The sequence below is a fragment of the Culicoides brevitarsis genome, chromosome 1 (assembly GCF_036172545.1).
Source record: "Culicoides brevitarsis isolate CSIRO-B50_1 chromosome 1, AGI_CSIRO_Cbre_v1, whole genome shotgun sequence".
NCBI classification, from domain to species: domain Eukaryota; kingdom Metazoa; phylum Arthropoda; class Insecta; order Diptera; family Ceratopogonidae; genus Culicoides; species Culicoides brevitarsis.
This window is the reverse complement of record NC_087085.1, coordinates 43,364,332-43,508,510: the sequence shown is the minus strand read 5'-3', so window position 1 is coordinate 43,508,510 and position 144,179 is coordinate 43,364,332. Positions and strand designations below refer to the sequence as shown.

Below are 144,179 nucleotides of genomic sequence, written 5' to 3'. Positions count from 1 at the left end.
TAGCAAAAAATGGCTTTGACACAGTTTTTTGATTTAGTTTTTGTCTTGATTTAGTTTTCAAAACCAAAACTATGTCAAAGAAAAAGTTTTTTTCAGTTTCAATTTTTTGGCAGTTTTGAGTTATAAAATGATTAAAATGATAAATTAGAGCCCTCTGACAAATTTTTATCCATTTGGAGCAAGATTTGTCAAAAATTGCTTTGACACAGTTTTTGATTTAGTTTTGCTCTTGATTTAGTTTTTAAAACAAAACTATGTCAAAGAAAAAATTTTTTTTCAGTTTCAATTTTTTGGCAGTTTTGAGTTATAAAATGATTAAAAATGATAAATTAGAGCCCTCTGACAAATTTTTATCCATTTGGAGCAAGATTTGACAAAAAATGCTTTGACACAGTTTTTGACACAGTTTTGCTCTTGATTTGGTTTTCAAAACAAAACTGTGTCAAAGAAATTTTTTTTTTTCAGTTTCAATTTTTTGGCAGTTTTGAGTTACAAAATGATTAAAAATGATAAATTAGAGCCCTCTGACAAATTTTTATCCATTTGGAGCAAGATTTGACAAAAATTGCTTTGACACAGTTTTTGACACAGTTTTTTTGCTCTTGATTTAGTTTTTAAAACAAAACTATGTCAAAGAAAAATTTTTTTTCAGTTTCAATTTTTTGGCAGTTTTGAGTTATAAAATGATTAAAAATGATAAATTAGAGCCCTCTGACAAATTTTTATCCATTTGGAGCAAGATTTGACAAAAAATGCTTTGACACAGTTTTTGACACAGTTTTGCTCTTGATTTAGTTTTTAAAACAAAACTATGTCAAAGAAAAATTTTTTTTTCAGTTTCAATTTTTTGGCAGTTTTGAGTTATAAAATGATTAAAAATGATAAATTAGAGCCCTCTGACAAATTTTTATCCATTTGGAGCAAGATTTGACAAAATTGCTTTGACACAGTTTTTTTGCTCTTGATTTAGTTTTTAAAACAAAACTGTGTCAAAGAAAAAATTTTTTTTCAGTTTCAATTTTTTGGCAGTTTTGAGTTATAAAATGATTAAAAATGATAAATTAGAGCCCTCTGACAAATTTTTATCCATTTGGAGCAAGATTTGACAAAAAGCTTTGACACAGTTTTTGACACAGTTTTTTTGCTCTTGATTTAGTTTTTAAAACAAAACTATGTCAAAGAAAAATTTTTTTTTCAGTTTCAATTTTTTGGCAGTTTTGAGTTATAAAATGATTAAAAATGATAAATTAGAGCCCTCTGACAAATTTTTATCCATTTGGAGCAAGATTTGACAAAAATTGCTTTGACACAGTTTTTGATTTAGTTTTGCTCTTGATTTAGTTTTCAAAACAAAACTATGTCAAAGAAAAAATTTTTTTTCAGTTTCTATTTTTTGCCAATAATTTCTTAATAAAATGCACTCAAGTCAATTAATTTTTTCACACTGTACCTTCAATATCTCGTTTTTATATCTCACTACATTCTATATTGGATTGGTATGTATATGTGCATTATTATTAGGAGCTTGTTTGTTAATCTACTGCCGTATCTTTTTTTATGATAGATGTGCGAGAAGATGATTCAACCAAAAAATAAACGCATGAGTTGTAACGAATCGCACAAAAAAAATAAAACGAGACTAAACTTTGTTATTAATGTAGTGCGAGTTTTTTTTTCTCGTTGCTCAATTATTCAAATATCAACTTTAATGTAGGTAGAAGCGAAAATCGTAATTATCCAAATAATTCTCTCTCGAAAATTTAATAACTTTATATTCATTTTGCATTTTGTGAGTTTTTTTTTTTGGCATCATGCATGTTTGCTCGAAATTGCCAACCACGTTCTATTAATGATGATGTAAATTTATTCCGATAATAATATGATACAGACTCGCGCAAAAGTTCTATCATTAATTTAAAACTAAAATGATATTAAATATTTTAGTGGCGAGCAAAATTCGCGTAAAATTATCTATTAAAAGTTATGTTTTATGAGGACACGTGCATCAATTAACGATGATATTCATTCGAAAAACGTGCAAAATATTTTTTGAGGGCATTGCAGTTACTGAAAATGTTTCAAAATTTATTTTTTTTAATTTTTTAAAAATTTATTTAATTTTTTTAAAATTAATTTATTAAAATTTAATTTTAAAAGAAATAAATTAATAAAACAATAATTAATTAAATTATTTAATTTAAATTTTTAAAAAAATATTAATTTATTTTTTTTTATTTCAAAAAATACCGAAAACAGCCTAAAAGAAATTACTCAAAATGGAAACGCCTGATATTTAATTCATTTTTGATCACCTCATTTGATTCAATCAAACATTAAATTAGTTTTTCGACATACATGGAACATGTTTTGTTGATAAACAGACAAAAACAAACATATTGGTTTATCATACGTGACTAAAATAATTGTTTTTTTCCTCTCTCATTCACTTCGGCACTTATCAAAATTCTCATGAAAGAAACAAAACTCATGAATAGTAACTTATTTTCCGTTATTTCCTTTATTATTGGCAGTCAAACGTGATGTGACTCCTCAAAAAAAAAAATTCAACTTTTCACATCTGACCACATCATAAAACATTTTTAATTCGTATATTTTTTTTGGCAATAATAACAACAACAACAAGACGCTTGTTTAGATAGTTTATGCCACAAAAATGGTTTCTGACCTTTTATATCCCTTAAATTAAGTTTCAAAGCCGCAAATACTTTTCCTCTTGAATTCTTATGTGAAAGATGAAAAGGTAAATGTTTATAATACGCAATTTGACCGAAACATTATAAGATTTACGGTCAATGGCGAAAACATGAGGGCCGGGTTTTTTATTTTTCCCGATTATTTATAATCACGTTGATCAAAATAAAATATTGCTGTGGTTTGGTTACGGGTTATCATTATGTTTAAAAGAACAAGGAAAAATATAAATCTGTTTTTTTGTGGTTTGTTTAAAAGCGGCTTATTGATGTTAAGATGCTTTTAAAATGTTTGTTTTGAACTTTTCTGTTCGTTTTAATATTAAAATATTAAAAAAAAAATTTTTTTTTTCGTTTTGTACTTAAATAATACTTTTAGTAATTTTTTTGAATCAATATTTAGATATTAAAATTATTAAATTAATTAATTTAAAAAATAATTAAAAATTTTAATAAATTAAAAAAAAATAAATTTAATAAATTAATAAAAAAATATTAATAAAATAATTTAATTAATAATAATTTAATTTAATATAATTAATTATATTTTTTAAGTATTTTTATTTTATTTTTTTATTTTTTTAACCTTTAATATTTTTTAATAAAAAAAAATTCTAAAAATTTTATTTTAGCTCAAAATGCAAAATTTTTTTTTTTTTGTTAAATTAAAATATTTTTTTTTTCTATAGAATTTAACATTTTTTATAAATTTATTTTATTTTACGAAAATAAATTTATTTTTTTTAAATAAAAACAAAACATGGAGGCAAAAATATTAGGTTTTATGCTCTTAACATTTTAAGCTAATGGATGTTAACAAAAACAAAAAAATTCTGATAAGTCTGAAATTCAAACTTTTATCCCAAATAGAGTTTTTACGCGATCCTTCTCTCATCACGGATTTCGTGCACTTTTGTGTAAATCATTCAATCTCACACATATTTACGTCTAATCTATATTTACTACACAATAAATTGATGAAAATCTCTTAGTATCATAATTGGTCACGTAATCGATTTCAGGATTAGGTACAAATTAGTTTTTTTTTCAACTCAACTCTCCTCTCATTCCCTCTCGGAGCTCCATATAGCAAAACATCCATCATCGTAACTTCATGATTATGCATTAATGTGAGCACCTGCGTTCCATGAGACAGCGCGAGAGAAAAAAATTAGCTCTAAATAAGAATATTAATAATGAAATAATAATAATCGTCAAGTTGGAAAAAATGGGCCTGTTAAGTGCTAAAAGTTGTGTCGTCTACTTGCCAGTTTGTGGTTGATATATGGCGATTTTTCTTGAGACGCGTCGTTGTCTCTCGAAGTTCTTTATTTTTAGTATTATTATCATTATTCAACAATAAAGTACAACAACACATACTGTGTGGCTCATTACACGTTTTTTCTGTATTTTATTATATTGCGCGGGTCTTTTTTCTTATTTTCCTTCTACAGAGGTGTTGTAAGAAGGAGGAGTTATGAATAAGAAAAGTTTTTTTTCTTGTATGAATATTAGGGGCTTTCGTTATTTTTTAACTAAAAATTAAAAATAAAAATAAAATTAAAATTAAAATTAAAATTAAAATTAAAATTAAAATTAAAATTAAAATTAAAATTAAAATTAAAATTAAAATTAAAATTAAAATTAAAATTAAAATTAAAATTAAAATTAAAATTAAAATTAAAATTAAAATTAAAATTAAAATTAAAATTAAAATTAAAATTAAAATTAAAATTAAAATTAAAATTAAAATTAAAATTAAAATTAAAATTAAAATTAAAATTAAAATTAAAATTAAAATTAAAATTAAAATTAAAATTAAAATTAAAATTAAAATTAAAATTAAAATTAAAATTAAAATTAAAATTAAAATTAAAATTAAAATTAAAATTAAAATTAAAATTAAAATTAAAATTAAAATTAAAATTAAAATTAAAATTAAAATTAAAATTAAAATTAAAAATTAAAATTAAAATTAAAATTAAAATTAAAATTAAAATTAAAATTAAAATTAAAATTAAAATTAAAATTAAAATTAAAATTAAAATTAAAATTAAAATTAAAATTATTAAAATTATTAAAATTATTAAAATTATTAAAATTATTAAAATTATTAAAATTATTAAAATTATTAAAATTATTAAAATTATTAAAATTATTAAAATTATTAAAATTATTAAAATTATTAAAATTATTAAAATTATTAAAATTATTAAAATTATTAAAATTATTAAAATTATTAAAATTATTAAAATTATTAAAATTATTAAAATTATTAAAATTATTAAAATTATTAAAATTATTAAAATTATTAAAATTATTAAAATTATTAAAATTATTAAAATTATTAAAATTATTAAAATTATTAAAATTATTAAAATTATTAAAATTATTAAAATTATTAAAATTATTAAAATTATTAAAATTATTAAAATTATTAAAATTATTAAAATTATTAAAATTATTAAAATTATTAAAATTATTAAAATTATTAAAATTATTAAAATTATTAAAATTATTAAAATTATTAAAATTATTAAAATTATTAAAATTATTAAAATTATTAAAATTATTAAAATTATTAAAATTATTAAAATTATTAAAATTATTAAAATTATTAAAATTATTAAAATTATTAAAATTATTAAAATTATTAAAATTATTAAAATTATTAAAATTATTAAAATTATTAAAATTAAAATTTAAAATGAAAAATTGTTCATCCCTAACAACACATTTCGAAGAGAGTAAAAACAACAAGAAGAACAGAAATAAATGAACATTAACTCAAGTTTAACGACAAAAGTTTTACCCTAAAAAATATTATTAGAGCGAAACTGACTTTGTTCGGCATGCATGTGTAACTCTCACAAATTAAAAGAAGTTACATCGAGACCTACTTCTCAAGGTAGCTGCTGCAATTTTAAACTAAAATTTATCGAGCTTCCTTGAGAAAAGTTCTCCTCGCATGTAAAAGTACTTCATTCAATATTTATGTTAAACAATGGCACGACATTTTTCCACTTAAAAAAAAAGCAAAAGACAATTAATGTAATTAGTGCCAGAAAGCTGAACAAAAGACACATACGCCTCCTTCTTGAACGGAGTTTGGGGATACTCGCTCGGGAGTGAAGAAGTACAAAATTTGTTAATCTTCTTATTATTATAATGTTCTTTTGTGCACAAACACAATCTCTCTAATAAATATTTTATGTAAAGGTACACGTGTTGTAAACATGAGGAAGGACCCAAAGGAATTTAAGGTGCAATGCAATGAGATGTAAGTAAGCACCTTGTTCGAGACAACAAAAAAGGGAACAATACCTGCAAAAGCAATGTTCTTGTTTGTCTTAATAATCCAATTATTTTTCGGCACAAAGTTGCGCTTCTTGCCTTGTAGGCGCCATGCCGCGTACTTTGGGAAGTTATAATGGAATGGGTCGTTAAATTTCTTGCTGCTAATTTTTCATCATATTCCCACACATAGAACGGAATGTGAGAAATTTATGTTTTGCGCCATTTTAAAATTTTAAGTAATTTTAATCCAAATAAATATTTACGACAAACTTTCAACAGGGAAGTAAAAAAAAACTTTTCATAAAATTCATAAAAAAAAATTACAGCTGTCAAATTTTTTACTTAAATATTAATTTTTGAGCGATTTTATAATATTTTTTTTTTTTTTTATTAAAACTTAAATGATTTTTTTATTATAAATAATTAAAAAATTTTAAATATAAATTTAAAAAAATAATTTTTAAAATAAATTAATAAAAAAAAAATAATATTAAAAATTTTGATTTTTTTTTATGAAATAATATTAATTAATTATTAAAATCTAATTAGGTAACTGATAATAATTTTAATTTTATTTCTTTATTAATTAATTTTTTTAAATTATTTTTTAAATTTATGTTTAAAAATTATTCAAAAAGAATTTCAAAAAAATATAAATATTTTTTTTTAAATTCTAAATTAATTTTAAATTAAATTTTTTTTAATTATTATTTTTTTTTTTTGAAATTTATTTTAATTTAAAAAGCTTTTTCAAATATATTTTTTTTTTTATTTTTAAATTAAAAAAAAATTATAAAATTTATAAAAATTGCAAAAAATTTAAGATTTGACGTTATTTCATTTTTATAGTAAAAAAAATAATTTAACTTTAATTAAATTATAATTAATAAACAAATAATATTTTATTAAAAAAAATAATTCAAATTTTAACTGAACATTTATTTTAAGAAATTAAAAATCTTAAAATTAATTAACTAAAAATTTATTTTTCAAAAAAAAAAAATTAATTATTAAATATTTTAGAAAAAAATAAAGCTTTTTTTTAATACTTGGTTTGAATTAATTGAAATAATCAAATTAATTTTTTTTCGCAAATTTTTTTTTATTGTGAAATTTAAATTTTTCACATTGTCTCTTTAGCATAAAGCATAAAACAACGTTTGTGGGTGCTCGAGCAGCATCATTAAGGAAAAACAAATATAAATTGTCCAACCAACAACTATATTTTCTTATTTACAATATTTTCATGCTCCGATATTATTATTATTATTGTTATGAACATCTCTTGGGCACAATTTTCACATATTATTCCTCGTCCTTCCTTACACTCGCCTGCTATTCCAATTATTTTGCATATTAATGCAAAAATATATGTTTTTCTCAAAAAAGTTTTCTTTCCATATATTGCAAGCCGGGTGTTCGGTGTGCGACAGAGATTGGATACAATCACACAAAATAGTAATATAATAATAAAATGGCAAACAACACACATTAAACTTTTAGCATTTGGCAGGAGTCTGGCGCAAAGCTCTCTCTGGCAATGCATTCTCGCAATAAAATAAAAATAAAAAAAAAACGAACGGGGCGAGAGAATGGTAACTTTAAAATTGCATTTGAAAAGATTAAAATCTGCAAACAATATGCAGTTAAAAGTCAAAAACATCTGCTTATATTTTTAAATGAGCATAATAATTTAAATAAATTGCAGGTGCTTGCCTGGGGCGCTAAATGTAAGCGAGATATGAAAATTTTATGTGTATGTTAACTCTTTTTTTTTCGTTCTGTGAGTATTTCGAATTGCATGATGATGACAATAACACAGCGTCGAAGAATTTAAATGAAAACGTTGCCATGGAAAAGCAATCAAAGTCGTGACAAATGACAAAAAGGAAAATGACATCATTAAGAGAATGGAGGAAAAAAATGCAATAAGCTTAATTGTGTAATGAATAAAAATTAAAAAAAAAGAAATGATGTTCTTTGATGTGACATTTATGAGAAAATTGTCGGTTTGAGATGCATCAAAAATTGTAAAAAAAATATTTTATTTTTTTTTTTCATTTTTTAAAATATTTTAAATTTTTTAAAAATAATTTTAATTCAAAATTAAATAGCTAAAAATATTTTTTTATTTTTTTTTTCATTTTGTAAAATATTTAAAATTCTTTTTAAATTAATTTTAATTTATAATGTAATTTAATTTAATTTTTTTTTATTCAATTATTTTTAAATATTTTTTTTTATTTTTTTGAAACAATTAAAATATTTTATTTTTTTTATTTGTAAAATATTTATTTAATTAAATTAAATTAAGTTAATTGAACAAAAAATAATTAATTAATATTTTTCATCGATTAAAACAATTTAAAAAAAAAATTTAAAAATAAAATATTTTTTTTTACAATTTTTGGTCAATTAAAATATTTTATTTTTTTATTTGTATTTTTTTTTAAATTAAAGAAAAATATTTAATTTAATTTAATTTCATTTAATTTTTTTTTGTTGATTTAAAAATATTTTAAAAGCTAAAAAATGTTTTTTTTTATTTTGTAAAATATTTTAAATTAATTTAATTTAATTTATTTTTTTCTTTCAATTATTTTTAAATATTTTTTTAACAATTAAAATATTTTATTTTATATTATTTAAGTTTATTTTTTTTCTTTAAATTAATTTTTTAAATTTTAAATTAATTTTAATTTATTATTTAATTTAATTAAATTATTTTTTTTTAAATTATTTTTAATTTTTTTTTTATTAAAAAAGTATATTTTATTCAAAAAAAGTATTAAATTTGAATAAAACCCATTAACGGACAGTTATTCAATTCCATTTCTTTTTACACAATTTTTAAAATGCATGAAATCTTTTTTAAAAAATTTCCGTGAATGGTAAAACTTTGTCATCATCTTTTCCATCGTTTTCATGGCAATTTATCCCAAAGAAACATCTCCGAACATAAATCATAATTTATTTGACAAATTTTATAAGTGATTTATCAATTACTTAGCTCTTTTCTCTCGATTCGCTTCTTTAGCTCGTTTTGCTATAAACGCATAGATTTCTACTTGGAAGTTGTATAAAAGCGAAAATTCAATTCAAAATCCATTATCTCTCGCACATTTTCCGAAAGTAATTAGATTTTTTTTTTGTATTTTTCATATGCATAAAACTCTTCTAAGCAAGATTTTCGAGAACTTCACATGGATTTGATTTATGTTTCCATGCCTCTTTCAGTCTCTCTTTCGCATTCATTGTCAGAAATGTGCTCCAAATACTCACAAATATAATTAATATTATTATTATTGTTGTTTGTCGTCTCAAAGGGTGTGTGCGACAAATGAAAAGTAAACCATAAATTTAAAGAAGAAAACAATTGAAATTGAACAATTGTCGTTGTGCTGTGCGGAAAATGCGGAATATTTGAACAATAAGTCGGTCGGAAATGTACCTATTCCGATTCAATACGTTCCCGTTTGTTGCTGATAATAATTGTTATTGGAGCAATTGAAGATTCCCCCAACGGTATTTATTTTGCACAAATGCGTTAGACGTAATTGTTTTAGATGGAATTCCGAATGAAATGCACATTTTCCCTGGAATTTTAGCTCACATCTTTCTTCTCTTTCACTCTTTTGGATGAATGCATGATTTATTACGGGGAACTTTTAGTTTGGGCGAACGAGTCAGTCATAAAGTCCACAAAACAAATATTTTACTTTGAAACAGGTGTAAATGTTTTAAATTAATGTTTGTGCATTTTTTGTGCAAAATAAAAAAAAATAGGAATTTTTTTTCATGAAAATGTAAAATTATAAATGTTATCAAACACGATAAATTATAAAAGGCACAAATTTGTAGGTTTTTTCTTTTAGTTAAATATGAATTATTTGTATTGATTTTCCATTAACAAAATTTTGTTGCAAGGCATAGAAGAGCATTCATGTGATTTATTCGACAGTCAATGCAGAGTATTTATTTATAGTAGATGAAAAACTTTATCAGTTATGAAATATGTTTCCTGGTTGCTTTGCTGCAGTTTGTTATTGTTGCTATTTTAGAGAAGGCTAAAGAGGAAATAGTTCAAGGAATTTGCTCCTCATTGATTTAATACAATTTGAGTTCAAATATTTTTGAATTTTAGTTCTATGAAAATTAACCATTTGAATATATTTCGAATTTCACATCCAAGATATCAAGAGTCTTCAGCATTTCTCCCAAATTTGCTTAAATGTCTTCCAAAAGTATGTTTCTATATGCTTTATTACACATTACTTACATCTTCTTTTCATAAACCTCCATTATCATCTTGAACCATCATTAATATTGTAAAAATTTGTATCAAGGTCATTTGAAGGACATTTAATGTTTTTCTTTGTAGAAAATCTACTTTTTTTGTAAAATTCGAAAAAAATTTAAGGTTAAGAAAAATAAATATTTTTGCTTCAAAATTTAATATTGTGAAGGTCATTTGAAGGACAAAAAGAAAATCTACTTTTTTTTAAATTTTTGGTTAAGTTGAATTTCAATCAATTCTAAATATTCTTGCTTCAAAATCATTAATATTGTAAAAATTTGTATCAAGGTCATTTGAAGGACATTCAATGTTTTTCTTTGTAGAAAGTTATTTTTTTTTCAAAATTCGTTAAGATTTTGAGGTTATGTTGATTTTAATCCTTTTTAAAAATTTCTGCTTCAAAATAACTGTAACTGATTCATGTCTTGTTAAAATCTCCTAAAGCCACAAATCCATGAAATGTTTACTGAAAAGTTCAAAATACGTTTTTCATACACTTACCATTTGAGTTCATCCAAAAGTAGGTCTTCAAAATCCAAAAATGTTGCAATGTATATTCGTTTGAATTGTCTTTTCGAATCCCATTTGACATACACTTGAGCATTTCTCCGTAACTTTCAAACATTTATTTACAATCTTGATTGAGATTTGCATTCACAATAGGTACAAATTCGCATTTGTACAACGACAACAGGTCCAAATAAACGCTAAAGACACACAAAGAGAAAGCAGCAAGCAACCCAAATTTGCATGAATAATGCAATAAACAATTTTACAGGAGACACCCGTTTATGGATGTGTTAATTTTGTTAGATGATTTATTATTGGATTAGAGTTGATTGCTTTTGCATTTAATTGCCGACAATTGTATATTTTGTCATCCTGGACTATCTAAATTGAGTTCCTTTGTGAAAAACTTAGAAAAAAAGTAATAATTAGTTGTAATTAAGAATTCATTAATGTCAAAGCAGAATTCAACAGAAACATTGTAATTAAGTTTGCTACACGAAAAAAAAGTAATAATTAAAATTTTTTCTTTCCATTTCAGAACTTCAGCGACATTTGTAGGAGACAAGTCGTTAACCTCTGTGGATTACGCAATTATCGAAAAACGCAAGAAAAAAAGTGACTGAGAAAATTCGCAATAAATTACTCTCATTTGCATCTGGATCACCTGTAACTGTCAAACTTTTTTAACGCGCGCCGATTAGATACGAATAAATCTTTTTCTCGTGCCAAATTACAAAAAGGAAAAAAAAATGTTTGTACAATTGCGAAAAACTTACTCCTTCTTCATTACGTCAACTGGCAGCAACTTTTCAAGGTAAAATCCTCATAAATTACTTATAAGCACTCCACGTTATGTAACTTGCCTGGTTTGGTTTGGAGTTGAGTGCAGAATGAAGTAAAAATAGGTACGTGAACTTTTCAGCTAAAGTTTAATTAAACTTAAAACAACTAATTTAAATAAATTATTCACAACTCGAATGCATGCAAGGCGTTCTTTTCGTGTGAATGTGTTTGCAATGCGAGACAAGGCAAGGCAAACAGGCATTAGAAGCACATTGTTGCAGTTATGGTGCGTCTCGAAAAAAAATATAAAATTACCTTAATGAATTTTTCAAACCAAACGAATCTTTTTAATTTGTCTGCAGCAGTATAATAATAGCGGAGAACAACATTTTCACAATTATACGTTTTTCCTTGAACTTTTGTTGGGCTTTGGATGGAGAATAAAAATTTAGTAAAAATATCCTGAAAATGGTAAGTACTTTAAATTTTGCTTGGTTTGGATTAACTGAAAAATTTTTCGAATCATTTTAAAAATCTGAAAAGAAAAAAATAATTTTATTTACAAAAATCAAATTTTTACATTTAAAGGATTAAACATGTTACAAAGAGGTAAATAACTAAAAATGTAATTAAAATTGAGGCGATTTGCATTTCCCTCAAATAATCAGTAGAAAACTCACAAAAGCAAATATTCATCTATGCGATGAGTACACACATTATTATTTTATTTAAACAAGCAATTTGAGCATTTATTAAATTACTCTCGTCTATCATCATATAAATAAATTCCACATTCTTGCATTGTTGTACGATGATGTTATTAATAATATGCCAGAAATACTTATCTCCTGCTGTAGTCATTAAATAAATTTTCTATTTATCTGCATATTTTAGTTTATAATAACAACGCATCGACATACCTACATACGGAAAATGCCAAACATATAAAATGAGTCGAAGCATTTATAACTAGATTAAATAATAATATTATTTAATTTATTTATATATATTGAGTATAAAGCGGAGATCTGTCTGACGAGCAAATTTTAATATAGTTGGGAGACAAGTTTATGGAGACTCTGTGGTCTACAGAGAAGTGAGAGTGTCAAACTAGAAACACGTGGTTAGCTTATGCTTTGTGTGGGTAGTAACTCACAAAACCGCAGAATTATTATATTGTGTGTGTGTTTTAATATCCTGAAATTATTTATATAATCGCCTTTCAAGTGTAGATGGTATTAAAATAAAATAGGGTAAGTTTTCAATTATCAAAAAAAGTTTTTTTTAGAAGAAACGTGCTTTGAGTCATGATAAAACATTTGTCCTGAAAAGGTAAGTCTTATTTTTTTTCATTTTACTTCAAATAAATTTAAGTTAAATTTCTTTTAGGAACAGCTGATACTAAAACAGAAGTCATATTTACAAATAAAGATAAAGACATTATTAGAAGCTGTAACGAGCTATAACATGAAATGTAAAAGTCAATGGCAGAACATTTCGATAGAACCATATTTGATATCAGAAATACTCACTGTGAAGTAGAAACTATGTGCCTTCCTTATCTTCGAAGATATGAATCTGAATCTGAATCTGAGACTTGAAGTTAAACTATCAAAACTATGAAGACTTTTTGGCAGAAAAGAGTTGATATTATGTATAAAGGTTTAAAGACAAGTACCTACAAGAGAAAGACTTTGCCATGTGATAAAAGTAAAATAGACTTATGAAGAGAAAATTTGATTACATTACATATAGGAAAATATTCACAAAGTACACAATTAAGATGTTGTCTATCGAATCTAAAGATCAAAATAGAAACTTTTAATTATTTTGAAATAAAGTTATTTATAACTTTGAATTTTAATATCAAAATAGTACAAGCTATTAATTTACATTAAATTAAATAATTAATTCATTTATATTAATTAATCAAATTTAATAATTTAAATCTCAAGCGAAAATTTTTAATTTTCTTTAAAATCTCGAAGAAAATACAAAACGCGAAAAAAATTAATATAACATGAGTTATAGAAAAAAATACGGAACATATTAAAGAAATTTTTCTAACTTTTTTTTTGAAATTGAAAACTCACCCTACGCATCAAAAAGTGTACAGCAAACATTGATACACAAAAACACCATAAATCTGTGGACAGACAAAGCTCAATTATTTTATGATAGGAGACTTTTTGTTTGTAAACCATATCATATTGTATCTATCCTTGCCTCTATTCTCTCTCCCTTTTCTCTCTAATGCTAACTTCCTATTATGTACAAATAACTTTACCACGTCCATGCAGATCGAAATAACCGACAGAAGTATCATCTTTGGTTAGTTTTGTTTAGAACGTGCTTCGTACCTTCATGCACGTTTGTAGGTTTTAAATTAAATAAATATACTTAGGGCTTTGTTTGTATTTTGAGCATATGATTGGAATTTAAATTGAATTGGGTTCATATCAAAAGTGTCATTGAAACTACTGCATGATTAATGAACGAGTCAGATGCGTTCTGTTTGCATACGTTGTTAATAGAAATTAAACAGGAGATGATTGATCAGCTCAGAGCAACTTTTTTTTTTAAAACAAATTTAATTTTCCTGAAAAAGTTTATTTTTTTTGTATTTTACAGAAAAAAGTAATTTAATGCAAATATTTAAATGGAAAATTTACTCAAATGATAAAGTTTTTTCGAGAGCAAATGCAACCACTAAATACAATTTCAACTTTAATACTCTTTGTTTACTACTTTATTTTATTTTTAAAAGTACATAAACGCACTTTTCACTTTGCTTGTGTGTGTTTTTGTAGCCAAGTAGTTTTATAACACTTTTGGAAGGTAAACTCGCAACTCGCCTCGTCATAACACGAAAAATGTATGATATTTAATTGTAAACACAGAAAATTCAAAAACAACAACAAAAAAAAAGTCAAATGAAAAAGTTGTTCATTGGCCTGTTATTTCGTGCAGAAAATGCAAAAAACGTAAATATGGAAGAGGAATACAATTTACATGTTAAATATATTTATTTACACAAACATTTTACTTTTTTTTTGTATGTTTTGCCCTCAGACTGTGTTTGTGAGCGAGATATTATATGACTACTTATTCTTTACATTTGCATTGAAAATGTTTGTTTGTCGCTTTATTAACAAGCAGCAAGTGTGGTAAAAGTTCTTTTTTGTGAGTCACTTGAACTATAACTCAATTACTTTTTTTTATTTAATTTATTTTTTAAAGTAGGTTATTTAAACAGATTTAAGTTTTTTAAAAAAAGATATTAAATTATTTTTTTAAAAAATTATTTTTTTAAATTTTAAAAAAAAAATTTAAGATTTTATTAATTTTTTATTTATATAATTTTAAATTAATTTTTGTAATAATTTAAAATTAATTTCAATAAAGAACTTATTTATTTAATTAAAATTAAAAAAAATATATTCAATAATTAATGAATAAAAAAAAAAAAAATAAAATAAAAAAAAAAAAAAAATAATTTATTAATAAAAATTGGCAATATTAAAAAAATATTTATTCGACATAACCCACGCCTACAAATTTTAAAATTTAAAAAAAAAATGATTTAAAAAAATTATTTATTTAATTAAAAAAATTTAATTGAAAAATATATTCAATAATTAAAAAAAAATAAATTAAAATAAAAAAAAAAATTTTAAATATTAAAAAAAATATTTTTTTTTTGGAATTAATTTTATATAAAATTAAAAAATTAAATAAAAAAATTAAAATTCTTAAAAAAATTTAAAAAAAAAATTTTTTTAATTGATTTAAAAAATAAAATAAATATTTTTTTTTATTTCTTTTCATAACCTAAAAATACGAACTGATGACAAAATGTGTGCACAATTATCGCACACTTCATTGAACAATCGAGCCTGTATCAATGTGCGAAATATGTCACCTTTTTGGTCAGTTCAGCCATTCGCATATTATTTTTTTTTCATTCAATGAATGAACATTAGATCTGCTCAATATTTTCCTCTCTGTATGTCATAAACCACAAACATTTTTTTCTTTCATAATAAATTTCCTGTGTGAAAAGTGTGTCATCTGTCACAATTTATATTAAAAAAATTGCTTTGCTCGTAAAGGAGATTTGCATCGAAAAAAAAACAAGCACATCAAACATTTTGTTGACACGAGAGAAAAATCAATTCAGCTTTTTTAATAGAATTACTTATGCTAAATTTATTTCTTTCATCATGATGATGCCATCATCGTCTTTTCTCCTCTTTCTCTCGCTTTTTTCTAAGTATTCGAAGGTAAACAGCTCTCATCACCCTTGAATTTTAAAAAACTTTTTTCTTTCGTCGTCGTTCAAAAAAAGGATTATTACCATCATATTAGGTTACTATGTGATTTTTTACCTATATGACGACGAAATTTGTCAAAAGGAATTTTTTTTTTGCCTTGACATATTTTTAAAAAACCTCAATTTTTTAATTAATTTTAAAATTTGATATTTTCGCGTCATGAAATTGACCTCTGCTGACGTTGATGTTGACGGACATAAATCTCCCTCGGTTTTCCGGAAAAAATATCAATTTTCACATTACCATATTTAAATTGATAGATCCCATTTTTTTCTCATCACGACTCGTTCGGGATTAAAAAAAAATAATAAAATAAAATTCGAAGAAGATGGAAAAAAATCAGTTTTAATAGAAAATCAATGGAATGTAAAAAGGCGCATAAAGTACACGTTCAAGTATTTTTTTTCCTCGCATTTTTCCATCGATTGTTACTTTTTTTCGAAGCGTTTAATCATGGTAGATACGTTGAAATTTTTTTTTATTTGTTGAGGTGTGATTTTTCCTCTCCTCCATTTCTCGATGATTTTTTATTTCGAGGTGCGTCATTTCAATATTTTTTTTTTATGATTCCCTAAATTGAATTTTTTTCCTCGAAAGGTGCTTCCGTGTCAATTTTCCCGGAATTCGATGACAAGTTACGATGGAGACGTCTGGTTCGTGACAAAAAGTGAAAGTTTGGAGAAAAGTTGTTCAAAAAAGTAATAATAATGCTGAAACGTAACACAAACAATAACTAATTAATATTAAAAGGGAATGATTGTTGATTACTATGTGTGGATGTGAAGGAAGCGAGGAGTGAACAAAGAAAGGCAATTTTCCGTTGTTATTTATTTGTTTAGAAGTTATGTGTGTACTTTGAGAACACTTGTAAGTAGATCGAACTAATGACGTTGTACAATCTGGAAAGTGATGGCAAAAGTTTGGTTCGAGTGGTTTCGAAAGTTTTGTTTGAGAGAAGTTGATGGAAATTTGGGCCTTTTTTTGAAGAAAGTTTTTTTTTTTTTGAGAAATTTCTTAATTTTTTTTTGAACATTTTTTTAATTAATTAAATTAAATTTATTAAATTTTATTAAATTATTTAATTAAATATTTTTTTTTTATTTTTTAAATAATTTTAAAAAATTATTATTTTTTATTTAATTTAAAAATAAAAAAAATAGATTTAAAAAATAAAAATTAAATTTCACTATTTTTTTCATATTTTAATTTTATTTACAATTTTAAAAAATTATTATTTTTTTTTAAATAATTTTTAAAAAATAATAAATTTAAAAAATAATAATTATTAAAATAAATTAAATACATAATTAAAAAAAAATTAAAAAAATGAAACGAAAAAATTTAAATAATTAAGGCTAAATAATTAAGAGAAAAAAATTAATTTTAAATAATAATATTTTTTATTTTAATTTATTATTTAAAAAAATTTTACAAAAATTATAATTTTAAATTAAAATTTAAAAAAATTTAAAAATTATTTTTTAAATATTTAAAATAAAATAAAAATTAAATTTAAAAAAAAATGTTTAAAAAATTAATTTTTAAAAATAAATCTTTTTTATTTTTAAAATTTTTATTTTTTATTTTAAAATTATTTTAAAAAAAATAATAATATTTTAAAAATTAAATTAATGATTTAAAAAATTTATTAAAAAAATATTTTGCTTTGTTAAAATATATTTTTCTTATTGAATTCCACGAAAAATTTCTTAACTATATTTATTCAATTTCCATAAAAACGCCTTCAGATTCTTTCAAATAACAACAAACAATCTTGAGAGCTTTCAAAAAAATCTCCTTCGCTACAAAAATTTATGGCTTACTATCAAGAAAAAGTGAAAAACTTCATTACTTCGTTTTACAACCAAACGCCTACTTTCTCGCCAACACCTTTTCTCATCTCTTCTCATGTCCTCCATTTAAGGAAAATTTCATTTTATTTTTTTTATCATCGCACTTCACTTTAATGTCAAATCAAGAACCAAAGTACAATGTTATCATTTTTATTATTGGATCAGAAAATATTTCCGATATTCTCATTTTTGCGTCGCTCGCTCATTTAACGTTTGCTGGTCGGAAATATTTTTCCTCGTATGTTGGGATTTGTAAGGCAACAGGCAAAAATGAGAAGAAAAAAAATCAAAAGATTGAATATTCCGTGCGTCTCATGAAGAAATATGTGTTGGTAGGATGAAAACGGCGGAAAAAAGGATCGATGCTAATACATAAAGATTTATTTGTTTGCTCTTCCCACAAACATTCACACACATTCACAGACAAAAACTCATAAAATGGATAAAAACAATGCTTCTTCTTTGTGTTTTCTTTGCCCTGATGTTTGAAAAGATTTATTTTTTTTTTAAAAAAAAAAAAAAAAAAATAAAATTTAAAAATGTTAAAAAAATTTAAAATTTGTAAAAAAATTTGATTTTTAATAATTTAAACTTAATCTTTTTTTTGAAAATTTATATATTTAATTTTATTAAATTAAAAAAATAAAATAAAAAAAAAAAAAAAAAAAAAAAAAATTAAAAATTTTAAATTTTTTTTTAATTTTTTAAAAAAATCTTTAAAAATTTTTTTTTTAATTTTAAAAATTTTTAGAAAAATTTTATTTTTAAATTTAAAAAAAAAAAAATTTTTTTTAATTTAAAAAATTATTAAAAAAAAATTTTTTTTAAAATTAATTTAAAAAAATAACATGAAAATTTAAAAAAAAAAAAATTATTTTTTTTAATTTTAAAAATTATTTTTCTTTAAATTTTTTAAATTATTTTTAATTTAAAATATTTTTAATTATTTTTTTTTAAATTTAATTAAACTAAAATTTAAAGAAAAATTATTTTAAACTAAAAAAATATTTTTTAATTTTTTAGAAATCCTATAAGTTGAAAATATCTCAAAAAGTAAATTAAATTCATTTTCTTACCACAGCATCCTTCCTTCCTTCTACATATTCGACGAGAAACCATTTCTCCGGTACCTTTATTGCCTCTTACATTACCTTCTAAGTAGATATCTGCCTAATGTACACACAGACACGAAAAGTAGTTACAATGTTACTATTATTGTGTTGTTCTTTTGATTTAGCAGCTCGTATGACTTTCTCCTGATAACGGTTCAAATACCTGCGCGGTCCTGCTTTATCTTCCAATAAAGGCTTATAAGTGCGAGAAATTTACGAGACACGTGAATGAATAAATGTCGTTCGGAACTTTTTGTTTCTTTTGGCAAAAACGGAAACGGAGGGATGGATGCTATCTCATTACGTTTCATGCCATTCATTATTATTATTGAGGAAATGTTCGTAACTCGCGTCGAATGAATGGCAAGGCAACATAAAAAATAATTGGACACACACTTGTGACACTAACAAACTTTTTGCCGTGTATTGCGTGAAGTTGTGCGGTAACTATTAGGAAATATTTACAAAAGAAATGACGCCACGTAGTAATAATCACTCGGCAACATCATCATCATTAAAATAGTGTGATAAACATGTTTTATGTTTATTATAATTTGGTTCTTTTCTTCCCTTTCTTCTGCTTTTGGTTTTCTTCGTTTGTTTAGATTGATGGAAGGTTTTGTTTTTGGTTATCGAATTGAAGAATTATTTTTAAAATTTTAATGAAATTTTCTTTGAGGATTTATTTGAGAAAAAATTTATTGAGGAAAAAATTATTTTTTTTTTAAATTAAATTAAAATAAAAATAAAATAAATTAATTAAAATTAAAAATTATTTACTTTTTTTAATTTAAAAAAGTAAATAATTCATGGAATAATTTTAATTTTTTAGTATTATTTAATTAAATTTAAATAAATTATTTTTACAATTTTTTATACTCATAAATATTTTTATTAAATAATTATTTATTTATCATTAATTTGTAGTTAATATATTTAAATAATTATTTAATATTTATCGCTAAATATTTCAAAAAAAAAAAAAAAATATTAAAAATTATACAAAAAAAATTAAAATTTAATTTAATTATTTAAATTTAAATAAATATTAATCAAAAATTTATCGTAAACAAATTTTTTAAAAATATATATGAGTATAAAAAATTTTAAAATAATTTTAATTAAATATATTTTAATTAAAATAAAATCTATAAATTATCAAAATTTATTTTATTTTAAAAAAATTCTATAAATTATTTAATTTTTTTAAATTAAAAAAAAATTAATTTTTTAATTAAAATTTTTTATTTTTTTTTTTTTGAATAAAATTTATTTATATATTTTAAAATAATTTTTTCTCAATAAATTTTTTCTTTGAAATTAAAAAAATCCATGACTAAATTTCCAAAATGGCTATCCGCTAATTCGAAAGAAAATACCTTTTATCATTCATTCAAATGACATCAACATACAAAGAACGATAATGATTATTACTACCACACAACAACTAACTACTTCAAAAAATGTTACCAAAAGTGATACTTAGCAAGGGTTTAATTACAGATTTTCTGCTTTTTTACCGCAAAATTCTTTTGCGGGACCTTTTTTGCTCGAGTCAATTAATCCAATAATGCGTCATTTACTTTTCTTTCGGTTTCGATCGTCATTTTTTCTATGATGGTAAAGGCAAAAATTTCCCAAAAAAGAACAGAAAAAATCCGCAACAATCATTTATTTTCTCCTTCTAGCTAGGCGATGATTTGTTTGATTACCCTTTCAAAATAAATTTGCAATAAAATGGAATAAAGAAAGTTATTTGTCAATGCCTTGCCTGCTTTCCTCCAAAGTCTTTACACATGACGTTACAAAAGGGAAAAATAAGTTGTTGTGAAAAAAATTATTAGATCGCATTTTGACCCAATGCACAATATGAAATGTCTGCCCAATGCAAATATGGATTTTTTTACTCAATTCATATTTTTAATTGCATTTTATTGTTTATTTTTTTATTAAATAATTAATAAATTTTTTAACTAATAATTTTTATTAAGAATTTTCATCCCAATGCACATTTTTCAATTTTTTAAAATTTAGCCCAGTTCAAATTTTGAGTTTTTTCATAAAAATTTGATAAAATGTGTTCGTTTTCGTTTTTTTAGCAAAAATTTTAAATTATTGACTTAATCTAAATTTTTAGTTTTGATCCCAATGTAAATTTGAGAAATATATGCCCAATGCAAATTTTCAATATTTTCTTTGTAATAAATTTTAATATTTTTGCCCAATGAACTTCTTATTTTTTTTCTTAAATTTTTTAAAAAATAATGTCCCAATACACATTTTAAAAATTTTCATCCCAACGCATATTTGAGGTTTATTTTTTGCCCTAATGCACATTTTTTAAATTTTTAATATTTAACCCAGTTCAAATTTTGATTTTTTCCATAAGGAAATAAATTTTATTTGTCTAAATTTTTAACCCAAGCTTAATTTTTAATATAAACCCCAATGCAAAATTCAAAATATTTGCCCAATGTACATTTAAAATTTTATCTATGAGATAAATTTAATTTTTTGCTCAATGCATATTTTATTTTTCTTTTTGTAAATTTTAAAAAATTTTGTCCCAATGCACATTTAAAAAATTTTGAACCCAATGCACATTTCAAAATTTTTCATCCCAATGCACATTTTGTCAAATTTTATAATAAATTTTTATTTTTTCTTCGAAATGCGTTACAAAAAAAAACTTTTCTCAACGTGTCTCCTCTATACACGAAAATTGGTTGTCTTACATACGAAAATGGCAAATATGTATAACGATATAAATCAAAGTCAAGTATGGTTTTTATGTTCTTTACGAGTGTGTGTGTGTGTTTTTTTTCTTTTCGGGTGTCATATCCTTTTTATGAGTTTTCTTTATTTTTGTGAAAATTGTTTATGCTCGAGACTATACGACGCGTAATAAAATGGAATGGGTGTCGAAATAAAAGTAAAGTAAGGCGAGGTGACAACCTCCATCATCATTTTATCTAAAAGTTGTTCGTTTGACGCGAACGGAGCGATAACGGAGAAATAAATTGGCACAATTGATAAAAATCAAATAATATTATTTCCAATTAGGATGTGAAGGGCGATAAGATTCCCATATATTCGAAATGTGTGGAAATGTCACTTTTATTGTTTTGAAACAAGCGTTTTTCCGTTTATTTGTTTCTTTTGCGTCTTTTAAAAAAAAGGGAAAATATTTAATCTTGCCATTATTTTTGTCTTGTTTCAATTGCAGTCTGTAGAAATTTTAGTTACATTTTTCGTAAAACGGTAAATGCATTTCAATTGTTTTACGTCGTCTTTTGTCTCGTCCCCATTCCCTGCTACTTTTGCTTTAATCCTCATTGAGAGACTTACTTCAATGGAAAAATATCAGAAGAATGCCGACAATGTTATAGAATCTTTGCAATTTTTCATTTTCTGTAGTGTTTTTCTTTTCTTTCAGCTTTTTTTTGCTCCTTTTTTGTTCGAAAATGAGACATGCTTTCAATTTGAAAATGCTCGGGAACGACATGAAAAATGTTTTATTTGAAATCCATGTTTGTTGTCTTTGTCGCTGCTGCTGCTTTTTTCGCTTGTTTGCCTTTATTTAAAAGGAATTTAGAAGAAAAGACTCGCAAATGATGTGACTCTGCAATGCACTTTAATTTATAATAATAATAATGAGGAATTGTCTGTAGTTGAAATAAAATGTGATGCTTTTCGTTGAAATTTTTATCGAAAAAAAAATTTATAAATTTTTAAAAATTAAAAAAAAAAATTTTTAAAGATTTTTAATTTTTTTTTTAAATAATTTAATTAATAGTAAATTAAAAAAAAATATCCGTTAAATAAAAAAAATATATACGAGATTAAAAGCTTTTATTATTTCGACTATTAATTTTTAATTAAATATTTTTTATTTATATTTAAAATTTTCAATTTTTTCTCAAAATCGCAAATATTTTTTTTTTATTTTGATTCACAATTTTTATTTATAATTTTTTTAAAATTTATTTTTAATTAAATTTTAAATTATTTTTTAAATTAAATTTTTTTAAATTAATTCATTTTTAAGTTATTTTTTAATTATTTTTTAAATAATTTTTTAATAATTTAATTTATTAATAATTTAATTTAAAAAATTATTAATAAAATAAAAAAATATTTTAAAACGCATTTTACAAAAATATAATATGTTTTTTTTAATATTTTTTTTTTTCAAATTTACAATTTTTAATTTTTTTTTATTTTTTTTATTTAAAAAAAAATTATAATTTTTTTAATTTTAAAAATTTTTTTTTTTAAATTTTTATTTTTTTTTTTAAATTTTTATTTTTTTATTTTAAAAAAATAATTTTTATAAAATTAATTTTTTTTAATTTTAATTTTATAATTTAAATTTTTAATAAAAATTTTTTTTTAAATTTTTAAAAAATAATTTTTTAAAATTTTTTATTTATTTTTTAAAATAAATTTAAGTTTTTAAAATATTTTTTTTTAATATTTTTTAAATTTTTATTTAAATATTTTTTTTAAGAAAATTCAGCTTCAAAAAAATTTTATAAATAAAAAAATTAAAAATCATAAAAATTTTCCAACATTAAACATAAAATTCTTTAAAATAGTTTATTTTCAACGAAAAATTTAAATATAATTTATTTTTTCATAGAATAAATCTATTTTCCTGAAAATTAATAAACTTCCTTTGAATTCAACAAAATAGAAAATCCTTCGTCATTTCAAAGCCCATCTTCGAAGAAAAACAAAATGCTCTGAAACAAATTCAACAAAGAGACGAAAACTTATCACTATTTTATATGTTTCTTGTGCATCGCAAGACAAAACAAACAATTTGTCAAGCACGTCGACAAGACGAGACAAGGAGAAGAAGATAAGGTTAGTTATTCAGAAATTACACGACAATCGTCTTTAACAAGGGTTGCAATAGCAAAGTGTCCATCAAAAAACTTGTCGTCTTGTCTATCTTCAGCTTGCGAACCAAAACGAGACAAAACCAATGAAAACTGGTACAATAATAATTCCATTATCGAGTTACTTTTAATCCTATTTGTGTTCGTCTCCCATAGTTCGTCTTTATCAATTTCTTAAAGCGACTCCCCATTGTAGTAAAACCGCATTTTTATCGAGTTACATAACTCAATTGTTGTCATCATTATTAAAACTTTCACTTGCACTCGAACTTCGGCACGACACAAATGGAATGAATAATGTCGGCGTCTTACCACATTTTTCTTTTTTTTTTTGCTTGAAACCCTTGCAAGGGACTGAATACCATTATAGTAACAAATGAAACAAAATTAAGCAAATATGCGGGCGAAGCAAAAAAAAAATCCGACCTCGGCAATGAGAGATTTAGTTGCCTTTCACTGTCATTCAAAAAAGCGGAGTGACTGATTATTCCCAAAGTGATATCGAGAGTAATTTTTGTTACGAAAAATAAAATGCGACACTTTTCAATATGGAATAAATAAAAAACGTGAAATTCATTTTGAGTGAGACTTGGATGTCAGCTGGATAAATAATGTTGATAAATTATGTTTTTCAGGAGAGGTTGGGAGAGACGTCGATGCGATGGGTGTCATTCAGTGAACATAAAATGGGAAGAATTTGACATATTGAAGAATTAATTTAAAGCTCAAGAAAAAAGTTTAGAACCTTTAGCGGAAAAAAATAGTTTTTAAGGGAAATTTTTAAGACCTCAAAAAAATTTGAGACCTCAAAAGAAATTTTTGAGACCTTAAGGAGAAATACTTGAGACCCTAAAAAGGAAATTTTAATCTTCAAGAGGAAATTTTTAAAACCTTAACAGAAAATTTAAGACCTCAAGAAAAATTTTGAGACCCTGAAGAGGAAATTTTAATCTTCAAGAGGAAATTTTTGAAACCTTAACAGAAAGTTTAAGACCTCAAGAGAAATTTTTTAAGGTTTCCTTTTGAAGTTTAAAATTTTTTCTTTGGGGTCTCAAAAAAAAATTTTTTTAAGTCCTTAATTTAATCTTAAGGTTCAAGAATTTCCTCTTGAAGTTTAAATTTTTTTCTTTAGGGTCTAAAAATTCAATTTGAGGTCAATTTTTTTTGAGATCTTAATTTTCCCTTTAATGCTAAGTTTAAGACCTCAAGAAAAAATTTGAGACCTCAAGTAAGAAACCTCAAGTAAAAATTTTGAAGCCTCAAGAAAGAAATTTTAATTTTCAAGAGGAGTTTGAGACCTCAAGAGAAATTTTTGAGACCCTAAAGAGGAAATTTTATTCTTCAAGAGGACATTTTTGAAACTTTAACAAACAATTTAAGACCTCAGAAATTATTAAGACCCCAAAAAAAATATATATGCTTAAAAAATAAATTTTAAAACCCTCAGAGATAATTTTAGACCTCAAAGTACAAATTTTAAGTCTTTTTAATCCACAGAGACGTTAAATAAAAATTTTATAATGACAAGTTTTTCGCCATAAATAAGTTTTTAAAACGAAACAATGTCAACGTCGACGCTTCCTTAATTGATGTTAATGTTCTGTACAAATAAATCCTTTTTTGTTCCCTTATTTGTGACGACGATTGTCATTCTCGAGAATCCATACATTTCCTCGTAATCCTCTTTATTTAAAATAATTTCCCTTTTTTTCTCATGCAGTCCTGTCCTGATTTCCTTAATTGGGTCGAATTGTTTGTTTGTACAACCATTCATTAGTTCCGTAATTGGATTAATGATGGACTCAAAGATTACGCATCGCAGTCATAAAAAAATATTTTTGATCCTATTGAAGATTTTTTCTTCTTTTAAACTCTAAAATATTAAAAAATATTTTTTATTTATTTATTTTCAGTCAAGATTTCTAAAACTAAAGAAGCAATTTTTCTTTCTCCTTCTCTTCAATCCATGCAACGTACGAAACTTAGTTATGCTAATCTTCGGTCTAAACTATACTACGGGGAAACATGAGCCAGCCAGAAAAAAGGACACAAAAAAAGGATTTTCAGATGATGATGAACATTTTTTTTTTTGTTATTTAGACATTTTTGTGTTAAACCTCTGTTCTTCATAGGTAAAGATATAAGAAAGGAGGCCCAAGACAAAACACATTTTTTCTTCCTTTTTTTTAATACATTCATTTTCTTGTTTGATTGCCTGTATTATAATAAACTTAGACAAGAAATTCTTTCGAAAGAATTCTGCCATAAGAGAAGTAGGCACAACGAAGAGTGACTTAAGAGGCATTTTATTTAGGTAATATCATTATAATTTTCTACTGATTTGTATAAAAAAAAGGGGAAAAAGGGATAAATTTCGGAAGATCGATTCGATTTGTAGCTGCAAGAAAATGAAGATAAATCTACGGGTATTAAGGAATCACTTGACATTGGTTTTGGGAGACGAGAATTGCTTGCGGTTGAGGAATAAATTGACGTCTCATCAAGTGTTTTTGCATCAAGGCGACATCAAGGTAAAGTTGAGGTTTGACATCCATACGAGTTTTGTAACGCTTTGAATCAAGTTTAGATTTCGCGAATAACTGTGAAATTGATTTTAAAGTAATCTTTAGAGCTTCGAGAAGGTTTTTGTGAAAAAATAATTGGAAAATATATGAGAAAATTAGTAAAAAATTGAAAAATTGAAGTGTGAAGTTCATTGCATACCCTAAATATAATATAATAAAATAAAATAAAATAAAATAAAATAAAATAAAATAAAATAAAATAAAAAAAATTAAATTTATTAAATAAAATAAAAATAAAATAAAATAAATTCAAATAAATAAAATAAACAAATTAAAAAAAATAAAAAAAAATTAAATTAAAATAAATTAAATTAAATTAAAAAACAATAAATTAAATTAAATAAAATAAAAAAATAAAATTAAATAAATTAAAATAAAAAAATAAATAAAATTAAATAAAATTAAATAAAAAAGAAAAAAAATTAAAATAAAAATAAAATAAAATTAAAATAAAATAAAATTAAAATAAAATAAAATTAAAATAAAATAAAATTAAAATAAAATTAAAAAAAATAAAAAAAAAAAATAAAATAATAATAAAAAAAATCTAAAATAATAGAAAACAAAATTTCGTTAAGAAGCTGAAAACAATTAACTCAAAATTCATAGTAAACAAAAATCTCATGACTTTTCTCTTCAAAAGGATGTTACATCAAAGGATTTACATCTAATTACGAAACGGGAGTAATTTTTAATTAAACTACAATTCTCGAATTTCGCGTGCACCGAAATTAGTTTCGCAACGCAAAATTGGCGGCATAAATAATTCGAATATTGTTTGTTCCGCATCCAAACAACAAACGCAACAGCAACAACTGTAATTACAAAATGTATTACAAACAATCGTTAGAAAATGATTAAGTGCCCCAATGTACGCACAGACAAACGGAAAATTGCAACTTAAACACTCTAATCACTGAAATGATAAATGTATGCTAATTTTACAAATATATATTTCGAGTGTGTGCGAGAGTTAGTAGATAAATATTTAATCAATTGATGTCTGTCTCTATCTATTTGCAATTTGATATGCAATTCAGTCGAGTGAAATAAATTAATTGGAAAGCAATTTTGTGGCATTCTCGCACAGGAAAGCCCAAAAAACCCATAAATATATCAACAGCAAAAAGTACACGGCGAAAGATTAGCGAAAACGAGTCTCACAACTCACTCGGAAGTGTCAACAATATATTCCGTTCGAGAAACTTATTTATCGTCGTTCTGCTGTTTTGACTTGCCATTCGCGCCAAACGACATGGAATTTAAATTAATTCCAAAAAAACAGAGGAAAATACAGAAGCGAGAGATAGAGGTGCACACACACATATTTATTTATTTTACAGCTGAAGGTTGAAAAGACGTAAAAAAAGTTCCTTCGCACAAATGTTAATGTTGTGTGAGCGTGAAGCATTAAATTACAACAAAAGCAAGGAAAAAACCTCTCGTTTATTTATTCATTTTTGTTTGGAAAGTGCTGCTTTGGTATTTGCATTAAATGGGGTTGGTTTGGGGAGTGAACGAGTAATTTTATGACTTCGTTCAAAGTTTTTAATTACTCAAAAATAAATAAATAAAAGTTTTTTTTCTTCTTGATTTTTAGTTGCTTTAAATTTTCTGAAATATCTAAATAAATTTTTAACATTTATTTTCTTAAAATAATTTTTTAAAAATTTTAATTTAATTCAATAAATTTTAAAAAAATTTTTTAATTATTTATTTTAGAAAATTATTAAAAAAAATCTTCAAATATTTTTATAAATTAAATATTTATTCAGTAAATTAAATATTTTTAATATTTATTTTTAATTTTTTTTTTTGATTTTCTTCAAAATTTGCAAAAAAAATTCTTGTATATTTCTTTTTTTGTATTTTAAATAATATTTATAAAATTTTATTTTTCAAAAACTTTTTGTTTAAAAAAAAATATTAAATTCGTAATTAATAATAAATAAAATAAAATTTTAAAAATTAAAATAAAATAAATTATAATTAAAAAATAAATATAATTAATTAAAATTAAATTAAATTAAAAAATTAGATATAAAAGATTTAAATTAAAAAAAATAAATCTTAGTAAAAAAATAATTTTAATTATTGTGAATTTAAATTACAAAAAAAAATATTTTTTTAATAATAAATCGAAAAAATAATTAAAATTAAATTATTAATTATTTTATTTTTTATTAAATAATTTATTAAAAATGTTTTAAAATTTAATGATTTTTTAATTTGGTTTCTCAAAAAAATTGAAATTTTTGTTCAAAAAAAAAAAAAATAAATATTGAATTCAATAATTAATTAATTAATTTGAAATAAATTATTTTATTAAATATTAATTTATTAATTTTATTTAATTCTTTTGAAAAAAAAATTATTTAATTAAAATTACAAAGGAAATATTTTTTTTAAATAATAAATCGAAAAATTCTTAAAATCAAATTATTAATTATTTTTTTAAATTTTTATTTATTTTTTTTTTTAATCAATTAATTTTTTAAAACACTTTCAAAATTAATTTTTTTTTTAATTAAAAAAAAAAAAAATAAAAAACCTAACAAAAAATAAATTATTTTACTTGTTAATTCAATAAAAAATTTCAAAGAAAAACTCAAAAAATTCCCATTTTTAATTCATTACAAATTAATGTCTTATTCAGTAACAAAAAGCGGATGCAAATGAAGACACAGTACCTGGCAAAGTTTTCTTGCTCTTCCCACGAAACTACATATTTAACAATAATATTATTATTATGCACCTGAATGGAAATGTAACTGGAGAGAAAATTCATTTCGTGATGATTTCTCTTCTCCTTCTTCGTCTTCTTGTTCTGTTGATGATGCGAAAAGTGCAGTTCTCTTGCAAAATCCTCTTCCATGGAAGTTCGCGTGCATTCAAGTATCCTCTTATTTCGAATTTAATTAAAAATACATAGTAAAGCACACAACAGGAAGGCAAGAGGCATTATTATCAGCAATAAAGTTGCACAGGAAAAAAAAACTACGAAGAGCAAAAAAAAAGAGAGCGATGGAACAACACTAATTTAAATGAAAAACTAATTCAACTTTTTTAAATACTTTTATCTGCGTTTCTCGTTGCTCCGTGCGCTGCCTGTCCATTGCCGTAACATTTTAATATAATTTTACTTGAGAGTGGCATTAAACTGATACGCTTCATATAATGCAACGCTAAAGAGAATCCATTTAAAGACGGGGGGCATTGTCGATGGAAGGAAGCCGTAAGGAAGCGAAAGAAAGGGTGTGTATTCCGAATATCATTTGATAATATGCAAATTGTGATTAACATTTTTTTTTGTTTTCTTTACTTTTTATCGAGCTTTCTGCACTTTTTTGTTTTATTTCTTGTTAGTTTACAGTTTTTTTTCGTTACGTAAATTTGGTGCATTGTGAGGAATTTTTGTTTCGAAATTCTTATTTTCAATCAATTCTTACGGAATTTATTTTGAAAAAAATTAAATATTTTTTTTTTTAATTTTTAACAAAAAAAAAAAGAATTTTTAGAATTATTTTTTTTACAAAAAAGTTAGAGAAAATTTTTAATTTAATTTTGATTTTTTTTATTAATAATAGCAAAATTTATATAAAAATATATTTTTTTATTAATTTTTAAAATAATTTTAAAAACTCTTTTAAATTTTAATTCAAAAACTTAATTTGTTTTTTGAATTACTAATTTTATGAATGAAAAATTATCAAAAAAATTTAAAAAAAAATTCTAATAATTTTTAAATTTAAAATTTTAAAAAATTATTTCTATATAAATAAAAAAATTATTTTAAAAAATAAAAAACAATATTCAAACTTTTGATACAAAATTTTATTTTCAACCATTTTAATTACAAAAAAAAAAATATTTAAAAATTAAATTTTTTTATTTTTTACTTAAAATTAAGTCAAATCATTTTTAAATATTTTTAAAAAATTGAAAAAAATTATTAAATTAATAAATTAAAATATTTTATTAAAAAATTTTATCAAATAATGAAAAGTAATTATATTTTAATTTATTTTTTTTTTTAATAAAATTTCTTATATTGAATTAAAAATAAATAAAAAATGATAAAAAGATTTTTTTTAAAAATTATAATAAAAATAAAATTTAAAAAATAAAAAAATTAACATATTTTACAATTTTTTTTTTGTTTAGAATTTTATTTCAAAATTAAATTTTTTTTTTCAAAATTCAAATTTATTTTTTCAAAAAAAATAATCATATGAATTAATTTATAAAAATTAAATTAAATAAAAAATTAAATTAATAAAAAATAAAAATTAATTTGAATGAATTCAGTTTAATTTTAATTAAACAATAAAATTTTTTTTTTCAATTTAAGATTCTACAAAAAAATTTTTTTTATTTAAATTTAATTAAAAATCCTAAAAATTAAATTAATAATTTTTTTTTCTTTCACAGCGAAACACAAATTTTTCACAATAACTGCAATCGTAAAACTGATTTTGTCAGGTAAGCACTTTCGGTCATCGACATCGTCATGAGCACGTAAATCGTTAGTCACTTCTGTTCGGACACCATTCGACATCTGCTTAATTCGTGCCATTATTCAAAATTTCGTGCGACAACCTCCGAGTTCATTAGATTTTTTTTTATGTCAGCTATAAAAAAAAAGCTGCGAGTTAGCAACATAACCAAATGCAGGAACGAAGAGCACAAAAAAACTGATTTTGCATTCAATTTGTTGTTTTTGTGTGTGTTTCATCATACACATGAACGATTTATTCGATTACTTGTACGTGCTTTTGCAATCAAAATCTATATTAGTTGTGCCAACAAAATATTTCCAGCTTCTTTTCGTTTTTTTTTTCATTTCAATTTTCTGCCATGAGAAACAGAGAGAGATTGGAATAATTGTTCAAATGTGTCATGAATTCTTAATGTCGATGTTAATGTCATTTCAATTAACTTTAACACGTCAATTGAGCACGATTATTTATTCAGGAGACGACGTTTTCGGCAGATTTCGGTCCTTGCCACTGTCACAGGCTTGATCGAGAGGTGTTTGTAACGCACACGTGTCGCACTGCAATAAAGCACGGCGCCAGATGTGATTTTGTCAAGACCAAGCCAAAATCGCATTCGGGCCTCGTAAAAATATAAAAGTACAATAAAAAATTCATTTACCTAATGACCGAATTTTGTTTGTCGCTCCAACGAGAGAAAAACTACGAAAAACAGCAAGAAAGGTGATATCAATGATGCAAAAGTATATCAATTTGTCCCTTTTTAAATATTTATAAATTTCTGTCGAAAAAAAAGGAAAGGACAATTTTATCATCGTCGCATCAAGTCTCCTCGTAGTTTGGCGAAAATGATCACAAAAACTGTGGAGTAGCTTAGCAAATTGTTGGGAATGTGTATTAAAAAAGTTTTGTTGGTTGTGTTTTTTGTTTTTTAGAATTTATTTTTATATATATTTTATTTGCTTGCGAAAGAGAGGAAAAAACTAACAAACAAACAGGGAGAAAATTGCAGGTTAACCGACAACTCACATACAAAAAGCGAACGACGATGTTTACCTGTATATTTCACTTTAGTTTTCCAATCTTTTTAAAAGCTTAGCGACAATCAATATGGGAGGCAGAGAAGGGAACAACACATGAAGTGCAATCATTGCAATAAAAGTTTTTTTTTACTTTTTTTTCAGAATTTCTTGATTGCTATTTGCGTAAATGGACAGTCAAAATGCTTTAAAAAAATTTGATTTTGAAATTTTATTCAATAGATGGCGCTGAAGATTTTTTTTTGAAATTTTTTATTAATTTTTTTTTATTAATAATTTTATTATTTTATTTTATTATTATTTTTTTTTATTAAAAACCTATACCTGAAAGTATGCAATTGATATTATTCCAAATAAAATTCATTTTTGGGATATTAAGTTATGCAATGAACATTACATCACACTTTCTTGATTTTTCACGAATTTTTACATACAAAGTCAAAATTTTTTCTTTACAGAAACATTTTTTGAGTGAATAGAAATCTATTACAAAAAACCGAAAAGAAATTCGTTGAGCAAATCTTGAGTTATAGCGTTACAAAATTTGAATGGATTTGTAAAGGTTGAATTTTTAAAGTTTCATACAAATTTTGTAACGAAATAACTCAAAGTTTGGCTTCAAGAATTTTCTTTTGATTTTTTGTAATTTTTTCATATAAACGAAGGTTTCTGTGCTAAAAAAAATTAAATTAATTTATTTATTTAAAATAAATAAATAAAAAATTAAAATTTTTTATTTTTTTTTTGTAAAATAATTTTTAAATTAAATTAAAATAAATTAAAATTTTTTAATTAAAAATTTAATACAAAATCTTTTATGTTTTTTGTATATTTTTTCATATCAGCTACTTTTTTTGTGAGGAAAAAAATTTAAAAAAATTAAATCTGTTAAAATTTAGAATACAATAAGTCTGAATTTGGGTAAAATTTTCAATTTTCAATAAAAAAAAATTGGTATTTTTCAAGTCCATTCAAGAAAGTCTCTTATAAAGCTTTATGGTTGTTGGCGATTTTCATTGCGCATAGAGACGACAATAAACTTTTTAGATTTATTTGTTTGTTAAATCTTGTTTTAATTTTTTTTTATTCGTCGTACCTACCAAAAATTAGAGAAAAAAGTAGAAAAAAACTGACAAAGGAGAAAATTTTCTTTTACTTTCAAACCAAATGTTATATTTTTTATTTTTAAAATAAATTTCATAAAATATATTTATTTTAATTTTACAATAAAAAAATGCTAAGTAAATAAAATTATTTTTTTTTATTTAGCATTAATTTTAAAAAAATCTTCAAATTTATTTATTTTTAAAATTAATTTAAATAAAATTTATTTTTTTTTTTTATTTAAAATTAATTTTAATTTTTTTTTTATTTTTTTAATTAAATTTAATGAAATTGAGAAGTATATTTGCCCATGAAGATTTTTCCCCATTTTTTGTTTTTTTTTTCTTTTATTTCAAGATTCAGAAAAAGAAAACAAAAAAAAACTTTTTTTGAGACGAACCGATAAGAGAAAAGATAAATGACCTTCAAATTTTGTTAAGCAAATGCAATAAAAAATTTAAAAAGATTTTTTGAAGAATATTAAATGAATGCACTTACCTTGATTTTTTCAATGCGTTTCTCAATTATATGACAAAAAATTAAAAAGGAAGCACTTTCTTTGCAATTTCACACGGAAATAGACAAAAAAAAGTTTTTAACGATTTCCCATATAAATGTATAAAACACTTAAGCTTCGAAGAGAAAACCGAAACTCGGATAATCGAACATGGAACAATTATAACTTGCTTTTGTTCTGTGTGTCGGTCGTTCTTCATGCACTACCAAGTTTTGCCTCCGCACCGAGAATACATCGATCAAGTGCACTTCAATTTAATTTTTGCCAGATCTGATACATGTTCTGCCTGCCCCATTCACAACAGGGAACACATAATGAAGTGAAGTGTTGAAACTTTTCAAACCACTTCATTTTCTTTCACTTTGTTTGGCATGAAAAACTTTTTTGAAAGAACGCTTGTGTGAGTGTTCAATCCACTTATTAAATGGAAAAGTTTAAATTGTGTCCGGTCAAAAAAGTTATGAGATGACGAAGGATGTTGCTCGTTATGAAGACGTCTCTCTCTCGATGAAAAATTTTCATTCCGGTAAACGCCAATGAAGTTGTCAGAGTCAATAATCGCACACACTCGCACACGAAATTCAATTAATTTTTTTTTTTTTGTTACTGTGAACGAATACTTGAAAGGGTTCTCTGAATCTGCATATAAATGGGAAAAACAATCCAACTACCTTTTTTTTCAATCGCGAGTTGATGGAGCTGCAGCAGTCGTCCATTTCGAAATTTGAATTAATTTTAAGTATCATCGCTATCGGTTTCTCTCATTGTTACTCTCTGTGGGTAGAAAATTGAAAAAATTAACATTTTTTAAAATTAAATTTAAAATAAATAAATTTTATTTGAATTAATTTGAATTTAATTTAAATAAATAATTTAATTTTCATTTTTTTTTAATTTAATTTAATTTTAAATAAATTCCATTTAATAATTTTTTTTTTGAAATCATATAAAAATTAATTCTAATGTAATTTAATTTTTTTTAAATTTTAATATTTTATTTTAATTAAAAATTCTTTAAATTTAAAAAATTCTTTTATTTTATAAAAAAAAAAACATTTAAATAAATTTAAAAAAAAATAATATAAAATAATTAAATTTAAAAATTTAAATAATTTTTTTCAAATTTAATTAAAAATTCAGCTTTATGTTAAAAATTTTCTTTTTATGAATTTTTCTTTTAAGGATTTTTTTTTTTAATTTTCAAGTTTCTGTTTTATTCCAAAATTTAATCAAAAAATGCAATTAAATTATTTTTAAATTTTATTTTATGTTATTTAAAAAAAATTAAATTTTATTTTTAATATAAAATAATTAAATTTAATTAATTAATTATTTATTTAATTAATTTAATTATTTTTTTTTTTTTTTTGTAATTCATAAATATTAATTTTAATTAGATAAAAAATATTGAAAAATTCTAAAAAAAATTAAATTTAAAATATTTTTTTTTTTTTAAATTATTAAATTATGAATTAATTTTATAAATTACTTTATTTAAGTTCTAATATTTTTTTTTAATTTTTACAGCTCAAAAATGACTAAAATTCCTTCATTTCAAAGCCAAAAAGTTCATGAGCGCGCAAGTAATAATAAAATCAATCACCCGTCATTTCATTTCCGACGCGAATCGATATAAATAATACGTTCGAGGAAAAAAATCGGCAGCGATGCGAACCACGATGGAGAAAAACTAATTTTCCATTTAATTTTTTTTAACTCATCAAACACATTTTTGCTTAACGGCATCACCTGACGAACGAACGAAGAACGGTAAAACAGTTACCGCATAATAATTTACATGTAAATTATATTTTCAACAGTTGTTGTTGTTGTTGCTGTACTTTCGGACGGTATCATCAATGATATCACTCCGAACGAATGAAGGGAAAGCAATCAACGGAGACGACGTTGCCAAAGGTAGAAAAGAGCATATTTAAATTCTTAATTGAATTTAACCATTGGGGTATTTGCATTTTTTTTTGCGGACAACGATGATGGTGAAAAAAAAAATAAAGGAGTAAACGTAAATATTTTTCTTGTCATTACAACCAGAATTTTTAATGGATCTAACACTCGCGAAAAAAAAACACGCGTCAGGTATGTCAAAATTGACACAGCGTGCGTCGAGGAAAAAAAAAGATAAAAAAAAAGTAAAATAAAAATTGACTAACCCCTTTTTGCGTTGTTGTTGTTGTTTGTTATCAGAAAAACTTTTCACGCTTTTGCGTAATTTAGTTAGACATCAGTTAAAAATAAAAATGAAAAAAAAAAATGTACACCAAAAGGGTCACTTGATATGTTTTGACGTTTAACACAGCAGCTTGCCTGCTTTCGGTTGATTAATTAATTTGTTCCTTTTTTTTGCCGCGTTTTACGAAAATTTGTGGTTATTCGACGGTAGAGAGTCTTTATTCAAATGAGAAGTATGAAAAAGATAAATTTGTGAAAGATCTCAGATTTGGCGGGAAATTTTTGAAATTTGAAATTTTATCTGTCAAAGTGAATTTTATGAATGAAAGAAAAAAAAACTTAAATAAGTTAAAAATTTATTTTTTTAAGATAAATAAAATATCAAATTTTATAATTTTTTCCATTTCCCGTCAAATTTAAAAAACATCTGAAAGATTATATCACAGATCTTAGATTTGGCGGGAAATTTATTATTTTGAATTTTCAACTGTCAAAATGAGTTTTTTTTAATATTGTAACATCAATAATAAAAATATGTAAAAAATTTCATTTTGAAAGATAAAATGTCAAAACTTATGAAATTTTTGAATTTCCCGCCAAATTTAAGATCGTTTACAAATTATCAATATTTATTGTTTTAATACTTCTCATTCTTCAATTTTAACAAATTAAATAAAAAATATTAAAATTAAGATCTAAAAGCGCTTTAACTCTTCATTTTACGAAACTTTTCTAAACAAAGCTTTATTTTTATAAAACCAATTTTTCATTACCAGTCGCCTCCATATGTGTGATACTTCATGAGAGAGAGATCAATCACTCGGCTCGCGATGCAAGCTAATCAACGAGAAACAAAAAAAAGTTTGTTCCATTTATCAATCAGTCACACTACTCTTCATCCATTCTCTCTCTCTATCATATTTGCTTTGTCGAACGGCATGTTGCCCAATTATTTATTCACGAGTCGCGCTGTCTATTTGACTGTTGATTGAAAAATATGAGCAGCACGCATTTAATTCCGAACAAATAATCGCATTTTAATCTTTAATATTTACACTTTTCTAAAAATTCGAATTTACTGGCAAATCGTTCGAGGCGTAAATTTCACATGATAACAATGCAATGAATAAAATCGAAAATCCAAATCGATGTCTGATATTCCGAACCAAAAATAATAATTTACATCAATTAGGTTGTGTTTCGACACACACAGAACCCGAATAAGGCACACAAATTAAATGGATTATGTACAACGGGGTTTTGGGGAGGAAGAGAACAAAGTGACGGAGAGACACCATTTATTTCGGACACTGCAAATTTCGGGGGAAACCGACATAAATTTATGTATAGACAAGAATAATAACAGCAAATTTGCAACAAACAAATACCACAATGGGATTTACATTAATTTTAAAACAATGCCAGCCAACTAGAAGAGGGATAAACTCGAGTATGTGTGCAGTTTAGGACAGTGTTTAGTTTTTACTCGTGCCACAATTCTGCTAATTATTATCATAATAATAAATACAAAGCCAATCAAAAATTTTCAACCAGTAAAATGAGGTTAAAAATTACCCGGCGCGAATTGAATATTTTATGAATATAATCAGGCTTATTATTAAAAATTCCTAAATTAAATAAATTCAAGTTAAAAAACAAATAGGATTAACACTGAATAAAAAAGGCTTAAAAACAAAAAAAACTCATTAATGTTTGAAACGTTAAATGTAACGAAAGTTGGACAGTAAATTAAATGAAATTTCAATTTTTGGTGAAATATTTATTTTTTTATTTATTTAATTTTATGAAAAATATATTTTTTTTCTCACGTAAAATAAAGTAAAAAGAGAAAAATGCATTATAAAATTTTGAGTGAAAAGTTTTGTGAACAGGTGCGATGAACATACTTCTTGTCATATAAACCATACATAAATAATGTATAAAATAGAATAAAAAAAGTTTTTTTATGTTGTTTTTATCGTGAAAAACATTTTTTTATAAAAATTTTGTGTTTGATATTGGCGGAAAATTTAGTTGACAAGCGCTTAAAGTTATATAGAAGCAGTAAAGTGAAGAAAAATCAACGTGAAATATTTTATGGAAAATGGTAAGTGTTTGATTTTATTTGTTTTTAATAAAAATTTATTTTAAAAAAATAAAAAATTAAATTAAAATAAAAATTGATTCAAAATTTATTTTTTTATTAATAAAATATTATTTGTGAATTCAATAAATTTAAATAATGAATTTAAATAAAATAATTAAATTGAAATAAAGTTGAAAATTGAATTTATTATTATTATTAAGTATTAATATGTGATAAACTTTAAAAAAACATCTTCATTTTTTCAAATTTTTTTTTATAAATGTTTTTAATATAAAAAGAAATACAAAAAATAATTGAAAAACTTTAAAAATTAAAAGAAAATTCATAAAAATTGCAAAATACAATAAATAATTTAAAAATAAATTTAATTTTTTTTTATATAAAATATTTTTATTTTTTTTTTTCAAATAAAATATAAGACAATTTTGAAAGTTTTAATTAATTAATTTAAGTTTAATTTAAAAATAATTCATTTTATTAAAGTTTGATTTTTTTAATTATAATTAAAATTTTTTTATTAAAATAAATAATTTTTAAATTTAATTAAAATTAATATTTTTAACTTCAAAATATTTCTTAAATTTTACAAAAAAAAATTTTTTTAATATTTCATAAAAAAAAAATGTAAAATAATTTTAATTAAATCAGTTCCAAATTTGCTTTAAAAAATAATAAAAAGGTAAATTTTTATTAAAACCAATTCATTTCATTAAAATAAAATTTAAAAAACATAAAAAAAAAGTTTTATTAATTTAATTAATATATATTTTGATGGCCTTTTATTTAGGTAAAGCTAAATAAATTAAATTAAATTAAAAAAGGAATTTTTTTGAGATTTTTAATACTTTTTCAATCGAAAACGATAAAAACAACAAAAAAGGTAATATTAACTTTCAAAATAAAATTAGAAATTAGAAAAAAAATTAAATAATTTTTATATTTTTAAATAAATTAATTAAAATTTATTTTGGGATATTGAAATATGAATTTATTTATTTTTTTTCTAATTAAAAATAACAAAAATTTAAATTTAAAGTTCCAAATTCATATATTTTTTAAATAAAATATGTATAAAAAAATTTGAAGAATTTTAATTATTTTTTACATTATAATTAATTTTTTTAATTAAAATTTAAAATTTTAACTTTTATGAAAAAAAATATATTAATATTTTATTGTAAATTAATGTTAATTGAATCAGTTCCAAAATTCTTTATTTTTAAATAAAAAGGTAAATTTTCATTGAAACCAATTTATTTCGGTGTTCCTAAAATTCTTCAACAATAATTCCCAATTCATTTCTCTGCATGCCATCAAAAAATCACGAAAAAAATATTTTCATAAAATTTCATACAAAAAAAAAAGATTTTTGTATGAATTATAACTTTGTTTGTTTTTATCCTATTTTGCAGCACGCAATCAACATGTGTGTGTGTGTTGTATTTGTACAAATTTTTGTCATATTTTGAAACATACGAGTCAATATTAAATTTATTTTTGTATAAAATTGTTTATATTGTTTCGTTCTGTTATCAGAGAGAGAGAAAATTTATTTTATTTTAAAGTTTCTCACAATAAAAATAAAATCAGGAGAATGGAGTGATAAAAGATGGATATTTATTTACATATTAGAATTAAGTATGAAAATTTATTTGAATGAATAAAACATTTCTCGGTCGGTGTAAATCTCGCACGGAATTTGATGACAATTGAGACAAGATGAACCTTTTTCTTCTTCGTTTTCTCTTGAGTGAGGCGGAGGGAAGTTAATCTTGCATACGAGAGAGAGATATAATCCAACAAATTATCTGTCATTATTTTTAGATGAATTTCTACCTTTTTTGCCTTTTACGAGTTGAAACGTGCTCATTTTGTGACTTGTTTAAATTTTTCACATGTGCGATCGTCTCAAGTGACTCCATGAGCACAAATGAAGATTAATAACGGTGTTCGTGAATTTCTTATTCGGGAAACCTTTCAAGGTCTTAATCCCTTTTTTGTGCATATTTTCGTCTTTTGTTGCGAGAAAATCATCGTCTTTTTGCAGCTGCATCCATGGAACGAGAACAACTGAAATAAAAATAAGTTTCAATTTATTAAATCCTGTTAAATCTTCTTACATTTTCGAGAGATTATTGCTACTTTCAGTGTGCTATTTGAATTTACTTAATGCATATTTTGACTGCTCTCGTGCTCTTTTCTTCAGGCTGAAAACGAAAAAAGGAAAGAAAAGACGAAAAAAAAAACTACTTTTTCTTGTAAGCTACCGATAATGTAAGCATGAGCAGACATAACAATAATAATAAAAGGAAATAAACTCGCAATACACAGAGAGAGACTTCCTTTTCATTCATTGCTGCTGCTTGCTGTCGCATTAGGAGAAGGAAATAAAATAAAATTCTATTGTCGTGAGTTGTTCCTTCCTCCATTGCAATTCATGCATTTTTGAGTACGAAACTCAACTTTTCAATTCTACCGAAAAATAAAACTTTTTTTTTTTTATTATTTTTATTAAATTATCATCGACCGCAATTTTTGTTTCCATCTCTCACGCGGCAAAATTAATTTGCACCACATGAAAAATATAAATAAATTTTAACATGACACAAAATATAAATAAAATATTTAGTTGAAAATTCACCATTTTACATATCATTAAAAAAATTAAATGGTTGGAAGTTGCGGGTGATAAAAATAATAAATTTTAAAAGTTAACTGCGATAAAAAAAAAAGAACTAAAGTGCATTAAAAATTTTTTAACGAATTTTTTATTTTAATTAAATTCAAAGTTTAGTTGTAAAGATTTTAAAAGAAATTCAGTAAAGTTCAGAAAACTGATAAATTTAATTTTTAAATTTTTTGAACATTGAATAATGATTGAAGTATTTTATTTTTTTTTTAAATTAATTTCGATTAATTCATATTTTTTTATCTTAAAATAAAATTAAAAATAAATAAAACTTAAAAAAAAATTAATTTACAAAATTTAATTCAAGAAATATTTTTTTTTAATTTCAAAATTTCAACTTTAATTAATTTTAAATAATTTACTTGAATTTTTTTTCATCAGAATTTCAATAAAAATATTTTTATAAAAGCAAATTAAGTTGATTTCTAATTTTGTTTTAAAAATAATTTTTAAAACTGATTTAATTAATTTATTATCAATAAATAATAAAAAACAATTAATTCCATTGAAAAACAGAAAATGCCAAAAAAAAAAATTTACTAAATATATAATTGTTTTTCTGCTTGATTTTTTTTTTTCGATAAAATTAAAGCAATTAAAATTTCCTTTTTTAATTTAATTTAATTTATTTAAAATTTTAAATAAATATTTTTTTATTTATTATTCAATTAAATTTTTAAAAAATTAATCAATTTAAATATTATTAAATAATAAATTTATTTCTGATGAAAAAAATTTAAGTAAATGATTTAAAATTAATTTAAGTCAAAATTTTAAATGTAAAAAAAATGTAAATTAATTTTTTATTTTAAGTAAAATAATACAGATTAATTAATATTAATTTTGGAAAATAAAACTGTTTTTTAAATTTAATGAAAAAATAAAATTAAAATTATTATTAATAAAATTAAATAAAATTATTTGATCATCTTTTAATCAAATACGTTCAAAAATTATTTTAATTAATTGAATATTTAATTCTTAAAAAATAAATAAAAAAAAATAAAATTTAAAAAAAAATATAATTAAATATTTTATTTAAAAAATTAATTAATTTTAAATTAACTAATAAAAAATTAAAATTAAAAAAAAAATAATAAAAAAATTAATTATTTAGCATTTGAATTGAATTATTGATACCTATTTAATTAAATTTTTTCATTTTTTTATTTTTCATGATTTTTAATTTTTTTTTCTACATTAGTTCAATATTTGCAATGAATTATCAAAAATTTTACTAAAAATATTTATAAATGTCGATTTTTTTAATAATCTTATTTGAAATGCATTTCACGTGAAAAAAATATTAAATGATTTTTCTTGATAAACACAATTACGCGATCATTTATTATTTGCATTTAAAATAAAATTAAAACACCTCGCGGCACTAATAATATTTATTTGTTACAGTTCACATATCATTGACCGCGAGAGCAAAGTTTTTAATCGCAGATTAAATTGATTGAGTTTTATCATTCAACAACATCGCAATATATAACAACAACATATTTATTTAATAACAAAAGCCGTGCGTCGTGCTTCCGGACGACAACATCCACTTTGGCGTAACAATAACAACAACAACGACATTCAATCCCTGGGATAACAGTTATAGCCTAATTATCTGATGAATTTTAAATCGACGAAGGAACGATGGCGGCGGCGGCGTGTGCATTAACATATTACGTTCGGTACATTTGATTAAGTGAACGCAATTAACGTGAATGTTTTTTATTCTGCTTTATTATTATTATTATTGTTTGTTGTTATTTTTATTTTGAGGGCGGCGCGCACGGATATAAAATGGAAATTAAATTAAAAATTTTTGTCGTTTAATGTAATTTTGTGGTAGCTACTGATATTTTTCCGTACAGGGGTGTGTTTGGGTTTTGGTAATGATATTAATAAACAAAAGAGGAAATTGAACGAAATTAAGTTGAACAGTTCATGATTCAGATTGGGGCGAAAAATATGTCGAAATAATTTTACATGTAAATTATTTTTTATTTAATGAGTTTAACATTTTTCAAAAAAATTTTTAAAAGACTTAATTTTGAATATTTTATTTATTTCTTGGTTCCATTTATTTTTTTATTTATTTTTAAATTGAATTAATTAAAAAAAATTTAATAAAAATTTTAAATATTTTTTTTAATAATTTTAAAACCCAGATACAAAATATATTTTATTTTTTTTTTATTTATTTATTTTAATTTTTTATTTAGTCTTAACAAAAAAATAAATAAACAAATAGAACGAAATGAAATTTATTTCAATAAAAATAATGAAATTTCGTTAAAATGTACTAATTTTTTTAAAATATTTTTTTTTTTAATTTTCTTTTATAGGAAATTGATCGATTTTTATCATTATTTATTATTGAAAATAATTAAAATTAAATTTTAATAAAATTATCAAAAAAAAAAACTTACTTATTTAAAATTTTCAAAATTTACTTTTTAATGAAATCAATTAAAATTTTTAAAATTAATTATTTTTTATTAATTAAATTATTCTAATTAAATTTTTTTATTTAAAAGTCAAAAATTTTAAATTTTTATTTATTAAAAATTAATTTTATTTTTTTTTTTAATTTTTTTTATTAAATTCCTTGAAATAATTTTTTTGTATTTATTAATTTTTTTTTTAAATTTTTAATCAAAATGAAATTATTAAAAATTAATTAAATAAATTTTGTAAGAAATTAAAAAAATAATAAAATTAATTTTTAAGAAAAAAAAAATTTAAAATTTTTGACTTAAAAAAAAAAACTATCTCAAAAAAAATATATTAAATACTTTCACAAATCACGTTCATTTATTAAAAATTTTCGTGCCAACATAAAACGAGCAATTTAAAATCTGGACCTTTTATAAATCTTTTTTTTTCTTCTTTCCTCATCTTCTCAATTTATATTTTTTTCACTATCGAGAGAAAAAAGTCCATCGAGCAGTAAATATTTACATGAAATTGTTTTGATTTTGTTTGTGTATCGCTTTTAGGTCCTTTCTTGTTGTTGTTTTTTTTCCTCTTAACCACATGGATGTCACATAAAAATTTTGATTCAAACCCTTTTCTTTTTCTCTCCTCGTGTGCTTCTGTTTGGCATTTTTTTGTTCATTCAAGAAAAAGACAAAAATTTAATAATAAAAAATCCGTTTATTATAATATTTTGTGTGTCTCTGTGTGTGTGAATTTGTGTGGGTTGCATACATAATTGGGTCAGTCTTCGTCTTAAGTCTCCTTTGTTGTTGAAGAAAAATATTTACTCAGATATTTTTTCTTTATTTTTTTTAAGGGGACAGTTTCTCAAGAATGGGAAATGATAAAAAAAGCAAAAAAAAAAAATAACAATGGTTTTTATGTAAATTAAGGTTAATGTTACAAACACGGGATTTTTCATTATTTTTTGTGTCTTTTTTTGGGGAACTTCTCACTTCACTTCACGTTTCTCTCATTCCACGCGGATGATTGGAAAATTCATCTAAAATAATTTCAATTTATTTTCAATTTTCTGAAAATTTGAATAAAAAGCGAAAAATGTTTCGCACGAGAGGAAATTAAACAATTTTTGGAGTCAATTGTCATTCAATTACACAATTCATTTTTGTTTTAATTCATGAAAATTTTCGCAACGGTGCAGCGGCATGACTTCCGTCGCGAAAAAGCGGATATTAAATGCTTTACATTTTTGTTGAATATTTTTTTTCATTATCGATGAAATTTAAGTTTTTTTTTAAATTTCCACGCGAAAAATAATAAAAATGTCTGTCGCGACGAAAAAAAGAAAGAAATTGCCGCTAATGCGATTTCCTTCCGTGTGGGTTGCCTTTTAAGTTAATGTCGAGAGAAAAAAGTCTTGGAGTGGCAATTATGCAAAGTAAGTAGGCGTAAGTGTAACTATTTGCACCGTTAAAGAAAAAGAGGTAAAAAAAAAAATATTAATCATGATGAAGAATAATTTTGTTCCTGCATTTTATGAACTTGGATTGTGACGGGCACGCACGAATGCATTTTAAAGTAATTTTTTTCCTGTACAAGGAAAAATGTGATAATTTGTGAGGAAAGTTAAGAATTTAAGATGGTTTTAAAGAGAAAAATTAAGAAAAATTTAATTGAAGAAATTTAAAATTATAAAAGGAAATTTTTTTAACCTCAAGAGGAAATTTTTAAAAATTTTTGAGAAAGAATTTTTTTTAGGAAATTTTTTAAAAACTTCAAGAGGAAATTTTTCAAAATTTGAAAGGAAATTTTTTGAATCTCAAGAGGAAATTTTTGAACCTTAAGAGGAAATTTTTAAACTTCAAGAGGAAATTTTTTAAAAGCCTCAAGAGGAAATTTTTAAAAATTTGAAAGGAAATTTCTTAAGGCCTCATGAGGAAATTTTTAAAAGTGCGAGAGGAAATTTTTTGACCCTCAAGAGGAAATTTTTTAATGCCTCATGAGGAAATTTTTAAGACCTCAAGTAGAAACTATTTTAACCTCAAGAGGAAATTTTTTGAACCTCAAGAAGAAATTTTAAAACGTGAAAAATAAATTTGAAGTTTTTTTCTACAAAATCCTAACAAAACGTAAATCTATCGCTGCATCGTTAATTTTATGATCTCACATCCCATGAGGTTTGTAACATGATGCGACATTTCCATTGCTCAAGGCATCAACATATTCCACGCGTTTCTCTTTGTCTCTAAACTCGTCAACAAAAATGATGTAAAGTTACGCTCGAAGCAAAAAAGGGACAGCAAAGGTCATTTTTGCATATATTTAGAAGAAAAACGAGAGATAAACAAACAATTTAATTCAATAAATCAAATCTCTTAATTGCCACGCTGCGTTCAATTTCGCACAAAATGTGCCGCTCTGACACACAAAAAACTATAAATACTCATATTTCCTACTTTTCATACTTTAAAAATTTTTGCCTCTCGTCGATAAAAGGCGCAAAAGCATTTCTACAACAAACCGCAAAATGACCAATTGACCATCAATGGACTGGAACCGAATAATAAATGTAGCGATAAATGTACTAAATGCAGACACATTTGAATTTTCCCCCGTTCTGTGTCGATGGCGAAAAAAGCAGAAAACGACAACTAACCTAACAGCAAAACACACAACAACAACAACAACAAAGCTCCGAGTATGATAGAGAGACGGCAAACAGAGCAAAAAACTGTTCGAGAAAATCGGCCTAACAACACATTTGCATCATAAAAATGGTCTGGTCAGTGATTCGTGTGTGAATTTTTTAGATTTTTTTCTGTTTGTCGTTTCCTCGTTTTTCCTGTGTTTATTCTAACACCATTCGTCGTTTGTCCAGCAATCGCCGAGGGAAGTAAAATGAAGGAAAAAAAACTTTTTTTTTTAAATGAATGCACAGACACTCACACACCTGACAACATTGCGAGTGCATGACAAACAGAAAAATTCCGAGTCGATGAACGAGGACGACGCCGACAACGAAATCAGAGAAGGAAAAAAATTTGCATGCGATCCGATTAATTAAAATTTATGCGACTATAAATTTTTGAATTATTATTATGTGAATTCCAAATATTTATCTTAATATGCAATGCAAAGCGGGGTAATTTTTATGAAAAATTTCACTTAATTCGTGTTGAAAAATAGTTTGAAATGCATTTTGTTAATTAACGGAAGAAATTTTTGAGGTAAAAGTTGATTTTTTTTACTTTTGAAATTAATTATGCTTGAAATTTTAACATATTCAAATAATTTTAAAAAATTAAGGCAACGCCTTTTTTTATTAAAAAATTTAATTCAGAAGAAATTTGTGAAATTCCAAAAGAATTTTTTTATTATTTAAATTAATTACATTTTTCTCAAATTGTTTAGTAAAATAAGTTTTCTTTTTATTACAAATTTTAAAAAATTTAAAAAAAGTAAAGCATAAAATATTTTTTTTAAATTTCTTTAAAATTATTTAAAAATTTTCTATTTTTTATATTCGAAATTAACTTAACTTACAATTAACTTACAAACTTTAAAAAAGAATTTCACACAAATTTTTGAAAAAAAAACGTTATTTTAAAATAAAAAATTTTTATTCAAATAAGTTTTAAAATAATAAATTAGAGCCCTCTGACAAATTTTTATCCATTTGGAGCAAAATTTGACAAAAAATGCTTTGACACAGTTTTTTTGCTCTTGATTTAGTTTTTAAAACAAAACTATGTCAAAGAAAAAAATGTTTTTTTCAGTTTCAATTTTTTGGCAGTTTTGAGTTAAAAAATGATTAAAAATGATAAATTAGAGCTCTCTGACAAATTTTCATCCATTTGGAGCAAAATTTGACAAAAAATGCTTTGACACAGTTTGTGACACAGTTTTTGACACAGTTTTTGAAACAAGTTTTTTTGCTCTTGATTTATCCATTTGGAGCAAAATTTTTAAAACAAAACTATGTCAAAGGAAAAATTTTTTTTCAGTTTCAATTTTTTGGCAGTTTTGAGTTAAAAAATGATTAAAAATGATAAATTAGAGCTCTCTGACAAATTTTTATCCATTTGGAGCAAGATTTGACAAAAATTGCTTTGACACAGTTTTTTTTTTTGCTCTTGATTTAGTTTTTAAAACAAAACTATGTCAAAGGAATTTTTTTATAGTTTTAAATAAAAAATTATTTTAAAAAGTTTAAAATCTATTTTTATCACGTTCTGTATAAATATCGAAATAAATAACTCTTGTAAAATAATTTTTTACAAAAAAAAATACTAATCGAGTCGATTTTTTACCGTCATCCATTTTTCAACTTCACCTGCGAAAAATCGCACAAAAAAACCTTATAAATATCTCAAAACACGAAAAATTTATCTCTCTCTCAATATTTTTTGCCATATAATAAAAAGGACTATCATTATAAAAATACATATAATAATAATGTAATATCCGATTTTTGTCTCAGGTGCACACGGAAACACTCTGCCGACAAACGGCAGCAACACCGCGCGCAGTAAAATTACATTATTATTACCGTCATAAATATCGAAATTGAATATTTTATCACAGTTGCATCATCGTCGACTCGAACGTGTACAAATTGTTCGCTCCCTTTACACTTTCGTCTCGCTATTCGCCCGAGAATTGTCTCGATTGCTTTTTATTCAGGGGAAAAATATTCCGAAAAAAATTATTATTTGTATTAAAAATGTATCACAAATCTGGGCTTTTATTAGAATATTATTCGGATATGGCTTTATTGCATGTGTGTCTTTGCATAAAACGTTTGATGAGTCCCATGAGAGGAGCGAAAAAATGGGAAAAAAGCTTTATTTCAATTAAATTTCGTTATTTACTTTCATAAATTCCGAAATATTCAGATCAACCGAAAGAAATTGTAAGTCGTGTGTAAATTAAATCAAATACGTGAAGGAGCGGAAAAAAGTGTTCGAGACTGTTTTATTTCACACCTCATTAGGAAATTGCTAATTTTTCCACAGAAAAGTTTTTTCCCTTCGAACGAAACAATTTGTACGTGATTGCATCGCAAAAGTCGATGACGACGGGTTGTGATGTGATTGCTTGCGGTTCAATGAATCCATCAGACGTCCGTAACTCAATTAATGGAATCGATGTTTGGCATCATCATCGACTTTTTTTTTGTAGTAAAAAAGGGGAAGGAACTCTTTGAAACGAAAATGTGGATTTTTAGTCTAAAAGGAATTTGTATTTCAACTTTTTAAGATGTTTTTATTAATAAGAATTTTCAACTTCACAGGTCTTAATTTTTAATTCCAAATAGATTCTTTAGCTTCAAAAAATTTTTTTTAAAATTTCATAGGATTATTGTTTTTTTTTAAATAAAAAAAGTAAAGCGTTGCCTTAATATTTATTTTTTCAAATTAATCCTTCAAAACTAATTAAACTTATATTATTTTTTTTCTTTTTTAATTTTTTTTTGAAGTCACAGATTTGTGAAAAAAACCAAGTTTTAACCAAATAATTCAACTTTAAAAATTAAGGCGTTGCTTTAAAATTAAAATTTTTATTTAAAAAAATCTAAATATTTTTGAAAAAAAATTGAATATTAATTTTATTTCATCTCTTGATAAGATTTGTGAAATTCAAGACTTCAAAATTATATTTTGAGAACATTTTTGAGATTTAAAATTTTATCCTTTGGGAAGAGTTCTAAACTTCGGGAGCCAAAATTTTATTTCAAATAAGCTTCTGAATTTAAAAAAGCATTTTTTTTTACTTTTGAGACAATTTTTGAGTTAAGACTTCATTTTATTTTTTGAGAAGAGTCAAAAATTTCATCTCAAATAAAATTTTCCAAATTTTTAATTTAATTATTTCCTTAACAAAGTATTTAAAAAAGTAAAGCGTTGCCTTAATATATATTTTTTAAAATGAACTAATTAAGATTTAATAACAATTTTCATCAGAAGGACATTTTTAAGTCACAGATTTGTAAAAAAAATTATCAAATTTCGAACAAATTATTTGACTTTTTAAAATAAATTTTAAGGCGTTGCTTTAAATTGAAATATTTGTTTTAAAAAAAGAAAAAATATTTTGAATTAAGACCTTCGAAATTTTATACTTCGAAAATAATTTTTTAACTCAAAAAATCTTTGAAGCTTATTTTGAAATTTCAAAAGACATCGTTTCAGCTCATAAAAGTCGTAAAATTCATCTACCATCAAACCATACGAAAAAAAAACTGGAAAAGGAAAACTTTCTGCCTTATCAGATTGATGATTTTGATTAAAACACTTGTGAGTAAGGTTTACTTGTTGTACATTCCTCTTTTCTTTCTAATTATTAGTTAATCCCTAATCCATCAAAAAATAAAAAAAAAAGTTTTTTTTCTTCGTTCATTTTACTCTTCAAGAACAAGACGAAGAAGATGTAGAAGCGACAGATGAAGCCAGACATTTCTGACATGCTTGCCTATAAAATTATTATTGTTATTAGTTAAATTTTGTGTCATGTAAGATCTCATGAGCAGATACAAAACACTACTTTTTGGCATTAATGTAAAAACATTTGTACCAAAACAGACGTCTGTCGTTCCCTTTTTCGCTCGAGAAACAAGAAAGACGCAAGAAACAGATACTGTAATGATATCAAAATAACTATTTGTTTGTTTTTCCTGTACGAGTACGTGAAATGTGGCAAAGTAGCAAACACATTGCATTACACTTAATCATAATTATGAGATTGCTTAAATTACAGCAATATAGTACTTGTAGAGGAGGCGTTATGGTTGTCGGAGTGTCATATGTGCCAAAGTGTCTTGTGAGAGATACATATTTCTCGTTTTTGCCGGAGCGACAAACAAACACACAGAAACATGCCAGACTGTAAGTAGCGGTGGCTTATAAAGAAATATGATATTTTCTTCGTCGTTTCTCTTCTGGGAAAATGATTTTCTTCTTAATTTTTTTTTTGCTTTTTTTCTCTTTCTCTCGTGATTGTGTGCTCCAAAGTCACCACATGTAAATATCAAAGTTAAAGTCATGTAAAGCAAATGTCTTATCATCAAGCTAATTTATAAGTCATAAAACATGTCATTGTCGCACAACGACGACGACGGTTTTTCAAGAGGCATGGCAACGACACGACAGCAAAAGCTTAATATTTGTAAAAACAGGGGATTAAATTGCATTAACAGACTTTTGTTGGAGGGCGGCGGTGTTGATGATGAGAAAAGGAGCGTTATTAAAGAGGCTTATAACGACCTTGGAGTGATTTTTTTTCCTATTTTATGAAAATTTTTAATTTTTGCTTGGTTTGGATTAATAAGTAATTTTTGATAAAAATAATTGTTAGAGATATCAAAACTTACCTGGATCCGAAAGCTTTTTAAGATGTTTAGAGCTGAAGTCCTTGAAATGACCTTCAAATGATAAATTAAAGATTTTTAGTTTTAAATAATTATTTTTTTTAAGTTTTTTGTTTTCAATTGCAATCTTTAATCGATTTTGTCCTTGAAATAACCTTGAAATATTGAATTCAAGATTTTTAACTTCCATTATTATAACTTTTTTTTAAGTTTTATACTTTCAATTTAAATATTTTTTAAATAAAGTCCTTCGAATGACCTTGAAATGCTGAATTAAAGATTTTTTTTAAATTATTTTTTTAAATAAAAAGTCCTTGAAATGACCTTGAAATTATAAATTAAAGATTTTTAGCTTTTAATAATTACTTTTCTGAGTTTAATATTTTTATTTCAATATTTATTAAATTTAGTCCTTGAAATGACCTTGAACTGTTTAATTTAAGATTTTTATTTTCAACAAATTAATTTTTTGAGTTTTATAATTTTAATTTAAATATTTTATAAATAAAGTCCTTCAAATGACCTTGAAATGTTGAATTTAAGAATTTTTACTTAAATTTATTTAATTATTTTTTGAAATTTATTTGAAAATTTTAATTTTAATAAAAGAAAAAAGTTGTTAATAAAAAAATTGAATTTTTTTTAAACCTTATTTCTAAAAATTTTTGTTAAATTTTTAACTTACCTTAAAATATGAACATCCTTCTCGTGAAATCCATCAAAATCTCCCGCATATGACATTAATTCGATTTAAAATTTTCCGTGCAAAGTAACTTTTCCGCATGGTCGATTATTACAATTTTCGCCCATATCCAACCAACGAGCAATTTTACAGATTTCACATATTTACTCGGCAAAAATCCTCCTGTTAATAACTGCGCTTGCACTGCATGCATTAAACTCTATTAAATAAAATTGACAATCATCAGTAAAATAAAACGCGCGGCGCCGTATGTGCATGAAAAACTTTTCTCGCATGTCTTCATTACGAAAATTTCTGTTCCTGCTTGCACTCTGCGCTCTCTCTCTCTCACTGCTGATTGTGATAAATTCACTTATATTTTGTCAATATGTTCATGTTGACACTTTACATTTACACAAACAACGCACACACAGAGACATAATGACTGCTGGCACTGCACAGTTGTTATTGATTGTCGTGTCAACACAAATTAATTGCTCACTATGAGGAAATTTTGCAAAAAGGAAAATTTTTGCATTTTTGGACTTTTGACGTGAAATGATGAAAAGGAGGATTTCTTTTTAATTATTTTATGGAATAAAACGGTTGGAAAGCTCTTCATTTTCATTTCATTTGTTATTTCATCCAATTAGCAAATTCTTTAAAAATAATAATGTTTTGTAATGAGCGTAAGTTTTTCCATTTATTTGCATTTATTCGCGAACAGAAAACTATTAGATGCAGAAAGAGGATGAAAATTATTCATTAAAATATACATTTTTAAGTCCTCTTGTAAGTCTCAACAACTAAGTTGCATAAGAGTCGCGCAACATCGTCATGAATTTAACATTCAAAACTTTCAGCGTTTTATCTTTCATGTGAAAGCATTTTTTCTGTGAATAAAAAAACGTGATAAAAAAAAATGTTTTGTTGTGTAAGAGAATTAGGGCGAAAGGAGAGTTGGAAAATGGGTTGAAAATTATTAAAAAGTAAAATAATGGACTTATGTAAGAATTTTTATAACGAGAAAGGAAAAAAAATAAATTTTGGTAAAAATTTTTAACTAAAAAAAAACAAAAAATTAAAAAATTATTTTAAACTTAATAAAAAATAATTTTTTCAGACGAATTTTAATAAAAAATAATAATTAATATAACGTTAAATTTAATTTTAATATAAAAATAAAAATTATTTAAATTAATTTTATTTATTTAATTTTAATTTATTTATTAAATATTTATTTAAATTAATTTTATTTTTTATTTTATTTATTTGAAATTAATTTAATAAAATTTAATTTATTTTAATATCAAAAAATATTTATATTTTAAAATTAAATATAAAATTAATTTTTTTTTTTTGATTTGACGAATATTTAGAAATCTCTTAAGTTTATTTTTTTTAAATTTAAATTAATTAAATATTTATTTATTAATTTATTTTTTTTTTAATAACTTTTAATTTAATTTATTTATTAACTTTTTTCAATTTATTTATTTATTATTTTTTTTATTATTTAATTTTTAAAAATAATTTAATTTAATTTTTTTTTAAATTTTAATAAATTTCTTATTTTTTAATTAATAAAATATTTTTTTTATTTAAAATTTAATTTATTTAAAAAAATTTAATTTAAAATTTTTTTAATAAATTTTTGAAATAAAAATAATTTATTTAATTTAATAAAGAAATTTTTTAGGTTGATTTTTTTTAAATACTTGAAAGCAATTTTTTTATTTAATAAAATTTTTCAATCAAATCCATGAAAAATTGTCACACAAAAAAAACGAATAATATTTCAAAATTTTCTCTATGCACGAGCAAAACGAGTCTCTCAAGGGAAATGTAAATATTTATAACGAAATTTAACAAACAACAAAGTAAAGTAAAAAGTAATGCCAACAAAAAAAAAAACGAGAAAAAAGCAAAATATTTACCTTACTAGCTATATTATAATAATAATCATGATGATGAGATGTTGGAAACAAAAAACAAAAACATTTTTCGTGTGTGTGTGTGTATTTGCCTATCTCTCCAAGGATGAGCAACAAAAAAAAAGGCAAACATGAATCAAAATACAATTCAATTTTTTATTGTTGCTGTCGGCATAAATAAAAGCAGCAAAAGAGTAAATCATTTTTTGGATTCGAGCGAAAAACCTCAAGGGTTTCGTAAGTAAGTTGTAAGTCGTTGGAAGAAGTCAAGCGTTTACCTGTGATTTTTTTTTATTACTATTTGCTGTTCTGTAAAATATTACAATTGCCATAAATTTTACATTTTGATTTGTGTTCCGAATTGAATTGAACAAGTTCGAAAATGTCACATTGTAAAATGTTAACCTGGATTTCCATAAATCGACATGGAACGAGATGGCATGTAACATGGCAGAGACTTCTAATTTCCGAAGTGAATTTATATTCAAAAAAAAAAAAAAGTTTGAGGAAATTTTTTTTCGGACGAAAAGTAAATTAAGAACCACAAAAAATGTGTTTAAACTTTTACTTTTTCGTCTTTTTGGTCCTTCTAGTTTGTTCGTTGTGAGGAATTCAAGTTTCGCATTTTTTTATTTTTTTTCAGAATTTCTCAAAGTTGTCAAATTATTGAATAAAAACTAATTTTGGTAAGTTAAATTTTTTATAAAAATAAGTAGAAAAAATAAAATAAATTAAAAAAATTTAATTAAATTAAATTAATTTAAAATTCAAATAATTTTTTTAAATTAAATTTTTATTCTCAAAGTCATTGAGTATGAGGTAAAAATTTTATTTTTAATATTTAAAAAAATTAATTTAAAAAATCTCAAAGAAATTCTTATTTATAAATTTATTTTTTTTTTCTTTCAGGATTTTTATTAAAAATAACCTTCATTTGACCTTGATGATTTTGAGCTTGGTTATTTATCAATATTGCAATTTTTTTGTTCAGGTAAGTTTTAATATCTTAATTTAAAAAGTTTTTCAATTAATCCAAACCAAGCTAAAAAATCGAATAGCACAATAAAAATTATTTATACGGAAAAATAAAATACAATATTTTAGTAAAAATATGTTTAAAAATCATTCTATTATCATTTTTACAAAAATATATTTTTTTTAACGAATTTCAAATTTTTTCAAAAAAAAGAATTATTTTAATAATTTTGATAAAAAAATGAAATTAATAATAGATTTAAAAAATAAATAAATTAAATAAAAAAAATAAATAATTTTATTTTTTTAATTACAAATTAAAAAATTTCAAAATAATTTCTCAATTTTTCTATAAAAAAAATTAATTAAAAATTTTTTAAATTTTTTGGATTTTTTACCATATAAATTGTTGACATCAAAGTATTAAACTAACTTTGAAAAGATTTATAAACTAAAATTACCTGACTTAAGATTTGACGTTGAATTTTATCGCTTGATAACTTTTCAAAAGCTTCGAGACTCGAATTCATCACAACTATTGTATTCTGATAATCTAACAAGTAAAGAAAAGAAAAGACAAAAGTTTGTATGACAAAAAAAAGTATACAAGAGAAAATAATAATCGTATTCCAATACATACCTTATGTTACCGTCGCACACAGTTTATCTCATTACCATAACTTTAACAACAACAGCAACAACGACGCCATCCATCGACTTGAATGACGATGACGATACTCGCACAATCACATTTTGTGGTATCAACTTAATCTAAATCCACTTGAAAATCATTGTGTGTGATAATTAAATTTTAAGGAAATAAACTTTTTCTTTCGTTGTTGCTGCTGATCCCCCTCCGCGATATAATAAAGCATTAACACTCTGTGAGCATCGTGCCGAATAGATTTTATTGTTTTTAAACTCGCAATAAATAAAATAGCGAAGCGACAAAGCAAAGAACAAAAAGAAGGAAAAAAGTTTTCAGATCATGTTCATATACCCTTAAAAGATGTTAGTAAAAGATTATTCTCCTTTATTATTATTATTAGTATACTTTTTTGTGTGAATGTGTCTGTATTTCCATTTCTTTTCTTCTCACATTGTTGCCGGGGATTGGATTCGGCGGGATAAGAAGAGAGAATGAGGAAGTTGTAAAACAATAATTTCACAAATATTATGTGGAAATTACATTTGTTTTAGACTCTTTTTAACTGACTCGGTATGTGCTCGTCGTAATCCAATAATAATAATCATAATTTAATTTTGAAATTTATCGCAGTGATGATGTTTCAATCTGTTGTTCTTTTGTTAATCTTTGGCATATTAAACTCACGAGCGAACGATAAGGGTTGCGGTTAAGTGAGGTAAAATATGTGTGAGAACAATTAAATGAATATCATTATAATAATAATGAATGTTTCGGTTTTTCTGAAAAGTTTGAGGATGTTTTTTCTGGTTTCGGATTTTCTTTCGAGCAACACTTGTGTATGCATAAAAAATATTAAATTAAAAAGTTTAAACACTTTTGAATAAAATTATTATTATAATTTTATGATAAAGTATGTAAATAAGAAGTTTATTTTAGTTTGGCGAGGACGATAATAATAATTTTATGATTTTTTTTAGAGGAAGGAAAAATTGTTAAGAAGGAGAAAATTTGTCGTTGAAGCAAATTTAGTTTTATTTTTTGGAAGAAATGCTTTTCAAAAGTAATTTAATGCTTAGTTTGATCAATTTTATTATTTAAAACTTAATTTTAAAGCTTGATGAAATATTTTAAAGCATCGCCTTATATTTATTTAAAGGCAAAACCTAAATTTTTTAAAATTAATTTTAAAAAAATTAATAAAATTTTTAAAGCCTCTTTAACTTTATTTAAATTTAACGCTTAGTTTAATCAATTTTATTGTTTAAAACTAAATTTAAAAATTTAATTAAATTTTTTAAGGCAACGCCTTACTTTTTTCTTATTATATAGTTTTAAAAAAAATTGATTAATTTTTTAAAGCTAATTGAACGTTTCTGAAATTTAACACTTAGTTTGATAAATTTTAATGTTTAAAACCCAATTTTTAATTTAATAAAATATTTTAAGGCAACGCTTTATTTTTTTTTATATCATATTAATAATATTTTTAAAGTTGATTGAAGAATTAAATTTTTATTAAAATTAAAATGAAATTTAAAACAAAAAAAAACATTTTAAAACAGAATTATTTTTTTACGAAAAAAAAATTAAAAAAAGTCGTCGCCTTATTTTTTTAAAACAATAGTCCATTATTAAATAACATGTGTTATTGTTCAAATTCCAAGTAAATTAAAATCACAAGCTGTAACGAAGCAATTATTCAAGATAGTCAGACAATCCATCTTTCCACAGCAATTCCGTTCCTTTTGTTTTCCAATTTGTGAACATTTAACTAACAATAGTCAATCAATAAAGTGTAATTGATTCGTGTTTCCGACTCATCGTACAAAAATACATAAAACTATAAAAAAAAAACCTTTCAGGAAAATTCTTAAATGCACTTTAACCACAAAGCAATCGAGTTTTGCTGCTCCAGACAAAACATGAAGCCATAAAAAAAATAAAATAATTTCTTTATTTCATTTAATTTTACATTTACACTTTTTATCCATCTTTCTTCCTTTTTGTGCACAGAACTTAAACCCATTACGAGACGAGTCTTTTGTACAATAAACCTTTTAATTTTAAAACAAGAATTTCTCTCCATTTTATTGTATTTAATTTTCTTTCTACGAAAAATTTTCTGTAATCCGTAAAACAACAAACTAAGGCATTCTTGTGTTTACCTTATCAAATATCAATTACAGACAATGTATTATATTGCCACTAATAAAATTGTTCTATAATTACGTTGAGGTTTTTATTACAATAAAAATACAACAACAACAACAAAAGTACTTGCAATTACAGAATTTATGGGGCTCGACTATGTTCGATTCAACTGTAAATTTTAATTTCAAGCGCCTCGTTTTTACACATTTGCACCCGACTGATCACATAAATTTCGAAATGTACTCGAACTCGATTTTTAACTCAAACGTATGTGAGTCAATATTTCGAAAGGTTATGCAGGATCCAATAAAATTTACTTTAATTACATGTCAGATGAGTAAAAGTAACATTTCAAAAAGGATTTAATTTTTTTTATTGAATTACTGTAGCGTATTTCAATTTTTTGATATTTTCGATTAAAAAAAAATTATAAAATTATTTTGGAATCTCAGATTTTCAATTTTTTGTTTTTTTATATTGAAATAATTTTTGAAAAAATTATTTTTTAAAAATTTTTTATAAATAAAAAAATAATTTAAAATAATTTTTTTTTAAATAATTTTTAGAAATTAAAAATATTAATATTAATATATTTTTTTAATAATTTATAAATTATTTTTTTTATAATTTTAAATAATTTAAATTTTTTTTTTAATAATTTTTAAATATTTTTTTTAATAATCTTGAAATAATTATTTAATAATTTTGAATTTTTTTTTTAAAATAATTTTTTTGATAAAATTAATTTTTTTTATATTTTTATATGTTTTTTTATATTATTATATTTTAAAATTTTTTGATGATTTAAAAATTTTTTTAAAATAATTTTTTAAAGTTTAAAAAAATTTTTATTGATATTTATTTTAATAATTTTATTTTATTTTATTTTATTTTGATAATTAAAAAAAAAAAATTAAATAATTTTTTGAAAATTTTAAAATTTTTTTTAGTAATTAAATTTTTTTTTTTAGATATAAAATATTTTCAATGTTTTAAAAGATTTTAATTAACTTTTCGATTTTAACTAATTTTTTTTAAACAGAATTATTTTTTTTTCTAATTTTTTAGCATCTTTGAGTATTCTGATCTAAAAAAATAACTTTTCTTCAAAAATGCAGTTAAAAACCTTTAAAATCAATATTTTTAAGTCATCCTCACATCATCGTTGCATTTTCCCTTTACATTGCAACGTTGTCTCAAACTGCACTCCGTTTTATGAATGATCTCGCTACTTTCCATACCCAAACACGAAGACGACGACACAAGCGGAAGATACGCACACCGTAAACAATGCGAACGCAAAGGTGAAACACTTCCATTTTCACACACACACGACACAAAAACTGTGTCGAACACGAATTGTACGAAATGTATCAAAAATTTGTAGTACTTTTTTTTCTTGTCATTGGTTATCGACTGGAAAGCTCCGTTTGCGCATGCCCGACAGGAAAATGCACCGTTATTTCAGGTGTCGAAGGAAATTTTAACGGATCCATTCCTGGAAGCGTCACATAACATTGAAACTGTTACGGTATCTTGTTGACGATGCGACGAGACACGGAAGGTTTAGTTCGAATCGAGTATTTTTAACGAACGGAAGCATATCATTTAGCGAGCGGCGGTATTTTGCCAAATATTGTGAAAAGGAAGAAATTTTTTGATTTAAAATTTTTCGAAAAAAAATAAAAAAATTAAAAATAATTAATTAAAAAATTAAAAAAAAATTAATTAAATAAAAAATTAAAAAAAAGTGAAATAATTAAAAAAAAAATAATAAATAATTAAAAAAAATAATAAACAAAAAAAAATTAAAAAAAAATTTAATGCAGAAATGTGATCCAGCATCAAAAAAATAAATAAAAAAAATGTAGGCACTTTTCCAAATATTTATATAAATTTTTTAACGACTACTTCATAAAATTTTTTCACTATTTTTTTTTTTAACAAAAATTCAGCTTGACAATTCGCGTGACATATATACAATTTTTTAATTCACGGACATTTTACCATCATTTTACACTTTCGCAACCACGACGACAAATGCAAAAAAAAAATTCTCAGCATGATTTCGTGTTTTTTACGAGTGCTTTGATTATTAACAAATATAGTGATTTTATGCCGCTATCTACGCGACTTGTCGCTTTATGCAATCGTGTGTGCGTTCCTTTCCATTGTTGTTCATCTATTTTATATCTGTCGCTGGCACATATTTGCTCAAATAGACAAATATTCGCTCGTTTGCTTGTTTTCAAAATGAATAATAGACGAGAAAAGGCAGGCAATGCAAAAAAAAAAAATTCTGTGTCGGTCTCTAATATCATGGCTGGCTCGTCTCAGCTAAGTGCTGTTGATGTTATTGCGAAAAAAAAGTGATGTGTAAAAAACGGGCGTTTTGTGAAACAGAATGACCGAGCTTGAGTGTAAAATGAAAGAATAAAAGAGGTTTCGATGAACACAGAAAAAAATTGTGACACAGAAATTTATTTGATTCTTCTCTGTTCGAGACAGAATGCAATGAAAAATCAAGGAAATGATGAATTTTTCAAGAGTAGCTCTCGGAAAGTAGAAAATGAAAAATTTTTTTTAATGAGAAATCCGAGCTTAATTGACGTCGAGGAAGATTTTTGACCCGACGAAGTGAATAATTAACTTGGATTTATTGATTTTATTCGTATTATCTACTTCGTTAAAATAAACGCCTCTTCGACTAAAAATTGAAAAGAAATTAATGGAAAAGTTCATTAATAAATCATGAGAATTTTAATGAAAATCATCACTTATTGGAAAACTTTTAGAAGTTCATTTAGTGCTGCATGGATGATTTTTTTCTCTTTTTGTGCCAACTTTCTAAAAACTTTTAAAAAGCTTTGTAAAAAAAATCAAGTCACTAAATCACTTTATTATTATTAAAATTATCAATATTGAAGGAAGAAACTTTTCTACTTTAATGTTCTTTTAATGAAACGTTAGCGACTTGATGATTTGTCACTGCCTACTCCTTTTATTTATTTTTATTAGCGTCGACGTAAAAGTAGCAGGCAGAGTGACCTCTTATCCGTGAACTGTGTTAATAACTATTATTTAAATAAATTAAGCCAACAATGTCGTCGTTCGTTCGTTGCTGCTCGGTTGTATTAACATCAAGTCATCCATATATAAACAGGATGTTATACAACAAAGTCAACGTTCTGTTCTTCCTTTCGTTCGTTGCTTATGGAAAATGCTAATGCAATGAATCATTTTTTGTTGGGGGTTTTAAATTGCTTTAATGCGTTTGAAATATTTACTTGAATTTTTGCTTGGTTTGGATTAATTAAATTTTTAAAAAATAATAAAAACTTACTAAATGTGAAAAATTTAAATTTATTTAAAACTGATTTTTAACAACCTGAAAAAGTTAAAAAAAAATATAATTCAAAAAAAAAAAAATAAATTCTAAAATCAATCTAAAAAAAAAATTTAAAATTTTAATTAAGAGTAATTTAAAAAAAAAATTATAATGATCATAATAATTAGTAATAAAAGAATTAAAAAAAAAACTTAAAAATTAAAAAAAATAATTCAGGAAATAAAATTCCAAAATTATTTAAAAAGTAATTAAAAAATTAAATTCAAAATAATTTAAAAAAATATTTTTTTGTAATAATCAAGAAAGTTAACCCTCAAGGAATTATATATATTTTTTTTTTAATAAAAATCAAATTAAAAATAGTAATAAAAAAAGTAACAAGAAATTTAAAAAAATCAGGAAATATTGAATTATTCGACTAAATCGATTATTATTTAATATTTTTTTTAAATTAATTTTTCTTGTAAAAATTTAAAAAACCAATATTTTTTAATTATTGAAAAAATTTACTATTAAATATTTATTTCTTTTAATTAAAATGCTTTCACAAATTCCTAAAAAAATTAAAATTATTTTAAATTAAAAAAAAACAAATAATTCAGGAAATCTAAAACTAATTCTTTTATAGAAAAAAATTCTTGAAAATGTTTTATAACATTTGTTTTTTATAAGAATCGAAATACCTTAATTAAAATTTTAATATTTTTAAAAAAAATTTCTTGATAATATACTTTTATTCATCTGAAAAAAAAATATAAAAAAAATTAAAATTAAAAAATAATTCAGAAAATAAAAATATTCAGAAAATATAAAATCAATTCTTTAAATTTTGAAGATGAACTGAAATTTTAAAATATTAAAAAAAATTTAAAAATATATTTTTTAAAAATTTAAAAAATAATTGAAAAAAAAATTTTAATTGAAAACTTAACATATGTTGAATAATTTAAATAAATTTTAAATTAATTTTTATTAACCTGAAAAATGTTTCAATAAAAAAAATAAAAAAATTTAAATTAGAAAAAAAAAATAAAAAAGATAAAAATTTTATGAAATAATAAAAAAAAATACCTTGCACGTATTAATAAAAATTCAAAATCAAAACTTACCAAAAATTCAACATAAATCTTCCTATAAATTAAAAACGAAATATTTCAAGCAATTTTCCTATATCCCTTAAAACTGATATTCCTCCACAATTTAAATTTAATTTTTTTTTCTTGTTCGAACAATTTGCATTCTTTCGCTGTTGTTTGCACATCGTGACCTAAATTCCTGAAAAAATACTTAAAAAATAAATCTGAACTTATAAAACAACAGATAAATAAAATGCCAAACCACAGAAAAAAAACTGTTTGTTTGTTCAAAGCAGCAGCAACGAAAAATATAGGTCAAGAATTCGTTGTTTTTTTCGTGTGATTCAGCTCCCGAAAAACAAATCAAAAATCAATTAAATTTTTTTTTTTCAAACTGAAACCCTTAAAAAATGTTTCAAAAAAAAGCGTTATCAAAAATTTATCAAACCATGCGATTTCAACCACGATGACGACGCCAGAATCTCGCATGAAAATGAATGTTTTTGTAGGTAGCACATATTTAAACGGCGGCGATGGTTAGCTCGCTCAAAAACTCATTCATTCATGTTACCAACAGATACACACAGTCATTACCACATAACACACAGAGATTTGAACAGAACACAGAAAAAAAAGTTTAATATAGGCAGCGTTTTTTTCGTGCTTGGAAAGTGCTCGCAGGATGTTTATAAATTCGCGTATCATATACCAGATAAATTTCTGACCAAATATGCTCTATATTCAGGAATGTTACTTATTTTTATCATGTATTTTTTTTTGTGCAAAAAACTTCAATAACTTTGAATATTCGTTCATGTATGAAAAAATTCTTGAATGCAAATTAATGTTTTTTACTTGTTTTATTTTTAAAAAATTGATTCACTAAATGATAAATTTTTGGATATCGATAAAAAATATTTAAATTTTTATAAATAACTCACAAAAAAATGCCGCTTTTATTTATCAAAATTAAACAATGTTAGCAAATGTTTAAAATTTTATACATTGTAAGCGTATTTTCAAATAAAAATAGATAATCAAAATTTTAAAAAATTTAAATATTAATGCATTATTAAAAATTTTTCAAAAATTCAAATAAATTTATTTAAAAATTTTATTTCAATGCAATTTTCCTATATTTAACTGATATTTCCACAATTTAAATTTTTTTTTTTTCTTGTTCGAACAATTTGCATTCTTTCGTTGTTGTTTGCACATCGTGACCTAAATTCCTGAAAAAATACTTAAAAAATAAATCTGAACTTAAAAAACAACAGATAAATAAAATGCCAAACCACAGAAAAAAAACTGTTTGTTTGTTCAAAGCAGCAGCAACGAAAAATATAGGTCAAGAATTCGTTGTTTTTTTCGTGATTCAGCTCCTGAAAAACAAATCAAAAATCAATTAATTTTTTTTTTTCAAACTGAAACCCGAAAAAATGTTTCAAAAAAAACGTTATCAAAAATTTATCAAACCATGCGATTCCAACCACGATGACGACGCCAGAATCTCGCATGAAAATGAATGTTTTTTTAGCACATATTTAAACGGCGGCGATGGTTAGCTCGCTCAAAAACTCATTCATTCATGTTACCAACAGATACACACAGTCATTACCACATAACACACAGAGATTTGAACAGAACACAAAAAAAAAGTTTAATATAGGCAGCATTTTTTTCGTGCCTGGAAAGTGCTCGCAGGATGTTTATAAATTCGCGTATCATATACCAGATAAATTTCTGACCAAATATGCTCTATATTCAGGAATGTTACTTATTTTTATCATGTATTTTTTTTTTTGTGAAAAAACTTCAATAACTTTGAATATTCGTTCATGTATGAAAAAATTCTTGAATGCAAATTAATGTTTTTTACTTGTTTTATTTTTAAAAAATTGATTCACTAAATGATAAATTTTTGGATATCGATAAAAAATATTTAAATTTTTATAAATAACTCACAATAAAAAATGCCGGAAATTAAACAATGTGCGTAAAATTTTATACAGCAAATAATGTGGCTAATAGTAATAATGCCGCGTGCCGCTTTTATTTATCAATATTCATAAGTATTCGCATATTACCTATATTATATTAGCAAATGTTTAATTTTATAACACCGCAAATTGTTAAACATGCACGTATGGCACTCGCGTATTTTCAAATTAAAATAGATATTTTGTGCATTTTATTATATATTTATTATATTAAACATTATTTATTATTTTTCAATAATATTATGCGAATGAATATGGCTAATAATTAAAGGTTTCAGATGAATTTTTAATTTTTATTATATTTTTATTTAATAAATATTTTTTTTTATTTTTTAACTAATTATTTTTTTTAATAAAGAATTTTAAAATATCATTAAAAAAATAAAAAAAAATATTTTAATTTTTTCAATTCTAACAATTTATAAAAAAATAACAATTTATCAAAAATTTTCGATTTTTATAAAAAATTGAAAAAAAACTTTTTTTTAAACTAAAAAAAATAAATAAAATTTTAATATTTTCCTAATTCTAATTTTTTTCTTAAAATTTTTAATTATTTATTAATTTAAAAAAATTTAATTTTTTATAATATTCTAAAATGTTTGATAAATGTTTACTTTTCTTTATTAAATTGAAATTAATAGGAAAAATATTTTTCTTTTAAAATAAAAAAAAAATAATTTAATTGATGAATAATATTTTTTAACATAAATAAATGAAATATCCTGCAAATATAAACATTTTCGATTAAAAAATTAAAAAATACCTAAAAATCTTTTTAAAAAATTAATATTAAAAAGTATTTCTGATATTCGATTCAATTCAATTCTATGAAAATATTTTTCTTTTTTAAAAAAAAATCTTAAACAAGATATTTACAACAATTAAAACCCCGCTAAAAACCCGCCAATCTTTAAATAAAAATATGATTCATTTTAATTAAAAGAAACTTTTGATGAATTTTCCCTTGAAATTTGAACAAATACACAAATGAATGGTTTCGTTCGTTCTTTCGCTCCTGTTTTCTCCGCCAGACGAGCATTTAATTTACATAAATAAACAAATGATGCTGCTGCGCTCTGTTTCCTCGTTCCCCCATGCACTTTTCGTTCCATCTATAAATGCAATACTTTTTTTTGTTGTTGTTGTTCTCGTTTGCCGCTCTTGCTACTGCGAGAGTTGAGAAAAAGTTGTGTGTTTTCGTGCCAAATGAATTTGTCTGTCGCTTTGCATTTCGCATCACGAGAACAAACAAACAAAAATAAAAAATTCTACAGAAATGAGTAAACCACACCATGATTACCACACGTTCGTTTCGAGTTGAGTTTCTTCTCTTCGCCATATTGCAATATTTTTTATTTTCGAAAAAAAAATGAAAAAAAAAGTTCCAACAGGAAAAAAATGGAAACTAAAACGATTATCTCCACACGATTTATATAAATAAAAGCGTTTTTCCTGTCACTTTACTCCTCGACTCACGATCCAACTATGGCTCTATATCACTCTTCTGTTGCTCTATAACATAATATAATAATATTATTGTTATCGTATTTTTTTCCTCGATTTCTATTTTCGACTCGTACGTTTACTTCGGTATTTGTTTGTTTTATTTTGCATACAATTTGCATCGGATTTGCAGCAGTGACAAGTCCCTTGTGAGGACACCGCGCGAACGAGGACAAGGATTGACTGATTATAAAATCAATAATAATCATAATAAATCACCTGGCGTCGCATCACGAAGCAAAAAAAAAAGGTGTCGAATGATAAATCTTTTTATCTCCATTTTTATCATTATTAATATTTATACAACAAATGTTTAAAGAAAAAAAAATAATGATAATAAATTTGTATATTTTTTATTTTATTATTTTTTTTTCTCTTTTTTTTAGACAACCAGCTGTTTCCTTCAATAGGGGTCGTCTGAAATGAAAGTTTTTTAGCCTGTCTTCCTTTTTATTTTGCGAAACACAACACGAAAGCAAAATAAATAATAATGTTTTATGAAGATATTCTTTTTTTTTGTCGTTGCTCTATGCAGGAAGGCTCAATTTTTAATTTAAATGTTTTTAATATTTTTAAACAGACACAGACTGAGACTGACATTATTATAGTGTACAAAATTAATTTTTTTCTTCTTTGACTGAGAGTTTTATTAATTAAAATATTTTTTTTATTTAATTTTAGGCAATTAATTTAATTTTTTCATATTTCATTCTTTTTAATTAATTTTTTTATATCTTGAATTAATTTATTTAAACCATGAATTAAAAATTTCATGAATTTTCATAATTTATTTGGAAATTAAATAATTTTTTGTACAATTTAAAAAAAAAAATTAACTTTGTTACAAGAAAAATTTTCAAGATTATGTATAATAAATTTTATAATTTTAATTTTTTATTTATTTATTTAAAATATTATTAAACACTTAAATATTTTTGTAAGAAAAATATTTTTCCTATTCATTTAAATTTTTGCAATTCTCAAATCTTTAAAAAAAATAAAATTTTATCAAAAACTTTCGATTTTAATGATATTTGAGAAAAATAATAAAATTAAAAAAAAAAATGTTTTAGAATCGAATATTAAAATTTTATTTTTTTAAATTTATTTTCTTTAAATTATTTTTTAAAAAATTGAATATCGAAACTTACAAAAAATCTGAATGGAAATTGATAAGAAAAAATATATAAAAATATTTAAAAAAATATTATAAAAACCAATATCTAAAATTGTTCAAAAATTAAGTAAAATTTAATAAATTAAACATTTTTTTATATTAAATAATCAGAAATAAATTTTTAGATAAATTTTGATAAATTTTTAAAAAATATATTTTTGAGAAAATGTACATTAGAAAAATAATTAATATAAATTTCTTAACAAAATTTTCTTCCAATAATTTATTTTAATTAAATTTGACCTAAATTAATTTTTTTAAACAAATCGAAATAAAAAAGACCAACTTTAATTTTTTTAAATTTATAATCAGTTTGAAATATTTTGAAAAATTCATATCATATTTTTTTTTTTCAATTTTCAAAAATTTTTATTCGCTTGTAAAATAATAAGGTTTATCCTTAAAAAAAAATAAATAAAAATATAATAAATAAAAATAATTCTTATATTAACTTTCAAAGCTTGAAATCAAAAAAATTTTTTTTTTATAAAAACTTAAAAATTTAGTCAACCAAAAAATCAACTTTTTCAAGAAAACTTTCGAGTCACGAACAAATAAAAACCAATCCGCCAAGAATTTCAATAACTTCTCCCAAAATGAATACAATTTACATTTTTGTTTCCATTTCCTCGCTTTTCAAAAACATGCACATTTCTGCAATTTTTCCACATTTTTTTTGCAACTTTTTTAAAAAAATAATAATAATATTGCAAATCCAAATTCAAAGCTCCGACGAAAGAAAACAAGAGAAAGAGACACGTATCTGTAACAAATAAAACTTTTTTTTTTAGTTTTTCTGGAAATAACATTTTTCGATATCTTAGAAGTTGCACTTGCACACATTTGATTATCGACGAATATTATTTCGAGAAACGGATATCAGGAAAGGAAGATATCGAGGATGTGTTATATGTCTGTTTTATTGTTAGTCTCGTTTCGTTTTTCTCCTTTTTTTCTTTTTTTCTTTATTGAAAAGTAAATAAAATGCAAAAGAAAAAAAATTCTTATAAAAAAAAGTGAGATATTTATAGAGAAAAGGTGTTTTTTATATAGATTTCGCTCCGTTTCGACTAAGTTTCTTTTTTCGCCAGATATTGTATAATATTAAATAAATTGAATGCAAAAAGAAACACGGAGATGAAGAGAAAACGTAAACGTGAAAATATTATTATCATCACATTTTGTGTGTGTGTCTCACTCCCCGAGCGTAAATAAAGAGCAGGAAAAAATAGAAAACACGCCAAAGTTAAACTTGAGACGCATGAAGAAGCGAAAAATTGTGTTCCATAAAAAAATTGTTATGATAATTGGACATGTAATGCTTTGAACGTGTTTTCTTTTGTTACTCCGAGTTGTTTGTTGGTTTTGCCGCAACGAAAAAAAAAATTATAATAAATACGAAAAAAAGAACAATTATTGAAGTACGAGAAAAAAATGAGAGATTTTTTGTACAAAAATTCTGCTGATGCAAAAAAAAAATGTGAAAGAAGGAAAAATTGGAATAAAGTAAGAGGAAAAACGAAGATCAAAGAAAAAAATAAATAATACTTTATGCTGCTGGGCTTTTTTCTGCATTGTTTTATTTTATTATTAATTCACGTTGAACGACAAAACACAACAAAAAGCGTAAACAAAAGTAAATTTTGTTCATTTACTTTCGTTTCCATTCAATTTCTGTGTGTCGTCAAAGGAAAATCTACTAAGGCGAAAATATTTAAGAAATTTTACTTTTTATTATTTTTTCAAGTTGGTTTCCAATGAAAAACTATTTTTTATGAGTTCATAAGAAAATGTTGTAGAGAAAACTAAAAAGGTTTATAAAATTTATTTAAAAAAAAATATTGATATTTAAAAAAAAATTTTTTTTGAACTAAAATATTTGAAAATAATGCAAAATTAAATTTAAAATAAATTGACAAGGTTTTAGAAAAATTTATTTTAAAATTATTTTTAATTTAATTTTTATTTATTAATTATTTTTTTAATTTTTTTTTTTTTATTAAAATTTATTAATTTAAATTATTATTTTAAAATTATTTTTTAATTATTTAAATTAATTTTTTTATTTTTAAAAATTAAATTTTGTATATTAAAATGTTAATTTATTTGACATAAAATTTAAAAATAATTTTTTTTTAATAATTTTTCAATTAGACTTTTCTTAAAATTATTAATTTAAAACTAAAAATTAGTTCAATTTGGTTCAATTATCAAAATAATTTGTTAAATTTTAATTATTATTTTTTTTTTAAATTATTTAATATTTAAATTAATTAATTAAATAAAATTAATTAAAATTTAATTTAATTATTTAAAATTATTTAAAATAAAAAATAATCATTTAAATTCAAACAAAGAACCTCTCAAAAAATAAAATAAAAATCAATTCCTGATGATTTTTCATTTTATTTATTTTTTTTTATATTTCCCTTTTCCACAATCACACTCACAAAGTTGTTCTACTTCACTTCACTCTTGTTACGAGCTCTCAAATAATTACTTTTATTTCCCTCTTCATGTCACCATAAACTTTTTTACATCAATCAATGCGTTTTCAAGTGTTTATTTATTTATTATTTGTGTTGGTGTTGTTATATTGCTGCTTTGCTGCGCGACAAAGGCACAGCATAAAAATAATAAAAAAAGGTGTGAAAAGCACAAGAAATTAACAACATTGGGAACAATAAAAACACACACATTAAAGGTGAAAAAATATTCAATTTGTCGCGCGAACGTTTAATAGGATTTATTTTTATGTCTCGCAGCCATTAAAATGCCAAAAAGAGCTTTTTTATTGCCATTTACAAGGTTCGAAATTAAAAGAATTTCAGATTTGTTAAAGTTCAACAAAAAAATTCTTTTAGGGCATGAGAGATTTAATAAAGAACGAAATTTTTATTAAATCACTTTATTTATCCGAGAGTTGCATTCAATTCATAAGCTATAATGAATATGTTTGATATTTCTGTGCAGTAGGCTGAATGTGTTGAAAATGAGTTCAAAAAAGTTTTCCCTTTTATAGTCCCGAACGAAGGGGGTTCGCTACGAGAGCAAGAGAGAAAAATGTTCGACAGATAAAGTTTTTGATAACATATTTTCTGCAAGCTAAACTACTTTTGCTGCTGCATGTCGACACAATAATCGTCATCATGGTTTTTTGTGAGGAATTTAAGGTTTGAAATTTCAAAAATATTAACCAAAAAATTTATTTGAAGGAAAAAATTCTATCAAGAAATTATAATTTTTTAATAAAATTATATCAAAAAATATTAAAAAAATTTTAAAAAATTAAAAAAATAAAAAAATTAAAAATTAATTAATTAATTATTAATAAATTAAATTTTTGAATTTATTTAAATTAAATTAATTTAATGAAAAAATTTTTTATTTCAAATTTTCAGAGACAAAAATTTTTTTTATTAAATTATTGAAGTTTGGTTTTTTAAAAAAATAAATTTAATTTTAAATTTAATTCTTAAAAAAAAATTTGAATTTTGCATTTAAAAATTTTTAATGGATTTAATAAATTTAAAAAATTTGAAAAAAATTAAGAATTAAAAAAAAAAATAAAACTTAAAAAATTTTTTATTTTTTTTTAAATAAAATTTTAATTTTTTATTAAAAATTTAATTTTGGGTTTCAATTTTTTAAAAGAAAAATTTTTAAAAAAACGAAAAAAATTGTTTCTTAAATAAAATTTTTCAAATAAATTTTTTATTAAAAATAAAATTTAAAAAAAAAAAATTAAATAAATAATTTTATTAACAAAAATAGAAAATATTTAAAAAAAAAAAATAAAAATAATTTTCAAAAAATGAAATTTAACAATTTAAAAAATAAAATCAAAAATTAATAAATTAAAATTAAAAATAAATTAATTAATTAATTAAATCAATTTTAAAATTAAAAAAAAATTGAAAATTCAGTTCCTTCGCTAAAATCTTTCAAATTGCAAAACACAAAAATTTCACATTCCATACTTGTTTTCATTTTTGTCGTATTTAAAGCTGATAATGATGATGATGTTCCTGCTGCGATAAAAAAAATGACGAAATTGAAGCTTGGCGATACGAATCTCTTTCAAGAACGACAAAAATGTTTAAATGCACGTCCTTGTGCAATAAAAATCTTTCTCTTTATCCCAAAAAATATTCAAGGCATTCAAACGACACTTTTCATTGCACAAAAGAGAAACGGAGAAAGATAAGAAGAAGAAGAAACTTCTCTCAAAAAGGAAATGAATTAACTATGTTTCCTTTTATTCCGAATGCCTGAATGTAGCTTTTAAATTGTATCTCGAGAAATCCCCAAGTTAGTTTATTTAGTTCGTTTGTGTGCGCCAAAAAGTAGTTTTGTGTGTTTTTTAATTCAATGTCTCTCCTCTTTTGCGACAGAAACCACGATCCATGAGAACTTTTGCTGAACAACATGCCACAACTAACTTTATCTGGTTGGCTGAATATTTGCCGAGTTGCTTTTGCCAATGATGCCATGCGGTTACGATTAATACAACGAAACCGCACTTTCGACCCATCTTTGCTCAAAATTACGAGAAAATGTTGTTGGCCAAGATGATGCCTGCTTGTCATCCTGCCTTGCTTAATAAACTCTTGAAGGAAAAAAAAATCGATGAACAACCGGAGACGGAGTAAAAACATAACAAGTCAATTATGTATTCGTCTAAAAATTAAGGCAAAGTATGGGAGGTACGGGAAAAATGTTGGAAACATTAAACGCAGATAAAGTAAGAGTTTAATTTGAAACAATGAGCAACCAGTGAGTTACTCTATGGGCGAAAAAAGGGGTAAAATTAACCTCTTAAAAAGTAAATTTATCTTCTAAGGGGGTAATTTGACCTTCATTTGACCTTAAGAGGTTATTTTTCTAAAACGGGCAAAATTGACCTCTTAAGGGGTCAGAATAACTTCTTAAAAAGGTCAATTTAACCCCTTAAGAGATCAATTTTTCTCATAAGGGGTTAAATTGATCTCTTTAAGAGGTTATTCTGACCCCTTGAGAGGTCAATTTGGCCCGTTTTGGAAAAATAACCTCTCAAGGTCAAATTGAGGTCAAATTAACGAAATTAATTTGACCACTCAAGGGGTTAATTTCACCCTTTTTTCGCCCATAGGGTAGTGAGGAACGTGTTGTTGTGCGAAAAATCTCCTACAAAGTCACGAAACAAGCTTAATTTGATGGAAAACTCGTTCTTTCTCCGTAAATGCCTCGACACAAGATATATTGCCGTAAATGTTTACACAAAAATAATAATAACGCTAAAATACGGAAAATTTCCCCGTTTTAAAAGTGTGTCAGAAAATTTACTTTATACAAAAAGGTAATCAGAAGAAAAAAAATCGCACACTAACAAGTTGTTTGTCGACAATTCCTTCGCGTACGAGCAAAATTTACTTGTTTAACTTTTTGACATGAATCAAACAAGTGCATGTCCTGGATAATAATTCATAATTTATACTTTGTTTGGCAAGTGCGCGATATTTCTTTGTTTGCAAAATAAAGAAGAAACTTTTTTAAACTGCGAATGAATTGGAGAAAATTATAACGTCAAGATTAACGAGGTCGATTACAGGTGAAAATTTAAACGTTTAAATCTTGGCGAGTAAATTATTTTGTGAATTTTAGATTTTTCTTTAACATTTTTTGACAGATGTCAGTTTGAAGAAAAAGAAAAAAGATTTTTTTAAAAAAACTTGACTTTTTGATTAATTAATTTTTTGATAAGAAAAATGAAAGGGAATCTTTGTAAAGTTTTTTCAATTAAAACTTTTTATTTTGCTTAGGATTGAATATTTGATAAGTTTAAATGAAAAATTTATTTAGACAGTTAATATTAAATTATTTAATTTAGTTGAATTTTCGATTTATTTTTATTTATTTTAAATGTAAAATAAATTTTATTTAAAAAACAATTGAAAAATTATTTTAATTATTAAATAAATTAAAATAAATGATATTTTTAAAAATAATTTTATTTAAAATTTTTAATAAAAAAATTAATTTTTTAATTAATTTTATTTATTTTTAAATTCAAATATAATTAAATAAAATTAAATTTAAATCTAAATTATTGGAAAAAAAAACATTTTACTTTAATTTTTTATTATTTTTGTAAATCAAAATATTTTTGACAATGATTTAAATTAAAATACATTTTTTTTAAAATAATTTTATTTAAACTTAATTTAAATTAAAAATTAAATTAATTAAATTAAAAAATTCAATTAAATTGAATTAACTTTAAATGTAAGCTAATTGAAAAAATGTTTTAATTTAGTTTAATTTTTTTTTTAATTAATTTTTTTTTATTTTTTTAATTAAAAATGTTTGGTTTTTTCCAAAAATATTTTAATTTATTTAAAAAAAAAATAAAAAAAAATATTTAAAAAAATTTAAAAAAAAATCTTCTTGAATAATTAATAAAAAAATTAAAACTCTTACCTAAAATTCAAATTCAAAAAAATCTTGAAATCTCTTGACTCTTTCGAACAACTTCCAATTTGACACGAAACGCGCCTCAGCAACGAAAATATGTAAACTACTATTACCACACGATTTTAAATAAATCCTTTAAAGTGCTCTCACCATAATCTGACATCGTTTATGCAAGTAGAGCGAGTGAGTGTGTTTTCAATAATTTAAACGAATTTCTGCCTGATTGTGTGTTAAATCTGTTCCATTCCCATCTTACCCCGGCCCGACATCGAACGAACGCAAACAAAGTATAAGAGCGAAAAATTTACATTGTTGCATTTTATTGTGTCGTGCTTCGTGCGCTTCTCAAGTCTTGCTCGGGAACGACTTGAAAGGTAGATAAAAGCATGAAAACGCACTTAACCACAAACTGCATCCACTTACGGCATGCCTTGTCTATTGCCACAAATAAAAGCGAGAGAAAAGCGAAAAATATTAGAGAAAGTTAAGTATTTATGTTCTTTGAAGAAAAAAAATTTCTCTCATTTTTTTTTTCAAGTGTTTCTGTCACCTAAAGTAGAATAATTTAAATTTTCACTTGAGAAGTCTTCGTTAATCTACTTTTTTTTTTGAAATAAAAAAAACTTCCGGATAACGAAGAAAAGAGGAAAAAAGGATGTTTGACCTACATTGAGAGCCCCTATAAAAAGCACGTGATGCCATTCACACATCACAAAACTTGATAAATGAAAAATAAATGAATTTTAAAGGAAAAAATGCCTCATTTTTCACACATGTGTGGCATCGACCTCCTTTTACTGCATTTATTCTAATAATAATCACACATGTGCCCGTCTTTTGTTCTTCGGCAGTCCCCTTCTCGCTCCCCTTTCCAGTCTCATGAGTTTTTAATGTGTGCAAGCTGCAAATTTTTATTATTATGGAGAAATTTGCTCTCTTGCCTTGCATCAGCAGAAAAAAGTGTGTTCTTACAAGAAAAGTGCGCATTTTTTTCTTTTTTTCTCGTTGAGAGAAAAAAAATCGAGAAAATAGTTCACTAAAAGCACTATAGAAGCAGGAGTAATAAAAGTAATAAATTTCACATCATAAATTTTAAACTTGAACTCAATACAACGACGGTTTTCTAACATATTTACTAAGTCACGAGGGAGGAATGTCTCCAATATGTTTTGGATCGAGTGACAAAGAACTTTTTTTAAAAAAAAAAAAAAAAAAAAAAAAAAAAAAAACATGGATTGAAAAAAAAATAAAAAAATCGAAATTAAGAATTATTAAAGTTTAAAATAATTTTTGAACAAAAAAGTAAAAAAAAATATTTAAAAAAAAATTTAAATAAATAAATTTTAATAAATTTTAAATGAAATTAAATTAAAATATTAAATTTTATTAAATTTAAGGCAAAAGATTTTAAAAAAAATTAAAAAAATTAAATTTTATTTTTATTGGAAATTAATTTAAAAAAATCCAAAAAAATAAAAAAAAAATTTTTTTTAATTAAATTTTTAAAAAAACAAAAAAAATTTTAAAATTTCTATAAAAAATTAAAATTATCCAAAAAATATTAAATTTTGAATTAATTTAAGATAAAAAATTCAAACTAACAAAATAAAAAAAAATCAAAATTTCTTCTTCAAAAAAAAAAAAAAAAATAATAATTATTTAAATAAAAAAAAATAATAATAATTAATTTATTAATAAATTTTTATTAAAATTAATAAAAATTATTTTTAAAATTAATTTAAAATTTTTATTTTATTAATTTTAATTTTTAATTTTTATTTTAAAAATTGTTCCAACATTAAAATAAAATTATTTTTAAAATTCAACAACTAAAATAATTAAAAAATAAATTTTTAAATTTAAAATTTAATCAAATTTAAATAATTAATATTAAATTAATTTTAAAATTAAAAAATAAAAATATTGATAAAAAATAAAAAAATTATATAAAAAGCGACTAAGTCCCATAACAAAAATTTCTTGTTGCTCGTTCCTTCTAAAATTTAAACGGTGTCGATATTGATGTCGCATGCACAATAGAACAACAATTGTCTCTGTCTCTTCATATTTCTCGAGTTGTCGTTGCACACATAAAAAAATGTTCTTGATTTTTTCTCCTTTTTTTCAATAAAGTGTCGTCTTATTTTTCATTTTTTTCCATTTTCTTCGTGGAAATAAATTTATCGAGAACAAGAGGAAACGTTTTTCGTCATTAAATAAAGGAGCACAAGAACGACATGGTGTCAGGAAAATAAGATGAATGATAAAGATATCGGAAAGTATATTAAAAAAGATTTAAAGACCTCCGTAGTCATCCAAAAAATATTTCTTTTGTTGCCCGAGCGTAAATTATGTCGTCTCGAAAATTGTTTGTGCGGCATTCGATCGGATATCGGATTTATTGGCAAAAGATGCATTTTCAGGGTAAATTAAACGGAAAATTTAATTTAATCGATTATTTATGGAGCGGAGTGTTGTGTCATCGTTTATTGTTATAAACTCTGCTTTGCTTGCCTGCCGTCTTTTTTTCAAATTTAAATCATTTTCTTCCTGTGCAAGAGAGCTATTCTTTCGCCATTTATCACTTTTTACCTCCTTTTGTTCGTCTTTGCAAGCACGACAAAAAATAAATAAGACTCGCACACGGAACAATTTACTTGGATGACAACAACATCGAATGCAGCTCTCTCGTATATCTTCCGCAAAATTCTATAAAATTGTGTACAAAATGAGTTAAACAAACATATTCTTCTTTATTTTATGGCGCGCGCTGTGTGAGCTGTTGAGGATACAAATACGGCGGAATGTTCAAATAAATGGGAGAGACAGGGATGTGACTTGATTTCAAAAGAATTTTTAATAAAATTTAAAAATTTCGAAAAAAAACTTTTTATATTATTTTTTTTTAATTAATGAGATTTATAAAAAATATTTTTATTTATTTTTTTTAAATTTATATGAATTATTTTTTTAATGATTAAAATTAAATTAAATTAAAATTTCTAAATTAGAAAAAAAAATAAAAAAAATTATTTATATTTATATTTATAAAAATAAATAATTTTTCTTTTAATAATTAATTTTATTTATTTTAATTTTGATTTAATTTATTTTATTTATTTAATTTATTTAATTTATTTTAATTTTTTCAAAAATAAATAATAATAATTATTTTTTAAAAATAAAATTACAAATAATTTTTAATTTTTTTTAAATCTCATTAATTTAAAAAAAAAGTAAGAAAAAATTTTTTTTTTCATATTTTTTTAATTTTTATTAAAAAAAATTTAATAATTAAAATTAAATTAAATTTAAAAAAAAATTAAATTAAAATAAATTTAAAAATTCAAAATGTGAGTTCTCTAAATTAAAAAAATAATGAAATAAAAAATTATTTATTTTTTTAAAAATTTTATAAATAATTGAATTAAATAAAATTTGAAAAAAATAATTTTTCTTTAAATATTATAATTTTAATGAATTAAAAAATAATTCAATATTTTATAAACTTAAAAAAATTAAAATAATATAAAACTGACGATTATTTCGATAAAAAGATTTTTTTATAATTTTAAATTTTTATTTTAATTTTAATTAATTAAATTTTATTTTAATTTAACAAAAATTTTACTTCATGCCTTGAAATCCTTTAATAGTTTCTACTGACATGATCATAACTGCCTGCACTGAATTCCAATAGAAAAAAAGTTGTAAATAATAAAAAATATCAGGAAAAACATAAACTTCCGTGTGTGTGTGACTGACTCAGCAATGAATGACTGGGTTTTGAAAAATTGTTTGTTTGCCAAACGTTGTTCGAAAAAAAAATAATAATTTTTCAGTGAGTTGTTCAACGTCGTGTTCGTGCCTCGTATATCTCCTGTACGCGAGCAAAATAACATCATCCAACGAACAACGAAAAAAATATAAAAAATGACATTGCCAGCTTGGTAACAATAATAATAACATTATAAGCCAATAAAAGGAGACCGTCGACCAATCAACCGGGGGAAATTGAGTTAAGTTCATAACAACAACTGATACACTTTCGTAATTTTTTATTTATTTTTATTTTTTTATCGGCGACGCGATGGCTATTTATGGAGAAAAATTTGTCATTTTTTTTTTTTTGGAGGAAATTGAAAATAATTATGACATGAGAAGGCAAAGACAAAGTTTTGGAGAAAAAATTTTTAACACAAAATACTTTTCCAGGACAACAGCTTTCAGAAAAATTCCAAGTATGTCAGTTGAAGAGACTGAGATGGAGAGAAAGGAAACAATTTGAACATTAAAAACTACTAAAACTCACTCCAACCTGTCTCTGTGGAAAGTTCGAAGCACACATATTGAAACAACTCCGAAACTATTATAACAAAAGGTTCATCATAATAATAGCAAAAATATACTCTTATGATGCCTAAAACTTTCAAAAACATTCAAACTTTTTTTCCTTTCTTTTCTTCTCTCGTCTTGAAGGAGAAGTGCTCGAAAGAAGATATTTTAAAGTGCATTTAAGTTGGAATGTGCTCCATGGATTGAAAGAGAAATGAGTTTAAGACCCTTAGATATTAATTTGGGAATTAAATTTTGCTTAAAGAAGGGAGAAATTTTGAATTTTAAACTTTAAACATATTTATTTATCGGATTTTTTGATTTTAAGACCTTTTTAAAACCAAGAGATTTTTTTGAACTTTTTTTTTTATTTTGGGACCCCAAAAAAATATCTTCAAATTTTTATTTGAACTCTTAGGACATCAAAAAAATATATTCAAGATACATACTTTTAAAATTATTTTACTTCAATAGATTTATTTTACGGGTCTTTAGAGTTTTCAGACCTTATGAAGTACATTCAACATGCTTTTTTTTTTACTTATTTAAGACCCCAAGATTTAAAGTTTTTTTGAACCTTAAGATTTTTTTTTGATATTTTAAACTTCAAAATATTTTTTTAACGTCTTTTAAAAATTTAAGACCCTAAAAAATTCTTTCAAATTCATTATTTAACATTTTGGGACCTCAAAAATTTTATTCAAAATCTTCTTTTGAAATTTGAGACCCCAAGATGTAAAGTTCTCTTTTTATCTTAAGACCTTTTTGTAATCTTTGAACCTTCAAAATAGTTATTTTTACGTCTTTAAAAAATTAAAGACCCCAAATAACTCTTTCAATGTCATTGTTTAAATGTTTAAGACCCCTAAAATTTTTTCAAGGTCATTTTTGAAATTTTTAAGACTCCAAGAAATTCATTAAAGATCTGCTTTTGTAATTTGAGACCCCAAAACTTATCTCAGGGTCATTCTTCAAAAATTTAAGACCTCAAGAAATTCATTTGAGACCTCAAAAAAATTATTTAATGCTCTTTTGAAATTTTTGAGACCTCATTCAGTTGAAATAATTCTCTTTCACTCCGCCATGCATCTCAGCATAAGAAGTGCAACGACGATATGACAAAAGAAAACATACATTTCTGCTCATGAAATGATTTTCCTCCAAGTGCAAAATAATATTTAAACACAGAAAATTTTCTTATTTTCCTTTTTTTTTCTCGGAGTGAATGAACGTATATGGAAAATATGTGAAAAACTTTTTAAACTCACTTCGCACTTCTCCGTCTTCTTCGGATATTTTTTTGATCCGTTTTACCAGATCTTTGCAAAAATGGCAAAAGAATGAGGCAAAAATATGATACAACTTGCAAAACGAAACTAAAGAAAGAAATGTTACTTAAACTTTTATATTCTATTATTTCTTGATACAAGAAAAAAAAGTCGAGAAGAAAAAATTCACATCTGGCTTATATTCATAACCTAGATTTATTTCTTACATGTTTATGAGTGAAGTGCTGAACTTTGTCCATATAAAAATTGAAACTATCTCTCTACTTAAATTAAGAGACTTACAACGACGTTTCGAGAGTAAAGTACCTTGCTGAGCTTCAAGAAGAAAATGAGTAATATTATGCTTTTGATAAGTAAAAGAGCGAAAACTTTTGTCAAGTAGATTTCTTTTTTTTTTTCAATGTAAGTTTTTCTTTAACGGCAAAGCAAAGCAGGAAAAAAGTAAAGTTTATTAATCCTTTTAACTTTTGACGAACTTAATATTCAGTCGGTCTCTTTTTGAAGAAAAAAAAAGAGTGAAGAATGTGTGAAAAAATGTACGGAAATGAAGTCAAAGAAGGTAATTTAGAGGTACTTGAAATGAATGTTTGAAGGTTTTTGATGTAAGCAAATTGAAAAAGTAAAACGTTAAGGACCATTAAATTTTTTTTTTACCGAAAATAAATTAAAATTAAAAAAAACTCAAAAAGTATTTTTTTTTCACATTTTTGTACTCCTCACGTCTTTAAAATTAATTTAAAATTGAAAAATGTTTACCAATTAGAAAGTTTTAATTATTTTTCAACATTTTCTTAATTTTTGTAAATATTTCCTTTGATTTAAAATAAATTTTTTTCATTTTATTTCAAAAAAAATATTTTAATATTCTTACAATACATTTTTGTACTCCTCATATGCAAAAAAAAATGTTTTTGGCAAAAAATTTTTGTTCTAATTTTTTTTTATTTAATTTTAAATTATATTAAATTTTTTTTAAAATGAAATTTCATATTTTTAATGTTTAAATTTTAATATTTTATCAAAAATTCTATTAAAATAATTTTTATGATATTTTTTTTTCATTTTTCAAATTTATCAATTTACTTTTAAAAAATTACATTTTTATACTCCTCAATTTATAAAATTAAAATTGAACAATTTTTTTAAAATAGTAATTTAATTTTTAAATAAATAATTTTAAACAAATTAATAATTAAATAATACAATAAATAAATAATTTAATTTTTGACCACAAAATATAATAAGTTAAATTAAAATTTTTAAAAAAAAAATAAAAATAAATTTTGGTTTAAAAGCGTCAATTTCAGTTCACATCATCAAATAATCTTTTAATTTGCAAAATTTTCGTTAGTTTAACTTTTCGCAAAATTTTGCGTAAAATTAACTCATTTTTGACCAATTTAACCTCTTTTAAAGCGCGAAAGCTCATTTAAACTTTTAAACACTTTTTAATTAGTTACTATTTCCATCTCTTGATACAAATTAAATAATTTACTTTTTCCCTTTAGTCCTCTTCTTCAGTCTTTCGGAGCGACGACGTTCGTCATCATCATAATAATCGTTCTCGTTAATACTTCTTCTTCTTCTTCTCCGTCTTTATGTAAATAAATTTCCCTTTTGTAAAGTGCCAATAATAACATTTCAGCTCTTTTCACACAGAGAAAAAATATTTTTATTATTATTACGAACACAAAACCTTCTCAATTGTCTCCTTTTGTGAATGACTCAGTTCTTATTCAAATTCCGACACACGATCTTTATCAGCAGACAACACACACGAGAACATAAGAAATGTCATCAGTTCCGACAAAAAGCAGATAATCGTTTTATTACCGAGACATTTCTTCCGTATTTGGTCGATTTGCCGAAATTTCCTTCGACGACATTCTATCATATAGCCAATTATTACCTTCGCTCGAGCGATATTGTGATAACATTATTTGTTGATTTTAGTGCCTGCCTTTCGAAAGCGACCCAGACAAATATTATTATTGTTATCGCACAAACAGACGACGACACACCGAGGGAAATAATATTTGCAGCATTATTTAATAATATTTGTCATTTTTTTTTCGTTTTTTTCTGTAAGAAGAGCAAGTTTGTGACAACAGAACCGATACCGAGCAACAAATTACCCGCAAGTCCCGTAAGAAGGAGAAAATTCTGTCACACGTTCCTTTTTTCTCGTTTACCATCATCAATAATAAATGATATTAGTCGTGTCTCGTGTGTGTGTGAGCGAAGGGAGCCTTGCGAAAAAAAAGAAGAAAATTGGGGACGGATATTATCTTTCGTCTTGTGAACATGCCAGCGCCGACGAACGACGACACAAATGTCTTTAAGTATGTGTTGTGTAATAATAAATAAATAAGAAAAAAATTGCAATAACAGGAAAGCCGAAAGACGTGTGTGTGTGAGAGAGATGATATTTGCAACAAAATTTGTTCACAATTTAGACGATATGGAAACGGAGATGAGTTCAGAGTGTTCAAGTTGAATGACATTTTGATCTAAAGTCGATTTATTTGAAAATTTTTCTTTTAAAGCGATTTTCTTTTAAGTTTATTTTTATCTTAAAAGTCAAAAAATAAGTTTTCTGTTCATTAATTTAAAACTTGTGAGAATTTTTTTTTTAATAAATTTATTTATTCATGAAATTTTTTGTTAAAAAAAAATATTAAAATTAAGTTTAAAAATATTTTAATATTTTTTAAATTTTAATGAGATGAGGAGTATGAAAATGAGTAAAATATTATAAAAATTAAATATTAACTAAAAAAATATTTTAAATAATACCAAAGACTTTAAAAAATATTTAAATTCGATTTAAATTAAATTTTAAAACAAAAGTAATTTTTATTTAAAAAAATAATTAATTTTTTAATATGAGGAGTAACAAAATGTAATATCTTATCATAATTTAATTATGAAAATTTAGATTTGATGAAATGAAATAGAAAATGTTTCAAAAAATTTTTTTTTAAAAAAAAAATTGCATGAGGAAAAATTAAAATGTGAAAAATTTTCCTTTTTCTATTTTATTTAGTAATAAGAAATAATTTGAATTAAAAAAAATATTTAGAATTTAAAAAAAATTGCAAAATAATCTTTTAATTGATATATGACTTCATAACACCCCGGTACACTGAAAATTCAAACCAGCGGGACATTGCTGAAGTTAAATTTTTCTAATAGAATGAGAAAACCTGCTTAAAATGGTTTTTAGATGGCTAAAGTCTGGCGCGTGGTTCCTGAGATATTGAGGTTTGAAGTTTCTATGGATTTGTATGAATTTCAGTGCTCGTCAGCTTCGAGCTACGGAAAACACACGACGGAAAACTTAGAATAAAAAGGTTGTCAATTAAGCTACACTGACAAACGATACCTTTTTGGAAAGGTAAGAGAATTAGCAATCTGATAAAAATATTTTTAGGCTCAATTTTTAGCATCTTTTTAGGCTCTTGGAGGCTTTTCCATAAAATTTCGGAAAATTCTTTCGATTTTTTTAATTTTTTTTAATATTTTGGTCTAATTTTTATTTTATTAACAGTTTTAAAAACGTTTCCTGATATGAATGCTAATTTTTAAGCATCATCTTTTAAATTTAATAATTTTTTGAAAAAAATGTTGCATACTTAGAGCCTGAGTGACCTATGAATGACTCATGTACCTTATTTGATGATTTAATTTACATGTTTTTGGACAATTTGTAACATTAATCATCATGGACAAGTTATATTAACAAAATTTTAATAGTTTTAAATTAAAAACAAACATATTTTTTACATAAATTTAAAAAAACAACAAAAAATCGAAAGAATTTTAAAAAATGTATACTAAAAGCCTCCAAAAGCCTAATTAGAGCCTAAAAATTAAGCCTAATAATATTTTTATCAGATTGCTATTTCTCTTACCTTTCCAAAAAGGTATCGTTTGTCAGTGTAGCTTACTCGAAAACCTTTTTATTCTAAGTTTTCCGTCGCGTGTTTTTCGTAGCTCGAAGCTGACGAGCACTGAAATTCATACAAATCCATAGAAACTTCAAACCTCAATATCTCAGGAACCACGCGCCAGACTTTAGCCATCTAAAAACCATTTTAAGCAGGTTTTCTCATTCTATTAGAAAAATTTAACTTCAGCAATGTCCCGCTGGTTTGAATTTTCGCTGTACCGGGGTGTAATATGAGGAGTACAAAAACGTAAAAATCTTATGTAAAAATTTTGTATACTAAATTATAAAAATAAATCAAAAAGGAAAATTTTTTGGATTCTAAAGTAAATATTTATAAAAACCATAAATTTTTGAAAAATTTAATAATCAAAAAACTTTAAATTAATATTTTTAATTGAAAAATTAATTTAAAGACATGAGGAGTACAAAAAATGTACAAAAATGAGCAATAATCTAATTTATTCTATTTTATTAAAAATAAAAAAATAAATTTATGAAAAATTTTTAAAAAATAAAATTTTAAATCCAAAACTTGATTTAACTTTAATAAAAGCTATCATTTAAAATATAAATAAAAAGCAATAATCCGTTAAACCACAAAATATCTCTTGACAAAAAAAAATGCAAAAAAAATCCAATAAAACTTTGTAATATTTTATCACAACTTGGTCATCATTGGTCAGCATTCCTCCCATGTACTCCTCATATCACACACAAAATATTCCATCATTAAAATCTCATTTAATAGATTTATTGACTCTCATCTACTCGTTTTTTTTTTGCTTTATGGCTCATGGGCAACGATGATCTCCCGATCATATAATTTAATAAAATATTTTAAATTTTTTTCCCACATTTTTTTCGTTACAGAAATAAATGCTGAAGGACATTCAAGGCTCGGAGAATGTGGAAATAATTACGTCATTTTTTGTCTTGTATCACGCAGCAGCAACAACATATCATCAAATGTGGTAGAAAACCAAACATATCCTCGTGTCGTATGAAAAATTACTCCGCCGCAATTTCATCATCATATGAAAAAAAAAATATTTTTTTTTATTTGATTGAGAGTGAGATTTATCCAGAGTGACGTCCCTTCATCCGTTTATCATCAATGGAAGCGAAAAAGGAGAGGAAAAATGAAAAATATGTTTAATTAAATATGGGACGACTTCATGATGTTCGTGGTTTAATAATAAAAAATGACATTTTTCCCTCGATTTCTGTAAAAAGAGTAAAAAATTAAAAAAAAAAACTTCCAACCTTGAGGTTCATTAAACCCAAGTCGTCGTCGTCGTAATCAAACAAGAAGAAAAGAAAAAAATACTGCAAGACAGCGAATTGAATTGTCGATATTGATTTTGCTCAATTGTAACTTTTTTGCGTCATCGCCAGATTTTTCTTGAAAAAAAAAATTTAATCAAATTTAAAGCTTCTGAAGGAAAAATAAAAAGAAGTGAACAAAGAATTTCGCCTGATTTAACACTCTCTCGGTTGCTTTCTGCACCGAAAATAACACACGAAGCGAAAAAAAACAAGAAAAAATTCTTCGTGTGAACAAAAGACTCACAGACAACAGTCTCCTGCAAAAAAAAAGAGAAAAAGTATCAAAAAAGTGGAACACCTTTCCTTGATTTTGTTTACTTTCGTTCAGCATTCAAGCTCGACGACAGCAAAAAAAAAACAAAAGAAAAATACTTGAAAGGTTTGTAAATCACAATTTCATGAAAGGAAATGCTCATATCATTTTTCCTCATGTACGGGAGTGAATAAAAAGATTTTTTTTTGAATTCAGTGAAATTTGTTTACTAAACAATAAGCAAAAAAAAAAAATTCTGTAAATATTTGCCAAAAATAAAAAAAAATAGAAAAAAAAGTTCTCTAATGCTTCAAGCTGCAGAATTATGGCAACTACTCTGATAAACATGGATATACCGACATTTACGTTGCTCATGATTTTCGCATATATGTTTACGTTGAACAATTTAAATGGAATTACATCAGCATCACAGACGATTCAAGGTGAGTTTGCACAAAATTTTTTTTTTTATTTTTTGGTTTTATCTCTTTTGGACTATTTTCATGTGGATTTTGTTCAATTAAAAAAAAATTGACGAGTGAATGGATGCAATGTAAATAGAGATGAACCGCAATTTTATCGACATTGTTCCGAAATATGAGAACAATTACGATAATTAAAAAGAGAAAAGATAAAAAGCAAGCAAAGTTTTTTTTTGTGGATATTAGTTTGAAAAATAATTATTTTATCAATTTTCGGAAGAAATTAAAAAAAAAAAAATTAAAAAAAAACAATTAATTTTTATCATTAAAACAATTCTTACAAATTTTATCCAGTTTATGATTCTTAACTTTTAAAAAATTTTCTAAAAATTATTTGATAGTAATTGAAGTAATTTTTTGATATTTTTCATTTAATTTTCGATTCTAAAATAAAAAAAAATATAAAAAATTTTTAAGGTAAAATCTTTTACATTTTTCATTCTTTATTCGAGCCTTAATTTAAAAAAAATCTAAAATTTCTTAAAAATTATTTTTTTGACATTTACAATCCAATTTTTGACTCTATAATTTAAAAAAAAATTAAAATTAAATAAATAAATTTATTAATTTTTTAAAATATTTTTTTTTTTAATTTTTCATCCAATTCTTGATTTGAAATTTTCAAAAAATTGAAAAAAAAATTTTTTTACAGTTTTTATCCAATTTAGAATTCTAAAATTTTGAAATTTTTTCAAAAAATTTTTAAACTTGATTTTTTTTTAATATTTTTCATCAAATTTTTTAAAATTTAAAATAAAAAAAAATTTAAGAAATTTTTAAAATTCTTAATTTTTTTTACATTTTTTGTCAAATTTTCTATTCTAAAATTTCAAAAAAATTTTAAATTAAATTTTTTGACATTTTTCATCCAATTTTTAATTCTGAACAAAACGAAAAAAATAAAAGTCTAAATAAAAAAATATATATTTTTTTTGTTTATGAAGAATATTTTAAAATCTACAAAGCTAAAAAAAATCTTTTAAAATGAAAAACGAAGTAAATATTTCTAAAAATACTTTTCCATCCGATTAAAGACAAGAGAATTTCCTCGAACAAAAATTCTTGAATCTTCCTTTGTTTACATTTCATTTTCATAACAACAATGAAGGATTTTGTAACCGAGCCATCAATATTCAAGAATTGTCCGGAAACCATCATGATTGAAGTGTGTGTTTGTGTGGAAAAGTAATCCTTACTTACCATACCCATACAGAAGAGCCTTCGTACGAAGGAAAATATTATGTAAAAACACTCACTTACTCGTCTCGCATGATTTGAGTTACAATGTGTGTTTTTGTGTGAAAAAAAGTGTTTGCTTGTAAATATTTTGAAATAACAATTCCTTCAACTTGGCTGGAGAAAAGAAAAGAAATCCGAAAATAGATCATCTTCTTATGCTTCTCGTTCGACGTCAATCTACGGAGCCCGAATGACTGAAGGGTGTAACATTTTTTTAAAAGATTTATTACATTCTCCCTTCATTTGGCGCACGAGGAACGAACAAGGCACACATTTCCTACATGATTAATGAAAAATGGGTTAAAATCAAATCATGATACGTAATAATAATAATAATAATAAGGCTCTGCGTGTGTGTGTGAAGAGGGTTTTTTGTTTCATTAGCAACGTTGGGGAATCGCCTCTCATACCCCCTTTGAGTTCGGTATGTTAACTAGTCGTGTTCAACAAGCAAACGGTAAAAAGGTGAGAATTGAACAACGAGCGAACCCTTGTCAAAGGAGTAAATCATTGACGCTTCCTGCATATTTTATTCATGTAGTTTTGTCAAAGCAACAGAAGAATCAACTTTTTGTTACGGGGAATTGGAAAGCATGTCAAAAAATACAAATTTACTAAATGGGTTTCTGAACGTTTTTTTAAACGACATTTTTTAAAGAAAATTTGAATTTTTGGCGCCAAAATTGCATTTTTACTCAACGCATATTTTTTTTTTAAATTTTTAATGCCCAGTTTGCATTTCAAGAGTATTACTAAAAATTTCAAAAAAATAAATTTTACTTTAAAAATTTTTTAACAAATTATTTTAAATTTTACTTTAAAAATTTTTTAACAAATTATTTTAAATTTAAAAGTATCTCAAAATGAAGCCCAAGAAATTTTCAGAAATTTTTTTTTGAACCCAGTTTGCATTTTAAGAGTTTCATCAAAAATTTAAAAAAATTAAGTTTAACTCGAACACTTTTGTAGCAATTTTTTTTAATTAAAAAGTTTCTATAAGTAGCCCAAGGCAAATTTAAAATTTAATTTTTGGCGCCAAAATTGATTTTTTCCCAATGCATATATTTAAGAAATTTTTTATACCCAGATTGTATTTCAAGAATTTATTTATAATTTTTTTAAAAATTAAAACTAAGTTTATGAATATTTTGGCAAATTTATTTTAATTCAAAGTTTTCTTTAAAAAGCCCAATGCGTAATTCAAAATTTTAAACAAGTTTTCATCCAAGTTTGCATTTCAAGAGTTTTATTAAAAGTGTCAAAAAATTTATTTTACTTTAAAAAATTTTTATAAAATTATTTTAAATTAAAAAGTATCTTAAAAAAGAGCCCAAAGACAAATTTTAAAATTTTTAGCAAATTTTCAGAATTTTTTTTGAACCCAGTTTACATTTTTAAAATTTTTAACTTTGAAGATATTCATAAGAACTTTTTTGACTTCTTAAGAAGATTTTATTTAAAAAAAATACAAAACCTCAAAATATAAATTTTTGCCCAATGCACAATTCATAAAATTTTTTAAAATATTTCAAAATGTGCATTGGGACTAACAAAAAATGCGCTCAAATAATTTACATCAACAATTAATCAAATCTCTTAGTTGATTATTAATTCATTTCACTCTGAGCCAAAATGAAAAACAAAAAAAAAAGAGACAAAAAGGGGAAACAACAGAGGACAGACAAGCCCATCAACAACATGTCCCACTGAATATTTAATGTTATTGTTACAACAATTCACGCCTTAATTGATCGAAAAAAAAAATTTTTTTTTTGACAATTTATGAATTACAAGGCGTCTCCCCTCCCGTTGCGTATCTCGTCATTGGAACGCTCTACAAAAACATGAAACGGATGCATGGCTCGTTAAATATTATTATTGTTTGCTTATTCGATAATCCTTTTTTTTCTCTGAAACTGAAAAGCGTTTCGAACACAAAAAAAACTTTTCCATTAAAACTAATTAGATTTTACAAATTAAAATGGACTGATAAAACAATGAATGAATGTCGTTCGTACGCAGCAAAAAAAAATGAGAATTTATAAAAAAATAAAGCACTTGAGACAAGAAAAAAAAGAAATAAAAAGAAGAGTCGGAGGATCATGAAACGTTTTGCTAACTGCGAGAAGGATAAAATAATTATTTAATTTTTTACGCTTTCGGTCTCGCATTTCTTTTATCGTCACGATAATGATAAAAAAACTTGTTGTTGGTTTATGGATTTGCAAAAAAATAAATTCCAAGACCGTTGGAGCATGATATTTCTATGAAGAGTGGATAATAGAGTAGAAAAGCGGAAATTTTTTATACAATTCAATTTAAAATTGTTTAAATTGTCTTTTGTGTTTCGGAATTGCATGACTGCAATAATGATGATATTTGACGTTTTATCTCGATTTTTTTCTTTACCTCGAATTATTTAGGTTAAGAGTTGAAAATTAACAAAAAAGAAATAAAAAGTGAATAATTAAGCTTTAAAAATTATTTTTAATTTGAAATTTTAATTAAAATAAGTTTTTAAATAATTTAATTAAAAATTATTTATTTTTTTTTAAATCATAATAAAAATAATTTTAATTTTTTTTTTAATTTTTTTTTTCAAAATGATTTTTAATTTAATTTTTTCATTTTTTTAATTAAAAATATTTTTAATTGAATAAAAATAATTAATTTTTTAGACAATGAATTTTATTAAAATATTTGTTATTGTTCAAAAATTTAATTATTTTTATTCAATTAAAAATATTTTTAATTTAAAAAAATTAAATTAAATTAAAAATTATTTTGAAAAATAAAAAATTTTTAATTACCTTTTTTATTATTTTGACTTTAAAAAAAATAATTAATTTTTAATTAGTTATTTATTAAAAATTATCATATTTTTTTTTATTTTATTAATTTATTTTAATAAAAATTTCAAAATTAAATTTATTTTTGGAATTTTTAAATTAAATAATTGAATTTAAAAATTGAAATAATTTTAAAGTTTTTATTTTTTCAAAATAATTTTTAATTTAATTAAATTATTTTTTAATATTAAAAATATTTTGAATTCAATAAAAATAATTAAATTTTTAGACAATAAAAAATATTTTTAAGTTTTAAAAAATTATTTTTGTAAATTAAACAATTGAACTAAAAAAAAAAATTTTAAAGTGAATTTTTTTTTTTGAAAATATTAAAATATTATAAAAAAATTTAAATTATATATTTTAATTAAATATTTATTTATTTTTTAATTAAATAATTTTTAAATATATTTTAATATTAAAAAAAATCATAAAATTATTGTGTGAAATAAAAAAAAAACAAAAATTATTTATTATGAAAAAAAATCACAATTTAAAAAAAAATCAACAAAAAAATATTTTTCGCATCAAAATAGGATGAAATTCAAGCAAAGTTTAACCTTCGCTTTCATAAATTAATTAACACTTCATTTCTCGCATTACACTCTCGTTCGAAACAAACTTTAAAACTCATCATAAAACAATGATGATGATGCACCCATTCTCTCTCACTCCCATGTGGCTGCTCAATGTGTTTAACAACAATAAATAATAATCCAAGCTCGTGTTGCTCAACGAGTAAGTACAATTATTATTACCGCGAATGATTTTTTCATCGTTGTTTACGGAGGTTTTGCGTTGCGCAATTTTCGATACAAATTAATTATGGATGAAAAATAATTGTATTTTCGGGTAAAATTGTTCCGCGCACAAAAACGACGATGGAACATGTAAATTAACGGAAAATATCTCTATTTCATCGATTTTTCTGAAAGGCTTAAATTTCTGAGAAAATATTATTTAATTTACTCGAATTCGCCATTATTGCGGCGAAATCAATTAGTGAGCAAGCAAGCCGTCATTCCGGGAATTTTTCTGTTTTGTATTTAATTACAAAATAAAGCGAACGCTCCATTTGAAAAAGGAGACAGGTGTTCGGTACTTCATCTTATAATAAACGCAAATGAGAGGGGGATCAAGTTGAAATGTAAAACACAGCGATGCGGTGATGTCGCGGCTTATAAGTAGTTGAAACAAAAGATACGAAAATGAGACAAGTGTTCGCGAGACAAGAGGTGAAAGAGCCAAAATTATTTGCCGAGAAACAACAAATATTTCATAAGCTTACCACTCTTTAGTTTTCTCTTAATTATGCTGGAAATGTAAATTTTAGGAGAAGAATTTTGTGTTTAGGCGGAAGTTGTAAAGCCCGAAAATTGTTTTTAATGAAACTTAATTGAGTGGTTTTTCTATGAAAATTAATTTAAATTTTTATGTAAATATTTTCATTAAAAATTTTTAATTTAAAAATATTTTGCTGATTATTAAAAATATTTTATTAAATTTAATTAAATATTAAAAAAAAATAAATTAAATTGTAAAAAAAATAATAAAAAAAAATTTTTTTAAATCTTTAATTATAAATTAATTTGAATATTATTTAATTAAATTAAAAAAAAATAATTAAATATTTGAGAAAAATAAAAAATATATTTGAAGTTTTATTTTTATTTTTTTTTTAAATTTAATAAATTTATTAAATAAATAAAAATATTATTAAAAAAAAATAATTTTAATAAAATTTAATTGTTTAAAAAAATAATTAATTTTTTAAAATCTTTAAAATACTATTCTAAATTTTATTTAATTAAATAAAAAAAAAACTATTTAGTTAATTTGAGTAAAAAATTAAAAAAAATATTTGTTTAAAAAAATAATTAAGTTAAATAATTTTATTTTATTTTTAATAAATAATTTTATTTAATAAAAAATATAATTTTTTTAAATAAAATATTTGAGCAAATATTTAAAAAAAAAATATTTATCATTATTTTTTATTTTTCAAAAGTTTAAATTTATTTAAAATTAATTTTAAAAATTAAAAAAAAATATGTAAAAATAAAATAAAATAAAATTAATAAAAAATTTATTATTTTTATAAAATTATTTAAAAATATTTTTTTTTTTTGAAAAAAGAATTTTTTCATAAAATTTTTCCAAGCATATAAACCAATAAAACTTGGATTTACTCAACTAAAAAACAACAAATCTTGTTTTCCCCGAAAATCCTCATTCAATAAACTCAGAAATAAACAAAAATATTTATTTTCTCCATAAAATCCGAGAGAAAACAATTTTCATTCATAAAATGGTCAGTCAATTGTGCCGCTTGGCAATAACTCCCGATCATTATCTCAACTTAACAACACTTGACAAATTATTTTATTCCTTATCGGAGTCGTGCAAATTTCTCCGCCTCTCACCTCTTGCCTTGCCTTATCGTCGAAAGCCACATCTGGATAATGTGTACGTTCAGAGGCATTAAATTTGAAATATGTTTCTTTAACAATATAAATTTTACAACAAGACAACATTCGAGAGAACGAGAGAGAGCTCTTTGCCACATGGATTTACAACTCATTCATATCTTATTCTTTGTGTGTCTTTTCCCTTTTATTTCCTTGCTATGTTAGCTAAGCCCTTGTACTCGACGTACATTGTCATCGTTTGTAGGTGAAAATGATATTCGTAAAAAGTTGAAACAAGGACAGGAAAATTTACTGCATTGAATGGCAGTTACTGCGAATAACGACAGATGGATGTTAGGAAAAAAAAGTATGTCACGTGTATGTTATAGACACGTATATAGAGAATCATAAATGATGAAGGTAAACGTAAAGATAATAATAATCATCATAACGAGAAATATTTATTTATTTAAAACTTTTTTTTTAAATTGTCTTAAGCGCTTTTTATATAGGAAAAAAATTATAAAAAAATTTCTTAAATTTTTTGACAGGTAAAAAAATTTTAAAAGTCAAAAAAATTTCTTAACAAATTTTTTTTTAATATAAAATAATTTTTTAAGATTAATTTTAATCATTTTAAAAATATTTAATTAAAAATAAATCAAAAATAACCAATTTAGTAAAAATTTTGACATCTGTCATTTTTAGAGCTGTCAATTTTTTTGTAATTCTTAAATAACACATAATGAGAATTTAACATAAGATAAGTTACGTACAAAAATTAAATTTTTATTTTTTTTATTCTAAATTTTAGTGCTATTATTTAAAATTTTGACAGTTCAATAAATGACAGCTGTCAAAATTTTTACAAAAATGTCAATATTTAAGTAATTCTATGAGTTTTTATAATTTTTTTTTAGTAATATTTAGATAAATTTTTAGTTAAATCTGAAAAATATTAAATTAGAATGAAATTATAAAAAAAATAATTTTGTCAGTTCAAAAATTGACAGCTGTCAAAATTTTCAGTACGAAATCAATTTTTGACTAATTTTATGAATCTTTTGATTAAAATTTAACCAAAATTTTTCATTTAATCTTAAAGAAATTAAATTAAAATAAAATAAAAATTAAATATTTTTGACAGAAAATGACAGCTGTCAAAATTTTCACTAAAATATCAATTTTTAAGTGATTTTATGATTTTTTTTAAACTTTCAAGTTTACATAAGCTTTAATTTTTCAATAAATTTTTTAAAAAATAATTTTAAATTAAATTATAATAAAAAGTTAATTTTTGACAGCTGTCAAAAAATTTATAAATAAATTGAAAAATTTCGCAAAAATGTATAATTTGAACCGAAAAATTTCCTTAAATTGTAATGATATCAAAAATTGAACCTTTAACAAAAAAAATCATCATCAAAAAAAAAAGCCCGCCATAAAATTTCTCAGAAAACAAATCAACAAAAGAGCTTCCCACTCGAAACAAAAATTCATCACAAAACGCCTTTTAGGTAAAAAGTATCAAGGTAATACGAAACAGATAAAAAAGTATAACATGTTGCATTGTTATCCTTTTTTTATTATTCGTATTTTATGCCGATTCCTACATATTTCCATATTTCTATATCGATTTTGTCATAAAAATTTTATTTTTATCTATGAATTTTTTTTCGTTACTCGAACAATCTTCAGAAAAAAAAAATCAGACAGCAAAAAATCGATTTATTCATCAAAATTTAAAAAGAGAGAAAAAATTGAACCGCCTTAATTTTCTTTCATTCCGTCTTTTATCCTTTCTGTTACTACTTGCCATGATCATCCTTGACGAAATTAATGATAATATGATAGTTGCGTGTCTAACAGCAACGCGAGTCTAAACAATTTACTCGAATATGGCACGTCGTGGATATAAATAAATAATAAATACGAGAGAGAGCGAGGAAAAAAACTAACAATTGTTGCTTCTTGTAAAAGTTTTTGATTACTTTTTTTATTTTATTATTATTATTACTATTTAAATTAGAGAGTTTCTCTTTTTTTATTTTATTTTATTATTATTTCGCAGAAAGTTCAGTCTATTCAAGTTTTTCATATGAACTTCTGGCATGACGATTTTCTCTCTTTAAAAGGAAAGAAAAGCAAAATTGTGTGAAATTTGTTCGGCGTTTTTGTTCTTCGAACGACTACAGAAGTCTAAAACACAATGGGAATAATAATAATAGTAGAGGAAAAAAAGTGCAAAACTACTGAAATAAACTTTTATTTAAAACAAAATTTATTTATTTTTCCGCCTTCTTGTGTATTTCTCATTTACTGCAGCGCGCGCCGCACCGAGAGACTCGACTCTCGCGTAGTTTTTAGTTAAATTTTAATAATAATTCATTTTTGTACTTTTATTATGATAATTTTCATTTCCTTCGCCTGCTTTGGCAGAGTGCAGTACAACTGTTCTTCTGTTGTTCATTGTTTGTCGACATGACGTGTTCCTTCGCAATGCAAAAAGGAAAACTTTTCACCTTTTCACAACTCCTCGACATTTATTCATTTTATTTCAAATTAACTTTTTTTTGTGTGTATTGTGAGAAATGTCAATAATATGAGTTCTTATGGAAAAGGAAATAAATTGAATTTTTAATTTTTTCTTTTTTTTCTTTGATCAGAAATATGAAAATTTTCATGAAATAATTTTGTTAATTTTTTTCAAGATTTTTTCTTGATATTAATATTTAATTTAATCAAATTTTAAAATATTTATAAAAAAATTATTAAAATTCTGAATTTTGGCAACCTTGTAATTTTTTTAATTTTCAAATTCTTGTAGCTTTTTAATTTATTATTTTTTATTTGATATTTTTTATTAATTTAAAAACAAAAATAATTTATAAAATTTCAATTATTTCAAAATTTGAAATAAAAAAATTGGCAACCCTGTAAATAAAATTTTCTAATTTAAAGCTTCATTATTGGGTTGCCAACAATAAAAGAAATTAAATTAATTAATTTTTTAAGAATTTTTATAAAGTTAGTTAAAAAATTACTTTATACCTAAATATTAAATTTTTGAATTTTTATAATATTTTTTGCCAAAATAAAAGTTCTTATTCAAATTTGGCAACACTGCATGTCAAATTCTTATGAAAAATTGAATAGATTAATTTTTTTTAAATAAAATTTCAAATTGTTCTTTTCAATTTAATTTTTTTTTTTTGATTAAAATGTTAAAAATTTTATAATTTGAAAATTTTGTAAATTTGAAGAAATTTTTGGCAAGATTTATAAAATTTTAAATTTTATTTTAATTAAAAAAATTTTTGAACTCAAATAATTTTAAAAATTGAAGAGAAATTTGGCAACCCTGTATATCAAAATTTTAAATTTGAAGATATTTTTGGATTTCAGGGTTGCCAAAAATCTCATTTTTTCCTAAATTAATTAATTTTTTAAATTTTTTTTATTAAGTTTATTTAAAGCAGCCTTACGAATTTTTAATTTTTAAAAAAATTGGCAACCCTGAATGTCAAATTCTTATGAAAAATAAAAAAAAAATTAATTATTTAAATTTTAAATAAAATTTTAAATTTTTCTTGAATAAAGAATTTTTAGTAAAATTTCAACTCATAAAGCTTCATTAAATCAAAAACTTTTTTCTGTAACAAAAATAGAAACTAATCAAGAAATGCGAACGCCAGGTATTTTATTCTCGAACTTTCGGTAATAAAAGAAAAACCTACAACAACCATTAACGTGTTAACCTCCTTATTTTTATTAAGTCTAAGACAAGTTATCCAGAAACCAAACAATGAACGAACAACGAAACAAAAAAAAAACTGTAATTTATATCTACTTTTTTATTATTATTCCAACTCGTCGTAAAAATGTTAACTTACATTTTTCGGTATCATTATTACACAATATTATTTTTCCTCCTTTTGCTCTACTCGTCGTACTCGTTATATTACTTTTTATTTTTACTCCCCAACTTTTATTATTATCATTATTACGACTATCATTATTATCATCATCATCATCGTGGGCTTTATACTTGGCTCCGTTCGGTGTGCGTTGTAATAGCGAAACGACCACAATATGATTCTCTCGTGATTAATAATTGTTTCGCACGTATGTGAGTCGGCTGTATGACGAGAGGTGTTTAAGTTTTATGGGCTTGTGCATTGCACCACAAAAGAATCGCTTTTTTTTGGCGAACAATTTTTCATGGAGATGGAAGCGCCATGGAGAAGAAGAAAAAGTGTGTAATTAAAAGTAATGTTAAAAATTATGAGCTGATATGAGGTTGAGCCACACACAGAGCAAAAATGAATAAATCCCCAGTTTAGTTCATTTTTAATGATTATTTTTTTTTACTGTGCAGCGATGTTTATATGGCTTCGTCATGCGGTCAATTACAAATTATGGTTTCCAATTGTTTGAAATTTAAAATGCTCGAGTTATGGTTTGATTAGTTTTGTTGAAGAAAAATTATTGGAATGAACAATTTATGGTTTTTCTTCGATAAAAATTTTTTATCAAAAATTTTTTTACTAAATCAAAAATTATTTTACTAAAAATAAAAATTAAATTTATTAAATAAATTAATTGTTTTTAAAAATAAAAAAAAAATTATAAAAATATTTTATTTAGAGAAATTAAGAAAAAATATAGAAAAAAATATAAAAATTAATAAAATAAAAACTTTAATAAAACAAAATTTAATATGAATAATTAATATTTAATAAAATTTAATATTTTTTTTTTCAAAATTTATTTAAAATTTAATAAAAAATTCAAAATTTAATTCTTTTAAAAATATTTTCTTCATTAAAATAAATATTTTTTTTTAATTTAAAAAAAATTATTTAAAATCTAAATAAAAATTTTTAATTTACAAAAATAGAGCAAGCCTTAATATTTTATTTTTTTAAAGTAATTATCAGGTCATAGAGGAAGAAAAAGAAAATTTTTAATCCAATTTAAGCAAACACTTTGCCGGAATTGAACACACAAATCAAGTGAAATGCTAATTGGTAACTAATCACAACCATAATGCCTACATTTCCATTTTACTCATAAAAAATTATATCATTGAAATTTTGGCGGGAAAATTATCGATAAAAGCGTCTTTTGAATTTATTGTTGAAATTTTTTATTTTTTTTTACAATTTTAATTTTTATATTAATTTTTCTTTAAATTTTTGTTAATTTTAATTAGAAAATTTCTAAAATTTTATCAAACATCTTGACATTTCTCAATTTAATACTCCTCAATTTTTTTGATATTTTTATTTTCTTTATAAAAAAATTTTCAAAAAAAAAATTAACAGAAAAGTATTTCAAACATTCTTTTTAGATTTTTGCATATTTTGAAAGTTATTTTTTTGAGTTTGAGTTTTATTTTAAACAAATTTTTACATTTTCTTACTCCTCATTCTAAAGATTCTCAAATTTTTTAACAAAAAGATGTTTGACTTAAGTTTTTTTGATAAAAAAATAATTTTTAAAGACTTTTTTTTTAAATATTTTTCCAAAAATTTTCAAAATTATTTTTCTTTTTCATTCAATTTTAATACAAAAATTATCGCAAATTTCACATTTTTGTACTCCTCATTCAAAAATTCTTAAAAATATCCAACAGACAGACTTTTAAATGGATTTTTTTTCACAAAATTCTTCGTAACTGCTTTAAACGAAGCCATACGAGTAACAGACAAACCACAATTTAAGTACCAATAATCATCTTATCGAGTTTTTTTGATAGACACCAATTGAGCAAATTGGATTAGGCCCATCCATCGTTCGGCCAGCACACACACTCATCATATCGCAAAGGTACGAAAGCATGTAAATAAGCGACAACCCGAAAAACGTAATTTCCATTAAATGCCGCACTCGTGATAAAGGATCGCCTCGCCTCGCCCGGCAAGCAACAGTTATCTCTTTTGTGTTTTGCTCGACAAGTGGATAATTGACGTTTACACAATATCACAACAATGCGGGCCACAAGTGCTTAAGCTCGTTCTTGTAATAGGATATCGTCGTTGTCGTTGTCGTCGTCGGTTCGTAGATATTACGAAATAATTGGTTGTAATAACTATCTGCATTACTGCCATCGACCGAGAAACGTTATTATAATAATTTTCCCGTAAATGGAGTTGTTTACAAAACACGACGACGACAACATTTTACAATATTTATCGAGTAATTTATCGTTTTAGTTTTCTCGAGAATTGGACACAAAACATGCAATTGCACACGAGGTTGAAGGTCGCACTTTAATTAAGTTTAAATTGGTGCTTGCATTAATTAAGCACACACGCGTTAATGCAATTATAACGAGAAAGGGAGCTTAACGCGGTCATATGCGATTAACAGATATTCGCTTCATTTGCTACAAAGTTGAGTTCATTTGACTTTTGTTATTCTGTGAAGCGGATAAATGTTTCATTTTATGTAAAAATTGTCTTTTTTTAATGGAAAAATCGATTTTTGTTGAATTTTTAATGAAAATTTTATTTTATTCATAAAATAATATAAAAATTTAAAATTTTATTTTTTTTTATTTTTACAAAAATACCTAATTTCTCTCAATTTTTTCAATTAGGTAAAATGATTTTTATTTTAATAAAAAAAAATTAATAAAAATAAAAAAATATTAAAATTTGAAAATTTATGAAATAATTTTTTTAAATTGAATAATTTTTTTTCTTCAATTTTTTATGTCTCATTAAAATTTTTCGTCAATTTGTGTCTTTTCAATCAAAACCCAGCCATCAAAAATTTTCTATCAAATTAACGCTCAAGTTAAGGACCCAGTCACGAAATCGACCTAAAACTTTTAGTGTCTTTCACATATTAAATTAAAAGGTAACGAACCCACAAAACATAAAAAAAAAGTTTTTTTAAAAAGCAAACTGCGTGTCGTTGTTTACTGTTTTAGTTTACAAAACCCCTTTTACTCCTTGCTACTCGACATCACGACAAAAAGTCCTTGAAACCAAAAAAAAAAAGAGGCAAAAAAACGGTAACACTTTTCCTCTTTCACCACTTTTTCGTCGCGCGCGCCTCAGGAGAAAAAACATTTTTCGGTAAATTGTTTGTTCAATAAATTAAATGATATGTAAAAAAATGTCGCAAAAAAAACGACTTCCAACTCCAAGCCGACGAATAACACAAAAATTATCTTTGAATCGTGACACTTTTGTTACAAACATGCTAATCATCATCATCAGCACATTTTTGTCAAAAATTGACTAATTTATGTAACTCTCCTCTCACTTTGTTCGCCTCACAAAATTAGCACTTTTAGCATTTCGGGCAACTCATCTACTAATTATTTTCCTTTTCTGCCGCGTTTTTTTTTGTCATCACTATGATATGCAGGAATTTCGCTCGCAAACTCGCATACCTGACACGAACACGAACAATTTTGTAAATTTTATTAATCTAATTAATTGAATGAGTTGGCGCAAATTCATTAAAATTCATCGACGAAAAAGTCATTTATGGCGGAATTTTTCACTAAAAATTTCCCGAAAATGTCCCAAAAACCGTTCGATGAATTCTCTGAAGGAGAAAAGACGCTACAAGTTCTTCGTATGAAAAAAGACTTGAATTTGCTTGTGTCATGCTGATGATGATGATTAGCATGTTTGTAACGTTATGTGTCACCCAGAAATTCAACATATACTCAAGTTTTTGTGTTACTTCGTCGTCGGCGTCGTTTTCGTTGCGACATCGTCTCTACATATCATTTAATTTATTGAACAAACAATTTACCGAAAAATGTTTTTTCTCCTGAGGCGCGCGCGACGAAAAAGTGGTGAAAGAGGAAAAGTGTTACCGTTTTTTTTGCCTCTTTTTTTTGGTTTCAAGGACTTTTTGTCGTGATGTCGAGTGGCAAGGAGTAAAAGGGGTTTTGTAAACTAAAACAGTAAACAACGACACGCAGTTTGCTTTTTAAAAAAACTTTTTTTTTATGTTTTGTGGGTTCGTTACCTTTTAATTTAATATGTGAAAGACACTAAAAGTTTTAGGTCGATTTCGTTTAAATAAACTTAGCGTTAATTTGATAAAAATTTTTGATTAAAAAATTTTGATTTTAACAAATTGTTAGAAATTTTTATACATTTTTTTAAAAATAAAAAATAATTAAATTAAAAATAAATTTAAAATATTATTTAATTAATTATTTCAGTAATTAATAATAAATAATTATTTAAAAAATTAATTCAAAATATTAAAGTTAATTTAAAAAATAAAAAAATTAAATTATTTGAATTAAATTTAAGAAATAATATATTTATTTTTTTTAAAAATTTTTTAAATTAAAAAAATAAAAATAATTTTATTAAAATTATTTTAAAATATATTTTAATTTAATTCATAGAAAAATTAAAAAATTCAGCTTTGTTATAATTATTATGTTTTTAAATATTTTTTTATTTTAATTTAAACGAAATATATTTTTTTAAATTTATTTTTTTTATCTCAAACAGAAAACTTTTAATGACTTCACATCGACTTGATTAAAGAAAAAATATCAAATTTCATTTGAACTCGAAGTAAAAATGTCTATTTTATCAAAAAAATCAACTATCCAGACTAAAAACGATCAATTACATCTCTAACTGCGCCTCAATTGCACTAAAAAGCATTTCAATCAGCACAAAATGCAGAATTTACGATCTCTTCTCGACAACTTTTCTCCCATTTGTGTCATAATCACGTGCATCCGTAAATCGCTCAAATCCAAAAAACCATTCGAAAAATTTCGTTCTGCATTCATTGACTTTCCGTTAGAATCGTGGCAGAGTGAAAATTATGATCAGATCAAAATGTTCATCATCATCAACATTCCAACGACGGGAGTTTGCTCGCATTATGAATACATAAATATTTCTAATTTTATGAATTCTAAAATCCTCTAACGATCCAGGGCGCGCGAAATGTGAGTGAAGCGACGTAAAATGTTTATAATCAATTTAATTATGCGAGTAAGTAAATGTTTGTTTGCATTTCATTTTGTCTGTTCATGCAACTCAGCTCGCGAATGTCTATAACTCGTGTGCATTTATCATGCTTTTGTTTTATGTTTGTGCTTGTGTGTTATTTTTAGCACCCATATCGCTGTAAATTTCCCATGTAAAAACATTAATATTTATGCAAAATGCAAACGCACACACATTTCAGCAAAAACCCATCTCCTCTGATCGCACACGACGACATCGAACGAGCGTCGACTACTGAACTACTACTAAATATATATAATAATGAAAAAAAATGTTTGTTATCTGTTTTCCATGCCGTCAGTGTGATCAGTTGAGAGTGAGAAAAGAGATTAATTTTACGTTTTGGGGTCTAAAATTCATTTTTAAAGATAAAAATTTATTAAGGAGACTTAAAATTAATTTTAGGGGTCTTAAATTTATTTCATGAGGTCTTAAAATTATTTCTTAAAGTTTGAAATTTATTTTAGTTCATTGATTTTTAATAAAAGTTTCAAGTTTTGTCATTTTAATTAAAGAAATTAATCTCAAGGTCCTTCCGGGGTCCTAAAATAAAATTTGAGGGTCATTAATTTGACTTTCATGAAGTTTAAATAACTTATGAAAGTAAAAATTTATTTATCAAAATGGAAAAATTGATCAAGAAATAATTTTTTTTTAATCTGAGGTCTTAATTTTGCATTTTGGGGTCTTAAACGTGTCTTTTGGGGTCTCAAACTTAAAAAAACTTCCTGAACAATTTTTTTTCTTTTAGAAACATTAAAGTTTAAAAAAAATCAATTTTTACTTAATAGATGAAACAATATTTTTGAGGTCTTAAGTAAATTTGTCATTGGGGTTCTAAAGTAACATAAGCTTGAATTACAGAACTTTAAGAAAGCTAAATTTAATATGAAAATGGTAAATATGGAATTCAATTATTTAAATTTGAAAAAGTAGTTAAAATTTTGTTTCTTGAAGTGACCTCAATGAGGTCTTAATTTGGGGTCTTAAGTTTATAAAATGTATATTTTTTTTTTAAATAACCTCAAATTTGTCTTCTGAGGTCTCAAATTCCCTTTTTAAACCTTAAATTATCTCATCCAAGGTCCTAAATTACTTTTTCTTTAAGAAAAAAATTTAAGACCCCAAGACTAAATTTCATCTTATTTTAATTCGTCGAGCATATAGCTTACCCTGTTGTTACATCGTTTGTAGTTTATCCTTCCAAAAATGTAAACAAACATTAATTTTATAATCGTACCGAGAAAAAACGCTCGAGAGTACGTGATATTTCGGGTATGCATGCGAAAGCACCCCAAAGGCTAGCAAACAGCAACAAAAATTTATTCCATTTCACAGCCAAAAACAATTTATTTGCATTTGCCATGTGAAAAATGCATGCGAAAGGCAAACCCGTTCACTCATCCAGAGATAGAGAGTAAAAATATTACAATAGACATAAATATAAACAATTTATTCACAATATAAATTGCATAACTGTAACTCTCTTTCTCTGCTGTGTTCTAACACACATGCCGAGTGTTTGAAAGATAGATAGACAGACATACCAGAAGGATATAATTTAGTGCGGGTAAACTCATGTGAAAGTGTATAACGAAGCGCACACAAGGAAAAAATGGAAAATTATTATTATTTTATATAAAATGCATGAAGGATGAGAGTTACACTAAATGCTTTGTGAAATATTAATTTACGTTGCTTTTTTGATGTTTTTACGTGATTGTGGATTAACGAGCATTTCGGGGAATTAGTCGCACAAAGAATAATTTTTTATTTTTGTTTAATTGTTTGAGATTTATTTTTTATTACGAAAAAATTTTTTTCAACATAATTTTAACAAAAAAACATTTTTTGAAATAAAAAAATTATTTTTTTTTATTTAATTAAAAAATAAAAATATTCGAAAAAAATTATTAAAATTTATCTAATCAATTTTGAATATTTTTTTTTAATTTTAAGAAAAAATAATCAAATCGTTAAAACTAAAGTTTAAATAAAATAAAAATTTAATAAAAAATTTATTTAATTTTAAAAAAATAAAAGAAATTAAATAAAAAAAAATTAAAATTAAATAAATTTATTTTAATTTAATTTATTTAACTTAAAAAAAATATTTTTTAATAAAAAATCTGAAAAAAAATAATTAAACATAATTTCTCTCAATTTTTTCAATTACCTTCATAAAATATGAACTTTTAACCATATCTCATTGATCAACAGTCACAGCACGATTTTCGCACAAAAAAAAAACTTGAGTCTCTTTAATATTCACGCCGAAGCCTCGACGACGACACGCCACGTAATTTTACACGCGGAAGCAACAAACAATTAACGTCGACAATTTAAGTGCAATTTTAATCATTTCATTAAGACGACAAAGAATTGCCATCTCAGAAAATTCCCTAAAATTTAAATTAATGAAGGAACGAAGGAAGCATGATCTTCATTTAAATCACCTTCATTTTCTCGTCTTTTAATAATTTCTCTCGTCTTTGCGTGTTTATAATATCAAAAAGTAAGAGGATGTTTTTCATTAGCTACCTTTTCATCTCTTGTTCTTTCTGCTTCTTTGCTTCTTTTTATGAATTCATCTTGTATTCATGATGTCAATCATATTTTGTGTCGGAAGTTTTTTTTAATTGTCTGAGGCAAGCGACATAAAAAAAACAATTAAATGAAGAATTTTCAAGAATTTTACGTTTTGAACATTAATTCAGCAGTGTAGCAATAATTTGCTGCTTCCGCGGGTATCCCGTGCGCGCGAGAGAGAGAGAAACAGAGACGATGTAACATTATTTAATTACTTTAAATGTTTCACGTTGCCTACTTCCGTGGGCGGCGTTTCCTGCGAACGAACGAGGAAAGAAGACGTCGTCGTTGTCGACCACAAACAATGTTGAAAGTGTTGTGAAAGGGTTTTTTCTGTGAAAATTATCGCATTTTGAATTTATCCCAATGCACATTTTAAATTTTTTTCTTCTCAAAATATTGAATTCTTTTTCGTCTAAATATAAATTTTATAAAAAAATTTATCAAAAAAAATTTTTTTTTGTCCCAGTTCACATTTTAAATTTTATCCTAATGCACATTCTGAAATATTTAAAATTTTAAAAAAATTGCCCCATTGCACATTTTTTTTATCTGAATTTTTTTTGAAATTTAATTTTAACTTTTAGCCTAAAAGAATTTTTAATAAAATTTGAAATTTTTGTCCCAATGCACATTTGTAAATTTTTTAACGACACAATGGATATTCAAAACTTTCTGCCCAATACACATTTCGAAAATTTTTCTTCTCATTGAACTCATTGTTGTCTAAATATAAATTCTATGAAATAAAATTCATCCCTTAAAATTTTTTTTGCCCTAATTTACAATTTTTATTTTATCCCAATGCACATTTTGAATTAACATCCCCAATAAATAATTGAAAATTTCTGCCCGATGCCCATTTTAAAAATTCAAATATATTTTTTTTGCTAATTGAATATTTTTAATTTTTAACCCAATGCAAATTTATAAAATATCAACCCAATGCATATTTTAAAATTTTTTGTAAACAAAAAAGACGTTAATTTTTCTCTTTTTTCCCCCAAAAATGCAATAAAGAAAAAAATAAAATAAAAAACATTTTTCTTCGTGTATTATTTATTATTGTTTGTCTTCTTCTTCTTCGTCTTCTGCCTCCCTTCGTGTCATAGACACACAAAAAAGGTGTATATTTCATTACATTTATTGTTACGAGGGCAGTAATGAAAGTAAATACAGACACAAACAATGAACATAATATAATTGTTATTGCGGTGATTTTCGTTTGTATTTTAATGATAATAATTTCTTTTTTTTTTTCATAGAAACCCCGAAAAAAAATGAAAGCTGATGAAATGACAGAAAAAAAAATCGTCATTAATTATTTTTTATTCTTTTAATTTTTTCCGGGGGCACGACTCTTCATCGCACCTTTCGCTGCTGCAAAATCATAAATTCTGCCTTAACCAGTATTTACCCTGCGTTTAGTTTCATATTTCATTCATTAATTTTCCTGCCTTTTTACCTCCAAACGTTTGCCTTGCAAGCGAGAAACAGGCCAACAGTGAAGAAGGTAATGTTCTTCATTTGCATATTCAGACCAAAAAAAAAGCAAAAATTATTTATTTTCATAATTAAAATTTACTCTTCAAGGTTTCTGTGTGATTTTTCGCATGCATTTTGTTTGTGGTCAAGGTAAAATGTTGTTTATATTATTATTTTGTGTGTTTTATTAAAGATACATGCGGAAAGTTTATTTTTTTCATTTTCATTTTGGTCCCATGCGTGGATGACGGTCGACGGTGCGAAAGTTTAACCTACATTTACTTTCGGTACACCTTTTTCCATATGGGAATGAGTGTTTGTACAAATGTTGGTAAAAAAAAGAGCATATTAAGGCTCGCACAAAAAAATTAAATGTTTGAAGGGTTTCGTACAAAAAAAAAATTGAGCGGATTTTGTTTTAAAATTGTCCAAATAAAAAATTAATTGAAATTTTAAAATATTTTTAAAAAATTAATTAATAAAATTTTAATAAATTAATTAATTATTTTAAAATAAATTAATTTTTTTAAAAAATTTTAATTAAATAAAAATTTATTTAAATTTTTTTTAATAAATAAATAAAAATTAATTTAGTTAAAAAAAATAATGTTTAAAATTAAAAAAAATAATTTAATAAAATTTTTGCACATTTAAATTTAAATACTAAAAAAATAAATCAATTTAAATTAATTAATATTTTTTAAAAAATTCTACAAAAAATAAAATTAAATTAATTTACATTTAATACATTTAAATTTAATAAAATTTATTTAAAAAAATAAATATAAAATCATTAATTTGATTAAAACATAATAAAATTATTCAATTTTATAAAAAAATATTTTAATTAATTTTTTTAATTTATTTTAATTAAAATATTTTTGCACATTTAAATTAATTAAAATTTAATTAAATAAAAAGAAAAAAATAGTAAATTTTATTTTAAATAATTTTATATATAAAACTCAATTTAAAAAAAATATAAAAATTATATTAACAAGTAATTTAATTTAATTAATTAATTTTTAAAATAAATAATAAAAAAATTAAATAAATTTTAAATTTTATTATTTCTTTTATTCAAATTAATTAAAAAATTGAATTGAAAAAAAATAATAAAAATTATTTTATTTTAGATCATAAATATTTTTTTTGAATTTAACGAAAGACATCAAAACTAACAAAAACCTCACAACTCTACAAAAAAAATTGTTACGCCATAAAAACTGCCAACCATAAATTTAAATTTGCTGGTCGAACACGAGCGTAACAGACGCCGCACACAACACTGAACAGGTCGACAACAAACATAAACATGGAGTCTTATTAAGCTTATTTATGTCATGTTCTTACCTTGGGTGATGCTCAACTCTCTCTTTCACTTTTTTCCGCTTTTTTATTTCCCTTTCTACAATTTCTCTATCGGATCGGTTTCTCGGTTAGTTGGTTACTTACGAAAATTGGGAATTCATTTATTTTTCATATTTTTAATGGTGTCGTCTTCGTAAATTTTGTCTGAACACGTTCCGTTATCGATTTTCCGCTTTTTGCAAACGAACATCTCTATCTCTCCTCGCAAATTGAAAGTTGAGTTTTGAACTGAAACGAGACTAAGTCAACAAAAGTTTTAATATTAAATTAATTAAACACATATAGAATTTCCGTTAGGAACACGCAAGGCACCGAAGATAAACAAACATTTTGTAACATCTTGTCGAAAGTTTTTTTTTTAATCGATCACACGACAAAATGCGAGACACGAACGAATGCGAGAGAGATTATTAACCACACAATTTACATTAAAATAATTCCTGTTTGTAACCCTGTGCAATATGTAAAATAATAAAATTTATTTATGAGATTGTTTACAACCATTTTGCGATGTAATTTTACTCGGAAATATCTCTACGAGAAAATATTTTGTTTGTGGTGCAAATAAATATTCTCCGAAAAATTTAATTAAGAGTTGCTTTCCAAATTATTATTTGTATATGAATTCATTTTTTTTGTTGTTGTTTTATTTCGAAAGTCATAAAATAAATGAGAATTTTATTTAATTCCGACAATGAAAATAAAAATGGAGGCATCTGGTCATTTTTAAAAAAATGTGTTAACTTCATTTCCCTTCGAACAACACGCTAATTTGAAACTTTTACAGCAATGCAATGACAGCAACAGTTACGCCTCTCTTGTTTGAAATATGTTGTGTGTGTTTTTGTTACAACAACAACAGCAGCAGCAGCGATTTTAGTTGTCTGTGAAACGTGAAAATAATGTTACCTTGTTTGAAAGGGGAAAATTTTAAAACTGTTTTGAGGAAAAATTTTTATTTAGATTTAAGCGTATTTTAAAATTTTTTGCAAAAAAATTAAAATTTAAAAAAAAATGAAAAATCAATAAAAATTCGCAAAAAAATATAAATTACGCTTATTTAAAAAAAAAATTTAATAAAAATTTTGTTTATTTTTTAATTTATTTAAATTTATTTTTTTTAAATATATTTAATTTTATTTTTTTTTTAATTAAATTAAACTATATTTTTATTTACCTAATAAATTTTATTTTTATTTAAAACTTTAATTTTATTTTTTTAATAAAATTTAATAAAATTTTTATTAAATTTTTTTTTAATTTTTATTTTTTAAATTTTTAAATTTTTATTTTTGAAGTTAAATTTAATTATTTTTTTTTTTAATAAAATTAAAATTGTTTCAAATTTTATTTTATTTTTTTAATATTATTTTTTTTATTTAATTTTTTTTTAATTTTTTTCAATAATTTTAATGAATATTTTTTAAATAAATTTTATTAGTTTTTTTTAATAAAATTAAAATTAAAATAAATTTTTAATTAATTTTAAAAATTTCATTTTTTTCAATTAATTTTAAAAATTTCATTTTTTTAATTAATTTTTTTTAATTGAAAAATCAGTTTTAAAGTTCAAAAAATTAAACCATAAACTTTTTATCCAAATTTTTGTTATTTTAATTTTTTATTTCTTTAAACAAAATTTTCCATTCATCAACAGACAACCATGTTTAAACTTTTCTCATCCAACAAACCAAAAAAAATGTCAAAATAAAAAACTAGACAACACATAATAAATATTTATAAAATAAATGTTGATGTGTCTGTAGTTGAACTTTTTTATGAACATAAATTCACTCTCCAACAGAGTTCAAGTATGAAAATTTGAAAATTTTTTAAATTAAACAATAAACATGGTTGACAGGCTAAATAAACATTCACATGTCTATGTCAAAGTATTTAGCAGTCATCTATTATTGTCCTGTCACGTCATGTCAAACGACATTTTAAAATCCCGAACGAAAAAAAAAATTTTTGTGTTTCAATTTTTTTTTTTTTTTGATCAAAAACTTAATTGAACAACCCACGAAAACTTATCAAATTTCGACAATTTCCTCTCCCCCATGGATGAGTTTGTTAAAATAATAGATAAACAAGAGATAAGTAAGTAGGTGATAGTATTTTTCCAGGTCATAAACTCAAGGTAATTTTCCGTGAAGAAAATTAACTTTTTAAAGTATTTTTGACTTGCTTGCTTGTTATCTTTAAAAACAACATTATTACTTTAAAAGCACAGAGAGAGAGTGTGTGTCACGTAAGGAATTTTCTCAATCATTTAAATTATTTTGCGTTCCGAGTTTAGGGGAGAGAAATAAGTTTGCTCTAAAGCTCGGCATTTCAGTGGTTAACTCATTTTTTGTTTTTTTCCGAGAAAAATAAGTTATTATGTTACTCTTCAGTGGTTTGAAAGGAGATGAACTTTAAAATACTGAAGGTTAAATTTTTGTATGAAAATTAAATTAAAGCTTTAAAGAACAAAGACGGATCTCTTTAAGTTAAAATTTCGAACTTTAAAGCTTAAATGAAACTTCAAAGATATCAATTAAGACTTTTGAAAGCTTAAGTTGATATCTAAGGTCTAAAAATTCAAATTTAGATCCTTTAGAGATTAGGTTAAGCTTTCAAAAGTCTTAATTGATCTGTTTGAGGTTAGAATTAAGCTTTGAAGTTTGAATTTCTTCCTATAGATGTCAGGTTAGACTCTTGACGACTCAAGCTGATCTCTGATTGCTAAAAATGCAGATTTAGATCCTTCAGAATTCATATTGAGTCTTCAAGAGTCTTAACTGATGTCTATAGGAACAAAATTTGAACTTCAAAGCTTAGATTGGATCTCAAAGTGATCAGTTTCAACTCTTGAAGGCTTAACTTGATCTCTGAAGTTCATTAATTTAAATTTTGAAGCTCAGAGATAAAACTACGTCTTCAGGAGTCGAAACTGATCCTCTAAGATCCAATCTAAGCTCTCAAAATGCAAATTTCAACTCTTTTCACTCCGCATGGCATATTTCGTTCCTCTTACTAACATGAGCTTGACCACAGAAATTTTGTACACTGAAAAATGTTTTTTCTACAAAAGGCCAAACTTTACATCATGCAACCAAAGCCCAACCTTTTTCCTGGGCAATAAATGTTTTACTCACTCATTATTTTGAACAATGTTTGTTGTTGTTGTTTTCTGTCCGCTCCTTGCAGTAAAATATATTCGCAACTACAAGAAAATTATATTACTCGAATAATAATTTATGAAATAAAATTATAACACCAATTAGTAGCAGCTCTCTCTTTCTCGACGCGGCACAAAAGTTCAACAAGACGAGCAAAATGTTTTTGTTTTGTGCATCGAGAGAGAGCGAACGAGCGTCATCGACCAGCAACGCCTCGAGGAGATACTCGAAACTTTGTATATAGTTTTATTTATATGCACAAAATTAATGAATTTTATTATTACTGCTATTATTATTATTATTTTGTTCTGCGGTTTTTGCTACAGAAACTTTTGTTTTGTTGCCTGTGCGAATATTTAAAGTATTATATAACCATCAAAACATTATTCACTCCGAAAAGCGTTGTTTTGGCACCAAATATTTTATTTCGCTCCATAATTATTATAGACTCTAATTTTTTTTTCGATGAAAATCACGGGAAATTAATGTGGTTTCACGAAAAACATTTTAGAGAGCTTTACTGAAATGGAAGCACCTTCATTAAATATTTACAAGACGAATATTGATCGAAAAACGTAGAAGTAGGCACTGATTGTCGACTAATCCGCCATCAAAGCAACAACGACAACGACGAGACAAGTTTGATTATCATAAACCGCTTAAGTGAAACCACTTACTTATCAATACATTAAAATGTTACCGCATGTGTGTGTCAGAGAAAACCGAAAAAAAGGGAAAAACTTTCACATTGATTTCTTTCTTTTTTTTTCAATTTCTTTCTTTTTTCTTTCTGTGGATTTTCTTGTGAGGGATGGAATATGTTTAGTGAACGGGCGACAAAGATAAAGTTAACCCAAATATAAAAAAGAAAGTTTTTTTTTGCTCTTTTTGTATGTTAGAACAGAAGTGTCATGTGTTTTTGCATAAAAATAAATTTGGGAAGAAAAAACTATAAGAAGGATAATTTTCGAAAAATTTTACATTTAAAAAGTAATTTCGAATAAGTGAAAAATGAAATTCGAAACTGTGGAAAATGGAATTTTAATAAAGTTTTAATATCGAAGTTCGGTACAAAAAAATCCGATTTCAAAAACTTTTAAAGCAAACTTCGAAAAATAGACTTTGAAAAAAATGGAAAATGGAACTCGAAAATATGGAAAATGAAACTCGAAATTGAGAAAAATTAAATGTGAAAATTTAAAAAAAATATTCGAAAATGTGAATTTGAAAATTAAAAAAAATAATCGAAAATGTGAACTTCGAAAATTTTAATAACAAATGTCGAAAATATGGAAAATGAAATTATAATAAAATTCGAAAATCGGAATTTGAGAATAAGAATAAATAAGTAAAATTTTAAAGATATTCGAAATATGTTGAAACTCGAAAAAAAATTGAAAACTGAAACTTAAAATGATAAAAAAATTATTCAATGTTTGAAAATAGAATTCAAAAAATAAAATTTGAAATCATGGAAAATGAAACTCGAAAATATGAAAAATGGAATTCGAAAATGTGAAAAATAAAACTTTAAAAATTTGGAAAATGAAATTAATGAAAGTGAAAATAAAAAAATCAAATTTTGTTGAAAAGTATAAAGAAATCAGTTAAAAAAGTTTTAAACTTAAATTAATGAAGATGAACAATTAAATTTAAACTTAGAAAAAAATTAAAATTCGAAAATATGGAAAATGGAATTCGAAAATATGAAAAATGGAATTTCAAAAAATAAATAAAAAAAATTTAATAAAATTCAATAAATAAAAAAATTAAAACTAATACTTGATAAATTGATAAAAAAAAATTATTCGAACTTCGAAAAACTGAAATTCGAAAATTTGAAAAATTTTCAAATTCGAAAATATTGAAATAAACTGTCGATAAATCTTTACTCCATCTCTGACTTTCTTTTACACGTGATCAGAGTAACCATTTCACGCCATGTCGAATTAGAATCGAAAAAAAAAATGTGTGTCACCAAGATGAATCGCAAGACAGGGAAACATTGACATGCACGCCAAAGAGTTAGCTGCCATTCATATTATTGATTCTGAAGTTACTCTTCTATTCTACTTTATTTTCTTCCCTTTCTTTTCATTCTTTTTCCCTCCTTTAGCGTTACGTAGGTTTGTCAACAAAGGCTTCTTCGTCGTGATGACAAGTCTAATTCCTTTCATTTCAATATTTATTCAATTTGACGTCTAGTATTTTTTTTCTCGGAATTTCATTATAACACACTTTATGATTTATGGGGAAAAAGTTTTCTTGGAATTCTAAGTGATTGGATTTTGGATTGTTCATCGTGGCGTGACTAATCGCCCAACACATGCCAGACAGTTAGTTACAAATAACAAAAAAAAATGCAACAGATTTTTATTTTGTCAATGCACTTGATTGGATTTTAATAACTTTCGATCATTGTGACAAAACAATTCGTTTTGCATACCGCATAAAAAACACCATTTAATCACTCTCGTTCTGTTTTGTTCGATTATTTGTGTTAAATAAATTTTACATTTTCCAATTCAATGCATTATTTAAATTGTCAATCTTGTTAACAAACAAAAACCCGAAAAACGAACAGGATAAATTTTTAAAATACACACACAATCAACTCTTTCGTGCACGGAGGCTTTAAAATAAAAGTAAATGAATAGAATATAATCGTATTAAAATTTCTCTCGGTGCCTGCGTTATTTAGTGAATGTAGTTCAATCGGAATTGCTGCGAGTAGAGTTGTGTTTGGCGAACCAGCACAGGAAACTATAAACAACTTTTGAATTATGAATGAGACACGTAGAAATTTTAGGCGAATTCTATGGGGGTGAATTCATGTCAATATTAATGGAATTATAATTAATTTATAAAATCTATCGTATTGTGTTTGGACTTGTTATTTACAACAGAAATCAATTAATAAAGACAATTGGAGCAGAAGGTCAGTTTGAAATTGATTATAGAAAACAATTCGACTTCTGATACATTTCTGAAAGGGTTTTTGAAGTAATTAAAAATTCTTTTAGATTTTAAATTCTTTTTGAAGTCTTAAAAATTATTAATTTTAAGTATTTAACATTTTGAATTTCTTTTTTTTTATTTTTGGATTCATTGTCCTTTTTGATATAGTTTTTTATTGTTCAAAAAAAATTAATTGAAATAATTTAATAAAAATTTTTAATTAATTTTTTTTAAATTTTTCCACAAATTAATTATTTTCGTTTTAACTATTTTTTTATTTTTTTTTTATTTTATTATAATTTTTTTAATAAAAATATTAATTTAAAAAAAATATAAAAAATTCTTTAAAATTAAAAAATATTTTTTTTCAGAATGTTGAAATGATTTTCTTATTTATTTTATTTTAATTTTTTTTAATAAATTTTTATTACCAAAAATTAATTCATCAGGTTTCAGTTAATTTATCTAAAAAATAATAAAATAAAATATTAAAATTTTTAAATATTTTATTTCAATAGACATTAAATTAAATTAATTTAATTTTTTAAATAAAAATATTAATTTAATTAAAAAATTTTAAAAAAACTTTAATTAAAAAATAATTTATTTTAGAATTTAGAAATTATTTTCTTATTTATTTTAATTTTTTTAAATAAATTTATATTACGAAAAATTAATTTATCAGTTTTTAGTTAATTTATTTAAAAAATAATGAAATAAAATAAAATAATTTATTTAAATTTTTAAATATGTATTTAATTTTAATCAAAATTAAATTAAATTAATTATTTTTTTTAATTAAATTAATTTTAAAAATTTTTTTTTTAAATGGAAAAATTATTGATAGAATTTTATTCTAATAAAATATTTTCAAACATTTTTTTATTTTAAAAATAATTATAATAAAAAAATAAATGAATGGTAATCAAAAAATAGATTTAATTAAAAATTAATTAATTGAAATAAAATTTTTAAAAATAAACTGAAAACTGATGTATTAATTTTTGTATGAATTAATTTTATTTAAAAAAAAATAAAAATAAATAAATAAAAATAATTTCTTAAATCTAAAATAAATATTTTTAAATTTTCAACACATATCAATTATTTAATAATTATTTTAATTTTTTAAATTAATACTTTATTTATATAACTAACATTTATAAAATATTTTAACAATCTATAACTTTTAATAAACAATGCAATTTTATAGAAAATATAAGACAAATTAGTTAAAATTGCGTTCCTCGAAAGCAATTTCAAACTTTGAAACATTTTCCTCGAAATTTATAAAAATATTTTCTCGAAACTTTGTACATTCCTAATTGATCTAAATTAAAGGTAAACAAAAAACTTTTGGAACAAACTTTCACAAAACTTTCTCAGAATGTCTTAAAAACAAAAATCTTGACCATTTCTCGATATACGAATTTTTTTCATGAACTTCCGCAACGCAAAAACCGCCCGGAAACTCAAACAGTGACTTTTAATAGTTCATAATCCTTATTTACTTTCCATCATCCAATTCAAACACTATTTTTCACTTAAGCTTTCTTCCTCCCTTTTTTTCCTTTTTACCTTTAGCCACTTGTGTTTGTCGTGACATTTCACGAGGGAAAAATAACACAACACAATTTTTTTTTTGCTTCTACTCTCTTCGATGATGATAAAAATATGAAAAACAAGTGTTTATCCTGTGGCAATATTTTTACAATAATAACAACATCTTCTTGTACCTACGAGTTACATATACAGAGGGAAGCATATTTCTTTGACAAATAACTCCATTATAAGTATCATCATCATCAGCAGCATCATTCGTCGCATAAGTTACAAAACTTTTCCGTTTTGCGATTTATATTTTTTTTTTCAAGTATGGAAGTTATGAAAGTTGTCGCGAAAAATCTGATAAAAAAAATAATCGTAAAAATCGTGTGTAAATTTAGTGACAACCATCATCATCATAATAATAAAAATTTTGTGCGTTGAAGGCAAAAAAAAAAATTTTCTTCATTTTTTTTTTTTTTTTTTTTTTTTTTTTTTGTATGAAACTATTGACACACAATTCGTAACACATGTGCAGCTTCTCTTCTATATTTATATAAAATAAATGCTATTATACGATAATGCGATGATGCTGCTGATGAAAAAATAGGAAAAACACAGAAAAGATGATTACCGAGCTTGTTTGCAACATCGACAAGCAACGGACATAAATATTGTTTATAAAGTAATATTAAACTTAAAAGCAATATAAAAAAGAAAAGTCGTTTCGTTTCATGAAAATTGTTTTTCCCTCACATTTTTTACTGTTTGAGGTTTAAAAAAAAACTGCAGGTACGAAAAAGTTGTTTTGTTTACAGATTGCAGCAAAGCAAAGAGAACCATTATGAGTTCTGTTCAAACATTTGCATTTTATTACTTACAAGATAACGTCACAGAGTTACCAACAAATTTTTAACGAAACAGAAAAAAAATTGTCGTCTTCCTGTCAATACGGAGTAATAAAAAAAACGTAATGGTTCTGAGCGCAAACAATTGTCGTTGTTACAAGAAATTTCTTTTTTGTTTTTTTTTTGTAACAAGACAAGATAAAATATATTGAGAGTTGTTGAGAGCAAGTCAAACAATAAGCAACTGACATTAAATCAATATTTACTCTTTTTAGTGCTTTAAAGATATGAAGAAAAAATTTTTGTGAGGTTTTTGGTCTGTCTGATTAAAATTTATTTTTTAAAAATTATTTAAAAATTTGTTATTTATTCTTAATTTTTTTTTTAATTTAAAATATGTATTGATTAAATTTTAAATTAAATAAAAAAAAATATTTCATACAAAAATTTGAAAAAAAAAATTAATTTATTAAATAAATAATTTTAGAATAATTATTTTTAATCATTTTAAATATTCTATAACTTATTTTTTACTCTTAAACTATTTTTCTTATTAAAAAAAATTATTGATTTTAATTTAAAGTATATAAAAAAAATATTTTATTCAAAGTTTAAAAAAAAAATATTAATTTTTAAAATAATTATTATAAAAAATTAATAAATTAAATAATTATTTTGAAAATTAATTAATTTTTTTATTTTTGAAGCTTTTAAATAAAATATTTATTCTCAAATAATTTTTTAATAAATTAATTTTTTTTATATTTTTTTTAATTAATTGATTTAATTTTAATTTAAATAAAAAAAAATATTTTATTTAGAAGTTTTAAAAATAAAAAAAATAATTTCTTTTTAAAATAATTAAATTAAAACTTATATTTTTAAAATCTTTAAATAAATATTTTTTTATTTATTTTTAATTCAATTTTTATTTTTAAATAATTAAAAGTTGAAAAAGAAATTAAAAATAAATTTAAAAAAAAAATTTTTTCTTAATTTTAATTTTTTTTATTTATTTATTTTTTTTGTTAATTATTTTTTAAATTATTTATTTTTTAATTAATTAACTTTTTTCAATTTATTATGTAATAAATTTTTTTTTTATTTTCTTGCTTGGTTTGAATTAATTGAAATAATTCTTTTCTGTGTTTGAAAAACCTAAAAAAAAAATAATTTAATAAAATATGAAAACTTACCCAAATTTTCATTAATTTTAATTATTTTTTTTCAATAATGTGAAATTAAATAAAATTTGAACAAAATAATTAAAAATCATTTAAATTAAAAATTTAAAAAAAAAATATGAAAAAGCGCTTTTACCTTTAATTTCGATGACTTTTAATTTTTTACTCATCCTTGTAACGTGAGTCGAGCCATTCAAGAAAATTGAAAGAAAAATGAAAAAAATAAAAAAAAAAGTTTAAGCTGTTAAGTGGATGTCGTCTCCTCTCTTAAAAAGTCCAAAAGATGATAAATGATGTTAGTCGCCTGACAATTCAATTCATTCCTTTAACAATTTTAATTTCTTCTTTCACAGACTTGTCGAATCAAGCGACGGAAGTCGAACCTGAATTCGACGGAACCATCACAAATGTTACTTTTCCAGCGGGACGGGAAGCTGTTCTCACGTGTTCTGTAAAAAATTTAGATAAGTTTAAGGTAAGATCTTGTTTTGCTGATAAAACTTGAGATAAGAACGGAGAAAACGTGATCTTTCGCTTTGACAGGTTGGATGGCTACGCGCCTCAGATCAAACAGTATTAGCATTAGCCAATCGCGTTGTGTCACACAATCCACGTATCACGGTTGTGCATGAGGATATGCGCACGTGGCGACTCCGTATACGACAACTACGTGAAACCGACAGAGGCTGTTACATGTGTCAAATTAATACGAGTCCAATGAAGAAACAAATTGGATGTATCGATGTACAAGGTAAGATTATTTTTTTTTTGTTATCTAACTCGCATCTTCGTATGCAAAATTTAGGCGAAGAAATAAGGAAACGAGTTGCGCAAAAATTAAACCTCTAAGCAAATATTTTTTTGCGTGTTTGCCATTAAAACGCGACTTTCATACCAAAAATAAAAACAAAACATGAGATAATTTTGATTTTTTAAATTTTTTTTTGAAGAAAATTTACTTGAGCGCTTTTTTTACAAATAAAAAAATTTTTAAACTCAAAAAAAAATTTTGATTTTTTGAAATTATTTTTAATATTATTTAATCTCATTTTTACACTCCTAAAAAAAACAATTTAAAAAATAATTAATGATTAAATAATTAAAAAATAAAATTTTACTTTTATTTAAACTTTAAAGAGAATTTCTGATTTTTTTAAATATTTTTTTAAAATAATTTTTTATATTTTTCTCATTTTTGTACTCCTCAAATAAAATTATTAACAATTTTTTTTAATTAAAATTTTTACAATTTTTACAATTAAAAATTTTAAATTTTTATAATTTTTTTTTAAGTTAAAAATTTAATTATTAATTAATTAATTTTTAAAAAAAATTAAATAAAAAATAAAATTTAATTTTTACTTAAATTTTTTGAATTTAAAAAGAATCATTTTTAAATTGTTTCTTTTTTTATTTTAAATTTTTATTTAAATTTTTGTACGCCTCATATATCATTTTTAATTAAATTTAATAAATTTTTATTTTTTTTATGATTATTGAAGCAAAAATTCAAATTTTAAGTTTAATGTGAACTTAATTTTTTTTTTATATTTTTTCTAAAAAGTTAAAATTGATTTTTTTGAAATTAAATATAAATTTTGCACTTTTTCGTACTCCTCATAACAAAATTTTACTCTCATAAGGACAAAAACAATTTTTTTTCTTCTAAAATGCATTAAAAAAAACTCGTTACTGTATTTTTACGCTTTTACCCACGCCACAGCGATACGCGGGCGAAAAATAACAGAAAATATTTATCAAACAAACAACATACGTGAACTGTTTTCCAGATTTTTGACCACGCACAGTGCTTGACTGTGTCGTGTTGTCAGCGGAAAAGCAAACAGTCATGAGTATGAATACTAAAATAAAATAATCATCGAGTCACAATATTTTTGTTGTTGTTATCTCCTTTTGCTGTTGCTCAAAACAATTTTTTCACACACACACGAAAAAAAAAGTTTTTAAGGGTTTGGAAGTCATAAAAAAATGACGCAACTCGCCTTAAAACAATGCACTAACGCAAAAATCATGTTCCTAAAGACTTCTATTTTCATGATGCGATGTAGATAAAAAACGAGTGGATGAAAAAAAAATCTACTGCAAACGCCTCGAGCATGCAATGATGGCATTTTAGTGCGTGGGTCGTGAGTTTGTGCAAGAGAAGCGGATAAAACAACTTTATCGCGTTCCCTCTAAATATGAATGACGAGCGAAGAGATAGACGTAAATTGGCTTAAAAGCAAAAGCATGCAAATTTTTTTAGTCGAGTCGGTGCAACGCAAAGGTGCGAGGAGTGAAAATTCGTGTTTTTCTGTTAATAAAAAAATTGCGAATGGAGACGCCTGGTTTTTTTTATTATTATTGGATTTAATGGATTTCATGGATGACCATTTTTCAAAAAAAAAAAAAAAAATTCCGAAGCAACAAAGGAAAATTCCCAAAAAAAAAATGTTTATTATTAAATTTGTTGGAAAAAGACAATAATATTTATGGAAGCTTTCACACACACGCACACATTTCCTTTTGACTTATTTCACAATAATAATAAATATAAAGTAATCATAAAAAACTGTCGGTCGACCTTCCTGCGTTTGTTCATTCGAAACAGAAGCGAAAGATACAGAAAAAAAACAGGTTTCAACAATTTTTTTTTCTTCACAGTTCGAGGAAAAGAAAATTATTATAAATCAACACGGCCTTTGCACAAGGATAAAAAAAAACATAAATAAATGTGTTTAATATAAAGCTCTACGAGAAAAGACTTTAATTGAATTGCGAGCGTATGATGATGGAAATATTGCTTAGCTTTGTTCTCCATCAGTTTTGCGCCTCGCCTCGCCTTCGTAGATGTCGAAATGCTTAGTCTTTGGGATTATTTATTTATTATTTAAGTGAAATGAAGCGGATTATCATTCTTTATGTTGCTTCCGTTCCCTTCTCCACGCTCCGTTTATTTATTCCAGAATTTTTTTTTATTATTTATTTTTTTTTTTATTTTTTTATGAAAAAAAGCGAGAAAAAAAACTTTTTATTAATAAATGTAAGGCGTGTACCTATCTCAGTTCATTCAAAATTCATCCATCAAGAAATTTAATAATAACGCAAAATCTTTAATGGCACTTTTAACACAAACATTAAGTAAACTTCCGCACTTCCGCTTGTGTACTTGAGAAAGAAGAAGAAAAAAATTTAATTCGTCACAAAAATCAGGGTGAAATCAATATTTGGCGCTATTAAACGAAAATGTCGAACGTAAAAAAGAAAAATCTGTTTAACGATGGAATGAATATTGGGGAAATGAGAGAAACGAAAAACGGCCTACAGTAAATTTTTCATTATTTCAATTTTGCTGTAATGATGGTAAGGGAAACAAGTAAGAAGCAGTGATGCTTTTTTTTTGATACTTACTCATTTATCGGTAATAAAAATGTTTTTCTACGTTCGATTCTGTTCAATGATTTTTTTTTACTCAGACGGAAATTCTGAGGTAAAAAAACTAAAATAAAAAATATTTAAATTTTGGTTATTGTTTAAATTAAAAAAATTATTTTTTAATTATTTTTTAATAATTTTTTTAATTATAAAAATTTAATTTTTAATAATATAAATTTTAATAATTTAATTCTTGTTAAATTTTTAACAAGATTTTTAATTTTTTTTTAACTATGAAAAATTTATATATTTTTATTTTTAATAAAATACTAATTTTCAAGTAATTTCAAAGGTTCAAAAAAATATATTTCATTAATTTTTAAGTTATTTTTAAAATTAAATTGAAATTCATAATAAATTTTAAAAAATTAAGGCGTCGCCTTAAAATATTTAAATTTAATTTTTTATGAAGCTTTTAAGCTCAATAAGACATAAATATGACTATGGAAGCTGATTTTTGAATGAATTTAAATTTTAATAAAAAAAATTAAATAAAAACTTACGAAATAAATTTAAAGCGTTGCTTTAAATTGAAATTTTTTGATATTTTTAATGAAAATGTTTAAGGTAGAAATCACATTTTAAAGTCATTAAGTCCTTTTATTTTTTTTTTATTAAAGCTGAGTTATGAGTTGTCAAAGTTGGATTCAAATTCATATTTAATACTGAAAAATAAGGCGTCGCCTTAAAATATTTAAATTTACCTTTTTTATTGAGGTTTTAAGCCCAGTGATACATAAGTATCGACTAAAAGCTTATGTTTTACAATTTAAATCTTAATTTAAAAAAAAAATAAATGAAAATTAAATAAAATATTTTAAAAAATTTTAAGGCGTTAAATTGAATTTTTTAATTGTTTTAATGAAAAAAATTAAGTTAGAAGTTTCATATTAAAGCTTTCAAGTATTTTTTTTTTATAAAGCTAAAGAAGCCTTTTAATTACGAAAAAGAAAATTCTTATGAAAAGTATTTAAGTTAAAATAAAAGCTTCGAAGATAAAAAAAATTCGAGGATGATTTGTTAGTATGTTCATCTTTCGATGATGTGAATCAATTGATATAGGTCGACTTATTTCGTTACCTTTTCACTTTTCATGTTCTTTTCATCCAGGCTTAAGATATATTTGTCTTTTTAATTACTTATTGGAGCTTTTCTTTAAAATTTTTACAACATTTTCTTTATAATTACCTGAAATGATTAAAATTAATTAAAATATTCAATTCAAACAATTTTTAAATATTTTTCCTTACCTTTGATTTTTTATACCTTTTATACTTACCATTGAGTTTTTTCCTTTAAATTTCTATTTGGGCAATTTCTTCATTTAGTTAATATTTGACGGACTTTCAAGTACCTTCCTGACGAGAAATCAACTGATTTTCAGGGGAATCGTAATTCATAGAAAATACAAGAGAAATAATAGAACAAGTAAAGAGGGCACTTAAAGCTATATGCATTATAGGTATGTTTAAGAGGATAATAGAGAAAAAGAAATATTTTATACAAGAAAATGACTTACTTTGCATTTGAATGTTTCTCCCACTCCAACTAAGTATTGTTATTAAAAGTCGGCAATTTTCTTCTTCGTTTCGTTTCACTTTTTTTTCTTTGTTTTGTCTTATTCCCTCGCAGAAGAAGAAGCGACTTTTTTGATACTTTTTCACGCATTGTGTGGCATTAGCATAACAATGAAGCGAACAATACGACAAAAAAGTACTTTGGAGCAAAATTTATCGATGCTCTTGTGACACATTAAAAGATTTAAAAGTGATTATGTTTTTCGCGGAATTCAATCTCGATAAGGCAAGAACACAACAAATAAAGATACGACAGAAAAAGTTTAATTCAAAAGTCATGCATTAGCATTAAAGATAACAATAATAGGATTAGACAGATTTTAATCAACAATTTCTTTGTCGTTCGTTTCTCTGAAGATTTAATTTTACATTTTTTTCTCATCCAAAAAAAAATCTAATAATTTGTCACAAAATTTTCATAATTTCATCTAATATTAAGGGAAAACATTCAACACCGCCAACATTATATTATATTTCCGACACATAAACTCAGAGGACGCAAAAAAACGCAGTGAACATCAAATCATGGCAAACATCAACGTAGCGACAAAGCAGGGCATCATTATACGGAAACACGGAACAGTTCTCAAAGCAGACAAGCAGAAAATAAGAAAAACATGTTTTTTGTTCGTCCTCGTTGGCGACGAGAAGAGCAGAGCAATCACAGTCGTTGTCGCAAAATTGTCGTGTGTTTGTCGTATTTATCTTAGCACTATGGGTCTTTTACTTACGACGACGACGAGTGACAAACACAAAAAAATTCACACACGCATTAAGGAAAATATTTGAATAAGAAATTATCTGAGGTTTTGTCTGATTTGATGTCTGTCTCTTGATTTTTAAAAGATTTAAGGCGTTGCCTTAAAATATTTAAATTTTACTTTTGATTTTTTCTTGAAATTTTAACAAAAAATAATCTGAAAGCTTAATTAATTTAAAAAAAAATTTTGTTTAATATTGAAAATTTACCCCTAATTTCAATATTTTTATAATAATTTAAGGCTTTGCCTTAAAATTTTATTTTTTTAATATTTCTTTGAACTAAAACTTAATTTCTAAATTTTATTTCTATCAAAAAAGGGTTAAAATCTAAAATTAAAGTTTGAATTAAAATTGGATTGATAAACAAAATATTATTATGTAGTACAAGGCGTTGCTTTAAAATATTGAAACTGTACTTCATTTTTTTCTTTGATATCTTTATAAAATTTCAGCTCAAAATTTAATTCATCTAAAAGTACTTAATTTTGTTTTCAAATAATCAAAATTTTAATTTATCAAAATTTATTTGAATTTTATTTAAGTTACCTTATAATTTAATATCTCTAAATTTTTTCTTAAAATTAAAACTTAATTATTTCATATTTTTTAACAAAAAAAAAAAAAAATAACGAAAGTGTTTATATCTAAAATTATGAAGTAAAGTTTAAAAAAAATTAAATCGAAATCTAAAAAAATTTATGTAAGGCGTTGCCTTAAAAATATTAAAATTTAGTTCAAAATAAATTTTATTGAAATTAAATTTAAATTTTAACTCTAATTCACAAATGTAATACAAAAGTTGCAAAAAATTTTACATTATCTTTTGAAAAATGTCCATAAAGTTAAAATTAGTTTTGATAAATTTAAGGCGTTGCTTTAAATTAAAATTTTCAATCAAATATTATCAATTTTTTTCTCTAAATTTTGAAACTTTTTTCAAAAATAGTTAAACCAATATGAAAAAGCGATTTTGTCACTTACCTTTTGCACGAAAATCCTGAAACTTTTTTTTGTGTCGCTCCATTATGCCGTGAACGTGTACGGATATTCGCATTGGGACACATAAACTAGGCTATTGTTACATTGCCGTCGGCTGTTTGACTTTATTTTGTTAATTTTTGTGATATTTTGAACTGTGTGTGTGTTGTTTGTACTTGACTCTGTTGCTCCTTGTTGCTTTTTTCCCTCGTTTATCGTCGTTTATACATGTGTTCTCTATTCTTTTACAACTTTTCTTCCCTCATCTTTTTTTTCATCGTCGTGTTTTATTTTTTTTAATTGAATATAATGAATATTTTTATTGTTCGTGTTATCATTATTATTGTCTCTCCTCTTCTTCTTGTCTCTTCTCGACCTTTTGAGCTACGAAAAAAAAAAACAAACAGCAAAAAGGGGTACGAAGAGTGTCTGACGAAATGAGTTAGAAAAGTACTCTCAAAGGAATATTTTTTGCTGTTTTTGTCTTATGATGCGGGCGGGCAAGCGACGTCGGGTGTTGTTAAACAACATTTATAATCATTAACTTTTGATGCCGCAGCGATAAGAACGACGTGACCAAAAAAAATTTTTTAAACGACGAAGAAGAAAAAAAATCAGCGGCTCACATTTTTCCTCCCAATTTAAATTAATTAATCCGCAAAAGCTTTAATTAGTCAAGATGAAACCTTTTTCTGCTTTAAAAAGAAAAAGAGAAAAAACGGATGAATGATGACTAAAAATAAATAAGAAACAGACGAAAAATCAATAAAAAAAAAACATTGAAGTCACGAAAAATATTAAATCAAAATTAAAAATAATAAATTCAATGCTTTTGCCTTTTTCGAATGTTTACAAAGACGAACGTCACGCCACGTTAGACAGCATCCGGTTACGCATCATTCAACATCGTCTCTTTTTTGGGTGACGAAAATTTTATATTTATGAATGGCAAAAAAGGAACGACGAGGCGGTGAAACGAGAAAAAAAATTACAGAACCAGCAAACAAAGTAACCGTAACCGCAACAAGGTCAATTTTTGAAACATTTTTTTTTTTTGGTCCGTGAGGATCTAACGCTTCAAGAGCAGGAACAACCGCCGACGCATATGAGGGGAAACCGTTGTAATTTGCGTATAATTCCGTATAAATTATTTATTAATCCTACAATTTATTTTTTTTTTCATGTGTTTTAAGGGGTTTCAAGGATTTTTTTTAGTAAATTTAAAAAAAATAAAAATAATATTTTTAAAAAATTAAATAATTTTTTTTATGAAATTCAAAAAAAAAATAGATTTAAATAATAATTTCAGCAAAAAAATTTTAAAAAATTAAATTAATTTGAAAAAAAATTAAAATATTTTTTTTTAAATATTTAAAAAAAAATTAAAAATGAATAAAATATAAAAAAAAAATAATTTAATTACAAAAAAACTAAATTTTAATTTTAAGCATAAAAATCAATAAAAAAGAATTAAAATGAATAAAATTAAAAAAAAAAAATAAGGAAAAAAATTATTCTTTAAAAAAAAATAAGATTAGGTATAAAATTAAAAAAAAAAGTTGTAGATGATTAAAATTTCTATAATTATATAATATAATTTCATTCAATAAAAATTATAAAAAAATCCTCAAAAGTTTTAAAACAAATAATCAAATTTAATTAATTTAAATTATCGAAAAAATAAAAAAAAATATTCTTTAAAAATTGTTATAATAATTTTTAAGATTTTCTTATGAAAAAAATTTTTCGAAAATCTTATTAATTTTATTAACATTTAAAAATAAAAAAAAATAATTAAAAATAGTTTAATAAGCTGAATTTAACAATTTATAAAAATCATTTAAAGAAAAAAAATTTAAAAATTTTTCAAGACTTTTTTTGAATCAAAAAAATTTTTTTAAATAAAAAATTTAAATATTTTTAAAAATTTTTTTAAAAATATTTAAATATTTTTCAACATATTTTTTAAATTTAAAAATTTAAATTAAAAAAAAATTAAATTAAAAAAAATTAAATTGAAAAAAACTTAAATTAAAAAAAAATTAAATTAAAAAAAATTAAATTAAAAAAATTTAATTAAAAAAAATTAAATTAAAAAAATTAAAAAAAAAATTAAATTAAAAATAATTAAATTAAAAAGTATTTAAAAATTAATTATTATTATTTTTAAATTATTATAAAATTTAAAAAAGCGCTCAAATAAATTATTGACAATTTCCATATTTTTTCAAATTTTTCACATGGGCATATTTAATAACGTTGTTGAAGCAAAGTCGAAAAAAAAGAGAACAAATAAGTAATAAAATAACACAACAAAAAATAATACAGAAACAGCAGGTATTAAAATGTGTGTGTGTCTGAATAAATGACGACGGCGGAAGATGCAAAGGTTTTAAATAAAGCACATCCGCATTAACGTACAGTACCATGTGTGTGTTGGGAAATTGGAGCAACAACCACAGTAATATGGTTAAAAGTGTGCTGCTGTGCCGTGATTTGTTTTTTTTTTGTTCTGCCGCTTTTCTCTCGACGTTTCTCTCGAGCGAACGAACGACGTCGTGTCTGAAACATGAGAAATGATAGAGTGGGAAAGAAACCGTATGTTGTTTTGTCTGTTACTTTTAAGCCGTGCTTATTTATTAGTTTTAACAGAAAAAGAGATTACGAATTAACTGACGAATGTCACGGAATTTAATTAAATTTATTTTTTGAAAAATTTTTATGCGAAAATCGATAAAATAATTTTTTTTATTTTTTCAGTGCCACCAAATATCGTTGATGAAGAATCATCCGCCGATATCGCTGTGCAAGAAGGAGAGGATGCGATATTAATTTGTCGCGCAACGGGCCATCCCCCGCCGAGAGTTACATGGAAACGAGAAGACGGCGATTTTATGCTGTTACGCAAAGCGGGAAGTCGCGAACTCATAAAAGGTAATTTTTAATTGAAATTTTCACGCCGGGAAATTTAAATTTTTATCGAAAAATGGTCAAGTCAATTTTTTTAAATATAAAATTAAATTAATTAAAATTAATTTAAAAATTAGTTTAATAAATTTAATTTTTTTTAATTAAATTTTTTATTTAAATTTAAAAATTAATTTAAAATTAAATTAAATTAATTTTTTTAAATTTAAAATTTAAAAGTTAAATTAAAAATATTATTTTAAATTTAAATACAAAAATAAAATTAATTTAAATAATAATATAATTTTTTTAAATCTTTATTTAATAAAAAATAAAATTTAATTGAAATAAAAATTATTTATTTAAATTTTTTAAATTTTAAATTAATTAATTAAATTAAAAAATTAATTAAAATTAAATTAATTAATTAATAAATTAAAATTATTTAAACAAAAATTATTTAAATTCAAAAATTAATTTAATTTAATTTTTTATTTTTTTGTTTAAATTAAAAAAAAATTTTTTTAAATATTAAATAATTTTTTTGCTGAACTAAAATAAATTTTTAAATTTTTTAAAAATTTTTTTTGAGAATTTCATTTCAAAAACCAACTTCAAAAACTCTTTAAGTCACACAAAAACATCTAAATTAAATTAAAAAGCCCGCAAACCGTTCAACAATGGCGACTTTACTACTTTACACAACAATAAACATTAAACTTACGATCAAGATAATGTAGTTTCGCCGCACTTTTCATCCATTCCCCGTTGCCATTTGCTACACTTTGTTGTCGAGTCATGAAAAAATATTAAAGAAATTTTTTTAAAAAAAGTTTTCCATTATTCAACAACTTTTCTCTCTCAAACTAAGCCGTTTTTCTCGTAAAAACACTTTTTTAAAATTTTATGCAACTTTGTGATAATCTCCCATGGACCAAAAAGGAGAAAAGAGGAAAAACGAACTAATGAAGTAAACGTCACACGAAGTAAAGTACAAAATAATAATAAACAAGGTCGCAAGTGCATGACAATAACGAACAAAAAAAGACTCGAGCACGAAAAGCAATAAAATATTTTCCTTCCTTTCGACCGACTTTCAACTTTGGCTTCGAAAAGAATGAAAAATTTGTGTGGTTAAATTTTTTCCTCCTTGACGTTAAAAAGCGACAAAAGGAAACAACTTTTAATAGTCTTCGGTCCAATGTCATTTAAAGCTTTACAATTATGACGTCGTTCATTGTCCCTTTTCCTCTCTTCACTGTCTTCAAGTTCATAAAAAAGGGGCCACACTAAATAAAAACCATAAACTCAGCCTCAGCTAATATAAAAGGAAACTTTATTAAAATTTTTGGGGGATGTGAGAAATCTCGTTGCTTTCGTTCATTAGAGCAAACTTTATGACATTATCTTGATGATGATTATTATTGAATTAAACCACGTCACGACTAAATGCACGTCAAAGGGATGAAAAGCAGAACAATCAACGAATGTGTTAAACAAACCAAAAAGTAAAATTTCGTTTGATATTTTGGAATTTACTCAAATCTCTGACATGACAGTAAAATGAACAAATTTTTCCCTACCGTTTTTTTTTTGTGAAATGAATTTCGACAGAATTCGACAAAAATTGAATTTTATCTTTTTTAGACGTCTGTCTGAAAAAATGTAAAAAAATCATTAACAAATGTGCATTGGGGCAATATTTAAAAATGTGAATTGGGTTGAAATTTGACAATGTTCATTGGGCAATAATTTTAAAATGTGCATTGGGACATTAGTTCAGAAGTTCATTGAGGCAAAATTTTCGAATTTGCCTTAAAAAAATTTTAGAATGTGCACTGGGTAAAAATATAAAAATGTGCATTAGGTCACAAATTTAGAATTTGCATTGGGATGTTATATTAAAATGTGCATTGGGAAAAATTTCAATATCTGAAAATAAAATTTTCATGTCCCAATGCACATTCTGAAATGTGTCCCAATACAACTTCTGAAAAATTATCCCAATGCACATTTTAATTTTTTTACCCAATGCACATTTTAAAATTTTGTCCTCATACGAATTCTAAGATTTTGAGCAATTTACTTTGATCCCAATGCACATTCAAAAATATTGCTTCATAACAAAAATTTTAAATTCTGACCCAATTCGCATTTTAAAATATTTTTTAAATTTTTAATTAAAAAATAAAAAAAAAAATTAAAATTTTAAAAAAAAAAAAATTAAAAAAAAAAAAAAAAAAAATTAAAAAAAAATTTTTAAAAAATTGAAAAAAAAAATTTAAAAATTAAAAAAAAAATTTTAAAAATTAAAAAAAAAAAATTGAAAAAAAAAAAAAATAAATCTTAAAAGTTGACTCGAAATGCACTTAATTTAAAAATTGAACGACAACTTTTGTACATTATTTTTCTCTTATCAAATCTTGTTTCGCCTTCAAACGCAGACGACGGTAATAAAGCCTTAACTAGTTGTGTTCACTCTCTTGTAACAAGAGTAAGAGAGGGATAAGATGATGGGTTTGATGTCGCTGTTTATATCGAAAAATTTACTGCTTTCTTTTGACAATTTCTTCTTTTTTTTCCTTTTACTTCTCTTTCTCTCATCCAATTTTAAAAAATAAAAAGAAAAAAAGTCGACGATATGACGACAAAAACACTTATGTCTTGTTACCGTCTCTTTTAATGTAACGTTTTTCGTTCACTTTTTTTTATTGTCGATGGTGTTTAAAAACGCCGCACGACAAACGACGCCGTCTCAGGTGTATTTTGAGTTTAACGATCATAAAAATTTCAGATAATCACGGTGTTTGCCTTTTACATCACTGCTTCTTTCAGTTCTCTTTGTACTTGCCTCAAAAAATTTTCCTTTTTTTTGTCGTCTGCATATAAAGCTAAAAATGTAAAAAAAGGAAAAGAGCAAATGTGTGCTTTAATGCAATTTGTAAAATAAAAGCGTGTATTTTGTCATTTGTTTGTCTTTTTGTACTCGTTTTTAGTTGGTTTGGCTACACAAAGAAAGAAAGGCCAACGAATCGTAATTAGGGTTTTTTTTACATTTTTTTTCTTTCGTCATGCTTCATAAAAATCAAAGAGTAGATCTTTGTATCAGTCTGAAAAAATAAAAGAGTTCACTTTAGAAAATTAAGAAAAAAAAATTAAGTCGATGAAATATATTAAAGATTGTAACTGAACATAACATTAAAAATTTATTTAAAAAAAAAAAATAAAATTTCAAAAAATTTTTAATAAAAAAAAATATAAAAAAAATTAAATAATATTATTTAAATTTCTAAAAAAAAATATTAAAATAAAGAAAAAATATTAATTTAATTTAACTTTTGGTTTAATTTATTTTTGTATATTTAAGTTTTTTTTCTTTTTTGTTAAAATAATAAAAAATTTTTAAATAATTAATTTTTAAACTAAAACAAGAAATCAAAAATAAATATTTTGCCAAATTTTTAACTTTTTTTTAATGATTTTAAAATTAAAAAAAAAAAACTTAAAATTTAAATACTTTTTAATTTAGTATAAAAATTAATTGTTTAAAATAAAATAAAAATATTAATTAATTGAACTTGAATGAAAAAAAAAATAATTAATTTAATTTAATTAATTTAAAATTTATTTTTTAATTAATAAAATAAAAATATTTTTATTAATTTATAGTTTATTTTTTGTCAAAAATTAATCTTTAAAATTTAAAATTTTTATAAAATTAATTTTATTTAATTTTTATTTTAATATAAAAATATTTTTTTTAAATAAAAATTATTTAGTTCGAATAAATGTAAACAAAAAAAATAATTAATAAAAAAAATATTTTTAATATAAAAATTAATAAAAAGCTATTTAAAAATTCCATTATCAAATTTTTTTTTTTTTTTTTTTTTTTAAATAAAATAATTAAAATTCTTTACAAATTATAATTTTTTTAATAATTAAAAATTAACGAATTTCATTAAAAATTATTTATTTTTTAAATTTTTCATAAAACCCTCAAAATAAGTAAAACCTTACCGTAAAACCGCTACAAATTTCACTTCTAAACTGCTTTTTTAGTCCTTTTGATGTCATGTTCACACAGTTCGCCCTGATTATCTGAATGTAACTGAAGTCACCTAACATTACAAATTACGGTCGAAAGATAACAGCCAGTGGCAATGACAAATCTCTTCACTCTCTTTTCTCTGGCACATGCATTCCCGTAATATTTCGAGTTCAGTCAAACGAAACTCTGCAAAATGAATAAATTATTTTCCATGGAAAAAATATTTTTAATCCTTAAATCCGCTACTTGCCGTTTATTTTTTTCCTCTGCGGTGAATTTTTTAGCGTGACTTGACCAAAAAATACAAAAAAAAAGATCCAAACATGTTGTAAACTGTTTTTTCTTTTCTTTTCTGCCGCCTCTATTTTTGTATTCAACAAAATTTGCAACAACAATTATCGCTGTAACTGCAGTTGATTCATACAACGGTAGCGAATTAAGATTACCAAGGTACATATTTACAATTTTTCAGCCTTTGTATGCGAAACTCGTTAATTATAACAAACTCTTTTCTCCTTTTTTCCCTCTTTTCATACACATCCGCGTTTTTGTGTGCGTTTTTCATCATCATCCTCGTGAACGTGATGGATGGCTTCAACTACAACAGATTAGAAAGACGTCAAATGGGAGCGTATCTCTGCATAGGTAATAATTATTTTTAATGATTTACGTCGTTTTCTCTTTTTTTTCACTCGTAGGCAAACTATTTAAGTTTTTTTTTACAATAATGTCGCGAATCTTTTGTGACTGTTTTGTAAAGCTTTGTTAATAATTTTTCCTCATTTTTTTCATTCAAACAAATTTCTAGCTTCTAATGATGTACCTCCCGCGGTTAGTAAACGTGTCTCATTGAGTGTGCATTGTAAGTATTTTTTTCCTTCTTTCTGCCACGGAATATGCAAATTATAATTTATGCAATTTAAATGGTTTTTTCTTGTTTTTTTTACATTTTTCTCCTTTTGATGAATTTTTCAACAGTTGCGCCATCTGTTCGTGCTCCAAGTCAACTATTGGGCGCCCCCTTGGGATCTGACGTGCAGCTTGAATGTCATGTCGAAGCATCGCCAACGCCCGTGTCGTATTGGCTCAAAGGAGGACGAGTGCCATCTAGCGGATATTTGCCCGGCGGAGGAATCGGAATTGGGCAAGAAGTAGGACAACCTCGTCCGGAAATGCTGTTGGATGGGTAAGTGTTGGCGTCGTTTTATTTTTATGAAAAAAGGTGAAAAAAATGTGCAGGACATCATATTTCTTCTTTTGTGACAAATTTTGTAGGAAGACATTTGTCATTTGGACTTTTGTAGGATAGCAAAAAAAATATTAATGATTATCTAACTGTGAAAAGAGTACAAATCCAGCTGTCCTTCAAAATGTTTGTGTGTTTTATATTGGAGGTTTTGAAATGTACTTGCAGCTTTAAATTATTTTTACTTCGAAAAAAGAAGTTTTTGTCGAAGCTTTTTAAAGTCAATTTTTTATTTAAGTTAAATTAAGCTTCTCGAATTTTTATTTATAATTTCGAAATTATATTAAGAAGATTTTCGAAAAATTTTAAACTCTCAAAAAATTTTTTTTTTCTTATTTCAAAAAAAAATTTTAAATGTTTCTTTTAATATTTTCGAAATTTAATTAAATTTTTTTTTTTAGGAAAAATTTTCGAAATATATCTTCGAATTTTTTGAAAAATTCAATTTCAATAACAATTTCGAAAAAATTTTCGAAAATTATTTTTTCGATCAATTTTCGAAATTGAAAAAATGCTTCTTTGATTAAAAAATTTTTTTTTTTCAGTTTTCGTAGATTGATTTCTTTCTTTTTTCTCAATCGATTTTTGTAAATTAAAAGAAATTAATTTTTTTTTTTCTTATTTCGAAAATTTTTCGAAAGCTGAAAAAAATATTTTTGATATTAAAAAATTTTATTTGATTTTTTGTTTTAATATTTTTGGAAATATAATTTAAAATTTTTCGAAAATCAAAAAAAAAATAAAATAATTTTTCGAAAATATTTTTTTTTTATTCTCAAAAATTGATTTAAATAAAATTCTACATGAATTTTTATAAAATTTTTAAATTTTTTTTAACATCAAAAAAATATCCAAAAATAATTCTTCAATTAATTTTTAATTATTCGAAATTGATAAAAAACAGTTTCTTTAATTTTTGTAAATATTATGAAAATTTTTTCATTCTTAAAAAAATTTCCGAAAATTAAAAAAAAAATAATTTTTCGAAAATTTTAAATAAATTTCTAATTTTTTTCGAAATTTTTTGAAAAAAAATTAATTTTAATTTTCGAAAAAAAATTATTAAATAATAATAAAAATAATTATATTTTTAATTTCTTATAATCAACTTTTGAAAATTGAAAAAAATAACTTTATTTTTGAAAATTTGAAATAAATTTTAAATTCTATTTTCGAAAATATTTTGAAAGCTAAAAAAATTCATTTAAACTTAATAAAAATTTTTTGATAATTTTAAATAAAAATTTCAAAATTAATTTCAGAAGCTTTTCGAAAATAAAAAGAAATTGAAATAATTTTTCGAAAATATTTTTTTCTTTAATAATTTTTTTTCCGTTTTGACAGATCATTCAAAGTCCTTCTTTCTCACAATGAATGATCAACCTGTCATTTTTATAGCTTATCATCACGACAAATCGCTAATAACGACACACATTCCATCATATCTGCAAGACAAGATCTCCGAAATAAATGAAGATATTAACGCATGATATGTTTCATTGCTTCATATTTACACAAAAAATTGCTTTCTCACATGTTTACCTCTCGTGTGACGAGCTAACATGACAAGTGAATGTCTTTTTGTCTGCTGTCACACATGTGACGACGACGACGACGATGTGTTTAAGTAACGATGACGAAATAGAGATAAAGGACCTTCTCTCCTTTGTAGAGCTGCGACAGATAACACTCGACGATGACCTTTTACGTGTTTTATGATAAATGATGATAATATTATTTGTCGTTTCTCTCGATCTTGTTTCATCGCATTTCAAGACGTTTTTATCGGGTGCTAAACTAAAACAAAAGAGAGAAAAAGTGACATGACGTGGGTGTAATTTTTATGATGTGTGAATGATAATAAAGATATTTATTTACGATTTTTCTCATTTTTTTTTTCGTTTCAGACCCAAATATATGATTACCGAGAAACGGAATGGATTTCGGGGGATTATGACATTGTTAGTTAGATCATTTTCGCCATCAGACGTTGGAACGTACCATTGCGTTAGCACTAATTCATTGGGACGTGCCGAGGGAACATTACGATTGTATGGTAAGATAATATTTGATTTGTTTCGATTTGCCTCGGATAAGTTTGAGTTAATTAACGATAATGATTTTTGTTTGTTTGAGTATTCAATTATCTCTTTCTCTTCATTTTTTTTGAAGTGTTTTCGGCGAAATTTGATTTCTTTTGTTATTTTTACAGTTAATTTTTTTTGAATTAGCAAAAAGGCGATTTTCAAATTTTTAACGGTCATTTTTTGAATTGACATTTACGAATTTAATTTTAATTCTAAATTAATTTTGGTTAACAAAAAAAAATAAATTTTTAATTTAATTAGATTATAATTTTTTTAAAAATATTATTTAATTTTTAATTAAATTTAATTTAATTTAATTTTTAATTTTTTTAAAATTATTTTATTTATTTATTATTTTCCGTTTAATTTTTTAAAATTAATTTTGAAGAATAATTAATTAAAATTAATTAATTAATTTATTAATTTAATTGAATTAATTTTTTTTATTAATTAAAATTTTTGCTTTTCAAAAAATTTTATTTGTTTCCAATTTTTTTTTTATTTTAATTCGAGTTTAATTTAGTAAAAAAAATTATTTTATAAATTTTTATTTAATTATTTTATTTTTTTAATTATTTTTATTTTATTTTATTTTTTTAATTTCATTGATTTTTAATTGCCAATTAGCGAATTTTAAATTTGTTGTTTTTATTAAATTATTTTTTTTAAATTTTTTTTTTTTGAAAAATTTTAAAAAATTAAAAAAAAATTAAATTAAACTGAGCATAAATTTTTATTCTACATTTAAAAAAAAAATCAGGATAAAATTTAAATTTTCTTATATCCCCAAAATGTGATTTAAAAGATTTTCTCTTTTAACATTTTTCAATATTCACGCATGAACTGCATTCAAATCCGATGCACTTTTCATTTTCCATTCAAAAAAAAAATCCAACTGTTTACGGTTCTTTTCATCAATTCAAAGAAAAAAAAATAAGTACGACTTTTCACCGAAACGACGATATTTACTGCAAAGTGCCTCAAAATGGAATATGTTATGAAATTAAATATAAGAGCGCTCAATTGTTGGTCATTGACTCGATTTATTTTTTTTTTTCGCAAATAAAAGTTTCCTCTTGTGAAAACTTGCTTTATTTATGCGAAATCGGGACATGTTCACACAAAGGAGAGTCAGGTAGAAAATTTTTCAAATTGGAGTGAATAGAGAGGCAACTTTGAATATGTTATGCATGCAGCGTACGGCCTTTACGAACGGGACTTAATATCCAATTTATGTTTCATTGAATAATGAATTTAAAACGAGGGAAATTGATATGAATGCTCCATGCTCTTGTGTGGCAATTTTGAAGCTGGCTTTTAAAGGGAATCTATTTAGAATTAGAGTGAAGTGGCGATTTAGATAAGAGTTTGTTTGAGAAAAATCAATTGGTTTGACTTTTGGAGTTTAAGAGGTCAGGATTTGATGAAAAAATTATTTTTTTGGTTTAAAAAGTGACAAATTTTAATAGATCTGACTTTGAGCTATCTCTAAAAGATGATTTTTAATTTTTTTTTCACTTATAGAACTTTAAGTTTGTCTTAAAATTTGAAATTAATCTCATTTTCAAATATTAAGACAAATTTTTAGTTCTATAGATGAAAAAAATTACAAAAAATCATCTTTAAAGATATTCAAAAGTCAGATCTATCAAAATCTGTCACTTTTCAAACCAAAAAAAAATTATCCAATTTTGTCAGTTTTCATCAAAACCCAATTTTACCGTAAACAATCAGAACTTGATCGGTATCAATCATGAAAAATCTCTCCTAATTAACGTCATAATGACATCTGTCATTCTTCTCACTGCCATCCAATGCCAAATAATCACCCCATTGACCCTAATTACATTTCGACTCCGACATTCTTTCCGATTAAGTAATGAAGTCTTTGTCCCATAATTCGTTCTCTTCTACTCTCCGTTTCGGACTGGACCTGTAAGGATAATAAAAGAAGAGGAAACATGCATAAAAAACACATTTCTTTTCGTTGTATCCTTCAAGCTGTCGAACGTTACGAATATGTTGCGAATGTAAATTCAATCAAAACGTGATTAGAATAAGCAAAGAAAAAATCCTGAAAACTCTTTTTTTATGCCGTTCGTCTATTCTATTGTGATTGCAATGATTTTGTATCACCGATAAGTATATAAACTGCCTTTTCTCTGATTCTTTTTTCTCACAGGAGACACGGAGAGAAAGAATTGAGAAAAGGGATGAAGAAAAAAAATCTGTAACAAGTAGTCAAAAACAATCCGAATGATATGAAAATGTCGATTACGTTCGTCGTATTTGTTATGCGAAACATTTTCAGTGAGCCATTCTGAACGAATGGGGATCTAATAAAATCTCGGAAAACACACAACGAAACATTATGCCATGAATGTTTGGAGATTATTTTAACGTTTTTGAAGCACTGTGGATTGATGAGAGATGAATTTCAGTCCTTCGAAGGGATTTGTTGAGATTTATTTTGATCTTTTTGAATCAAGTTTCGAAGTAAGGAGCTTCTTAAGAGCTAAAAGAAACCTCGAGAGAGTTTAAATAGGATTCAGAAGAGATCTATAAAAACCTCATGAGAGTTTAAATTAACTTCAAAAAGATCTAAAAATCATATAGATCTCTTTGAGGTTAGTTTAGACTCTCATGAGGTTTTTATAGATCTTTTTTGAAACCATGAAGTTAATTTGAGGTTTCTTTTGATCTCTTTTGAAGGTATACAATACAATATTTATTTAACCAGGACTTAAATTTATACAATAAATGACATTAATTAAAGGGACTTGATTACTAACTAATCATCTTATATAAAACATCTTATATGAAGCTTCTTCAAACTCTTTTGAAGTTCAATGAAGCTTCTTCAAAAGACTCTCTAAATTGAAGTTAAAGAAAATTCTAAAAATCTCTCTGAAGAGTTCGAACTCTTTTAAATTCAGAAAGAGGCTTTTAAAAAAATAAGAATCTAAAAATCTTTCTGAAGTTGATTTGAACTCTCTTGAGGTTCAATGGAGCTTCAAAATGACCTCAAAGGAGTTCGAACTAAATTCAGAAAGATTTAAAAAATCCTAAAAATCTTTCTGAAGTTAATTTGAACTCTCTTGAGGTTCAATGGAGCTTCAAAATGACCTCAAAGGAGTTCGAACTAAATTCAGAAAGATTTAAAAAATCCTAAAAATCTTTCTGAAGTGAATTTGAACTCTCTTGAGGTCCCTTCAGAAAGATTCAAAAAGTTTTCTGAAGAAACTCATTTGAGAAGTTAGTTTGAACTCTTTTTAGATCTCATTGAAGTTAGTTTCAATTCTCTTCATGTTTCCATAACCTCTTTTAAAATTATTCAAAGCTTCGAAAAAATTCCATTTCCTCGCCACAGACTTCCCAATCTTTACATCCACGTATGCTTTGTTACAAAAATCTTGCAGAAGTAATAAAGAAATCTCAATGGATTGTAAATTGGCACACATTTATTTCCTCATCTTCTTTTTCCATTCAACTTGTCTCTCCTCAGTCCAACGTCGGTTATTTATTCATCTTTTCTCTTCTCTCGTTGCATTTCCTCGTTTTTTTTTTGTTAACGCAAGCATGAAAAGAGCACAAAAAGCGATTGACATACTTGTTCTCATTAAAACCGTCACACAAACAAACAAGCAAATCTGATACGCTTTCAATAAATAACAAATGGATCAAAATACAGATTGTGTGTGTGCTTGAAATGGAGCAAGAAGAAAAATATGAGTGACGTGTAATTTATTCACAAAACATGTCTCTCTATCAACGACGAAGACACGCAAGAAATGAAGAAATTTCAGATACATCCTTCGGCAGATTTCTTCGATTTTTTTTTTCATAATAATGACGATGTTTGTTGGTTGAACGGTTGATATATGAAAAATTATTATTATTAAAAGATCTTTTTGACACACGTTCGTCGAGCTAAAGAAGAAGAAAAAAAAGAAAATATTTTTTACGATTGAATTCAGATTGACAAGCGGGAAGATATTGAAAAAATATGATGTCAAAATAGAAAAAAAATGTATAAAAAAAGGAAAATCAACAGCAGACAAAAGAATATTTTTGTTATTAAGAATCTTGTAGAGAAACGAATAAATAATCATATAAATGATGCGGCTTTTTTTTTTTTGCTCAAAGCTTTCTGGAGGGAAAAGACGTCTCTGTTTTTGTTTGTTTGTTTGATGATTATTTTATTATTATCCATGGAAAAATATTTGAAATACGAAATGATGAAATAAAATAATAAGAGCAGATGGTTCTCCCGTCATAATCCATCTCTGTGATGATCTGTTGCGGTGACAGGATGAGACAAGAATTTGACGCATTTTGAATAAAATTTGAATGGAAAATGTTAAATTATGCTTAAATTAACGTCTTTTTAATAAGTCACGTGGTTAAAAAAAATTGAAATGTGCATTGGGATAAAATTTCAAAATTCTCATTGGGGTTAAAAATTTAAAAATTAAAATTAAAAATATTATTTTGTTTAAATTATATTTAAAAAAGTAATTGGGATAAAATTTTAAAATATGTTTTGGATCAAAAAAATTAAGAAAAATAATTTAATTTAATTAAAATTTATAAATCAAAAAATTTTCTATAATTAAAAATTAATTATGTAAATTTCGTACAAATTATTTTTAATAAGTCACGTGGTTAAAAAAATTTAAATGTGCATTGGGATAAAATTTCAAAATTCTCATTGGGTTAAAAAATTTAAAAACTTAATTAATAATTATTAAATTTAATTAATTAATTAATTTTTATTAATTAATATTAAAAATATTTTATACGAATGAATTATGTTTAAAAAAGTCACGTGGTTAAAAATTTTTAAAATTTCTATTAAGATGAAAATTTAAAATATTAATTTGGTAAAAAATTTAAGAAAATTCAATTAAATGAAAATTATATAAATTAATGGAAAATTTTCAAAATATACAATGAAAATTTTTATGTAAACTTTTAAAATGGTCACGTGGTTTAAAATCAAAACAAATCAATTTCTAAGGAAAATTTTCTAAATTTATCTTATTGTCTGAAAATTTTCCTTGTTAATCAGTTTTTTTTTGTTCTCTCGTCTAAATGAATGACAGCTTTCTATTTTTCCAATGAAAATAGGATTTTCCGAGAAATCTTCTTTCAATTCCTCTTTCATTATGCCATTTTATTTACCTTGTTATTATCATTGTTTTATTCTATATCTCACTCGAATCACCCGAGAGCGCAAAGTATCGTAACCATAAATGCGGTTTTCATTGTTAAAACTCTTATTTTCTTTTCTCCTTTTTCCAGAAATCAAAATCCATGGCAGCAACGGGATCGGCGACAGTGACCAATTAAATATAATTGGAGGTAAGAAGCATCACAAACAATAACGCCACGTTACAAAAGATAAATAAAAATAAATAATAAAAATTCGAAAAAAAAGGAAAAAATTTCTTTTCTCCTCGGAGATGTCGTGACGTTTTGTGTGTCGCCGCCGCCTCCGTTTTCTATTCAATTTATTGAATTTGACATAATAGTGTTTTTCTTGCACAATTGATCGGATATAATAAAGCTATTTATTGCACTGTTGTTCGATTTTATTAACGAATGTCTTGGTTTCGTTGCGATTGTTCGGAAAAGTAGCGAGAACATTCGTTCATAAAATTGAACACAATTTAGCTTATAACTTATGTTGGCTTCGATGGTATTGTGATAGGGATGACAAGATTATAAAATTTATTTTAATTAAAAAAATTTTTTTTTCAATTTTTTTAATTTTATTTTTTAAAAATTTAAAATTTTTTTTAAATAAAAAAATGTTTAAAAATAAAATAATTTTTAAATTTAAAAAAAAATATTAAATTAATTAATTTATTTAATTTTAATTTAATTATTAATTAAAAATAAATAAAAATATTTTTTAAAAAAACAAAAAAAAAATATTTTTTAAAAATAAAAAATTGTTTAAAAAATAATAAAAATTTTAAAAAATTATTAAATTAATTTAAATTTTAATTAATTATTAATTTAAAATAAAAAAAAATTCTTAAATTTTTTTTTAAAATATAATTTTTATTAATTTTATTTTTTTTTAATTTAATATTTTTTAAAAAAAAAAAATAAAAAAAAATTTTTTAAAAATTAAAAAGTTTAATAAATAATTTTAAAAATTATTATTTAATATAAAAATAAATTTAAAAATTATTTTTTAATTTAATTTTTAAAATTTTATTTTAATTTAAAAGTTATTTTATAAATTATAAAAAAATTATTATAATTCTAATTATTTTTTAATTTAATTAATTAATTAAATAAATTAATAATTAATTAAATTAAAAAAATTATTATAATTTAATTTAAAATTAAGAAAAAAATTAAAAATCTAAATTTTAAAATAAAAATTTAAAAAGTTGTCATCCTTAACAATCATCAGAGAAAGCCAAACCCATAAGAAAGCGCAAAACCGCCACAGAACGAAAGAAATAAAGAAAGGAGAAAAGCAAATACATTTTTCCTATTCATTTATTTGACATCCAATTTTTATATTTTATACTTTTCTTCATAATATTTTTTTCTCTTTCTCTTTTTTTCACAATTTTCCTCATCATCTTCATTGTTACTCCCACTAACAACACCAATAATCAGGATTAGCTGAAGCGACGCGTGATCGTGGCAATAATAGCGGTAGTAATAGTGTGATAAAAAGCAACATCTCAACATTTCTATTAGCGATGACATCTCTCGGGATTTATCTCGTGACATCTACCATATCATTAGTAGTTGTGAATAGTGCTCAGAATAATAAAGCTGTTGAAACCAGATGACACATTTCTTCCTAAATAAAAATTTATAAATAAATAAATAAAAAATTCTCTACAATCATATCCACAAAAAAAAAAAATATAAAATAGTCGAACCTTGTAAAAAAATATGCCAATTAAGAAAAATATCATCTTTGTAATTAAAGTAATTATAAATAAAAAATTGAATTAAAAAAATAGAGAAACGGCGATAAAGTTAGTTAGCTTAAAAATATGTCTTGTTATTTCATATGAAAAAAAAATATAAAATAAAATTTAATATAAAAGAAAAAATAAAAGATTTGTACATTTTAAATTGTAAGAAAATATAAATAAATAATTAAAAATAAATTAAACAGGTTAAATAGTTGATACTCTGTAAAAAATAATAAAATAAAGGTTCTTCTCACAATGTATTTATATACCGAGTCTGTGAATGTTTGGACAATCCTTTTTTGTTTTCTTTTAATTAAAAATCTAGTTTTCATGTGAATAGAGAACTTTTGCTTCCAATGTTTTCCTTTCAAATTTTTGATAAGTCTACCTTTATTTTTATTAAAAAAATTATTTTGTTAAAAAAATTTAAGGTCAGAGTTCATTTCATTTCAAACATCCAGACAAGAATCCAAAAAAAAATAACTAATTTTAAGAAAAAGAAAAGAAAAATCAATTAATAAAGAAAATAATGTAAGATAAAAGGAAAAAATAAAATAAAATGAAGATAAAACGAAAAAATCCAATAAAAGTTGTGTTTAATTGAATTATCTTGGAGAATTGCTCATTAAAGTGGTAATGAAAATGAGTCTCTGTCTGCAATCTGTCTGTGATTTTTGACCCATTTTTTGATACTAACATGTGTTAAGTGAAAAGGTAATGTGAAGAGAAAGTTTTCTTTAAATTAAGGTTTGTAACTTTTTTTTCGTTAAATGATTGTATTTTTTATTTATTTATTTTTTTTTTTTTTTATTTAAAAAAAAATTAATTTATTTTAAATAATAAATTAATTTTAATTTATTTTACACAATTTATTTTAACGAAAAAATAGAAAAATTAATTTTAAAATTTTTTAAATTCATAAAAATATTTTTAAAATTAATTTTAAAAATTTTTTGATGTTTAAAAATTGGAAAAAATAATTAAAATTAAAAAAAAAAAATAATTAATTAAAAATTCTTTAAAATTATTATTATTAATTAATTATTTTTTAAATTAATTTATTTTTTTTAATTTATAATAAAATTTTAATTATTTTAATTTAAATAGGTAAATTTTATTTAATTTATTTAAATCCTTAAATACTTAAATTTCTTAAATTTTATAATTATTTAATTAAAAAAATTATTTTAAAAATTTTTTTCTCAAATAAAACTATTTTTTGTATTTTTTTTTTTTTTTGAAACAAAGAGAATTTTTGTCTTAACTTTATTCCAACAAAACTATTCTTCGAAATAATAAAAACCTTTTGAAAACTATTCCGACTCACTTTTCAACTAATTTCCTCGAAGACATGACACAAAAACTTAAGACTTGAAGTGCCTTTCAATGTTCCTATCCTTCAAATAACTCATCACAAAAAAAAACTTTGAAGAATTTCTGACAACTTTTATATTGCCCTTTGTCCAAACAACAAGAAATCCAACTCATAAAATGAACAAACAAAAACTTTTTTTGGAAGACAAAAATTACTTTGAAGAACATATGAAGAACAAAACGAGGGACAAAGATCTTGCAAGGATCATCTTAAACGATGCGTTTGATTAAATTAACAAATTTACATTTCATGCTTCATAAACTACGAAATTTATTTTGCAACAAAAGAAAATTTCATGAAAAAAAATTTAATATAAAAATCCACAAAAAAAAAACAAAGTAAAATTTTCTTGCATTTAAAATAATAAATAAATTCATTTTGCCCGTTTATGCTGCTTATGCATACTTTATAAGCAAAAATTGTTAATAATAAAAATTTTCTTTTGGTCAGATAAATTCTTGGCTTTTTTTTCTTCATCTCTTTCTCAGAAGTCGTTTTTATGCAAAAAGCAAACAATATTCTGGATTGGATAAGAAAAGTTTCTTTTTCAAACAAAATAAATGGTTTTTGCGTTATTATCATGCGGAACATCTTAATCCCTGTCTCGTCGTCGTCGAAAATGAGATGCAACGGCAATTAAATCTACGTAGAATAACGAGAAAAATCTTAATTTAATCTCAATATTTGCATAAAAAATCAGAAGAGGAAAATTTCAGGAAAAACCCGTAATGATAACATTAAAAAATTAAAGAAAACATTTAAGGAAATTTTGTTTGTTTAATTCAGTTCTTGACTTCGAAACAAAAAAAAAATAAAAAAATTTCATTAAAAATTCCCTTTTAAAGTAAAGTAGTGAAATTAAATGAAACAAAAAAATTTTAAATTTATTTATGTTTTTTATTTAACTAAAAAAAATTCTTAATTTTTTCAAAATTTAATAATTATTTTTTTTTAATTAAAAAATAATTTTTTTAAAGAGATTTCATTTTTTTAACTAAAAAAATGTAAAATTAAATTAATTTAAAATGTATTAAATAATTAAATTAAATTAAATATAAAATTTAAATTTTTTTTAATTAAAAAAAAATTTTAAATAAATAATTCTTAAATTTTTTCAAATTTAATAATTATTTTTTTTAATTAAAAAAAATTTTTAAAAAGATTTCAATTTTTTTTTATATTTTAAACTAAAAAAAATAAAATTAAATTAATTTAAAATGTATCAAAATTAATTAAATTATATTAAATATAAAACTTTAAATTTAATTTTTATTTATTTTTTTTTAATTAAAAAAAATTTTAAAAAATTTAATTTTTTTTTAATATTTAAAATTAAAAAATATAAAATTTAATTAATATACCTGTAATTAAAAATTAATTAAAAAAAATATTTTTTTTAAATTAAAAATTAATATAAAATTTATGAAAAAATAAATGTTTTAAAAATATCGAATTTTTATTTGATTTAAATTAAAATTTTATTTAATTAATATTAAATAATTAAATAAATAATAAAAATAAGTAATTAATTAAATAAATAATTTTAAATTATTTAAGAAGAAAATTTCAGGAAAAACTCTCTTTCAGGAACTAAATTTTCCTCGTTTGTTAAAGAAAATTCATTTTTACACCTTGCTTGATTTGTGTTCAAAACGATTGGTCATTCAATCATGTGAGACTCGCACGAAAATCAATTCAATTCAGTTCACACATTCACAAATAGGTCGATAAAAACAATAGAATCGTTTATTTGACCAGATATGCAAATCATTGGCCATGAGGATATGAAGAGAAGAAAAGCGCATTAGAGTGTGCATAATTTTCTCGAGTATGAAGTAAATTTCGCAAACGAGAAAAATTCGATCAATTATCGCACAATGGAGATTTAGTGTCGAGTAAGCAATTTTGAAAATTTCAAATTTTCTAGCTATTTTTGCTTCGTCATTGCGCCATTGTGCAACGAGATGAGATTGAAGAGAAGAAAAGACAAAAGGATCTCAGTAAATCCTCTTTTTATCGTTTTGTGTGATTTTTTGATTAAAGACTCCGAAATTCGTTCATCAAACGCAGTGAAAAAGCAGCTTAGGGCATTTTCGGTGCAATTATCATCAACAAAAGCTAATTCGCTGCCACACACATTTTTAGGCAAAGGGCATGATGATGCGATAAAGACAATAGCTAAACTAATTCCATTGATTTTCGACCTCATATATTGCTTTTATCCGGAGCATTTTGCACAATAATAACAATAATAATGAATCAATACAAAACAATAATCATAGATAAATTTGCCAAGAGGTTTAAATATTCTGCATTATTAGTACTCCATTGTTTATAGGCATTGCTCTCTCTCCGTCTCTCATTCTCTGCCAAACTGTTGTTATTCAATCATTGTGTGCATTGTGCAAGCAATGGCAGATAATAATAAAATATAAACATAAATTAGTGCTGCTTCAAATATCCCGTGCCGCCGCCGTGTTTCGTGCTTTTGATATGGAATTAGTGCGGAATGGAGTGTCCAAACAACTTGAATTACATTAATTAATTGATGTAAATGCGATGACGACAATTATTGACATAAATTTTGAATGAATCATGAGGCGTAAGCAGTTCGGGGAAAGTATGTGACATTGGCGAGTTTAAAGTCAATATTGTTGATTCGTTTGTTGATGAATTGATTTAAAATTGTAGATTGAATTAAAGATACTGATACAACGATTTAAAAAAAAGTACCGTATTGTAAATAATTCTAAAAGAAAAAACTATTAAAATTAAAATGAACCGGAAAAATTAAAAAAATTAAGAGAAAAATAATTTTGAAATGAAGAGAATACAATTTCTCTAAAATTTTTGATATTTTGTAATTTATTTAATAATTATTTTTTTTAAATATTAATTTTTATTATTTTTTTCTACAGTTAAAAATAAATTAAAAAAAAATAAATAATTTTTAAATTAATAAAAATTTTTTAAAAATACATAAAATAAAATGTTTTTTTAAAACATAAAATTATTTTTTAATAATAAATTTTTTTTATTAATTTTTTGCAATTAATTAAAAAAAATAGAGAAGTAGTCGTCTGAAGAACGACATACTATCCCGCATTTCGATGTTATATATCTACGCTTTTTTGTACTCCTTATTTCAGAATTTTGTACTCCTCACTTCACATTTTCATACTCTTCATAAGCCTTTTAAAATTCCATACACCTCACTAACTTTTGAAACTGAAAATTTTCTTTGACCATTTTTAAAAACTTCTTTGCTATTTTGTCATAACGAGGATTTCAAAGCTAAAATTGAATAAATATGCATTCAAAAGATAATTTCCATGCATATCTTTGAAGAAAAAAAAAATAGAAAAAGAAGAAATTTTTTAATTCAAGTTTTAACAAACTTTTAATCCAAATGGTTAAAAATTTATCAGATGGGCTCTAATTTATTATTTTTAATCATTTTGCAACTCAAAACTGCAAAAAAATTGAAACTGAAAAAAAAATTTCCTTTGACATAGTTTTTTTTTAAAAACTAAATGCAAAAAAACTGTGTCAAAAACTGTGTCAAAGCAATTTTTGTCAAATTTCTCCAAATGGATAAAAATTTTGACATTTTTTCATTTTAAAAACTCAAAACTGCCAAAAAAAAACTAAATCAAAAACTGTTTTAAAAACTAAATCAAGAAAAACTGTGTCAAAGCACATTTTTGTCAAATTTTGCTCCAAATGGATAAAAATTTGTCAGAGGGCTCTCATTTATCATTTTTAATCATTTTATAACTTAAAACTGCCAAAAAATTGAAACTGAAAAAAAATTTTTTCTTTGACACAGTTTTGTTTTAAAAACTAAATCAAGAGCAAATTTTCGTGTTTCATCAATAGTGCAAAAAATGATTCAAAGAAATGTCAAAAACTGTGTCAAAAACTGTGTCAAAGCAATTTTTGTCAAATCTTGCTCCAAATGGATAAAAATTTGTCAGAGGGCTCTAATTTATCATTTTTAATCATTTTATAACTTAAAACTGCCAAAAAATTGAAACTGAAAAAAAAATTTTCTTTGACACAGTTTTGTTTTAAAAACTAAATCAAGAGCAAAAAAACTGTGTCAAAAACTATGTCAAAGCAATTTTTGTCAAATCTTGCTCCAAATGGATAAAAATTTGTCAGAGGGCTCTAATTTATCATTTTTAATCATTTTATAACTCAAAACTGCCAAAAAATTGAAACTGAAAAA

The 144,179-nt window shown here is 23.5% G+C and overlaps 1 protein-coding gene across 1 annotated transcript; it reads left to right on the top strand.

Annotated features, from left to right (window-relative positions):
- Positions 1-58,512: 58,512 nt before the first annotated feature.
- LOC134837895 (lachesin-like) lies at positions 58,513-138,441 on the top strand. Its single transcript, XM_063853288.1, has 12 exons — positions 58,513-58,595; positions 82,736-83,887; positions 114,931-115,052; positions 115,121-115,328; positions 124,090-124,263; positions 128,701-128,737; positions 128,895-128,932; positions 129,096-129,149; positions 129,266-129,473; positions 131,441-131,589; positions 136,925-136,984; positions 138,263-138,441. Exons 2-12 carry the CDS (start codon positions 83,770-83,772, stop codon positions 138,439-138,441), a joined length of 1,347 nt encoding a protein of 448 aa, XP_063709358.1. The 5' UTR covers positions 58,513-58,595; positions 82,736-83,769.
- Positions 138,442-144,179: the final 5,738 nt, after the last annotated feature.

Bases quoted from the DNA above. Each gene is read 5' to 3' on its own strand.
- LOC134837895 (XM_063853288.1), top strand. From the start codon at position 83,770: ATGGCAACTACTCTGATAAACATGGATATACCGACATTTACGTTGCTC. The intron at 115,329-124,089 runs GTAAGATTATTT...TTATTTTTTCAG, and splicing joins TGGATGTATCGATGTACAAG to TGCCACCAAATATCGTTGAT. The intron at 131,590-136,924 runs GTAAGATAATAT...TCCTTTTTCCAG, and splicing joins GGGAACATTACGATTGTATG to AAATCAAAATCCATGGCAGC.